Raw genomic sequence first — 144,179 nt, 5'->3', positions numbered from 1 at the left:
AATGTTTGTACTTTTATTTGTGCTTTCCTATTTAATTTAGATTATTGAATAATTTAATTTGAATTATATTTATGTATTGTGCTCCATGTGGAAATGTAAAAGGATGATGGAAAGTCAATGTTGTGTGCAAATTTGAAGGAAAAACAACACAATTTCAAAAGAAATAGAGGAAAATACAAATATTGCTTTTAAATATATAGTTAGTACTTCTGTATAAACAACATTTCAGATTATATCACAGGATGGGGAAAAAAGGGAGACTGCAACAGCTGAGCAGCACAAAAGCAGACAGTGTACAAACCAACACCAGTACAGCTTATGGTGTAGTACAATTAAGCCAATAAGTTTAACATGAAGTCTCCACCCAATGGCTTGCAGTTGAACCACTGTGATCAAAGTCTGCAAGGGACTTACCATTTAGAGGAATGTGAAACGGTAAAACAACAAGCAGCACAGAATATATTAAATTGAAACTGAAAATTGCCAAATGACATTGACCTTATCTGTTAAAATATTAATTCAAATCTGACCTACTTTTTTTGTTTAAAAGCAGATATTTATTGATTTCTGTAGCATATCAATTTCATGTCATCAAGGTGCCTGAACCAAGTGACTTTTTCGGCTATGTGTGGGACACCCGATGGTAAACAAATCATCGCTAAAGGTAACGTTTTTGATAATTTCTTTATTAATTTAAAACCATTTCCAAAAAAAACAAAGACGAGCGCCCAGTCATTGTCGAATTACACAACTTTGTTAAGTTTGGGCAATATTAATTAAGCTTTTTTTTCCAAACAGTGCAACCGCGTGATTGAAAACACGCGAAATGAAATGCTATGTGTGGTATATTTTTCCTACAATCAACAAAAACGTTCATTATAATATTATAATAAGATTTAAAAAATAGGGCGGACATGGTAATTCTTCATAGAGAAGCTACATACATTGTATGTTTGCGCAAATACATCTCATTCAAAGTGTGTGTATAGCAATTTAATAATGCCATGTGTGGGACACATTTTTAAAATGCTATGTGTGGTATACAAGAATTTGCCCGTCAGTTCTGCAGCTTTATTTTACTTAAAAGGATATTTATTTCCAATTATTATTACTTATGACAAGACAATGTGCAGCGTACAATATGCTCAATGAGATTTACATCAAAATAAAATTTAAAAGTTCATGGGTCAAAACATTATTAAGTTTGCGAATATTATTCGCCCCGGCCGGCCCCTCCCACACACGCAGAACAATACCACCCGAAAATTATATATCTTTAAAACAAAATAAATAGCTGAGAATAGCAACTATCATTAAAATGCGTCCCCCTTTTGTACGACTAATCTAATTTGATGGGACTCCGAATACACAACTCACATAGTTCAGCCTCGGGCGCTGAGGGACCTTATGAACAACGAAATACACAAGTTTTCCAGAGCACAATCAACGGTCGCGGTGGTGTAGTGGTGTCTGCCTTGCGATTAGGAGATCGTGGGTTCAATCCCTGCTTGAGAGGCGTTCTAATTATTTTCTATAGACACCTAGTACTGGTTAATCACAGGAAATGATTTTGAGAGTGTGCAGAAATGTAAGGATTTCTATGCAAACGACCTAAATTTAAAAGGTTAAAGTCAAATATATTGTCGAACAAATAATTTTATATGATTTCAATTTGTAAAGTTATTGTGATTATTTTTTTATCGATTTTATTTCATTTGCAATATTACGGAATCCGGATTGTGCCATCTTTAATCTCGCCCTTCTTTTTTTCTTCTGTGTTCACGACACATTAAGCGATACATGATATTTTGCGCGACACAAGAAGCGACACGCGAAATTTTTGCGCAATACACGAAGCGACGCGCGAGTATGTACTCCAAAATATCGCCATTGCGTAGGTAGCCCAAAAGGCGATATATCTTTGTAAATATCGCATGTCGCTTCGTGTATCGCGCAAAGTATTCTGTGTCGCTTCGTGTATCGCGCAAAATATCGTGTGTCGCTTTGAGTATCGCGCAAAATATCGTGTCTCGCGTTCAAAGGGCAACATACGAAACACGAAGCGACACATGATATTTTGCGTGACACGCGAAGCGATACACAATATTTTATTATTCAAATATCACCCATATTATCCGAATCTCGTGTATCGCGTCGTTATGTCAGACCGCGACACACGACACACAAAGCGATACTCGATATTTTGCGCGATACACGAAGCGACACGCGATATTTGTTCTGTTCAAATATCGCTGTAATAATATCGTCTGTCGACTCTCGCGTTTTTTAAACGGTGTTACAATAATTTGTAACCATTTATTATCAATATGGCTGATGCAAATGCTTGATGACGTAAACTTATTCCCTTTTGTCTCACCTAAATTTTTGGAAACGCGATACACGAAGCGACACACGATATTTTGCGTGACAGACGAAGCGAAAAGCGATATTTACTACAATATATTACTTTTGGGCTATCTACACAAGGGTGATATTTCTTGGTACATTCTCGCGCGTCGCTTCGTGTATTGTGAAAAATATCGTGTGTCGCTTTATGTGCCGAGCAAAATATCGTGAATCGCTTCGTGTGTCCTTTGTCGCTCTTGATGAAAATAGGGCGAGGATATAGATGGCACTATCCGGATTCCGTACAATATTGATAATTATGCGTTTATATAGGCACATCGATGCCATTCTATTAATACTAGGTCCATACAAAAACAATCCGGGACCGTTTTGCTAAGCTTCTTACTCTAGACCTACGCGCATATTTTAAATTCAGTGCATGTTCTTACATATATCAAATCATTGATAAATTTTTATTTCAATAGTGAGTTCATAACATAATATTTCATTATAAATATCTATTAATTTTTGACCATGTGAAATAAATCAAATTCAATCAATTAAAAATGTATGCATTAGTCTAAGAATTGCACGAGTAGTTTAGTTAAACGGTACCCTGGTTTGCCAGATTAACTTATATACTTCTGAAAATGTGACATTGATTTAATCATTATGAGAAAAACAGTCAGTGCAAAAATGTTTAGTGAAATTTTATTTTAGCAATATGCTGCATTAATTCAAATAATCAATTTGTGTAATTCTTAGTTATGGTTTGTTTGCTTGATTTATTATGCCCCCCCTTCGAAGAAGAGGGGGTATATTGCTTTGAAAATGTCGGTCGGTCTGTCGGTCTGTCGGTCCGTCCACCAGGTGGTTTCCGGATGATAACTCAAGAACGCTTGGGCCTAGGATCATGAAACTTCATAGGTACATTGATCATGACTCGCAGATGACTCCTATTGATTTTGAGGTCACTAGGTCAAAGGTCAAGGTCACGGTGACCCGAAATAGTAAAATGGTTTCCGGATGATTACTCAAGAACGCTTTGGCCTAGGATCATGAAACTTGATAGGTAGATTGATCATGACTCGCAAATGACCCCTATTGATTTTCAGGTAACTAGATCAAAGGTCAAGGTCACAGTGACCCGAAATAGTAAAATGGTTTCCGGATGATAACTCAAGAAATTTAGGCCTAGGATCATGAAACTTGATAGGTAGATTGATCATGACTCGCAGATGACCCTATTGATTTTCAGGTCACTAGATCAAAGGTCAAGGTCACAGTGACCCGAAATAGTAAAATGGTTTCCGGATGATAACTCAAGAACGCTTATGCCTAGGATCATGAAACTTCGTAGGTAGATTGATAATGGCTGGCAGATGACCCCTATTGATTTTCAGGTCACTAGGTCAAAATTTAAGGTCACGGTTACCCGAAATAGTAAAATGGTTACCGGATGATAATTCAAGAACGCTTATGCCTAGGATCATGAAACTAAATAGGTACATTGATCTTGACTCGCAGATGACCCCTATTGATTTTCAGGTCACTAGGTCAAAGGTCAAGGTCACGGTGACCCGAAATAGTAAAATGGTTTCCGGATGATAACTCAAGAACGCTTATGCCTAGGATCATGAAACTTGATAGGTAGATTGATCATGACTCGCAGTTGACCCCAATTGATTTTCAGGTCACTATATCAAAGGTCAAGGTGACCTGAAATAGTAAAATGGTTACCGGATGATAACTCAAGAACGCTTATGGCTATCATCATGAATCTTCATAGGTACATTGATCATGACTTGCAGATGACACCTATTGATTTTGAGGTCACTAGGTCAAAGGTCAAGGTCATGGTGACCCGAAAAAGTAAAATGGTTTCCGGATGATAACTCAAGAACGCTTATGCATAGGATCATGAAACTTCATAGGTACATTGATCATGACTCGCAGATGACTCCTATTGATTTTGAGGTCACTATGTCAAAAGTCAAGTTCACGGTGACCCAAAATAGTAAAATGGTTTCCAGATGATAACTCAAGAACGCTTATTTCTAGGGTCATGAAACTTGATAAGTAGATTGATCATGACTTGCAGATGACCCCTATTGATTTTCAGGTCACTAGGTCAAAGGTCAAGGTCACGGTGATCCGAAATAGTAAAATGGTTTCCGGATGATAACTCAAGAACGCTTATGGCTAGGATCATGAAACTTCATAGGTACATTGATCATGACTGGCAGATGACCCCTATTGATTTTCAGGTCACTAGGCCAAAGGTCAAGGTCACAGTGACAAAAAACATATTCACACAATTGCTGTCACTACAACGAAGAGCCCATATGGGGGGCATGCATGTTTTACACACAGCCCTTGTTTAATATTGCATAAGCCGTCGATGTAACGCTTATGAGTACTATAAATATTTTACAGTGACAACATAGAATGAGAAGTAGACGTTTTTTTAACTCTGACCCTAAATGCGAATAGTCGGCGTCGAAAACGATTTAAAAAAGTGAAGCATATTATTCCATTTTCAATTTGTGAAGAAATTTTGCGCGGGAATGATGTTCGTGCTAGAAGATTAACAAGATTAACAACCCCAAAATCTGTAGTGTTAAAGCGCAAAGGACCCAGATCAGATTTCTGTCCTTGACCATTCCACGAAGATATATTTCCAGTCCATTCAAACAATCGCCACTGGCCAAGAAAAGTAGAAAGTCTCTTTTTAGCGACCATGTTGCAAAGAACGATACAAGGGGAACGGACGTGGATCTCGTTGAAATATGAATGCGCCGATAATTTTGATATCAACGTTTTTTGGGCCGCTGCTGTGCATTCACTGAAAACAAAAGGTTATGATAATACGCTATTGAATTTTTTGCGATTGGTTGGTCAAAATAAGTTTCCACTGAATAATATGGCCCTGGCATTGTTCGCAGATGCTGTTAATTGGTTTTCATGCGAAAGAACAAATGAAATGCGCTATTCGAAGGAAAGTAAGATGTTTTGGAAGCTGGGTTACCGACTTTTTGGAGGAAGGTTTTTACTAGGGATGGCAACGAATATCCGAATATCCGAATATTCGGTCACGGACCGAATATTCGGATACTGTCTTTCGAATCGAATATTCGGAAGCAAAAAAAATCAAAAAAAAATCGAGTAATTTCAAAGACTTTGTATTCGTGAAATTTGCTTCAAACATTGTAAAAAAAGTTGTTCCGCGTGTCATAATGTTTATTCCGATAGGCGCGATAATGCGTCGCTATGGTGATGACAGTATACCGGTCATAAATCCCGCTAATTGTCTAACAAAGACAGTCACTTTGTGTCAAAATTATGATAGGTGCAAATCGCGTCGGCAATCAAAACACCGACCTGTACTTGATCCAATGACTCGAATTACGTTTAAAATTATCAAAGATTAAACGAGTAAAGGAAAAGCCAACTTGGTGTAAAAACAAGTATGGAAATTAAAACACCGACCCGTCTTGGTCTAATAACTCGAATTACATTTAAAATGATCACAGATTAAATGAGTAAAAGAAGAGCCGACATCATGGGTGGTAAATAAAAATCAAGGACAAATTGTTTTGGGATCAGGATCAAGTGGAAATCTAAATACATTGGTATCAGAAATAAATTTTGCTGTGCCACACGAGAATGTCCTTCGTTCTTTCGATCCATACAATTTAAACCATGTGTCAAACGTTTTGTCGCCAGGAGTTCTGCATGGAATGATTTATACCTTAGGTAAAAATCATGTGGGCACGTCGTGTTGCTTAACATTTGATGGAAAAAAACTTAGGCAAGGACTAACACCTTCCAGTGGCGACGTGGACTTGTTATGATTCGAACCTAGATCCAGTCTTGAAAAAAAGCGACAAAGTTTAAAGGATGCAAAACAACCTTTCCAAACCCTTAAAGATACATTGAATGTGACTGAAATTGAAGACATTCATGACCTGAATCATGATGACACTGAATGTCTTAAGAAGCAATTGGAGTGTGCCTTGAAAACTTTATCTATCGATATTCTTTAAGTACTGGATCTGAATAAGAAGAAAGAATACGCCAAACAGAAACTTATCGAAAGGTGCGGGGAGCCAGATTGGTAAAACAGCCGATACGTTATGGCAATAAGCTGCATGATTGCTTATATTTATGACATTGATGAATATATCACCTTAGCCTTCTAAATGAGATAAAACATTGCATTGCCAGCATAAACGGGTCTGTTCAACATATGGTTAAAGGGTCCAAAGCAAATTTGTATACCTGCAGTAATTTTTTTGAATTAAAAACCAACGATGACAACACAAGGCACATAAGGCAGAGAACAGATGAATGGCATGAGCGAAGAAGAAAGGCCAAGGGAACTGGGAGCACCCTTTTTGAAGCTATTGGACTTGATGGCGCAAAGAAGTAACAAACGTACTTTGATAAATTGTGTTGTGGTTTGGAATCGATGCCGTCAGCAAAAGTATCTGAATTTATGGAGTATGGCACCATAAACGAACCAAATGCAATGGTCACTTTAACGGGTAAAGTTCTCCCTACGATGTTCCCAAATATGATTTGTTGCGAAGAAGGTTTTGTAGAGATAGGCAAAACAAAGGATAATAACCCATTTATGGTTGTATCTCCAGACGGAAGTATTCGCAGGGATACGACCTAAGAGAGAACTGAACTATCTGTGTAACTGAAATGTCCAGTAATGGACATTCATAAAACTATCCCAACGAGATATTACTTGCAGTGCCAAGCTGAAATTATGGCCCTTGGTGTTGATTCACTTGTTTACCTGTGCTGGAAACCCGACTTTAGTAGTGTTTTTGTCGTACAACGAGATGACACTGCATTTGCAAGTGCTTATGGTTTTGCTGAAAAGTTCTATAAAAGCGTGACACCGATGCGTGTTAAATCCGTCAAACAAGACGTTAAACAATTTAAACAAGACATTGTCAAGACGTGTGGGGATGATACTTAAGTACGTTTAGTTGGTTTATTCCCGTCTCTTGAACACGACGAAAATATGATAAATCAGTTTGAAAGCCAATCATTTTCCAAGGCAAGAGTAGAATTAATGCTGAATCAAATCATAAAGGCTATTGAACGAAAATTCGAACTTTTTTTAGAGAAGGCAACCGAAGCCGTTGTTTTCTTGTGTAGTACACTGGACAGATCAATAAACACAAAATTTGTAACTGCTCCTGTCTGCTTGCTTACAAATGGATATTCCTTGGATTCGAATACTATGAAGCGAATAGCGGAACACGTTTTGAACGTGTGCCACGACGCCGAAATACATATACCTGCAATTTCATTTGACGGAAAATGGCATCTTTTAGCGGTGCGAGATGCAAATAACAAACCACTTACAAAATTACAACTTCAGAAAGATATTTGGAAGGAGATAGAGGGCAAAAAGAAACAGGAGGTATTAGCGGAATTAAAAGTTCTCAACAAACAACCAGATTGGGAAATACTCAAAAATGGCCATGGTGATATAATCAGAATTGACGCATTCAGGAAAGTAAAAATCCCTTTGCCTAAAATTTCTGAAAGGGTAATCCGCCAAAGAATAATGGAAAACGAGCACATTAAACAGAAATCCAAAAGGGTTGCCAAAAAACGCAGAACGGAAAATAGATGACGTTAGCCATACCGTTTACCAAGATAATGACTTTGAAACTGTTGTCGACCTTACTTCTGAAGATCATGTAAATCCTGAAAATACTATAACTGATGATCAGGCAACGATGCTTTCATACAAGAGAAGTACAACGGAAACGACGACTATTGGACAAACAGCAGCGTCGATATTGCTGAATATGCTAAAGACAAATCAGAATAGTAACAAGAAAAGAGACTGGGATAAAATCCAGAAGACGTTGAAGAAATTGTGAAATCATCAAATAAACTTCAACATTTGCGAGATGTCGATTTAAAGGTTATTGCTCGATATCAGAAGAAAAAAGGACATTAAGGGATCAGAGAAAGCGATAAAAAACGAATAAACTGGCAGCAATATATAAAGCGCTACGTTTGGAAGTGAACACAACCATACGAGAGAAATGCAACGTACTCAAGAGAGACAATAAAACAAGCGTCAAGCCTTTGAAAGAATACGCATTCATCGCATTATCGAAACTCAGGAAGTTTGATTTGAACATTATATATGCGGAATATGTATGGCCAGAAAGACTATCGACGTTGACACAAAATGCATACAAGACCAACACATGTCTATATGAAGACATAAAAACTAACGGCGAACCCGATCATGCTGCACAAAACGTTTCACATGTTCATGGGGAAACCATAAATGACGACCATGATGATTACACCGAAGGGAAAACTTACAGTGAATATAAAAATCGAACATATCAAGAAGATTTCATGGATTTCTTCTATCTACCTGCTTATAGCGCACGAAGGCGACAATATGAAGTAAGCTGCATCGATTCTAGTCACCTTCTAACCAGAATGCGCCGAAAATGTTGCAAAGGCGGGTTAGATGGCTGTTCAAACACCGCCTGGTTGACAGTTGCCATATCTGGTAGAACAAATTTGTCAGTCGCAATGACCGAGTGCCCATCTGCTGTCACACATTTTAGTGAATCGGTTGAACTTGAATTGATTCGAAATAGATATGTTCGTGAAGCAGAGCTATCTAGAGATATTCGACAATGGTTGAAATCCGAAGATGACCCTGGAATATCAGCAAGAAATAGAATTCAAATAAGACTGCCATTGCGTAGAAGGTTATTACGCAACTTGAATTTAGGTCAGTTCCCTCCACCGGGAATGTTTGTGGCGGGTTGGCCTAATCAACTTTTGGAAGCAATTATTTCCAACATCGATGCAAAGACGTTTTTGAATGACTTGTGCAAAAAACATTCATACAACAGCAGGGCTTTTTCAAGATTGGTTGGAGAAACGTTTTTCTCGGAGTTGACGCTGTATGACAGACGAGGACAGGGGACAGTAACTTGTGATGAGTTTCAGTCGTTTATTGGAACTGCGTCAGAAAAACTCCACATGCGTCTCGACAAAGACAGGTATTTTTTAAATTTCATATTTACTTAATAAAACCATATCTTCATGCTACACTGCTACAATTGCTACTCAATCACAAACGCTACAACCAAACTACCGTATATTTTAAACTTCTTCTATCATACTATTTTAACTACTTCTACGCTGCCGTTTAAACTTCATCTACCCTGCCATTTAATTAACTTATACTCTACAATTTAAACTACCCCTATCCTACCATTTAAACTACTTCTGCAACCCGATTTAAACAACTAATACCACACCATTTAAACTACTTCTACCCTACTATTTAAACTACTACTACCCTTCAATTTACACTACTTCTTCAATACCATGTAAACTACTTCTACGCTACCATTTAACTACATATACCCTACCATTTAAACCACTTCTACACGGCCATGTAAACTACTATTTTGACTACTCCTTCAAAACAACCATTAACAATAATACATCAACAATATAACATATTGATGATGACGATGATGAATATTATTTTATTGTAGAAATTTTGTCTACAAGACCTGCAGAAAGACTGTTTATAAGCTCTTTGATGAAAATGATTTCGTTGAAGTTGAAAATGAAGGTATCCCGGATGAGATATCAGTGAGGTATATCATGATGTATACTCACACTGGATTTCTGCTTAAACAATGTATGTTTGTGAAATGTATGCGGGTGTGCATGTGTGTGTGAGCGCGCGTATGCGTGTGCATTTTACTTTTCTTTGTCACACGTTGAGTAGTATATTTATAGTAGCCGATCAAATTTCAGAGATCATTTCTTCGACACGGAAGCCCGTAAAAGGGTCAAAGGGCGAGGAAAAGAGGAACGTGTCTTTACAAATCGCAATGCTGTCTTTCGCGGGTCTCTTGGAGTCCGTTGGGAACGGTCAAGGCGGAATGAAAGCAAACTTTTGCCCACAACAAGACTTGGACTTGATATTTAAATAAGTGTTTCCCCATACGTTTGTGCGTGTTGGTGGAAGCAAGAAGGAAGACAACTATATATCTTCAAATCCAAAACAATGTAATAATGTATATTATTTCATTTAAATAAATCACAGGTACAATCACAAAAGCGACCATCACGTATCGCGTAAAAGATATGTTTGATCTAAAACATAAAATAAAAGGCATTATCAGCCAATATACCCCCTTGTTTGTTTAACTTGCTACCGTGCAATTATAAACAGTGTGCTCATGTTCACTATTAAATTATTTTAAACAAAATTTGAACTTTACAAATACATTGATTGAAAATACGCAAAATGCGTTTAAATATTAGTCTGTTCCTTCTGTATGATAGCATGTATATTTCAAAACGTTAGAACTTTAGATCAAGTTCTCACAAAACATACCAGTTTTATAAGGATAATGCGTTCATACAAAGTACAAATGGTCTATATACATTGAAGAATTCTAACAAATGCAATAAACGTAAACATTTACATTATGGTAAATATAATCTCTTTATATATTATCACAGTTTCATAATGACTTGTATAAACACACAAAAACAACTCCATCAAAACCATTGATGTCTAAGCGTAAATTATTGTATAAACAAATGTCAGTAAAAATAAATACGCAAGTTAAAGTTCACCCGCATATAATAGAATGACACAGTGGATATTTATTTTCCGAACAAATTGATGCCAAGGTCTCTTGTATTAATTTTGTAAAATGTTTGATTTAAAAAATTTCGAGGCAGCCAAATGTGTACCTTTCAATGAACATTGCAAACTTTTATGAATTACTAAGACTTTCGTGATTCCTGAATGAAATATATATATTTTTACGTTTTGTTGTTATAAATAGAGCCTTGCTCTGAGAAAACTGGGCTTAATCAAGTGCGTAATGTGTCATCCCATATTAGCCTGTGAATCCGCACAGGCTAATCAGGGACGACACCTTCTGCCTGAACTTGATTTTCGGTAAGGAGGGACTTCCTTGAAACTAAAAATACCATTAAAGCGGAAAATGTCGTCCCTGATTAGCCTGTGCGGACTGCACAGGCTAATCTGGGAATACACTTTACGCACATGCATTATGACCAGTTTCCTCAGAACAAGGCTCAATATATGACATTTAGGATCTTTTGAAGGACGCTGAGTATTTGGATTTTTAAGTACAACAGTCATTTAAACCCAAAAGATTTATTTGTTCGGATCATAAATACCTTCGTGAAATGCACTTTTTCGATTTAATTACATCGTTTGTGATGCCGGCACAGGCTGCTTATATGCTTGTACTGCTTGCCGCACTTGTTGCAAAGATTGCCCTTTCGAGTGGAGTGCCACGTGCTCTCGCAAGCATGCGTCGGCTCTTAAGTGTTTATTGCAAATGCTACAATTAACGTAGCCTTCTCGTGTCTCTGTTTTTTCATGTGCCCTTAGAAGGTACTTGTCTGCAAACGCATTTCCACACGTAGAGCAAACATAATTCTTTGGCCCATCATGTGCAATGGCTCTATGTCGGCGAAGGTGGTAGGCATCCTAAAAACCGGCGAATAAAACTACTTTTGTCTTTATTTGTTTAAAATCATGTACTTTCGAACAAGAAGAGTAAATGACCGACAGAGCTTAACGTACATTATATTGAAATGCTATTTGTTATTTATAAAATAATTTTATCGCGATCATTTAAACTAACGCGTATGTCATGCGTTATATATAAATAGGATTTACATACGAATACATGATTTTCCATAAAAAGTGTTATTGATCCTATTGTCTTTAAGTTTAAATAATGCTGTATTATCTATTTATGCTTATTTAATAACTATCATTACGGTCTAATATGTTTACACATTCCTGCTAAAAACACGCAACCAGCAGTTCAATAACACTTTTTAGCTCATCTATTTTTATTTTTTTTTAATTATGAGCTATTGTCATCACCTTGGCGTCGGCGTTGGCGTCGTCGTCCGGTTAAGTTTTGCGTTTAGGTCCACTTTTCTCAGAAAGTATCAATGCTATTGCATTCAAACTTGGTACACTTACTTACTATCATGAGGGGACTGGGCAGGCAAAGTTAGATAACTCTGGCGTGCATTTTGACAGAATTATGTGCCCTTTTTATACTAAGGAAATTGAAAATTTTGGTTAAGTTTTGCGTTTAGGTCCACTTTTCTCAGAAAGTATCAATGCTATTGCATTCAAACTTGGTACACTTACTTACTATCATGGGAGGACTGGGCAGGCAAAGAAAGATAACTCTGGCATGCATTTTGACAGAATTATGTGCCCTTTTTATACTTAGAAAATTGAAAATTTTGGTTAAGTTTTGTGTTTAGGTCCATTTTATTCCTGAAGTATCAAAGCTATTGCTTTCATACTTGCAACACTTACTAACTATCATAAGGAGACTGTGCATGCAAAGTAATGTAACTCTGACTGGCATTTTGACAGAATTATGTGCCCTTTTTATACATAGAAAATTGAAAATTTGGTTAAGTTTTGCGTTTAGGTCCACTTTATTCCTACAGTATCAAAGCTATTGCGTTCATACTTGCAACACTTATTAACTATCATAAGGGGACTGTGCAGGCAAAGTTATGTAACTCTGACTGGCATTTGGATGGAATTATGGGCCCTTTATACTTAGAAAATTGAAAATTTGGTTAAGTTTTGTGTTTTGGTCCACTTTACCGCTAAAGTATCATAGATATTGCTTTCATACTTGGAACACTCGCAAACTATCATAAGGGTACAGTAAAAGGACAAGTTGCATATCTCTGGTTTTCATTTTTACGGAATTATGGCCCTTTTTTACTTAGTAACTTTGAATATATGGTTAAATTTTGTGTGTTCGATCCACTTTACTTCTTAAGTATCAAGGCTATTGCTTTCAAACTTCAAATACTTTCATGCTATCATGAGGTTACTGTACCTGGCAAGTTGAATTTTACCTTGACCTTTGAATGACCTTGACTCTCAAGGTCAAATTATTAAATTTTGCTAAAATTGCCATAACTTCTTTATTAATGATTAGATTTGATTGATACTTTGACAAAACTACGCTTACCTGACATACCACAATAGACTCCACCCAAACCATCCCCCGTGCCCTCCCCCCTCCCCCCTCCCCCCCTATGTTTTTTTTTGTTTTAAGATCATCTCACAAATGACCACCACACCCTAACACTATACCCCCCCCCACCCCCCCTCATTTTTTTTTGAAACGGTTAAAAAACACAAATATTTATTTTTATTATTTTATGTTTGAAATACCGTCCAACCATCGCACCCAAGATTCCCCCCCACCCCCTCTCCCCCCACCCGAATCCCCCCTATTTTTTAAGATCATCTCACAAATGACCACCACACCCTAACACTATACCCCCCACCCCCCTCAATTTTTTTTTGAAACGGTTAAAAAACACAAATATTTATTTTTATTATTTTATGTTTGAAATACCGTCCAACCATCGCACCCAAGATTCCCCCCCCACCCCCTCTCCCCCCACCCGAATCCCCCCTATTTTGTTTAAGATCATCTCACAAATTACCACCACACCCTCACACTATAACCCCACCCCCACCCCACCCCCACCTCCCAATTTTTTTGGGAAACGGTGCAAAACACACAGATATTTATTTTTATTATTTATGTTTGAAAATGCCGTCCAGCAACCAACCATCGCACCCAAGAATCCCTTCCCCCCCCCCGATTTTTTTTTTTTTAAGATCATCTCACAAATGACCACCACACCCTAACACTATACCCCGCCTCACCCCCCCCCCCCAATTTTTTTTTGAAACGGTTAAAAAACACAAATATTTATTTTTACTATTTTATGTTTGAAATACCGTCCAACCATCGCACCCAAGATTCCCCCCCCCACCCCCCTCTCACCACCCGAATCCCCCCCCTATTTTTTTGTTTTTTTTTAAGATCATCTCACAAATTACCACCACACCCTCACACTATACACCCCACACCACCCCCCCCACCCCCAATTTTTTTTTTGGAAACGGTTGAAAAAACAAATGCAAATATTTATTTTTATTATTTTATGTTTGAAAATGCCGTCCAACCACCAACCATCGCACCCAAGAATCCCTCCCCCCCCCCCCCGATTTTTTTTTTCGCATTTTTGGAAGATAATGTAATAAATGTCCACACACCCACACTATACACCCCTCTTCACTCCACCCCTCCCTCCTTTGTGATTTAAAATGAGAGTCCCTTCACCTTTAAAAAGAAAATAGATGAGCGGTCTGCACCCGCAAGGCGGTGCTCTTGTTTATTTTTGTAACAATTATATTCACATGACACCTTGCACAAACAATCCTTACGATTTTGTGTATGAAACAAGTGCATTAGTTTGCATTAACAATTTACTGAAAATTCTACATTTTGTAACACTGAATTCTATAAAAACTCACAAAAAAAGGTTTGCCGCAACATAAATATTTCCCTGTGCGTGCGTGGATGGCTTTGTGTTTTGAGATCCCCGACTTTGTTTTCACCTCCTTCCCACACTGCTCGCAAACAAATGACATTCTACAAGTAAGCGTAGTAATTTGGAGTAACATGAACGTCGTGATTATCGTATTTTAAGCGCGCAAAACAGTACCAACAATGTTTTATTGACCAACTTTTTCTTTTAGACAGACTTAAAATATTATTGACGTTTATGTCAATCTTTCGGTTTTCTAGTTTAATTTGTATACCACACATAGCATTTAACAAATGTGTCCCACACATAGCATCTTTACATTTTAATGCACACACTCCGAATCGGATGTATTACAATGCATGTAGCTTCTCTACGAAGAATTACAATGTCCGTCCTATTTTTTAAACCTTAGATAATATTAAAATGAACGTTTTGGTTGATTAAATAAAAATATACCACACATAGCATTTCACTTCGTTCGTTATTAAACACGCGGTTGCACTTTTTGGAAAAATACGTATTTAATTTTGTGCAAACTTAACAAAGTTGTGTATTTTGACAATGACCGGGCACTCGTCTTTGTTTTTTTGGAAATGGTTTTGAATTAATATAGAAATTATCAAAAACGTTACCTGGTTGGTTTGTTTACTATCGGGTGTCCCACACATAGCCGAAAAAGTCACGTGGTTCAGGCACCATCGTCATGAGTCATGTAGAAATTATTAGGTTTTCTTGTATCACAAGTAAATAATATCACTATGCTTTAATATGCTTATACCCTGTTTTTACAAATAAACTGTTAGCCCTGAACTGTACAGCTATTTTTTAACTTGCAATGAGTTTCATAAAAATATGGGCTGTCAGTTGTAGTGGCAGCCATTGTGTGAATACGTTTTTTGGAACTGTGACCTTGACCTTTGACCTAGTGACCTGAAAATCAATAGGGGTCATCTGCGAGTCATGATCAATGTACACATGAAGTTTCATGATCCTAGGCGTAAGCTTTCTTGAGTTATCATCCGGAAACCATTTTACTGTGTCAAGTCACCGTGACATTTGACCTAGTGACCTGAAAGTCAATAGGGGTCATCTGCGAGTCATGATCAATGTACCTATGAAGTGCAATGATCCTAGGCGTAAGCGTTCTTGAGTTATCATCCGGAAACCATTTTACTATTTCGGGTCACTGTGACCTTGACCTAGTGACCTCAAAATCAATAGGTGTCATCTGCGAGTCATGACCAATGTACCTATGAAGTTTCATGATCCTAGGCCTAAGCGTTCTTGAGTTATCATCAAGAAATCATTTTACTATTTTTGGTAACCGTGACCTTGACCTTTTACCTAGAGACCTCAAAATCAATAGGGGTCATCTGCGAGTCATGATCTATGTACCTATGAAGTTTCATGATCATAGGCATAAGCGTTCTTGAGTTATCATCCGGAAACCATTTTACTATTTCGGGTCACTGTGACCTTGACCTAGTGACCTCAAAATCAATAGGTGTCATCTGCGAGTCATGACCAATGTACCTATGAAGTTTTATCATCCGGAAACTATCTGGTGGGCGGACGGACATACGGACCGACATGTGCAAAACAATATACCCCCTCTTTTTCGAAGGGAGGCCATAAAAAGCAGAATAGCAGATTCGTCAGAGCATCAATATGAAACATATCAATTATTCTTTTAATATTTTAACTTATGACATTGCTTCCTGCTAATTATGATTGCAGTCACATTAATTGAAATAAAAGGATATAAAAAATAATAACATATACATTTAAGTGGTATTGATTTATCTTTTTTTGCAGAGCTCTGGTGTTAAAAAGGTTCACCTTCATCCAGAGCACAAAGTGTACATTACTCAGGGGCAACTTTCACTAGAACGGCATGATGGAGCCAATTATATCCACAAAAATTAACAATTGCTCTGCTGTATGTCCTTTTCAGCAGGGTTCACATTGCGAAGTCCAGCGCCAATGGGTCTGGGAAGGCCAATGATACTTTAATATCAACAACATGTTTGCCTTGTGTTGCCTCACCGGCTGTGAAACATTTTGTGTTAAATGCATTTAAAAAAGACAATGGTACACTGTGCATGTCCGATTCAGCTTTCAATGACATAATTAACAGTAAATGCTAGAAGGGCACTAACTTGTTGAAATGTTCAAATGTGTCAATTATGTAGATATGTATTTACTATGTTAAATAAACTGTAAAATATATATTGTTCATGTGTACTCTTTTCTTTTTGGATGGTTGTTCACAAACTTGAAAGTACTATTCTAGGGAATCTGCAAGCTCGCGCATGCTTGCGGCAAGCTTGCGCGAGCTTGCAAATAAACATCATCAGCAAGCTTGCTACGAGGTTCCAATTCTAAGCTTGCGCAAGCTTAATGAATCGCAGTTCAGCGAAACAAGAATTATCAGCAAGCTTGCTGCGAGGTTCCAATTCTAAGCTTGAGCAAGCTTCCTCCGCAAGCTTGCCGCAAGCATGTTAGAAAAGCTTGCGATTTTGGTTTGTGTTCCCTTGCCTTTTTTAAAGGAGAATACATTTTTACAGTAAATGTTTCCGGCTCTTTCCTCTTTAAAGTTGGCTTCATTTGTTGTTTTCTAATGTCATCAATTATTTGATGCATTTGTTGGCAATTGGAGACCGATTTAAGTTCTATTGCCGCCGTGTCTAATAATGGGAGTATTTCTTTGCTAACAAAATTGCTAGTAGCAGGAGGCAGGAGTCTGTGGCTACAAGTGTAGTTGTCACTGGTGTAATTGAGGTTTTACCTCGGACCCCCGTAGATAACGCTACCCCAGGTTCCCCAAATGGTACTTTTGCCTTGTCATCACTGAAATATAGGTAGCAATTTGTTCCAAGGATAACTGCTGAGCATCTTAAATATTGAAAAGGGCTAGAGTGTATAGTGGTCATCTGCATGTGTTATTCGCAATTGCCGCCTGAAGCTTCGAAGCAAAACTTAATGCTGTCTTTGCATAAGGATTTTTTTTAAGTAAATTGAAGACGTACCAGAGCTTAACTTGGTATAGGGGTGCCTTCTGGGCATTTCGACTTTGTTTGCACAATCAAATCATGAATTGAAAGCATCTGCGACATGTGAGCTTTGTTGCGCCTTCTGTCGTCTGCTGCTGTATATTGTTCAATAAGTTCACCTAACTTTGTAAAAAACAAATCATAGGTTCCAGTTTCTCGCCCAGGGTTCAATGTCTGCATATCTGAAAGAAGCCCTGTTTCTCCCATTAAAATCATGCGCATTCTTTGTTGGGTTGATGTGTGTGACACTACAGATGCATCAAGTGTCAGTTCCTTATATATGGTGCCCAATAATGAAGGTTGAATATAGGCAACATTTTGAGCCTTTCTTTTGAATTCTTGTTTCATTGCCCTTGTATGGAAGTCTGAAAGGTTGACTTTTATTTTCAGCACATTTGCGGCCGCATTTGATGTTCTTTCTGCTTCAGTCCTAGAGTCAGGAACTTAAAAAAAACACCATGTTGTTGTCACTCCTCCGCCAGGGCAATATTTAACCACATCAATTGTTACCGATAACTGCATGCTTTCAAAAAAACTAAATCTTTGCATAGTATACTCAAATGGCTTTTCTAGATGCACCATTTCATCAAAATACACTGACTCGTTATAGTCTGCTCTGACTCGTTATAGTCTGCTAAACATACAGCTTTGTCAATTAATGTGTATTGATCTTTAACACCACTCATAGATCTGCTTACAGTGTAGAAAGAAATGCTTTCATTCGAAGATCGTACAGGATGATTCAGATTTTGATTTTTATTAACCTTCTGCTTTTGCTGCTACAATTATGTTTGATAAGATTCTAGACACTGGGCTAATGCTTTCACCTCATCATAACATAATTCCCAAGCTGGTGAGCTTCTCATAATAGGTCTCTCACACAACTGATACATAGACTGTGCATATGAATGAAGCTGACTTGCATCTAATGGTTGAGCTTTCATTTTTTTGCATGGATACTCATTGTTACCTTCAAATGAAACTGGAACGGATAATACCGATGACTCTTCGACTTCTATAATTAATCAGACAATGCTGATTTGTGATGTACCAGAGGCAGTTCGTCAGCGACTGCAAATATATTATAAAACATTTTGTAACGAAGCAATGCTTGAAATATTTTAATGATATCAAAGATATTAAATGACCAATATTTATGCCCCCCTTCGAAGAAGAGGTGGTATATTGTTTTGCACATGTCGGTCGGTCGGTCCGTTGTTTTCCGGATGATAACTCCAGAACGCTTAGCCTAGGATCATGAAACTTCATAGGTACATTGATCATGACTGGCAGATAACCCCTATAGATTTTAGGTCACTTGGTCAAAGGTCAAGGTCAGTGACTCGAAATAGTAAAATGGTTTCCGGATAATAACTCTAGAATGCTTAGGCCTGAGATCATAAAACTTCAAAGGTACATTTATCATGACTGGCAGATGACCCCTATTGATTTTCAGGTCACTAGATCAAAGGTCAAGGTCACAGTGACTCTAAATAGTAAAATAGTTTCCGGATGATAACTCAAGAATGCTTACGCCTAGGATCATAAAACGTCATAGGTACATTGATCATGACTGGCGTATTACCCCTATTGATTTTCAGGTCACTAGGTCAAAGGTCAAGGTCACAGTGACTCGAAACAGTAAAATGGTTTTCCATATATGGCTATATATAGCTATAGTAAAATCTTGTTAACACTCTAGATACTACATTTATTGTCCAATCTTCATGAAACTTGGTCAGAAGATTCATCCCAATAATATCTTAGGACACGTTGGAAATGGTAACCTTTGCTTGAAAAACATAGCTGCCAAGGGGCGGGGCATTTTTCCTTATATGGCTATAGTGAAATCTTGTTAACACTCTAGAGGTCACATCATGAAAGTTGGTCAAAAGAAGATTTGCCCCAATGATATCTTGGGTGAGTTGGAAAATGGTTTTGTTTGCTTAAAAAACATGGCCACCAGGGGCGGGGCATTTTTCCTTATATAGCTTTATATGGCTACAGTAAAACCTTGTTAACACTCTAGAGGCCACATTTCTACATGAAACTTGGTCAGAAGATTTGTCCCAATAATATCTTGTTATCTCAGGTGAGCGACTTTGGGCCTTTCAGGCCCTCTTCTTGTTACAGTTTCTCATAGCACCTTCAATATTTTACCGATCTCTTACATATTTGGCATGTAGGTACCTTGCATAGACCTGTACCTTTTGTTGAGGTTTTACGTCACTGGGGTCAAGGTCACTGAGGCAAATAATATATTTTCCGTCACACTTGTTTACAGTTTCTCATAGCTTGCGGGTTGGAATGCAATGCATTAAAGTGAGGTCACGCTTCCACTGCTGGAACGACGGCTTGTGTAAAACTTTATACGTTTACATGTTTAATGTTTAATTTCGAAAACAATTAAAAATGGTTTGGCCAAAACGAATATAAGAATAGGGAAAAACAGTACTTTTATGAACGTAAATTACCAGTACACAGCAATATGGAAAGGGACTGGACAACGCCGTAATCAGGTTATTTCGGTCGGAGAAGGCCGTCAAGACGATGCCGCCTACGCCCTACATGGTGTGGGAGATGCTGCGCGAGGCCAAAGCCGATTTTGACCAGCACACATATTCGCTATACGGACATCGGGGGCGCAGAAGCGACGCTGTCAAAGTACATCGTCATGTTCATAAACCGATACATGACGGCGTTTGTATGCCTGGCGCAATGAACACGTGTCGGCGTTTCACAGAACTGACCATCGGCGAATATAACGCTGCTCTCGAGGCCGGTCTGGTAGTCAGCAAAGAGCAAAGTGTTCTTACGGTAAATATCGCAGAACAAAAGACGTCCGCCTCCGCCTGCCGGATCTGCCCCGACGAATACTGGATGAAAATGTTCGACACCTATTCCAGCTGCACTCGCTCCACCATCTACAAGGAAACTGGGATTACAGGTTCTTCACCCAGTACAGCGGCAAACCGTACCAGAAGGTCTCCGATGGCATCGATAAGCTACAGAAAAAATACAAGTGTGCCAAACTCTCGGCAGGAGTTGCTCGGCTAAGCTTGGCGACTTTCCAGCACCACGCCCGCAAGAAGGATTATGCAGACTACCTGTGTCAATTGGAGAAGATGGCCGATTCGCACTTCCGGGTTGTAGGAAAGAAGAAAAGCGCTGCTATTTTCCTGGACATGATGGATGCCGGACGCCTTTTGGACTACCAGTGTTCTTTACCTGGGTCCACCGACACTGCTTTTTGCGTGCCTCCAGCAGTGGCGAGCACGTCAGCCGAACGATTGTCTCGCGCGGAACTTGTGGGAAGGCAGAGCCCGTCGGCCGAAAGGACGCGACCGACACCAAGTGTCCACCGAAGACGCCGAAGCGTACCAAAGTGCAGCGGACCATGTAGCGGACTCCGGCGGCGATGTTGCCGCTATAAATATCCCCAAACCTCGCCAACTGATTGAGATGGAGCAACAGCGTGGGAAGAAACTTCACAAGGAAGACGCCGAAAAGGTTCAGCGCTCTCTGCGCGTCGAAGGGACAACGCGTTGGTCCACAAGATAGCCGACAATTTTCTGCGACGGAATGCCCAGACTCTCAACATTAAGATTTTGAAGGATCTACCAGGAATTCCACAGCTGACGTAGAAGGACCAAACGGGAAACGTTTACCAATTGAAGATGCGGATGGCCGCGCAAGAGAATACGATGCGGGAAATTCTTTTCAGGCACCAGACTTCGTCTGTTGAGCCGAGTAAAGCCACGCTAAACAAATTCATCGAACAGCAGAACAGGCCGCTCGTCCGACCGGAGACGCTGGCGGCAAGTGTAAAGAGATTGTTTCAGTGTGTACTATTGATAAGGGAATGGTAGTGTGCGACTAACACGGCGTTCTCCGGGCAGTGGAAGAGGGCGAGGAGCTGATGAAGAACGGAGAACCCCGTCAGACCAACTATATGTTCTTCTTCCGGGTCCCGTCCGGCAGGAAGTGGTGCATAGATGGCGCCATGTTTTGTGGTTGCCATCCTTTGTACGAGTTTTTAGCGACTCCCCGATGGTGCATTAATCATTCCCGTAAAGACTTTAATTTGAAGCCTTACGTTTATACCTTGGACGACAAGCCGGTGGTACTGCTGAAGGCGGTCTTTGACATCAAAGAAAAGGAAGAGCTGCTTTTCGACTATGGCGTCCGAAAGGGAGAAGACGGGGAGCCAATAGAGTGGCTGAATTGGTAAGTAATAGGTAAGTATCGCCCGCAATCCGACGAAAGGTAGGTATCTGCCCTGGGAGCGTTCGACCGGGTAAGACAGACCAACAACGACGGCGATGACACCCGAGATATAGATGAAGGTGAAAAGCTCCTATTTGACTACGAAAAGAGGAAGACGGGGATAACATCAACACAGGCCCTAATATGTAAGTATCGACCGCAATTCGAAGATAGGTAGGTATCTGCCTGGGGAGCGGTTGACCAGGAAAGACAGGGCGGTCCAACCACGACGGCGATGACTACCCGGACCGAAAGCAGCATTTCGGTTCGAGGGTGGGGAGCTAGCGAGGCATCACTCCTCAATGTGGCTTCCTGTGAACTAACTAGCGATTGTTCTCAGGGAACGGTCCAAAGCCCGTGTAAACACAGATGGGGGAAATCATCGATATATCGTGGATTGCTCGTAATGAGACTCTGTTAGTTTATTAAGGGTTATGTGTTAGGGCTAGTGGGTATGGGTTTGGGTACCTACCTACCTACCTACCTACCTACCTACCTACCTACCTACCTACCTACCTACCTACCTACCTACCTACCTACCTACCTACCTACCTACCTACCTACCTACCTACCTACCTACCTACCTACCTACCTACCTACCTACCTACCTACCTACCTACCTACCTACCTACCTACCTACCTACCAACCTACCTACCTACCTACACCTTCCTACACCTACCTACCTACCTACCTACCTACCTACCTACCTACCTTTCATACTTGCAACACTTACTTACTATCATAAGGGGACTGTGCAGGCAAAGTAATGTAAATCTGACAGGCATTTTGACAGAATTATGGCCCCTTTATACTTAGAAAATTGAAAATTTCGTTAAGTATTGTGTTTTGGTCCACTGAACTCCTAAAGTATCATAGCTATTGCTTTCAGACTTGGAACACTCGCTAACTATCATAGGGGACTGTTCAGGAAAAGTTACATAACGCTTGTTGGCATTTTGACGGAATTATGGCCCTTTTTTAACTTAATAACTTTGAATATTTGGTTAAATTTTGTATTTAGATCCACTTTACTTCTAAAGTATCAAGGATCATTGCTTTTAAACTTCAAATACTTTCATACTATCATGAGGGTACTGTACCTGGCAAGTTTAATTTGACCTTGACCTTTGAAAGACCTTGTACGTCTTTGTCAAATGATTAAATTTTGCTAAAATTGCCATACCTTCTTTATTTATGATCAGGTTTGATTCATACTTTGACAAAACAACCCTTACCTTTCATACCACAATAGACTCTATCTAACCATCCCCACGCACCACCCCAGAATCCCCCTCCCCACCAAAAATAAATTTTCCATTTGTTTTCTTATCTTTTAACGATCATCGAATTAATGACCACACCCCACACTACACCCCCTCTCAACCCCCCATCCCGACCACCCCTCCCCCTAAAAAAAATAATTTGTGAAACATGGTTAAAAACACAAATATTTATTTTTATTATTTTATTTTTGAAAGACCGTCAAACCATCCCACCCAAGAATCTTTTTTTTTCATTTTTTTGAAAGATTATGTAATAAATGACCACACATCCACACTATACATCCCTTTCCACCTCACCCCTCCTCCTTTTTGATTAAAGTATTGAGATAAGTCCATTCACCTTTTAAAAGAAAAATAGATGAGCGGTCTGCACCCGCGAGGCGGTGCTCTTGTTGAATTTGTTATTGACGGTATTAAACAGGAGCAAATAATGTCGCAGTGAAATCAAACTGTATATTCAATTATTGTCTTATCATTTTAATACACTTTGCGACTTTTTTTAGCAAAAATCGGAATCAACACATTAAATAAGAAAGATAAAGTCACAACATCTGCGACAGTTTGTAGATACAATCTGAACGAACACTTAAAATACGACATCTTAGTCACAACATATGGGAAATTCTTCATATGAGCGATGTTCATACTTATCAAACGAACATAGTAAAATAAAGCTTAACAACGTGCAATACGATTTAAGGCTTTGAAATTTGAATCACAGACGGAAACATTCATTAAGCGGGAAGTCCATCGAGATCATCAGACTAATTTAGGTTTAATAGCTGGTAATTATCCGGCTTAATATTCAGACACGTGGGTCGTATTCTCCCCTGGCTAAGAGAGTAAGATGGGGAGTTACAGGCTGCACACTAACAATAATAGAGAGTATTAGGTTGCACACTAACAAAACTAGAAAGTGTTAGGTTGCACACTTACAAAACTAGAAAGTGTTAGGATGCACAATAACAAAAAGAGAGTGGAAAATATTTTCAGCCGATCGTCTGACGCATACCAATATCTGCCTGGTGTCGCTATATAAAATGTTTTGTAATATAATTAAATGTTTGAATAGAAACAGTTGAACATAAAACTGTTTAGCGAAATTATATATTATACAATGATAGCTTATAATTCTATATAATTATTGATAGCGAATATTGAGGGGAAATGCAAAATAATTAACCGTAACTCTCATTAATCTTATTGATGCTATTGCCCTTCGCCAATTTTGTTTGTGTTGAATACCAATTCTTATGTCTTATGCAAAGCAAAGCATAACTTAAAAAGCATTGAATCGATTTAGATGAAAATTAGTTCGTTAATAAATGTTTGTATATGAAGTGCAAAGTAAAAGTACCATTACTCTTTCTTCCTTATTTACATAGTTACTGCCCTTTTAAATGGTCTTGTGCATCATATCAATCCATTCCAATTTAATATAAGTCTGTTGAGTGGTAGACTAACATATACTTATAGCACCACATAGAAGTGATTGACGTAATATTTTATTTAACAAAATTCAAAACGGCTGACTGACAGTCCTCTTGAATTTGAGTTTTTACATGCAACTTTATATAGTTCACCTGTATTAATATCTGTTTCCTACTTGTTAACTCCCCTTTACAATGTACAATATGCGATTTCGGGACCACTTTCTGTCCGTCATGTGCCATGAGTTGTCGAAATACCACAACTGCTGGCAAAAAAAACTGTTCACAAATAATCCTTCTCTGACCCTCTTTCAAGGCTCTATAAGTCATTCGTTGCATATGTACGTGACGAGAGCAATAAACAAAATCAAAGCGCTGAAGGCACTGAAGATGTTCGCTATTGCATAATTTAACACGCAATTCATTTTTCAAAATCAATCGCAAGTTTGAAATGAACACACGCCATTCAACTTTATAAAGTGTGTGTCATAGCGCACGGGTCGAGTTTTGTGTGCACTTTTTATTATCCTTATTATTTCATAGAAATAACTACGACAAAATAAAAACAACATGCTTTTTGGAAGTTCTGAAAGCATAGAAAGTATGATGAAAATGGTAATGAGACTTAATATAAAGAAAATTTGCAGTCACCATCATATTAAAGGAATATTTTTTCTAATATCAAATGACTATCTCACCAAGAATATAAATTCATAATGAAAGTTCCGTGTACAAAACTTTTGATTTTTGACACCATATACAAATTCAAAATATACAATAATCTTCGTATCTTGTATATGGAGGAATAAAAGTATATAAACATTGCTGTTTATGCTTTACTTGTTACCCGAGCAGTTCACACGGTGTCAACAACGATGACCTAAACATAGGTATAGAGCACTAATTCGCTTTTAGGCGTAGCTGGTTTACTCAGTTTTCATCTTAGTGACTTTTACATAACGCCAACAGACACGCATGAATATTTTCGAATATTTAATAAGCTGATTCGAGATACAACCTCTGAATTTTTGCTACATCACTGCGTATGTGCTCAATTCAAAGGATGTCGCACTGTTCAGTGTAAGGAATTCCGGACTACTCTCTGTATGCTCAAACGACACAAATTGTGGCCCTGTTACAATTACGCGTTACAATCCATCTCGCAGAATTTCACTTTCGCCTCCAAGATGAGAAAACAATCATTAGCGAAATAGTATAGTGTCACGATAAGAGAAAATTGTTTAATTATCATACCACAATGTTTGCCGTACTTGGTCAGCACGTCTAGAAATCATTCCTTAATGTGTGGATAGGCTGCCATTATTAACAAGTTTGCTATTTTGAATTCAATTTTGTATCAAAAAGCATTGTTCTTAAATGTGGCATTTTCAATTCACAATGAGATTTGTAATGACCCTCGTCATGCGAAAATGGGTTTATTCCATATGCGCCCATCATATAAATAGCCTACTCAGCTATCTCTCCTTCTGGTAAGGAGAAACATAACATATTGAGTGATTTTAAAGCGAACCGCATCGCCTATGGCATGACTGCGCAAAAGCACATGTTGGGTTTAACAAACGCTTGCCAAAACGCATAAGACCCATTTTCGCATGACGGCGCTATTGACGTGTGATTTAAATGTGTCGAAAGAAAACTGCGTTTAAATCAAATATAAACATACGATATATTTTGTTAGTGAAGAAAGATACTCATAACAAGGCAAATGAGGACACATATGAGGTGCTCTCCCGTAGTATATTTTTTATTTACTCACACTAATGTGTGGTTGACAATGCTAACACACATTTCATGCGGTGAATATGCAGCTTACAAGTGAAAAACACAACACAATAGTTTAACTTTTGTTTAATTGTATTTATTTATTTAGAAAAGTAAATTGCTAACTTTATTTCAAAGTCAGCGTATACGCCGACTACATTTTTAAAAGATATTTATTGTTATAAATATATTTAATATAATATATTTAGTTGTTTTCGGTTTAAGCGATTATTAAGCATTTTCGAGGTTGCCTATAGTATGCCTGTAGTAATTGATGAACTCATATCCAACTGTCTATGTATTGAGAAACAAGCTAAACCTTCTATTAACTTTCTACTATTGCGTTGCTAGCACCCGTAAATACAAAAGATCGCCGCTATCTGTTTGGAACCAAAGAACGTTTTCCAGAAATACCCGCTGTAGTAGCATGAACGAAGTTACGAAACAGGTCATTCGTATTATTATTATTATAAATTGTTTGTAATATTCGGGTTTAGCGATTATGAAACATTTTTTTGTTTTTGTCTATCGTATCGCTGAAGTTATTGTTGAACTTATGTTCAACGTTTTATGAATTGAGAATATAAATAAGCGTCAACTTTTTCCCGAATCTATTAACAGCCTCAATTTACGACCTGTACTACGTCATTGAGTTGTATGTGAGAGCGTTACCTATTGCGTTGTTATCGCCCGTGGACTTTCCTTTGTTTATCGACAGGCGCATCTATTAATAGCCTCATATCATGAATGCCGAAACACCCGCGAAAAAGAGCCACGTGACGAAATAGGACGCTAAACGCAAATACCATGCGACTACGACTTTTTTAATGTAAGAACGCTCCGCAATTCCTATAAGCCGAGGCCTTGTGATTGCTATTACGTAAAGAATTGACCTCTAACTGAAGTAAGCAAAGGAAACGCAGCACCTAATTGACCCATTCCTTCTATGTACGAAGGCAGATTGAATTTTACTAATGTATGGTTTGCCTATTATAACACACATTATAATGCGGTAAATATGCGAGTTACAAGTAAAAAACACTATAATTAAACTTTTGTTTTGAATAAAGTTATTTAGAAACCAAAATTCCAAACCTTATTTCAAAACAGCAAGACTACATTTTTTAAAGAATATTATTGTTATATTGAAATGTTTTTAATATTCAGTTTCAGCGATAATGAAACATTTTTTATGTTGTCGATCGTATCCATGTAATAATTGTTGAACTCGTGGTCAACGTATTATTAATTGAGACCTGTGAATATAAACAAGCGTAACCTTATTAACGTATTATTAATTGAGACCTGTGAATATAAACAAGCGTAACCTTATTCTAGTGCGTTATTCTCACCCGGACTCCCCTTTGTTTATCGCCAGCCTCAGATTTATGAATGAGATGAGCGAAAATACTACGTCACGCAGACGCGGCAGAAAGTGCACTATCATTCATAAACAATCTCCTCCGCGACACGTACAATACGCTCATAGTTTTTTTTAATAATTTTCTATAAAACACCATTCGAAACTATTGCATTTAACACGATATTAATATAATGTTTCCATTTGTGAATAAACATAATTGGAGAACTCAAACCTCTTGCATAAATTATACAACTCTTTCTTGCGCGGATACGCATAGTAAGCGGGAATTGGGCTCCTCGTACCTAGGCCGTACCGACCTGAATTTTATACTATGCATTTTAGACAGTCGCTAAAGCGACCATCTAATAAAGTTAAAGTTTCAAACAAAGTTCTCTGAAATATCATCTGCCATGGGTTTAATATTCATTTATAACGTCGTTGTTGTTCCTGTACTTAGTGTGTTCAAATCATGTCCCTGGTGAAAAAAATGTTTATTCCCGAGGATTCATATGATATTTTTAGATTTAAAAAGTAACTAAGATAACAATCTTCTCTGAAACCGCGGAGTTAAGTGTTTAAGTATTAAGGCGGCAATGTCGACTTTTTAAATATGTCTATAATTTTATAATTGAGTCGGGAGAGGGAATTTCAAATAAAACTAAGATTACAAATACAGACCAAAAGACCAAACACATGGAAAACTACATTTTGTTTTAATTTTAAAATGAAGAAATATTTAGTATGCGTGGTACAAAGCATATACATTAAGTGATATGACGAGAGGAGCATTTAATAATAATAATTCTGAGATGAGAGATTTTTGCCTTCGTATGGGCATTTTCCCAACACAATAACGGTTTCAGTATCAGTAATTACATACAATCGTTGCAACGAAACGCAAAACAGTTATTGAGACATCAAAAGAAATTGGCAATTTTGTTGGACAATATATTTTATTAATCCATTAGTACCAAACAATTTATAAAGAAAATTGTGATGTTATTTCTCCACGTTTCGCCAATTTTTAATATTAACTAATTGGGAATGTGCGCATGTGTTCACTTTCGTGTATTTTATGATCTATACTAAGGCATTTCTTGAAACATGAGTTATTTCAAGCGACAGCGGATTAATTATGCTGATTGTAGGCATGGTTTTACCTTTACAAAGTTTGATTAAAAAATAAGCATACATTCTATTTAGCCGTTGTTAATGGCCAGGTCGGCAAATAAGAATACAATTCATGACAGATACTTTTATTTAAATGTGTTTGTATCAAAATTGATGGTCGCTGCTCCTATGCAACAAAATAAATAAAAAAAATTGACCTAACATCTTATGGTGACTCTCTTCTAAGTATGTTTAAATCACCCTCATGGGGTCAAAACTGGCAATGTCTAATAAATGTCATGATTTATATGGACGTATACAGTTTATAATATTAAAACTATTTTTCTCTTAAACCGCAAGGGTCAGGCGCTAAATGTTTGGTTTGTTGAATTGTACTAAATTCGTTCGAATAAACTTCCTGACGTATAAATAAAACTGGCCATACCGATTTCGTCACAGGATTAATATATATGTGTATAGTAATTAACTTTAACAATATCCCTTTACAGAAAACTCTAAGGGTTGAGCATTTGATATGTAATATTCTAAAGTGGTTCTCTTAAAGGTTTGTACATGTTCCTCTCCAAGGTTCGTACAAATCATGCCTGTGCAGTCAAATTTTGTCACGATCCAGGGGTCAAATGATTTATTATGGCTTTTATGATAAAAATGTTAAATCTCGTCTCTGAAAAGTGTAATGCGTTTAATGTTCTCTGTGTAACATCCTATGGTGGTCTTCTACTAGTTTGGTTCCAACCATGCCCCTTACGGTAAACAATGGTCACGCCCCATGGCACTGATGATCGGTCTATGACTCTATTTGCCCTCTTGTCATGAAAACTCCTTGTTTATCCTGTTTTTTTCGAAAATGATTTTCTACTTTTGCATTATATTAATCACAGAACATTACGCGTGTTGAATATATTTTGGAGACCTTCTGGCAGACGGCAATGTAGAATGTTCGACTGTCATATCTGCAAGAATGCCACTTTAGTTGGATGTCAGTGGAATACAAAATTTAGCATCATCCTAAGATGAAATCAAAATATAGTCTTACAAAACTTTGTTAGTTGACAGTATTTATATATTGTTGCCATGTTCTATGTATATTTAAGAGGTGGCGTCATTTGTTTTGAATATATGATGTACTTCAATTGTTCAAATCATTCCATACCGTTGATTAGTTAGTTAATTAATTGGTCCAAAATAGGTTTTCAGATATAAAACTTCAACGAAATTCTTATTGTAGCTGCAGGGCCCCAAATGTTCAATATGTGGTATGTAATATCGTATTGTGGCCATATATATATTTTATTTAAACAATAACTGGCTCCGAAAGAGTGGTCACCAGTTATACATAGACTCATAAAGAAAAAACCTTAATATTATTCTTATCTTAGAACGCAACCAAGTGCTTCCATATTTGGTGTGTGGTATAATGAAGGAGCCCTGTACAAATATGTTAAAATCATTGCCCTGTGGTCAAAAGAAGCCTCATCCCGGGGTTCTCCAGCTTTACATTGAATTATATAGGGATAATCCGTGAACACCAAGTTGAATGAAATCAAAATCAATTGATTTCATATGTTGCTTAGTATCACTTCACAAAGATATCCTCTTAAGCTGATTCAAATCAAAACCAGGCCTAATGGAGTCACATTTAATAAAATAAATGTACGCAAATTTAATTTCTTTCTGGAATAAAAAAGCCCAGAGCGGGTTTATCAAAAATGAAACATACAATAGTGTTCCTCTGCATAGTTATTGCAAATAATGGCTTATGACTATTTATATAGATTAACTTAGTAAATCTCGTATAACTTCAAAACGATATTTATAAATTGACAGGGCTTTCAGAAGTGTAAGTATTCGTACGTTACATTGTATACGGTTTCTTAACTTGTTTAGTTCGTTAAATAAGTGATCCGCTGTCATAAATGGCCTCAATCAGGGGTCTTTAGTATTATAACTCTGAGCTGCAGATTCACATGTGAGCGTTCAATTATCCACTACATTAGTTAAACAGGTGACTGTTAGGTCTACGATTGAACACCAAGATCTTCAAGAAGTCCAATGGCATGGTTTTGAACAACAGCTACCACAACTGTCACCTAGTTAAACTGAAATTGATTTTATGGCTGCAGCAAAAACATTGTTAGCCAAAACGCTTGCATATTAGTTATTATGTTCAGTTTCTTTATCAATTTAAATTACTAATTATTTCTCTCTTTTGCCTTGAACAAAAAATTCACTGAATCAATTGGATACAAGTAAAAGCCTTACTATAAGACTTTAATTAACAGAGGTCTCCTAATTAAATTGACAAAAACGATGACTGAATAGAAACCACTTTTGCTGTAACATTATGTAATGGTCAGCAATGCCTGATAAGCCCCGACTATAGCTCGGCTCAGCGAATAGAAGCTGATGGCATTTGTATGTTTGTATTGCTGTTAGTTGTGCTCTGATCGTGGTAGTGAATAAACATATGAAAAATCTATCACTGTTGGGTCTTGAGTATTAACTTTCCTTCTAAAAGTCTAGATATAAATATTCATAAATAAAGAAAACTACAGTTAATCCATCCTATTCAACAGATGCGTTGTCAATTTAGGTAGTAACATTATTGTGTTTTTTAAACTGGCTTTGTCTCTAAAATTGAATTAAGTATTATTGCATTTTAATACTGGAGTTAAATCTAGCAAATTGTATTAAATGTACTTAATAGAAAACTTGAAGTAATATAATGGTAGTGCAAAATGTATAGACACGAGTGTGTGAACGTTCTACCGCATGTTGTGATTCTGCATAACAATGAATCAATTTAAACGTTAAGTTATGTTTACCGCAACGACTCATTCGCTGCAGGCCAATGTTAATTATAGTCTTATGTCACGTGACCCACTATATGACAGTTCACATAGTTACATTGTTCACCGATATCAAACCACTCAATAGTCTCGATCGCTTAACGTGATTTGTGTCTTGTGTTTACTCTATTTTACTTGACTTTAACCACAAGATCCAAAAAGTGTTTTCTTAAATATTTTAAACAGACATAGTGTGATGTTACATTTCATTTGATAATAGGTTTGCTGACATTTACTGATTAAAAATGGCTTCACTTTATGAAGGTCACGACGTGATTAAGGACTATTGTTGTACAATCTGCGAAGATAAGAATATCGTAGTAGATGCATTGTTTTACTGCCAAAAATGTGCGACATTTTTCTGTGATAAATGTATTGACTCCCACAGACAGCATGGTTGGATTTTGAATAAACAATCTCCTTATGGAAGGGATAAAATGAAGATGTGGCCACTTTCTAAAACGATGGAGACTTTTCTGTTAACATGCGACGTGCATAAAAATGAAGCGATAACACTGTTCTGCCAGGACCACAGTCAGCTCTGCTGCAATGAATGTCTGGATCTTAACCACAGGTATTTCAAGCGTCTGCTCTAAATATGTTTTGTTATTCAAAACCAATAACGTCACTTATGAAGTTAATATTATTATTGTTAAAATTCTTTTACAATCATATGAATGTTTTTTTTGTTGGTTTTGGTAGATTTCGTTTGTTTTTAGTGAATTTTTAGATGTTTTTAGTATTGATAGAATCTGTTAAAATATGGGCCTTTTATATAAGCTTAAATATACACTTGGTGTAAAAAATATTCTTCTATCGAGCTTGTTGGGTAAGGTTTAGAGTAAGGTTTCTCATAAGACGTGGCTCCAAGTGTATTGCCCGTTGAGGCCATTTGAAATAAGAAGGAGCGTATCATACCATCCAGGGGTGGCGAAATCTCAAAAAACTATCCTTGTCCACGGACAACAATTTAGGAAATTTAACTTGTCCGTTGCTGAACTACACTTGTCCGTTGAACTTAATGTTTATATAAATTATAAACGCAGTTATTGTTAAACCTACACATGTACCATTCTAATCAGATAAAATAGTAGCCATTTTCTTTAAAAAAAAACTGATGATGGCAACGGTGTAATCCTCGTGGAAATTGTGCATTTCATGCGTAATATTGTCAAAACATTTTTTCATCACGTTAAGCGTTTTAACAAAGACTCGTTGAATTAATTACACACAACTGTAAACGTTTTGTTTTATTCTCAAATGAGCATAAGTAAATGTGTAATCCAACAAACACTTCTGAATTTTAATGACAGCCATTTCCATGTGCAACGTAACTATCCGGCAATGCTCGAATTTGTATGAAATAACATGAGAAAAAAAGTGATGCTAGAATTTAGCCAACATTTGGTATGGGAAGGTATAAAACCCGGAAATGTCCGGAAAACCCGGAATTCTTTTAGGTAAAATCCGGAAAAGGTAAAAATAGTTATAAATGCATTATTATTCGTCCGATATGAATTATAATGGTACCGTTGGAAAGAAGAGCCTCCAAAGCTTCTAACGATGTAAACATATTGTATTGCAGGGTCGGGGTCGGTCTGTAAATTGTGGTCAAAGTCCGTCTACTTTTAGGGTTTTTTTCGCACACAAAATGCCTAATGGAAAACCCGGAAAAGGTAAAAGTGGTTTATAGGAAACAGTTTCATTAATTCGATATTAATTATAATGGTACCTTTGTAAAGAGGATCCTGATAAGTGCCTGCGAATAATTTTGATCTATATCTTATATTGAGGGTAAATAGTATATATGATGGCTTTTGTTGTCGTGAGAGCAATAAGGAAAACACAGCGGGTGGTTTGACTATTTTCCCTGATGATCTTATTTCTGGAGTTAACTTATTATTTTATTAAAAACATGCGACGTTGTTTTTGTTTCATTTCATTGTGCCTTAGAAAGTTACAGTTATGTTAATCTGGTGAACATACAACCATTGAGTAGTTGAATAGTTTAATCAAATTAAGCGTATTCTCTTTTAATGTAGTTTGATTGAAATTGTCATGCAATTATGTTAATTAGTGTTTTGCTTTTGAAGGTTTTTTTTTCTTTTGGTAAAGTGTAATGTTTCGGCGTCCTTAAACCGGGTCTAAACCTCAGGCTTTGCGTTGCTTTGCATTGGCCATGTTAATGCGGTAACCCCAGTGTGTGTCGTGTTTTTTGTCTTGTGTCTAATTAAATTGCAATTGGCCACATGCCTAAAATGACCGGCCTTGTTTGACGATACAATAATTTCCTGCAGATGCAACTTGATATTAACGTTATTTATAATTGATATGGGACTTGAAACTGTTAGTTCATCCATAATACACAATTATTAAACAGCGTACATTCATCCGTATAATTCGCTAAACGTAATATGAAGCGATGTATCTTATTAGAATTTTCAAAACCCTATTGTGTGTGTTTCCAAAATAATCGTACATTATGATAGTATGACGATATTTTGTACAATTTTGACAGACGCGTTAACTAATTATATTTGCGTAAATTACTTGTATTGTCCTCTTTTCGTTATTATTGATGAAAACACGGAGCTTCATATCACGTTCGGCTATCTCTAGCGCCACCTCTGTTTGGAGTTGTATTATTTATTGAGTCAACTATACTTCCAAGATGGTACTTGTAACCGATAGTAAAAATGAAGATAAGTAAGTTTATATGTCTTCGACGATATCACAAGTCCCTTAAATGTAACATGTGGAAAACAGCAATTAAGATTAAAGAAACCTCAGCTTATGTAATTTACGTCATGCACAACACGTGTAAAACATTGCCCAATTACCGGGGTCTTTGTGCCGATGTCGTTTGAACCGATAACGATCACAACAACCTGTAAAAATGGTTTAATGTACAATGAACAGGATTTGATGTGAATAAAAGATAATATATCCCTTTTCCGTATATACAAGAGAAATTGAGACAAATAAGTTTCAGTCTCGTAAAAATGTGACATTTTATGTCGTGGGGACAAAGCAGGATGAAGATCCTTATCGCGCATGCATACCACCGCTTTAGTTTTACATGAAATTGGTGGGGTTATCACAGGGGAGGGGCGGAAGCGGGCACAAATCTTGACCAAAGCGTGACCAAACGATCGTTATTTGGGCATTCATAACGTTGAATATAAGTGACACGAGTGTGGTGCTTTATGGATATTTCGGTTTGGGGGACTCAAAAAATGTATTTGAAAATCTTAACAAGTATTATCAAAGTACGGAATCCGGATAGTGCCATTAATAATCTCGTCCTCCTTTCATTACGGGCGATAGAACAAGTAATATCAAGAAACATGATGGTTATAATGACGTTTCTATGGTGTTTTTTTTTTCAATAACAAAAATGTGTCACTATGAGTTGTGTATTGGCTGCAGCAAATCTACCGTGTATCTCATTTCTGGAGAGATCCTATCAGCAGCTAGGCCAGTGTTGACCAATTCACAATGAATTAACTTATAAAGATCTTGTGTATTCATTTTTGATACAGTGTATTCATGGCTCAAATCTCATTATTGCTGGTATGACACACCGTACTTTGTACGACTAAACAATGCAAATGAAAATAAATCCAGAAACAGAAACTTAAGTGAAATGGCGAGTTGATACGGATTAAACTGTATTTAGTTCAATACAAGTATTTACAAATATTCACAATCGATCTTTAAAAAAATAACATGTTTTTTTAAATTCCGTAGTATTGTTCTGATATTCTAGATGTGTTTAGAAGATCATCATATTTGCCAAACATTTACAGGGATATTTTTATGATATAATAGAATAACAGTATTACTTACAAGCAGGTTTTTAAATTGCCTCGATCAAAATTGCATTCGCAACTTATTCAACATATAAATTATTGTGTTCTTTATTAATTAGGAAACATACATGCAGTCCTAAATGAAAACTTTATATTTAATATACATTCTGTTTTTGACGGTAATAGCCGTTTTACTGCGACAGTGAATTGTTAGCATGAATTAGCTTTACACATAAGTATATAGCCTATGTATGGGGGAATTAGGTAGAGCCCGACAGATTCCTGTATAATTGAGGTTAATAGAGGCAAATATTACAAGGGTCAGAACTTCCTAAATAATAGGCAATATATAACTTCCGGCATTAACGTACAACTGCATGTCGCCCTAAAGAATTTCCATAAGTATAAATGAAAATCCATTGAAATAATAAGAGGAGATGCGTTCACAAGAAATTGTTCTTATACTAAGTATATTGAAAAAATAATCCAAGGGTCATTATTTCAGTTCAACGGTAAGCGATATTTAAATTTCCGAATAAAAGACGGGAGAGCTTATGTCCGCACCTATAAAATTGACGGGAGGGTTTTTATCCGGATGCCTTATATCCCTATTATATGCATGTAAAGTGATAATGTCGACAGAAAAGCGTGTTGCACGAAAATCGACTTTAACTACTCCAAACTAAATTTTAGGGTCGGCAAGAAAAAACAACGTAGGGTCGGGTTACCGGAAACAATTTTACGCTTTAAAACTGTACCTTTAAAACAGAAAATGTCATAATTTGGTAGGGAAATCAAACAACTTATACCAACCTACAGCGCACATCTGATATTGAAAAAATACTTTTTCATATTTTAGGAACGTCATAAATTTTCTTTCACAACGATATTATTTTAATTCAAGTCGGTAGAAAATATTGCTTTTATAATTACTTTTATCTTTTCCGAATTTTACGCAAAACATAATTAGGCATTAGAAATCATAAAACTTTACCAACTTTGGACGCTAACAAGAGTGCTAATTTGATATTGTAAAACATTATTGTTGCATGTTTTACAAACCTTAGAGGGCCTCTAATAGGATACCATTATAATTAATATGGAACAAATAATATAGCTTTTATGATCACTTAAACATAGGTTTTCCTTAAATGTCGGTATCTCTGTTTTTTGTATTATATAATGTGAAATGCGCATTTTTCAGCTGATTCGTTTGATATAATTATCATGACGCTATGTTAAAAAATTAAAATTTTATTAAGAAAACATGCACATCACATGCGCAATTTTCTGGATGGACTGACTTTTTTACGTTACGTCATAGCATATTTTGATAATAACATGAATATAGTATTGACACATCATTTAAATGTTATTAACTTATACAATTACAACTATTAATGTAACACTTGATCAATATCAAATTTCGTATTTTGCATGGTTTGTTTTTGAATACACGTTCAAAAACAACAAATAAAATAAGTTGTAAATAAAATTAGTTTAACACAAGACAAACACATACCATATCTCCAGGTTAATTTCAAAACTGTGTTGACTGCCATTACTACGAAAGTACAAGTTTTTAAATGAAATAACGAAATAAATCTTGAACTTCTTCCATTTAGCTTTTGTTTTGACATTTTTATTATCTTACATTTATTCAAACCAAGTAGAACAGCACATTCGTCTTTAAATACTACTTGTATGTATACGCTGCCCTGTATCTTTTTGAGCAACAGTATTTAACAGTATTTTATTAAAATAATAGACTTGCAAAACCAGCATAGTTGGTGATAACTTGTCATCAGGCTAACGGAGTTCACATTTTGCAAATGCATTTTGTGAATTTACCTTTTTGGTCAGTCATCCTGGTTATTCACCAGATCATGAAGCGTTTATGACACAAAGATTGCACTATATCAAACCATTCAGAACAGTAGTATTATGTTATAACGTATTGGGTTGTTGGTTACATGGTTTGCACGTACTACAGTACTTTTTAAAATGGTATCAACGCCATTGATAAGAAATGAAGCATTAGGAAGACTAGCAAGCACTGATTATCAAAGTATAAAAATGAAGTGTTTCGAAACATTACACGTTTTAATATTTGCGTACACAACCGGATTTATAAGCGGGATATTGTAAAACGCCGAAATATATTGCTGACATAATTTTTTTGTTTACCAAATATCTCCGCTCAATATTTACGCCATTGCTTTCGGATTGGCCAAACGCGTCCAATTGTGTCGTATCATATGATCAATTGTTCGAGTTATCTTCTTTGTGAGGGAAAACTATTTTTTTCCTGTTTACTTGTTATTTGGTGTTTGATCTCAACATAATCGTCCGGTCTTTACATCCATGTCAGTTGGATTTGAATGAATTTTCTTCCTGCCCAATTGTGTCGTATCATATGATAAATTGTTCAAGTTTTCTTCTTTGTCAGGGTCAGGGAAAACTATTATTTCCTGTTTACGTATTATTTGGTGTTTTATCTCAATATAATATTCCGGTCTTTACATCAATGTCAGTTGAATTTGAATGAATTTTCTTCCTGTCTTTTTTAGTTTCGGGTTTGAATTATAAAATTGGAAAACCAATCAAGCACACGCGAGTAAGTTGTACTTCAGGAAGTAGTGTGATTTTGCTTTAAATGTAAAAAATTGCTTCATAAGCTCACCTGAAAATACGTCATGATGTTAAAAGTCAGTCGTAAATGTATGTAGTGAGTTCTACCATTCAACTCGGTTAAAACCACAGCGGTGTTTTAAAACAGTATTTCAATATGTAATTTTCATTTTTGCAGATGAAATAAGCCAGGATATGTAATGTTCAAATTATACATTATATAAATGTTTTTATACATAATGACTATTTTACCGTGTTTCTTCAACTTTAATATAAATTGTAATTGATTCAAACGGAACACTTCACCCAATCAACGAAACTGTACGTAATCCAACTCGGCTTTCGGCTTTTCACGTCCCAACGTCCCGACGTTTGTGAGTCTAGAAATTTAGTTAGGTAGGAGCGATGTGACACACTCTGGGTTTTCGTGACATTTCCGGGTTTTATACCTCCCCTTTGGTATTAATAATTGATTTTAAAATTTAAGACGAACGTTCAACATTTAGGTACGAAATGAACGAGCAAACCAGTCTGTACACTGCCTATTAAACAGACGGGCCGAATGTTGAAAATGCGGCATGCTAGCCTCCTGGTCTCTTATCATGCTTATAGAATAAGCGAGACCACTGTGCAGGAGAGTGCCCATATTTTAGCTTGATTGCTCCGCAAATAGCACTGACAATGTTATCGGGTGTCAACATCCGGTTTTGTAAAACTTAATAACGGCTTTAATACAATCTATTTTTTTGTATTTCTCAACCCGACTGGTTGTCCACGGACAACTTAATTGAAAAAAATCAGTTGCCCGGACAAGCAAATGTACGACTCGGGCAACTCGGACATTTGATTTCGCCACCCCTGTGCCATCTAACGATAAAACTTTGAGGTTTATATTTGTGTCCGCTTTTTTTAGACAATTCCCTTGGACAGATGGTCTTTCCATAAGATGTGGTTTTAAAACAGCAGTAAGATATTTATAAGATTCGCATCGAAATGCATATGCCATCAAATATTTTATCTCCAGCTTGAACATTACATATTCTGATCAATTAGATTAACCTTATGTTTTGAAACTATTGTTAATAAATAGAAAGTACATGTTCAATTGAGCTTGTCTGTAAAAAAATCATTTCTTCAATTGGCATTAGCTTAAATCTAGAGACATTTTATCCATATAATATTAATAAAGTCATAGGTCATAAGTTCGGACATTTTAATAGGTTTAAAAATCGAATATTCGAATAATGACAAACGAATATTTGAATATCATTCTCAGTATTCGTTCCCAGCCCTATTTAAACGCAAATTCTGACCGAAAATGTGTCTTACGAATTACATAAACACAACCGGTCGCCATTTTGTCTGAAGTGTCAAGGTCGCTAAAATTGCAACACTCGATACGATGACGTTCTACGGGGTATTCCAATTGGCACGCTAAAACACGGCGCCCGGTTATTTAAAACACAGTACCTACCGGGAAACGCATTTTTTCGGCTTCTGTCATTTCGGTCGGAAATTGGGAAAAAAAGAGAATTGGGAAAAAATGTGCATATTTGGCATTAGGAATGGGTCAGACTGCAATAAGATGGCTCTTGTTCTTTGTTATATACTGGACCTCATGCCCTAATGACCTAAATTGATCACCCATAGAGACAGCCACCTCGCTTGGTGTGATTTGACACATGGTCTGTGGTCTAGAAGTCACATCACAATGACTTACTACCCGGTATTTCCTGTTAAGAAGCTTTACTTTCTTGTTATTCCTGTCTGCAAGCAGAACTTTTCCATCGGGCAGAACACAGATGGCATGGACATAACATGTGAATGTATCACTTGGTATTTGCACATTGTGCTCAGACTTCCCATGGATAGTGAAAATCCAGTCTGACAAGGTCTTATTTACAAATGTTTCACATTGCCGTATTTTTTCCTGACACTTTGTACGGGCTAAAAAATGGAGTATTTGCTTATCTTTTACTTGCTGCAGGGCGTCATGGAGTCTTAACAATTCAGCGTGTAGTCTGATTGAGGTGTTTATAACACTGACGATAGGAGCCATCTTGATTGTAAGTTCGTTTTTCTTTTCTTTCACACTGCTATTTTCAAACACTGCTAATATATGACTTATTTGTTGACGCATTGCATCTACTGTGTATTGTTCGTAGTCATATTTTTCATTGTTGATGCTGTTCTTAGATTCAACTGAAACTGATATTATATTCCAACGCATTCCCTCCACCATTGACCTCTCGTGTTCATTGTATATGACCTTAATAGACTTCCTGTTCTTTTCCTGAGCATCCTGAAGCTGTTTCATACGTGCAAGAGTATTTTTGGCTCTGACGAGCAGGGTCTTGAAGTCTGAAAACATCTTTTCCGCGGCCTGATGTATCGGGTTTCCTTCAAAGCACAGTCTACAAAACACAACCCAGATCGTGACACAGAATATACATGCAAGACATTTTGATTGGTACGCATTCTGAGTTCTAACGAGTTTGAATTAATTAGGAATATAAGCACACGAGAGATAATGGCTGGTCACAACGATGGGCTATAAGTTAACACCTCAACAGCACTTACCCTTCAATAATTTCGATTATACCGCCGTTCTTAGAGAGTCGTCTACACAGTATTTTCCTTTAATGTAAGTACATAAAGTTTTCTTTAAGTAAGTAGAATTATGCATTTTCCAACAATTCGCTCAAATTTTCTTGCAGTAATACTGTTATGAAAAACGAGAGGGCCATGGTATTTTCAGCTCTCGTCCGATTTTGAGCTTGCTTATTTGTGGAAGATTTGACTTGGTGACATTATTTCGACCCCATTTGACCCAGATTCGAACATAAAATGATGACCTTGATATTGTCAACATAGACATTATTAAATTTGTCGTCTGGAATGGTACACGTAATATGTGTTTAATTTCGTATCCGGATATTCGTATGTGATTTTCGAATACTATCCTGATAACCGTATGGATCGACATTAGAGGTCGAAAATTGGAGTCATATTTTCTGAGTTTAGTAGATGTAAAACAGCATTAATACATATTGGTTATACTTATAATCTATAAGAAAATCCACGGGAAAGTATTAGCGCGTTCGTAACACCAGGTCATGACACCTATTGTAAATCAGCATACAGCACAAAGATGATTTTCATCAAAAATACCTTCATTGAACTAAATGCCTTCACTATTATGACCAATATAACATATCGTTACTTTAAATAAAAAGAAAATGATGTCGCGAGCGGGCAGTTATTCGTACATGTATCGAACGGGCCAAAATAAATGATATCGGCCTGGCCGATTTTTCATATCTGAAAAAAAAACTGATCACGCGGCTTCAACTGAACAAAATGGCGTCAACATTTAGTCTTAGCAAAGGAGAACTAATAAAATTAAGTCAAAACTGAACGATGAACAGAACATAATTATAATTGCATGTAGCACACAATTTGGATACTTCAAACTATTTTATCCGATGGTTATAATAAAAAGATAACAAATATGTGCTATTCCGTTTTTTGTTATTTTATCCGCAGATCTATATTGCTTTAAAATCAATCATTTTTAAATGATTGTACATATCGAAAGCTAACCACTGTCACTAAAACACAATTTACGAAATCGAATGACTTGTCGGTGCGATTACAATAATTTTAATCCTATCGAAACTTCCAATTATGCATGACACAAACCCAATCATGACATATTGTTTGTTTTACAGTTCGTCAACGAAAATGTTGTGTAAACACACAACTGGTGTTGATGTCTTATTTTGTACAACACGTAAGAGTATTTATAATATATCCGGGTCTGATAAACCCGCGTGCAGAGGCATTAACCCACGCCGATTTAATCTAACGGCATGCACGATTTGGTATTCTTATGCAAAAAAAGAGATAAATATAATGATACTTTTTTAATTGTATAGGAAAATTCAGATGCATTACTATCCGGATACTAGCACATTATGCAGAAGATCGGATATCCGGATGTTCGTTGACATCCCTAGTTTTTTCTTTTATCTCACCTGTTCATCTAGTTTTTTCATTAAACTTTACCGGGTAAGCACGTTGCATATATATAAACAAAAAAGACGTTTTGACTTAGTTTTACTTTATTGAGCCATACATGTGTCTTCTACCAAGGTAAACACATTTTTATTAAAGCCAGTGACATAGTTTACCTCACTTGCCCCAGATTCCAACTTGGCTTAGCTATGATCATTGGTCATTCATGTGGCCCCTAATTACTATGTTTAAGACAATATCAATTGACCTAGTTTTTGATCCAACTTGACCCAGTTTTGAATTTAGCCAATTTTTCTTTCAACATTAACAGTCAGACCACGTTTCATCAAAATTGAGTCGCGAACGTGGCCTCTCCATAAGTAATGTTTTTTTCCGAGATACGACTTTGTAACCTAGTGACACACTTGACACAGATTCTAACTGTTCTAGATGTTTCGGGAATATGCATTCTGATCAATTGTGTGCATGATTGAGAAAAAAAACATGTAGCCTCTAGTGTCAAAACAATGTTTCCCTAAGATTTTAACTGATTTTGTAATAAGCTTAACTTTACGACGAACACAAGACGAAGTTTGACAAAGATTGCTTGAAATAGACTTATCACGATAGACTGTCAATAGCTCAAATTGAGCACTTCTTGCTCAGATGTAGTCAATTAAAATTTAACAAAATATTGTGGCACAAACGGACCAAGTTTGCATCAAATTACAGTAAAACTCTTAAAATACATAAATATATTACCAATAACACACATGAACATGGCGATAGTAACAATGTATTAATTCAAATAGTATTTTGGATGTTGAATGAAAACGAGACCCATTTATAATTGTGTATTAGCTGTTGATATCTCCTTTAAAGGGGCCTTTTCACAGATTTTGGCATATTTTGAACGAAATGTTATCAACGATGTTAAACAGAAATTGTTCTGTAGATAAGTTTCATGCCCATATGAATATAATAAGACTGCACGAAGTCATAGCTTGGGATTCTATTTGGAGCGTGTCGGATAAATATCAGATTAAATTTTGATTTAACATAAAAATAGGTTTTGTTCAATAAGTTGTGTTTTGATCGAGATAATTAAGAAATATTGTGTGTAAGTAGCCTACATAAAGACCTGGAATGGTTTTATATTATGAACCCGTCGGATGAAGGTCAATGTCACTATTACTAAAAACGGAAAGTTTACTTGACGGTCAATACCTTAAGGTTTCAATAACACATAATTATGGCTTATTACGTGGATTGAGATCTTGTTCTGATTGAGCCAATGTCACTAATTTATGCTTAAAAAGCACAATAGTGTCAACTCAATATCTATAATAAGTATGGAGATATTACACTGAAATTTTGTTTGTAAGAAGGTTGCATGACTATCTATGTTACAATTGCATTGGTGGTCAAACACATCAAGGTTTATGCTGCTAAAAATGGGGAAGATGTGGTTTTGGGTCAGTAACTTTCCAATAGGATTCCATTCGGAAACAGTTTGGTCAAGATCACTATTATTGATTCTGAAACAAACGCATTGAGTTTTTTAGATTGGTATTGGACGACAAAGAAATCCTCTGTTGTGGGCGTAGCTTATCCATCGGGGACACTCTTTCACAATGTACATCATCTGTTCTTCTGACGAACTCCCTCCCACCAGTCGTGGTTTAACGGTCGCCAGGATTGGTTCTTGTTTGTCAAGAAGTGCTGCTGTCAGGTTCCGGACGTATTTGTTGGTATTGTTCTCTTAATCGGAGCATCGCAGCAGTTTTGAAAGACACTTGTGTTCAAAGGTCCGTATCCTGCATTCTGTGTATACTTGAAGTGTCAATGTCTCGCAGCCATACCGTAGAATTGACACTACGAGGGACTTGTAGAGTATGTTCATGGTCTGGAAGCTGATGGCACTGCTTGTCTAAAACCTTATGGTCACCGCTGTGCATACCATTGCAATTCTGACCGGACCTCAGCGATACTGGTACCATCCTTGGACAGGATGGCTCCCAATTGCTTGAAGTTTGTCATTTCTTCCAGCTTCTGGCCATTCATGGTTATGTCTGCACTGGTGTTCACCACGATCTTCGACTTCTCCGTGCTGACCTTCCTTCCGTATGCTACTGCCCCATGCATGTTATTTGCCAATGCGGATCACAAACCTTGGATTAACTATTTCTTAATTGTGTCAAGTTTATTTCCTTGAAGTTGCAGACTGTATTTTCCGCGATGGACTTACACTTTCTAATTTAGAACGCAAATCAAACGATATTCTTCCTACGTTTGACGGTTATTAGAAATTTTCACAACTATATATCGCCAGCTTTCTTGTTATATTGACTAACTGGTATTTTAGTAAACGTGAATATGTTTACTTGAATGTAATTCAATACATATACCTTTTTTAAGGCATGTTAAAATCCTATCGGGTTAACATCTGTGCATTTTGTAGGCCGCTTTAACCTGTCTGACAAAATTTGTTGTTTTTATTTTTTAACTTTTGGACGTTTTATTTCAGTAATAGCCATGTTTTGCTTCATTTGGCGCTTGGTTTTGAATAATATACCGGTTCCGACGGTAAATAAGAATAAAATTCACGAACGCAAATTGTATTTGTATTTGCATTTTTAAGGTAAGAGATAGTGTAAAAGAATACATGTATATTAAAAAAAAAATGTGCTCAAAATAAATAAAGTTATATATGAACAGTATACTAATGTAGCGTGAAATTTTTTCTATCTGAGGAGAGTTCATTTCTCGCTCCCAAGTCGCCTATCAAAATGTCAAATGTTTTAACAATAAGCAGATGCGAAAACTTTTTGTAACTTTCAAATAAGTCTTATATTGGAGTTGAGTATTTATATATGACATTAAATATGTAATTACCTTTAATTGCAGTTTGTTTATTAAGGTTATTTAACATTTGCAGTTATTTTATAACATGATTTACTCTGTTTTGCAGTATACACGTGTGCTGTAAATTCTACAGGGGACAAGTTGTACATTACCAACTTGTCCCAGTCAAAGCTCCTCACCCTGGGTAGGGATGGATCAGTCCTTAAAACCTTCACGGACCCTGAAATACAATTATCACATGGTGTTCGTGTGACACCAGCAGGCCAGGTGCTGGTATGTGGATGTTGGTCCCACACTATCATTCAGGTAGACAGTGAGGGCAGGAAGAAGCTAGCTACTCTCGCTACAGAGAGGGATGGGGTGAAATACCCACTGTCGGCCTGTTACAACAACAATACTGACTCCATCATGGTTATACAAGGTGGATACGTTGGCAACAACAACATTTTGGTGTTCAGAGTGCAAAAGGCTACTTGATTACGCTGAGTTATGATACTAGTAATGGCTCCGAAAATAATGATCGGTTAATGAATATTAAAAATTTCTTTTCGAATGTAAACGAAAATATTAAGCAGTTGGAAATGACGATTTTCGTGTTCATAATGAAACAGACAGCGTCAACACGCATTACCAAAACGTTGATTTTATGATTTTTTACAATTAAATTTTATTTTGATAACGTTGGTGAGAACTGCTTGTAACGATATAACAATATTTAGCAGTAAAGTCGTGTTAAAAAATCTTGCGTTTTTACACAGTAGTGTTATATTAGAGTACAATAGAGTTACAGTAGAATTACATTATTACATTTAATCACAACTGTCGTTTTGAGCTTCACTTTCAATTGTGTAAACAATTTACAAAGCATATCCGTTGTTTGGACCAAAAAAGAACAGTGCATGTTTGTTGGACAAGATATTACATTAATCCATATTTATGGAACACGTTTCTGTTATTTCTCCGTGTTATATAAACGGAATGTGCAATTTGTGAATGTTTTCACTTTTTGTAGTGAGCGCTCTATATTCCGGTATGTTGCAATAATATGCACTATTATTAGCGACAGGGGGTTTAACTGTCTTATTGTTGGAACGCATTGCAATCTCGTTAAAGCAATCGGCATTCTTTTTATTTACCTTTGTCTAAAATGCCAGGAAGACGTTGAAATGAGGGAAATTAAACTAACACGATTTTAATTGTGTATGTATTTATTTATCTCCAATGTTGATGGCTGTGTGTATTGTGTCATGGCTTACAGAAACGTTGCAGATCGAAAACGAATGCAGAGATTTTAGCGAGAAACTATTGTATTTGCATTTTCAGTTTCTTAAGTAGAAGAGGAACAAAAAAACTGCGTTAATATTTAAATATTCGCACGTTAAACTTCTTAAAAAATTAAGCCAAAAACAGTTTTCGTTTATATATGTTTGCTATTCATATTCATACCTTGTGTTGTTCCTTAGAAATCAGTATGCATGTCGGTTACCATGGTGTCAAGCGAAGAAGTGGTGCTAAATAGGACTCACGTTCAGCGTGAAAGTATTGTATGTGCTAAAAATGTCATTTTTGTAAATATATATATATTTCAATTTTTCAATACCGTTTTAAAGGTTTAACTGATTTAAAAACGTTTGCGTGAAACTATTGTGATATTTATAAGTTCCATAATAAAAGGATTTGTTGTACAGTTTGCACGTGTATTACACTTTTAGTTGTCTTATTAATTGTTTAATTCAAATAAGTAATCCATACTAGTGTATCAAATTAATATTAATTATCAATTAATTAGATTAACATTTGATAACGTGATAATTAGATAACATTTGAACTAAATTATCGTAATTAAACCTGATATTGCAAGCTTTAGTATACATGGGGTCAGTATACCATATTTAGCGAGTAGAAACAGATAACGTGAACTTTATAACAGTCATATATTTGTAGGACACGATATGTAAACGTTTGATATATCGTTGGATGCATTCAAGAACACAGGGATTTTGTCCTACTTTTCACAATTTACTTTTAGGAATGTATAAGTTAAAAATTATTTGATAAACAATTCATAAAACACTTATAAAAAGAATCAAGTCTAAATATGCGATTTCTTATTACTCAGCATCACACCTCTTAAAGTTTGCCAATAACGAAATTACAACTTGTGTTTTAAAAACATAGTGGCCTGAAACATATTCTCATATATTGTATACTTTGTATTAATCAATCGTTTTCTATGCGCCATTTCTAGTTGGAAAAAAGCAGTATCTCCAACACTATGTAAGGATCACGTATCCATAGTCCCTGTTGTTAGACCATTTACTGACACTGTCGCCGTTGTATTTCCCTTATATCCCTCCTGATCCTTGCAATTTACTCGAACCTTGATTTGCTCACGAGGGTTAGTCCCTTCCCGTATGAAGGCTTTTGTTTTTCTTCCCCTGTTTTTAAATACGTATATTTCCTTAGTTGCTATCATTCTTTACACCTGATTTCAGTTAGATTAAATAAATTGACATTGCAAACAACAAATGTGCGACTAGCAGGGCATATGCATTGGTGTAACCTTATGAATTACTTTGTTGAAACATAAAATATCATAGGCGCTGTGATTTTTATTTGTTAGACATGTAATTTAAGCTCTTCTATTTTTTTTAAACAAAAATATGAGCTAAAGTCAACACATCGGTTTAGTTTTGTGTTTAGTTCCATGTTTTCTCATAAAGTATCAAAGCTATTGCGTTCAAACTTGGTACACTTACTTACTATCATGAGGGGACTGGGCAGGCAAAGTTAGATAACTCTGGCTGGCATGTGACAAAATTATGTGCCCTTTTTATCCTTAGAAAATTGAAAATTTGGTAAGTTTTGTGTTTATTTCCACTTGATTCCTTAAGTATCAAAAATTTTGCTTTCATACTTGCAACACTTACTAAGTATCATAAGGGGACTGTGCAGGCAAAGTAATGTAACTCTGACAGGCATTTTGACATAAATATGGCCCCTTTATACTTAGACAAATGAAAATTTCGATAAGATTGTTGTTTTGGTCCACTTTACTCCTAAGGTATCATAGCTTTTGCTTTCAGACTTGGAACACTCGCTAACTATCATAAGGGGACTGTACAGGACAAGTTGCATAACGCTGGTTGGCATTTTACGTAATTATGGCCCTTTTTTGACTTAGTAACTTTGAATATTTTGTTAAATTTTGTGTTTAGATCCACTTTACTTCTAAAGTACCAAGGATATTGCTTTTTAACTTCAAATACTTTCATACAATCATGTGGGAACTGTACCTGACAAGTTGAATTTGACATTGACCTTTGAATGACCTTGACTCTCAAGGTCAAATTATTAAATTTTGCTGAAATTGCCATAACTTCTTTATTAATGATAAGATTTGATTCATACTTCGACAAAACAACCATTGCCTTACATACCACAATAGACTCCACCCAAACCATCCCCCACGCCCCACACCAGAATCTCCGACCCCCCCCCAAAAAAAAAATATTTTTTTTAATTTGTTTTCTTATTTTTTGAAAGATCATCTAATAAATGACCACACCCCCACAATATACCCCCTCTCAACCCCCACCCCCGACCCCACTCCATAAGAAATGAAACATGGTTAAATAAACAAAAATATTTATTTTTATTATTTGATTTTTTTTCATTTTTTTCTTTTTTTGAAAGATAATGTTATAAATGACCACACCCCACACTATGCTCCCCTCTCCACCCCCACCCCTCCCCCTTTTTATGCCTCCGATAGGGTGGCATATAGCAGTTGAACTGTCCGTCTGTCAGTCCGTCCGTCCGTCCGTCCGAACACTTTAACATTGGTCATACCTGTTGCAATATTGAAGATAGCAACTTGATATTTGGCATGCATGTGTATCTCATGGTGCTGCACATTTTGAGTGGTGAAAGGTCAAGGTCATCCTTCAAGATCAAAGGTAAAAAAAACAAATCCTAGGGAAGTAACAAGCTTTAAAGGGAGACACATTTTAGTTGTCATTTGGCAGGTACAGATCATTTTCACAAGAGAAGTAATATCTTTTTAAGGGATATAATAACAGAATCAAAGCGGCGCAGTAGGGGGCATTGTGTTTTTGACATACACATCTCTTGTTGATTGAAGTATTGAGATAGGTCACTTCACCTTTAAAAAGAAATTTAGATGAGCCGTCTGCACCCGCTAGGCGGTGCTCTTGTTGAATTTGTTATTGACGGTATTAAACAAGAGCAAATAATGTCGCAGTGAAATCAAACTGAATATTCAATTATTGTCTTATCATTTTAATACACTTTGCAACTGTTTTGAGCAACAATCGGAATCAACACTTCAAATAAGAAGGATAAAGTCACAACATCTGCGACTGTTTGTAGATACAATCGGAACGAACACTTAATATACGATATCTTAGTCACAACATATGGGATATTATTTGATATGAACGATGTTCATACTTAACAAACGGACATAGTAAAACAAACCTCTACACAATGCAGTAGGATTTAAAACTTTAAGATATGAATGCCGGACGGAACCATTCATTAAGTGGGCCGTCCCTCAAGATCATCAGACTAATTTAGGTTTTATAGCTGGCAATTATCCGGCGTAATATTCAGACTCGTAGTCAAATTCTTCCCTGGCTAAGAGAGTAAGATTGTGAGTTACAGGTTGCACACTAAGAAAAATAGAAAGTGTTAAGTTTCACAATAACAAAAATATAGAGTGGAAATATTTTACAGCCAATCGTCTTAAGCATAACTTAATTTGCCAGTCGTCGCTATTTAAAATGTTTTGAAATGTAATTAAATGTTTTGAATAGAAACAATTGAACACAAAACTGTTTAGCGATATTATATATTATACCATGATAGTTTGTTATTCTATATAATTATTGATAGCGAATATTGAGGGGCAGTGCAAAATAATTAACCGTAACTCTCATTAATCATATTGGTGCGATTGCCCTTCGCTAATTTTGTTTGTGTTGAATACCAATACTTATTTTAAATGTTTTATGCAAAGCAAAGCATAACTTAAAAATCATTGAATCGATTAAGATAAAATTTAGTATGTTAATAAATGATTTTATATGAAGTGCAAAGTAAAAGTACCATAACTTTTTCTTCCTTATTTACATAGTTACTGCCCTTTTAAATGTTCTTGTGCATCATATCAATCCATTCCAATTTAATATAAGTCTGTTGAGTGGTAGACTACCATATACTTAAATCACTACATAGAAGTGATTGACGTAATATTTTATTTAACAAAATTCAAAACGGCTGACTGACAGTCATCTTGAATTTGAGTTTTTACATGCAACTTTATGTAGTTCACCTGTATAAATATATGTTTCCTACTTGTTAACTCCTCGTTACAGTGTACAAGGTGCGATTTTGGGACCGTTTTCTGTCCGCCATGCGGCATAAGTTGTCGAAATACCAAAGCAGCTGGCAAAAAAAAAACTGTTCACAAATTATCCTTCTCCGGCCCTCTTTCAAATCTATATAAGTCATTTGCTGCATATGTACGTGACGCGAGCAACAAAAAATTTAAAGTTAACGTTCAAACAAACTTCTCTGAAATAGCATCTGCCATGGATTTAATATTTCGTTTATAACGTCATTGTTGTTCCTCTACTTAGTGTGTTCAAATCATGTCCCTGGTGAAAAAAAATGTTTATGTCCGAGGATTCATATGATATTTTTAGATTTAAAAAGTAAATAAGATAAGAATCGTCTTTGAAACCGCGGGGTTATGTGTTAAAGTATAAAGGCGGCAATGTCGACTTTTTAAATATTTCTATAACGGTTAATTTTTTAATTGAGTCGGGAGAGAGAATTTCAAATAAAACTAAAATTACAAATACAGACAAAAATACATTTTGTTTTAATTTTAAAATGAAGAAATATTTATTAAGCGTGGTACAAAGCATATACAATAAGTGATATGACGAGATGAGCATTTAATAATAATAATTCTGAGATGAGAGATTTTTGCCTTCGTATTGGCATTTTTCCCAACACAATAACGGTTTCAGTATCAGTAATTACATGTAATCGTTGCAACGAAACGCAAAACAGTTATTGAGACATCAAAAGAAATTGGCAATTTTGTTGGACAATATATTTAATAAATCCATTAGCACCAAATAATTTATAAAGAAAATTGAGATGTTATTTCTCCACGTTCCGCCAACCGTTAATATTAACTAATTTGTAATGTGCGCATGTGTTGACTTTCGTGTTATTTATGATTTTTAGTTAAACATGTGACTGTGATATGGAAAGTTGTCGGGTCACCGATTGGAAACCAAGGACTTGAAGAAGTCCGATGGCATCGTTATGAACAACAGCTACCAAAACTGACACCTAGTTAAACTTAAATTGTTTGTATGGCTGCAGCAAATACATTGTTAGCCAAAATGCTTGCATATAAATTATTATGTTCAGGTTTTTTTATCAATTTGAATAATTAATTATTTCTCTCTAATAGTTTGCCTTGAACAACTTTAATAAATCAATTGGATACACGTTTTAACCTATAAGACTTTAATTAACAGAAGTCTCCTAATTAAATTGACAAAAACGATGACTAAAAAGTAACCACTTTTGCTGTCACATTATGTAATGGTCAGCGATGCCTGATAAGCCCCGACTTTAGCTCGGCTCAGCGAATAGAAGCTGGTGGTATTTTATATGTTTGTATTGCTGTTAGTTGCGCTATGATAGTGGTAGTGAATTAACATATGAAAGATCTATCACTGTTGGGTCTTGTGTATTAACTTTCACTCTAAAAGTCTAGATATAAATAATCATATATAAAGAAAACTACAGTTAAACCATCCTATTGTCTTAAATAATATATTCAACAGATGCGTTGTCAATTTATGTAGTAACATTATTGTTGGTTTTTTAACTGGCTTTGTCTCTAAAATTGAATTAAGTATTATTGCATTTTAATGCTGTAGTTAAATCGAGCAAATTGTATTAAATGTACTTAATAGAAAACTTGAAGTAATATAATGGTAGTGCAAAATGTATAGACAAGAGTGTGTGAACGTTCTACCGCATGTAGTGATTCTGCATAACAATGAATCAATTTAAACGTTAACTTATGTTTACCGCAACGACTCATTCGCTGCAGGCCAATGTTAAGTATCGTCTTATGTCACGTGACCCACTATATGACAGTTCACATAGTTACATTGTTCACCGATATCAAACCACTGAATATTATCGACACTTAACGTGATTTGTGTCGTGTGTTTACTCTATTTTACTTGACTTTAACCACAAGATTCAAAAAGTGTTTTCTTTAATATTTTAAACAGACATAGTGTGATGTTACATTTCATTTGATAATAGGTTTGCTGACATTTACTGATTAAAAATGGCTTCACTTTCTGAAGGTCATGACGTGATTAAGGACTATTGTTGTACAATCTGCGAAGACAAGAATATCGTAGTAGCTGCATTGTTTTACTGCCAAAAATGTGCGACACTTTTCTGTGATAAATGTATTGACTCACACAGACAGCATGGTTGGATTTTGAATAAACAATCTCCTTATGGAAGGAATAAAATGAAGATGTGGCCACTTTCTAAAACGATGGAGAATTTTCTGTTAACATGCGACGTGCATAAAAATGAAGCGATAACTCTGTTCTGTCAGGACCACAGTCAGCTCTGCTGCAATGAATGTGTGGATCTTAACCACAGGTATTTCAAGCGTCTGCTCTAAATATGTTTTGTTATTCAAAACCAATAACGTCACTTATGAAGTTAATATTATTATTGTTAAAATTCTTTTAAAATCATATGAATGATTTTATTTGTTGGTTTCGGTAGATTTCGTATGTTTTTACTGAATTTTTAGATGTTTTTATCATTGATAGAACCTGTTAAAATATGGGCCTTTTATATAAGCTAAAATATACACTTGGTTGAAAAATATTCTTGTATCGAGCTTGTTGGGTAAGGTTTAGAGTAAGGTTTCTCATAAGACGTGGCTCCAAGTGTATTGCCCGTTGAGGCCATTTGAAATAAGAAGGAGCGTTTCATACCATCTTACGATAAAACTTGGAGGTTTATATTTGTGTCCGCTTTTTTTAGCCAATTCCCTTGGACAGATGGTATTTCCATAAGATGTGGTTTTAAAACCGCAGTAAGATATTTATAAGATTCGCAGCGTAATGCATATGCCATAAAATATTTCATCTCCAGCTTAAACATTACATATTCTGATCAATTAGATTAACCTTATGTTTTTAAAATATTGTTAATAAATAGAAAGTACATGTTCAATTGAGCTTGTCTGTAAAAAAAATCATTTCTTCAATTGGCATTAGCTTAAATTTAGAGACATTTTTTTCCATATAATATTAATAAGATCATAGGTCATAAGTTCGGACTTTTTAATAGGTTTAAAAATCGAATATTCGAATAATGACAAACGAATATTCGAATATAATTCTCAGTATTCGTTCCCAGCCCAATTTAAAAGCAAATTCTGACCGAAAATGTGTCTTACGAATTGCATAAACACAACCGGTCGCCATTTTGTCTGAAGTGTCAAGGTCGCTAAAATTGCAACACTCGATACGATGACGTTCTACGGGGTATTCCAATTGGCACGCTAAAACACGGCGCCCGGTTATTTAAGACACGGTACCTACCGGGAAACGCATTTTTTCGGCTTCTGTCATTTCGGTCGGAAATTGGGGAAAAGAAAGAGAATTGGGAAAAAATGTGCATATTTGGCATTAGGAATGGGTCAGACTATCTGACCCGTGAAAAAGGCAGAAAAAGGCCTGATTTTAAATGTATTAAAAACAAATTAATAATGATTGTTTGACTTGAAACACATATGAATCTATTTTTCCAGAGGAGAGGAGTTAAAATTGTTAAAGTTATCATATATAACCTTAAAAACGGAGAAATATATTATTTAAAGGGATCTTTTCACGGTTTGGTTAATTGACAAAATTGAAAAAAGTTGTTTTAGATTCGCAAATTTTCGTTTTAGTTATGATATTTGTTAGGAAACAGTATTACTGAACATTTAGCATAGTCCAATATAGCCATTATATGTATCTATTGACGATTTGAAAACCTAAAAATTATAAAGCGTTGCAACGCGAAACGATTTAATAAGAGTTCTGTTGTTGGCGTTTAAATTTACGAAACTACGAAGATTGCTTATATAAGGTATAAAATACCTACACTGTGTATTCCCGGCGGAATAGCCGAGAGGGCTGATGCGTTTTTACTTCAGACTAACTCCAGGACTCCGGGGGTCACTGGTTCGAGCCCTGGAACCGAATACTTTTTTTTCCTTTTTTTAAATTTATTCTTGATTTTTTACTGGAGCTTTTAAGATCCAATGTTTACATTTATCAATATAAAGCATTTAATGACAAACTTCAAAATATGCCAAAATCTGTGAAAAGGCCCCTTTAAAGGAGATATCAACAGCTAATACACAATTATAAATGGGTCTCGTTTCCATTCTGTAATGTTTCAGACCCGTATAGGGATGGTTAAGATAAAGACGGAGTTTGTTTATTTATTTATTAACACGCACACACACACACAGAAATACATGTACATACAGTCCAGCGTTACATTTAAGAATCCGTACGAGCGAACCCCGGCCACGCGCCACACACGCTGCGTCTGCAACGCTGGATGCTGATTGGTGTAGGGCGGGGTTAGCGAAGGTTAGCATAATTATGACTGACGGCTGGACATTACACATTCAACATCCAAAATACTATTTGTATTAATACATTTTTTACTATCACCATGTTCATGTGTGTTATTGGTAACATATTTATGTATTTTAAGAGTTTTACTGGAATTCGATGCAAACTTGGTCCGTTTGTGCCACAATATTTTGTTAAATTTTAATTGACTTCATCTGAGCAACAAGTGCTCAATTTGAGCTATTGACAGTCTATCGTGATAAGTCTATTTCAAGCAATATTTGTCAAACTTCGTGTGGTGTTCGTCGTAAAGTTAAGTTTATTACAAAATCAGTTAAAATCTTAGGGAAACATTGTTTTGACACTAGAGGCTACATGTTTTTTTCTCAATCATGCACCCAATTGATCAGAATGCATATTCCCGAAACATCTAGAACAGTCAGAATCTGTGTCAAGTGTGTCACTAGGTTACAAAGTCGTATCTCGGAAAAAAAATTACTTATGGAGAGGCCACGTTCGCGACTCAATTTTGATGAAACGTGGTCTGACTGTTAATGTTGAAAGAAAAATTGGCTAAATTCAAAACTGGGTCAAGTTGGATCAAAAACTAGGTCAATTGATATTGTCTTAAACATAGTAATTAGGGGCCACATGAATGACCAATGTTCATAGCTAAGCCAAGTTGGAATCTGGGGCAAGTGAGGTAAACTATGTCAATGGCTTTAATAAAAATGTGTTTACCTTGGTAGAAGACACATGTATGGCTCAATAATGTAAAACTTAGTCAGAACGTCTTTTTTGTTAATATATATGCAACGTGCTTATCCGGTAAAGTTAAATGAAAAACTAGATGACCAGGTGAGATAAAAGAAAAAAACTAGGGATGTCAACGAACATCCGGATATCCGATCTTCTGCATAATGTGCTAGTATTCGGATAGTAATGCATCTGAATTTTCCTATACAATTTAAAAAAGTATCATTATATTTATCTCTTTTTTTGCATAAGGATACCATATCGTGCATGCCGTTAGATTAAATCGACAAGGGTTTAATGCCTCTGCACACGGGTTTATCAGACCTGGACATATAATAAACACGCTTACGTGTTGTACAAAATAAGATATCAACACCAGTTGTGTGTTAACACAACATTTTCGTTGACGAACTGTAGAACAAACAATATTTCATGATTTAGTATGCTTATTAAGTATGCTAATTAAGTGCTCACAATGTGATAATAGAATGTTCTATGCTCATTACACAATGAATGTCTTCATGCTTAAACGTCGACATTAAGGACCTTAAACATAGATATTGACAAAGCACGCAACACAAAACTGTTACGTAGACAATAACACACGGCACAGCTGGGCCGGACGTCTATATTCAGCCCGCTGCCGAAAAACTTTGCCGTGTGTTGTCGTTTATATTGCATATCATTCTATTTTGTTCCTTCACTAAAATTTATTTCAGAACCAGCTTTCTGTAGTATACTTTTATTTTCATTCAATACATTGCGTAATGAATGACGTATCTCAGGTGACGTAATTTCTCTGACGAAACACAAACATTTATTTAATATGGACTCCGGATTTTAGCGACGTCAATACGGACGTAGTGTTTTTTAACAGTTAAATATCTTGTGCATCGAACGAATCCAAAACGTATTTCGAAATGTGTTTGTGTCATGCATAATTGGAAGTTTCGATAGAATTAAAATTATTGTAATCGCACCGACAAGTCATTCGATTTCGTAAATTGTGTTTTAGTGACAGTGGTGAGCTTTCGATTTGTACAATCGTTTAAAAATGATTGATTTTAAAGCAATATAGATCTGCGGATAAAATAACAAAAAACGGAATAGCACCTATTTGTTATCTTATAAGTATAACCATCGGATAAAGTAGATCGAAGAATACAAATTGTGTGTTACATGCAATTATAATTATGTTCTGTTCATCGTTCAGTTTTGGCTTAATTTTATTAATTCTCCTTGGCTAAGACTAAATGTGGACGCCATTTTGTTCAGTTGAAGCCGCGTGATCAGATTTTTTTTCAGATAAGAAAAATCGGCTAGGCCGATATCATTTATATTAGCCCGTTAGATACATGTACGAATAACTGCCCGCTCGCGACATCATTTTCTTATTATTTATAGTAACGATATGTTATATTGGTCATAATTGTGAAGGCATTTAGTTCAATGAAGGTATTTTTGATGAAAAACATATTTGTGCTGTATGCTGATTTACAATAGGTGTCATGACCTGGTGTTACGAACGCGCTAATACTTTCCCGTGGATTTTCTTATACATTATAAGTATAACCAATATGTATTAATGTTGTTTTACATCTACTAAACTAAGAAAATATGACTCCAATTGTCGACCTCTAATGTCGATCCATACGGTTATCAGGGTAGTATTCGAAAATCACATACGAATATCCGGATACGAAATTAAACACATATTACGTGTCCCATTCCATACGACAAATTTAATAATGTCTATGTTGACAATATCAAGGTCTTCATTTTATGTTCGAATCTGGGTCAAATGGGGTCGAAATAATGTCACCAAGTCAAATCTTCCACAAATAAGCAAGCTTAAAATCGGACGAAAGCTGAAAATACCATGGCCCTCAAGTTTTTCATAACAGTATTACTGCAAGAAAAATTGAGCAATTGTTGGAAAATGCATAATTCTACTTACTTACTTTATGTACTTACATTTAAGGAAAATACTGTGTAGACGACTCTCTTAGAACGGCGGTATAATCGAAATTATTGAAGGGTACGTGCTGTTGAGGTGTTAACTTATAGCCCATCGTTGTGACCAGCCATTATATCTCGTGTGCTTATATTCCTAATTAATTCAAACTCGTTAGAACTCAGAATGCGTACCAATCAAAATGTCTTGCATGTATATTCTGTGTCACGATCTGGGTTGTGTTTTGTAGACTGTGCTTTGAAGGAACCCCGATACATCAGGCCGCGGAAAAGATGTTTTCAGACTTCAAGACCCTGATCGTCAGAGCCAAAAATACTCTTGCACAAATGAAACAGCTTCAGGGTGCTCATGAAAAGGACAGGAAGTCTATTAAGGTTATATACAATGAACACGAGAGGTCAATGGTGGAGGGAATGCGTTTGAATATAAAATCAGTTTCAGTTGAATCTAAGAACAGCATCAACAATAAAAAATATGACCACAAACAATATACAGTAGATGCAATGCGTCAACAAATAAGTCATATATTAGCAGAGTTTGAAAATAGTAGTGTGAAAGAAAAGAAAAACGAACTTACAATCAAGTTGGCTCCTATCGTCAGTGTTATAAACACCTCAATCAGACTACACGCTGAATTGTTAAGACTCCATGACGCCCTGCAGCAAGTAAAAGATAAGCAAGTACTCCATTTTTTAGCCCGTACAACGTGTCAGGAGAAAATACGGCAATGTGAAACATATGTAAATAATACCTTGTCAGACCGGATTTTCACGATCTACGGGAAGTCTGAGCACAATGTGCGAATACCAAGTGATACATTCACATGTAAAGTTCGTGCCATCTGTGTTCTGCCCGATGGACAAGTTCTGCTTGCAGACAGGAATAACAAGAAAGTAAAGCTGCTTAACCGGAAATACCGGGTAGTAAGTCATTGTGATGTGACTTCTAGACCACAGACCATGTGTCAAATCACACCAAGCGAGGTGGCTGTCTCTATGGGTGATCAATTTAACACGCATGAGGTCCAGTATATAACAAAGAACAAGAGCCATCTTATTGCAGGCAGAAAATTTCAGTTGCAACATACATGTAGAGATATTGTCCACTACCAGGGAGACCTATACATAACCTCTGGAAGGGTACTGTATAAGTACTCAATGTGTGGAAAACTTATTTGTAAACTATATGAAGATACATCAAGTTATGATACAGGTAAGGCTTATTGTGAATTCATCCAAATGTGAATATTTGAATAATAAAGTAATTTTAAATATGTATATATTTCTTGAATGTACAAGTGTCAATTGTTTGGTACAACAGAAAGTATGCATTAAAGAATTGTTGATTAAATAACATGAGTTATAATGTTTTCAACTACCACTAGATAACTAATTATAATAATTTAGTTCCCAGCAAAGACACTAATTAGGACAACGTATTCATATTGTGTGCAGTAATTCTATCGATAGGCCATTTTTTACTAAACGGAAACACACAAAAAAGTCAGTCGATGTAAGGGTAGGTTATGTAATCAAACAAAAAAATACAATTTCACAATTTAAACACTTGACCAAAAACAAATTAGAATTAGAATATGTTTTTTAAGAAGACATTTTTTAAAAATCCAGTTCATTTAACATAAATACTCCGTTTTAAACTCATTTACTTGGAATCTTGAACAGTTTAAACCGTTTTATTGTCCAAAAATTAATATGTTTAACCAGATTATCTACGATGTTAAACAGAAATTGTTCTGTCGATAAGTTTCATGTCCATATGAATATAATAAGACTGCACGAAGTCATAGCTTGGGATTCTATTTGGAGCGTGTCGGATAAAGATCAAACTAAATTTTGATTTAACATAAAAATAGGTTTTGTTCAATAAGTTGTGTTTTGATCGAGATAATTAAGAAATATTGTGTGTAAGTAGCCTACATAAAGCCTGGAATGGTTTTATATTATGAACCCGTCGGATGAAGGTCAATGTCACTATTACTAAAAACGGAAAGTTTACTTGACGGTCAATACCTTAAGGTTTCAATAACACATAATGATGGCTCATTACGTGCATTGAGATCTAGTTCTGATTGAGCCAATGTCACTTATTTATGCTTAAAAAGAACAATAGTGTCAAATCAATATCTAGAATAAGGATGGAGATATAACACTGAAATTTTGTTTGTAAGTAGGTTACATGACTATCTATGTTACAATTGCATTGGTGGTCAAACACATCAAGGTTAATGCTACTAAAAATGGGGAAGATGTGGTTTTGGGTCAGTAACTTTCCAATAGGATTCCATTTGGAAACAGTTTGGTCAAGATTACTATTATTGATTCTGAAACAAACGCATTGAGTTTTTAGATTGGTATTGGACGACAAAGAAATCCTCTGTTGTGGGCGTAGCTTATCCATCGGGGACACTCTTTCACAATGTACATCATCTGTTCTTCTGACGAACTCCCTCCCACCAGTCGTGGTTTGACGGTCGCCAGGATTGGTTCTTGTTTGTCAAGAAGTGCTGCTGTCAGGTTCCGGACGTATTTGTTGGTATTGTTCTCTAAATCGGAGCATCGCAGCAGTTTTGAAAGACACTTGTGTTCAAAGGTCCGTATCCGGCATTCTGTGTCACCTTGAAGTGTCAATGTCTCGCAGCCATACCGTAGAATTGACACTACGAGGGACTTGTAGAGTATGTTCATGGTCTTGAAGCTGATGGTGCTGCTTGTCTAAAACCTGCTTGATATGGTCACCGCTGTGCGTTCCATTGCAATTCTGACCGGACCTCAGCGATACTGGTACCATCCTTGGACAGGATGGCTCCCAATTGCTTGAAGTTGGTCATTTCTTCCCGCTTCTGGCCATTCATGGTGATGTCACCACGATCTTCGACTTCTCCGTGCTGACCTTCCTTCCGTATGCTACTGCCCCATGCATGTTATTTGCCAATGCGGATCACAAACCTTGGATTAACTATTTCTAAAGTGTGTCAAGTTTATTTCCTTGAAGTTACAGACTGTATTTTCCGCGATGGACTTACACTTTCTAATTTAAAACGCAAATCAAACGATATTCTTCCTACGTTTGACGGTTATTAGAAATTTTCACAACTATGTATTGCCAGCTTTCTTGTAATATTGACTAACTGGTATTTTAGTAAACGTGAATATGTTTACTTGAATGCAATGCAATACATATACCTATTTTAAGGCATGTTAAAATCCTATTGGGTTAACATCTGTGCATTTTGTAGGCCGCTTGAACCTGTCTGACAAAATTTGTTGCTTTTATTGTTTAACTTTTGGACGTTTTATTTCAGTTATAGCCATGTTTTGTTTCATTTGGCGCTTGGTTTTGAATAATATACCGGTTCCGACGGTAAATACGAATGAAATTCACGAACGCAAATTGTATTTGTATCTGCATGTTTAAGGTCAGAGATAGTGTAAATGAATACATGTATATTAAAAGATGTGCTCAAAATGAATAAAGTTATATATAAACAGCATACTAATGTAGCGTGAAATTTTTTCTATCTGAGGAGAGTTCATTTCTCGCTCCCAAGTCGCCTATCAACATGTCAAATGTTTTAACAATAAGCAGATGCGAAAACTTTATTTCACTTTCAAATAAGTCTTATTTTGGAGTTGAGTATTTATATATGACATTACACATGTAATTACCTTTAATTGCAGTTTGTTTATTAAGGTTATTTAACATGTGCAGTTATTTAATGCCATGATTTACTCTGTTTTGCAGTATACAAGTGTGATGTAAATTCTACAGGGGACAAGTTGAACATTACAAACTTGTCCCAGTCAAAGCTCCTGACCCTGGCTAGGGATGGGTCAGTCCTTGCAACCTTCACGGACCCTGAAATACAATTATCACATGGTGTTCGTGTGACACCAGCAGGCCAGGTCCTGGTATGTGGATGTTGGTCCCACACTATCATTCAGGTGGACAGTGAGGGCAGGAAGAAGCTAGCTACTCTCGCTACAGAGAGGGATGGGGTGAAATACCCGCTATCGGCCTGTTACAACAACAATACTGACTCCATCATGGTTATACAAGGTGGATACGTTGGCAACAACAACATTCTGGTGTTCAGAGTGCAAAAGTCTACTTGATTACGCTGAGTTATGATACAAGTATTGGCTCCGAAAATAATGTTCGGTTAATGAATATTCGAAATTTCGTTTCGAATGTATACGAAAATATTAAGCAGTTGAAAATGACGATTTTCGTCTTCACGTGAAATAAACGTTAACATGTATTACCAAAAACTTAGACTTTATGATTTTATACAATTTAAATTAATTTTTATAACGTTGGTGAGAACTGCTTGTAACGATATAACAATATTTAGTAGTAAAGACGTGTTAAGAAATCTTGCATTTTATTTTTTGGATACAGTAGAGTTACAGTAGAGTACAGTAGAGTTACAGTAGAGTTACATTATTATATTAAATCCCAACTGTCTGTTTGAGCTTCACGTCCAATTGCGTAAACAATTAAAAACGCATATCCGTTGTTAAACTTGTTTGAACCTAAAAAGAATTGTGCAAGTTTGTTGGACACGATATTACATTAATCCATATGTATGGAACATGTTTCTGTTATTTCTTCTTGTTATATTGACGGAATGGGTAATTTGTGAATGTGTTTACTTTTTGCAGTGAGCGCTCTATATTCTGATATGTTGCAATAATATGCGCAATTATTAGCGACAGAGGGTTTAGCTTGCTTATTGTTAGCACACATTGCAATCTCGTTAAAGCGATCGGCATTTTTATATTTATCTTTGTATAAAATGCCAGGTCGACGGGTGAAATTTGTGAAATTAGAATAACACGATTTTAACTGTGTATGTGTTTGTTTATCTCAAATGTTGATAACTGTGTGTATTGTATCATGTCTTACACAAACATTGCAGATCGAAGACGAGTGCAGAGATTTTAGCGAGAAACTATTGTATTTGCATTTTCAGTTTCTTTAGTAGAAAAGAAAAGAAAACTAAGTTTATATTTAATTATTCGCCTATGTAAAACTTCGTAAAAATGTAAGCCTAAAACACTTTACTTGTATAAATGTTTGCTATTCAAAGTCATACCTTTTGTTACTCCTAAGAAAGCAGTTTACGTGTCGGTAACCATGGTGTCAAGATAAGAAGTGGTGCGTAATAGGACTGTAGTTTAGCGTGAATGTATTTTATGTTCTGAAAATGTCCTTTTTTATACATATTTATATATTTCAAATTTGCAATACCGTTTAAAACGTTTTACTGATTAAACACCGTTAGCGTAAAACTATTGTTGTTGATTTTGAATTTCCATAGTAAAATGATTTGTTGTACAGTTTGCACTTGCATTACAATTTTATTTGTTGTGTTAGATCCTTTTAACAAAATGTTTTGTGAAATTACCGAAATATTTTATCATTATTATGTTAAGTGTTTCAACAAGAGTTTTGTCACAAACGTAAGTTCAAATACCCCCGCGTCGCTTTGCCACATGTATAGCAGCGATGCCAATGACTACATTTAAAGGCATATAACTCATAAAATGCGTGGATCATAGGGCATTTAAAGTATTGCATATGCACACTACTTTGTGATACATTTAAACTTTCATTTCTATTGTGTTAGAAAATAAAAATTAATTTGATCCATAAATGTTTAACATTTTATGCGGACCAAAGATCCGATCGACAAAGCGACTTCAATATACCCTATGTCAAACTGTGTTTGTTGAGGTGTGATGAAATAAGTGACGATAAATATATATTTAAAAACAAGATATGTGTTTGTCAGAAACACTATGTCCCCTTTTGCGCCGCTTTGAAGCTATATATTTGACCTTGAAGGACGACCTTGACCTTTCACCACTCAAAATGTGCAGCTACATGAGATACACATGCATGTCAAATATCAAGTTGCTATCTTCAATATTGCAAAAGCTATTGCAAAATGGAGCAAACAAACACAAAAACAAACCAAAAGACAGGGCAAAAACAATATGTCCCCAACTATAGTGGTGTATGAATTATTGTATATGTTTAGTCATTTTGGGACATATATCTGTATCATACAGTATACTTCAGCTTCGGTAGTGCATAGGGATTTGAACGTAGTAATGATGTTAACTGCTTCTATGTTCAACACGGAAGGTGATCTATTTGTATTTGTATTATAAAAAGGACTTTCTTTATATTTGATAGCTGTGTTTATCCTGTGCATACATTTTGTAAATTTGACTTTATGTTGTACATTGTTTTGATACATTGTATAAAATACGTCGGCATTTTGTGAACGTTTGTATACGTTTCTGTGTATTATCCTTCTCTATGACGTACAGGCGGTCGTAATGACATAATTGATAAAGAAGATCTTTACATTTTGTACAGAAAAGTTTAATGAAAGCTCATCAATTGATGCCGCAATATTTACCTGTGGTTTAAAACACAGATGTATACCAACTGCTATACCTCCGCAAAGAGATGCGACCTATGCCGTGCACAACCCATATAACATCACTGTCGTACTAACATACCACGTTATGTCGATGAGTCTTAAAATGTTATATTTGATTTTATCTATGGTTTTAATTCTCTTTTGTTGTATTTGCTATTCTTATTTTCATGTTTGGCTTCATTTCATAAATAAAATGTATAATTGTGTCGAAAATTATTTTTTTATTAAATAAGTACAAGTTTACTTACAATTCGTTCCAGATTTGGAACTATGTAACTGTGATGCTAATTGGTGCGATTAACTTGCGAGGAGTTTGACCATTGCTGTAGAAATCAATTGAACTATATACGCACGAGGCACTTATACGGTCAAGAGACTCGAGACTTTTGAGCATAAGATATCTGAGACCTTTAGAGTTATATAATTTTCGATTTACAATTGTTTATTGATTCAGGTTGATGTTATGTAAATGTGTTATTGTGAAGCTAACAAATGAATAGAATATCAGCGTTTCGTCCACTTTTACATGCCTTATCAATCGTGCAAGAATTTGACTATAAAGCCACTGGCTGTTATGGGCTCATTTCCATTATCACGTACGAGGCGAATGGAATGAAAGTAGCCTTTGTGCAAAGAGATTGGTATCGTATCGCAAACATCTACACACATAGCTGAGAGTTTTTGATATCAAAAATGTTATACTTCATATGCCGTGGTGGCGTCGAGATTTGCTTACGGATTCCAGTCTGTGCCACATGATATAGCGCGTCTCTTAACCCATGTATTCCTAGTGGACTATCCCATTCTTCTTAATTAGATCAATTTATTCCAAAATTAGGGATGTCTAGTATATCTATTTCTATGTTTAGAATATGTCTAACAGAAATTCCTTTAAGCAAACAGCGCAAACCCTGATGAGACGCCGCATCATGCGGCGTCTCATCTGGGTCTACGCTGTTTGCCAAGGCATTTTTTCTAGATGGTAGGCATAAATAGGTTAGGGATATGACAATACATGAGAACTGTGCGAAACAGGGAGACAGTCACGATGTTCCCACTAGACAATGTCATACTATCCCACAACAAGAAATCTCGCACCAAAATATCGTGTCTTATTTTCCATTTCGCCGGATTACTATGTCGCGTTTCGTGTCTTGTTGCAAAACAGCAAGGCTCGTTTTTTGTTTTGCCTGAAACTGTGTACTAGTATCACTTTGTCTTTCGTCTGAATAACTTGTATTACTTTGTGTCTGACTCGAAAATCATGCATCAACTTGTGGTCCGCATGGATAGCGGGTATCACTTTGTGTTGCCTTTTTATGTCCCCCACTATAGTAGTGGGGGACATATTGTTTTTGCCCTGTTGGTCTGTCTGCGCCAACTTTAACATTTTGCAATAACTTTTGCTATATTGAAGATAGCAACTTCATATTTGGCATGCATGTGTATCTCATGAATCTGCACATTTTGAGTGGTGAAAGGTCAAGGTCGAGGTCATCCTTCAAGGTCAGAGGTAAAATATATGTGGCCAAAATCGCTCATTTTATGAATACTTTTTCAATATTAAAGATAGCAACTTGATATTTGGCATGCATGTGTATCTCATGGAGCTGCACATTTTGAGTGGTGAAAGGTCAAGGTCAAGGTCATCCTTCAAGGTCAGAGGTCAAATATATGTGGCCCAAATCGCTTATTTTATAAATACTTTTGCAATATTGAAGATAGCAACTTGATATTTGGCATGCATGTGCATCTCATGGAGCTGCACATTTTGAGCGGTGAAAGGTCAAGGTCATCTTTCAAGGTCAGCGGTCAAATATATGTGGCCCAAATCGCTTATTTTATGAATACTTTTGCAAAATTGAAGATAGCAACTTGATATTTGGCATGCATGTATATCTCATGGAGCTGCACATTTTGAGTGGTGAATGGTCAAGGTCAAGGTCATCCTTCACAAGGTCAAGGTCATCTTTCAAGGTCAAACGTCATAATGGGGGACATTGTGTTTCACAAACGCATCTTGTTATAGCTCGCATTGCTTTGTAGATAGTCCGAGTATCGTGAATTGCTGTGTGTATTTCACGAATATCGTGCATCTCTTAGTTTTTTCACCTGAATAGCGTGTACCGCTTGTATCACGCCAGAATAGCGTGTATCGTTTTGTAGACCGTCCAACTATCATGCTTTGCTCTTTTACATCATGGCTCGCCGCCTTTATTCAAAGTAAAATGTAAAACAACGTTCATTTTCCTTGAGGTAATTGAAAGGAAAAAGGACACAAATAAAATACAAAGTGAACAAAACAAAGGTTATTGTTACGAATTACCAGAGGCAATTGACAAAATTTTATTATGAAGACAACATAAATTAAAGGTACATTAACATTTTCATTCCACACAATATACACATAAAAATATAAATATAATTGAAAGGTGATATTTTGATGAAATTGTTGAATGATAAACAAAAATTTCATTTATCTATAAATGTAAGGTGTGTATTGTCCACCATTTAATTAAACATGAACTGTCACAGGAAAGCGCTCGAACATTCTTACGCTTTGATAGTGAAATGCACATTGTCTATCAGTCACCAGATTTACTGACCACAAAAAACAGTTGATGAGAAAAATATATGCAGTATAGTCAGGGTTATGAAACATAGTAAGTGATCTCATACAATGACCCAAAACACATGTGTAAGGTTACATTTTGATAAATGTTATAAAAACAGTGAGGTTATTTTGCAGGTTAATATTAAACACAGCATTCTCAATGACGAAATTGGATGAGTAAAATAGCTTAGACTATTCAGGGAATAGTTGAGCTAAAATGAATAATTTAATTTAATGTATAGTAAGAAATTATAAAGCATATGTAAACAATATATATGTCACATGGAATTTGAATTGTATGAAACACTGAAAATAATAGTTACAATATTTAATGACCTAATAATGGGAGTTAAGAACATGTAGTATATAGTTAAAATCAAGATAAAAGTTGTGTGCACATTTTGATTTGCCTCATTTTGCAGATTTCATGCACGCTGTTCAAATATGGAATGAATGTCATAAAGATCCAATCAGAACTTGTGACACCTCAGGTGCCTGACAAAAATGGCCCCTTATCTACAAAGGCACAAACCTGTATTTGAAAACAAAACAAAACTTGTCAACAACATAATAATAACATGAATAATAACAAGAGCACCGCATAACGGGTGCCAACACTCGGCTGCAGGTGCAGTTTGGAATAAATAAAAGCTTGTCAGATTTTATTTTTAATAGAGGTCACAGTGACCTTGACCTTCGACCTAGTGACCCAATAATGGGTGTGGCGTGTAGAACTCATCAAGCATCTACATATGTAGTTTCAAAGTTGTAGGTGGAAGCACTTTGATTTTAGAGCCAATGTTCAAAACCTTGACAAAATGTTAAGATTTTAGCACGACGCTGACGACATGACAACAGACACAACAAGCTGGCTATGACAATACCTCGGGTTTTCTCTGAAAACAGCCGAGATAATAATAATAATAATATATACTAATAATTACAATAATATTAATAATAACCTATATCAACATTAAGACATTTGTATCTATTAAGTAATTGAGCAACAGCATAACATATATATTTTCATACTTGTAATAACAATTATCGTAAATTCTAACAACAACAAAAAATAAGTTATGATTTTCATTATATGTATACAATAATATATTATTAATTAAAGAATTCACACAACAATTGATTTCCAAATATATATATTATAAAACTTAACATATAAAATCACATGAAATAGGAATGAAAGATACAAAGTTCTGAGCAGAATAATGGATATTGTGAAATGAAAAGAAATAATCACTAATGATAGTTACTACGCCCAAATGTCACTTCAAACACGCGTACAGAGGCAGTTTTATGAGCAGAAGTCTAATAATTTGAGCAGGGATCTGTGAAATCTGGGCTTTACACATGTGCCTTAAGCATCGTCCCAGATAAGCCTATGAAGTATGCACAGGCTAATCAGAGACAACTCTTTTCACCTTAACAGGATTTTCCCGTAGAAGAACTTTCCTTTAAACCAAAAATATAATTGCTTGGTTTTAATAACAGACCTGTAGAGCTCTATTATAAAGACAAAAATAAATTTAGGCAAGGAGAAAGACAAAAGTTTCTTCCCCTCCATTGGAATAAAAGCCTATTGCCCCAAAAAATCAGCCAACCGTACTATTGGCTGTGTTCAAATATGGTATACTTTATAGAAGTGATTCATTTTGCTGTAACTAAATTTAACAGAATCATTGCAAATGTTGGGTTTATTTTGCTTATAATTTCATCAATTTCAAATCATGATAAATCATAAATAAAATTAGTGGAATTTTTCTCACTGATGTATAGACTTCTTCTTATTTTTTGAATCTGTAACAAAAAGTTAAAAATTGTAAATGTTGACAATCTGTGAACATTCCCTAAAATACCAGTACTCTACATTCCACATTTAAATTAATGTATCTCTAATATATGCAAAAAAGTAGAAAACAAACAACATAAGCATTCAATTAGCTGTAACAGCCTTTCTTACATACACATAATAAATCACTTACATCCTGTACTCATTGAAAGAAAACACTTGATTTTTAACCCAGCATCCTGTCTTTCCTGATGTAAGTTTCATAATATGAACCTTAAGATTGTTAAATATGAATAACATCCATTAACATCCATGATACATGGGTATTTCTATTAACAGCTTTATAAACCGTTAACCCATAACATTAGCATCAACAGTTATACTTTGAGGTAAACCTTTTATCTATTAAACATGGGAGGCGGAAAACTACAATGGGCGAGGCATGGTCAGGGGTGATAACCCCAAAAAAGGGTTAGGGTAAGGGTTAGGATTAGGGGTCGGGTTAGGGTTAGGGTTGGGTTTAGGCTAACCCAAACCCTAACCCGACCCCTAACACTAACCCAAACCCTAACCCTCTAACCCCCCCTTGCGCAATACCATACCATGCCTCGACCGTTGTAGTTTTCCGCCTCCCATTAAACATTCTTCAGTTTCTCACATTGACATTTTCTAAACAAGACTGATCAGATGGTTTTAATAAAAACATATAAACAGCATCCATTATTATGAAACTTAATATAGAACACTTTTTTAATAAACTTCAAAAAATAATTGGGTTGGGTTAAATGTTGAGCGATAATTTATCTACATTTATATAAAAGATATACACTAGTTTAAAGCTCAATCATACAAGTATTATTGCGTTCAAATAATGTTTCTACAGCTGTGCTGTAAAGAATGTTAAATTTAAAAGATTGCACAAAATAAATATATTTTTCTAAAAATATATGTTTTCATAACATGACTTCAATTATAATGGAAGCTATATTTTACAAGTTAGAGAATACTGTTTCTAGCTTTTTAATGACAGCTTTATTCAACAGAATTTTGGCTTATCATTTTAAAATTGTCTATAATTAAAAATTGTTTAAAACTATTGAATATATATATGATGTGATATGACCAATATATATGTTCCATACTAAAAATATAACTAGTTGTGACCCAGCCACTGATACTACATAACCAATGTTTGGACACAGGACTCCGGCAGGATGCCAAAAATAAGGGCTTGTGAAATTAAAAAATTTCAATTTCAGAACACACATGAGTTCTTTAAATATTTTTCTATTATATTTACACAAGTATTTTTCCAAAATTAGACTTTGTGCCTAAAAATTGCATAAACATTACATGACATACATGTATATATATAAATACTCTCTAACCCTGTTTTCACAATTACAAACCTATAATTATCACAATAATTCAACATCCTCATCTTTAAGCCGTCTTAAAAAGGCATTTTATTATAATCCATTTTCAATTAAACTGCTTTTTTGGTTGTCAGGTAATTGAATGCATGATTAATAGCATAAAAAAGTCTATCATAGTATGGTAAAAAGGTTTGTAACCATCACGAAATATATAATGAATACATAAGATGATAAGAACCTTCTATGGAATATGCATTCACGTGATGAATAGCAATTTTTTGCAATTTATTTAAAATTGTGTGATAAATGATGAAATTAACTGTTTCAACAAGATTTCACAACATACATGTATAAAGGTACGTAATAACATTATATTCATGTAAGGATGTATAAGTTTGTAGCTTAATAGACCCCTCTTTGTGTAAAAATCAAAAGGCACATTAATTTTACTTGAATATTTTCATAAACACAAACAATACATTTGATACAATAGTATGTTTTTGGTTTTCATAAAAGCTTTGAACACAATTGAGGTGAATAGATATGGTAATAGGAAAAGTCTCATCTTCTCACCAGACAATTATACTATTATAATTGTAAAAATCTAATTGTTCCCCAGATAATTTCACAAGCTAAAATGATACAGGTTTTATTCCATGCACTCTGAATACAATTATATTTTATTTAGACAAATTATGAGTCAAACACTAGTAATTAAAATGCATAATCATATACTATTATAATAATAAAGTTTACATCATTTTTTCGGCATCTTAAAAGTGAAATTGTCTAAGAAGAAAACACTAAAAATTAAAAGCATCCGTTAAATAAGACATTGGATTTCCACAACCCTATGTAGTTTTTTTTATATAAACATCTATAAATAAGGCACTAAGATAATAGAATTAAATTTGAAATTCATGTGTCTTAAGCAATAAACATGCAAGAGCTTGTATTAATATCTTGCAGACTACGCTGGCTAATCTGGTATGACACTTTACCCACATGCATTAATACCCCTTTTTCCACAATCACAGCTTACTAATATCAACAAAAATGAATGAAAAAATCAGAATGTTTCCGGACACAATGAAGGGAATTTAGGTGCAGCAGACGTGACCATTTCATTGTTACTCATCTGCTGGTACTCGCGGAAATACGCATGAGACGCTTCCCGAGAAAATGTTAAAATATCAATGAATTTGGTGAATCGCTTTTGCGTGTCTTTCCCATGCACAGTCCCCATGACTTTCAGGAGGAGCTCCATCAATCTATCATTGTAGGTTGCCACTTGGTCGGGATGTTCCAAATCAATTCGGTCGGAGCAAAGAAGTGCCATTGCGATCAACAAGGCTTTTTCTTCTTTTTGGAGCACTAAACCTTGCCACCTTGTTGAGATCTCGCACTGAAGTTCGACAATTTCACGTGAGAAAATCTTGTCTGCAGCTTCCTCAATGTGCGCTGGAACGCCATTCATTTCCAGAAAAATGCCACGTTTTTTGTCATAGCCCTCGTGTAGCAATATGGTGAAAAAGTCACAATGTCCAATCTTCAGGAGGTTTTCTTGGTCCTTCATGGAAAGCTCAGAAAATCCTGGTATCTTATACGCGAACTGACAATACCGTGTCACTATATGCGAACAATTGTTGGCCTCCTGCTTAAACAAGTTCCAGCGGCCGTCAAGATCGATATTATGCATTTTTAACAACGTGAAATACTCATCTTTGGGAATTGCTCTCAGCGGTCCGAAAAGTTTTACTTTTGCCTGATACCTATCGTAATGTTCACTTATGATTGCCTCACGTCCTTCTGGCGTTGAACCACGCTCTCCAAAATGCTGAATAGCATCCATAGATTCAACCAGCGTTTTAATCAGTTCTATTTCATCTTCTGTTAAAAGACTTTCATGTTTCACAGCTGGCTCTTCACAAAAATGTTCCATTTTAATATTTTCATTCGGCGTAGGCTCACCCATTTCCAAGCTATCATCTTTACCCTCCAGCCTGTTCATCTTACGAATAGTCTCTGTTCTTTGCACATGGGTATAACGTCCAATCTTTGATTTTTCTTTTGCCATACCAACTTCCAGACATTTCTGCAAGCGACAACCCGAACAATTGCCTCTACTTCGATTCAATATAGGGCAGTTGTTATTCTTCTTACAGAGAAAGCCACTATTTCGTAGTAAATATCGACGAAAGAAGTTCTTGCAGGCTTCACACGTGAAGCAGCCATAGTGCATCCCGGATGACTTACCAGTGCACACCGCACACGGTGGATATTTCAATGCATTCCCTTTCCAATCTGTTGCCGAAGACGTCAAGGTCAAATCTGTATCCGTAGCAATAGAGGATGAACTATCCGGTTCTGTTTCTGAGGCAAAAAGCTCATCTTTGAAGGCATTTAAAGGTGATGACAGGCCATGTTTGTCGCTTTTAGGTCCTTGAAAACTTAACAGGTATTCCGAACTATCCGGTTCACTTTTTAAAAGCAGATATTCCAAATCGGATGACGAAGAACTGTTACTGGACATTCTGTTCACAGAAGATGGTCTCCAACTAGAGTCATGAAAGTCTTCTGCACTGTTCCTGGGCATCTGATTGACTAAATCAACATGCTCTTGTGGCCTTCCATGATTCATGGCAGAATAATGAATAGGGTTCAACAAATGTTCTTTGACTGTTGACTGGGGCAGAGTGTCCATCATGGATGAACCACAGGAGGTTGAGAAATCAATCATCGATGACAATGAATGGTGATCATTTCCATTAACTGCTGACTGTGTTAAACTGTTAATCTTTGATGGCAAAGCTGTGGTTGATAGATCCATTGTAGACTCGTTCATTTTTTCCGATGATACCAACTGGAAGGGGCGTTATGATAAAACAATGATTTCAGTCTCAGCAAAGGGAATATGGGCCATCAATGTTGATAAGCCTTTGCGAGTTGCTGTTGCACAACACTGGCTGAGGCAATCAGAGACCAGCCCTGAAAATACATGAAGATATTTTTTAACTTCATTTTGTACACGGTTATTTTTATATATAACAATTAGTGCTGTCACTTTAAGTTGCAACAAAGTATTTTTTTGATCCACTAGGGTGATCTTGGCAAACAAAGTTAAGGAAAAGTTGTATTTATTGATTGACAAAATAAAATATCAGTGTCCTCTTAAGATACTTGAATTTCTATTGTAATCAATTTAATACTTATTGTATTTTGAACGAGAAAATTACTGTTTAATGTACGCAATGGGAAATAACTCAATAAATATCAAAGAAAGAATTCTATTTGTTGTACTCTGCATTGAAATTGTTCTATAATGTTCAGTTGATTTGAATCTATTTAGTAATACATGTATATTTGAACATTTTTTTCTATAGAATCACAATAAAAAACACAATGTAATTGGTCATGCAAGTAAAATGCCATTAACTTCAAAGAAACTGAGGAGAGATTTATGGTTCCTGCACTCTGCACTTACCAACAATGTGCTATGTAAATATATGATTATTAACCTTAATACCTTCAATTGTAATAGAATGTAAGAGTGCACAAGAAAAATAAACAAAGGACAATCACTCTGAAAATATTTAAGAAAGAGTCATGGTTCTTTTACTCCTATTGAAGTCCTTTATCAATATATCAAGTTTCCTTAGAATCCATTCAATGCCTTTTAAGGTATACTTTATACAAATTAATTACAGGATGTAGCTAAATTGTGCACAAAAAGCAATAAGCAAAGGGCAATAACTCTAAATATACTATAGAAAAAGTATTGGTTCTTGTACCCTGCACTTAATATTGATGTCCTGTATCAATATATGAAGGTGTACTTTACTCCCTTCAGTTATTATGAAGAATGATGGTACATGAACAAATAACAAGGGGAAATAACTCTGTAAATACTGATGAGATTGTTATGGTCCTAGTTCTCATCATTTCTTCATAAGGTAAGCTATTGATATATGAAGTTTGAAGGTTAATTTGAAAACTTTTCATACATGCAGAGTTATATTCAAAACAAGAAACACACTAACAATAAACTAAATGCAATAACACAAACAATATTGATACCAGAGTTTTGGATGCTGTACTGAGCACTACTCTGTATGTCCTCTATAAATGTCCAAAGTTTCATTTAAATACTTTCAACACTTGGCTCATGAATATGAAAATAAAGGCAAATCCTGAAGAGAGTTATACTCTGCTCTTCCCCATAAAGCTTTCTATTATTATATGAAGTTCTATTTGAATTGCTGCAATACTCCCTGAGTTATGCTCCCCACAAGAAGCTGGATAGACTGACGGTTATGACAACAAACAAGGGCTGTTTGTAAAACATGCATGCCCCCATATGGGCTCTCAGTTGTACTGGCAGCCATTGTGTGAATACGTTTTTAGTCACTGTGACCTTGACCTTTGACCTAGTGACCTGAAAATGAATAGGGGTCATCTGCCAGTCATGATCAATGTATCTATGAAGTTTCATGATCCTAGGCCTAATTATTCTTGACTTATCATCAGGAAACCATTTAACTGTTTCGAGTCACTATGAGCTTGACCTTTGACCTAGTGACCTGAAAATTAATAGGGGTCATCTGCCAGTCATAATCAATGTACCTATGAAGTTTCATGATCCTAGGCTTAAGCATTCTTGAGTTATTCCGGAAACCATTTTACTGTTTCGAGTCACTGTGACCTTGACCTTTGACCTAGTGACCTGAAAATCAAAAGGGGTCATCTGCCAGTCATGATCAATGTTCCTATGAAGTTTCATGATCCTAGGCGTAAGCATTCTTGAGTTAACATCCGGAAACCATTTTACTGTTTCGAGTCACTGTGACCTTGACCTTTGACCTAGTGACCTGAAAATCAATAGGGGTCATCTGCCAGTCATGATTAATGTAATCATGATCCTAGGCGGTAGTATTCTTGAGTTATCATCCGGAAACCATTTTACTGTTTCGAGTCACTGTGACCTTGACCTTTGACCTAGTGACCTGAAAATCAAATGGGGTCATCTGCCAGTCATGATCAATGTACCTATGAAGTTTTATGATCCTAGGCCTAAGCCTTCTTGAGTTATCATCCGGAAACCACCTGGTGGACAGACCGACTGACGGACCGACGGACCTACAGACATGTGCAAAATAATATACCCCCTCTTCTTCGAAGGAGGGTATAATAAACAAAAGCAAAAAATGATGGGAGGATAACTCTTTAAGACCATCAAGAAGCCAATACTCTGCTATAGAGCAGAGACATAAAGAACCACCATCACCCCCATAAAGAAAATCTAGGTCTTCATCAACAACTGCCTTTGGAAGATCCTCAAGATCCGCTGGCCAGACAAAATCCCCAACAAAAAATTATGGAGAAGAATAAAGCAGCAGCCTGTTGAGGAAGACATCCTCCAGAGACGTTGGAGATAGATAGGCCACATCCTTTGCATGCCTGTATCCAGTACAACAAGGTAATCTGTCAACTGGAATCCTAGATGGAATAGGAAGAAAGGGCTGCCAAACAAAACCTGGCGCCGAGACCTAGATGCAGATGCTAAGCAGTTTGGAAAGAAGTGGGGGCAGCTTGAGAGACTCATCAAAACCGAAACACCTGAAGGAACCTGGTGGTCCATGGCCCATATCCCAAATAGGACCAAAGGCAAAGATAAGATTAGATGATGACAGAAAGACGGAAGTCGCCATGGTGTCATGCATATGGTGTCAGCCTAGCGACTGGGAGGTCACAGATTCGATCCCCACCATGGAAGCCTTCTTTAGATCTCCCCCAAAGACACCAAGTACGGGTTCTAGGCCCAGGAAACGGACTCGAGAGCGTTTATATAAGCCTTAGGCCTTTGATGCAATCGAGCTAAAATAAATAGGTTTAAACTAAATTAAAGACTGAAGTACACATGAGGCAATTGCTAAAAAAATTATAAATGAAATATTATAGGTCTAAACAAGTACATTGACTTAAGCATGGTCAACTAGAGACATCCAATAACAGTAACTAATGTTTGACTGCAGATTATCATCATGGATTTATACTTTTTTAAACAAATACCATTTGATCATGTACAATAAACAATCAGTTTATACCACATACCACATTTATTAAAACTGAATAACAAAATTATTTACATGCATGTAAACTGAATGAAATTTGTAAACATGTCATAAGTAAAAATAGCAGTTATTTAAGTTACAAATGTAGTTAAAACCATCAATACAAATCTGAAAAAATGTTGGAAATTTCTTTTTTAGTTAAGATGTTCACTTTTTGTCCAAATATTCACCTCGCAATATTCCTTATAATCCAGGTTCATGTAATTGCTCTATAAATGAAAAATTCCAGGCTTATTTTAATACGAAAACATACAGTTAAAACCAGTGAAAACATAATTGAACAGGACACATCTTAAATTACAACATTTTGCAGCACACTGAGAGTGTATTAAGTGCTTAGGAAACAAATCCTTAATTTTGACACTTATCTTTCCATATTGTTAATTTCTATACTATTTCTAGCTTAACCAAGGTCTTTTTATCAATTATCTATGTTTCAATTTTAACTCTTTAAGTGCTGGAACTGAATTTTAAAGGCCTTTGCAAACAGTTTGGATCCAGATGAGAGGCCACAGAACGTGGCGTCTCATCAGGATCCAAACTGTTTGCTATTCTGATAGTATTCTTTGAAAAAAATCGAAGAAAATCCTAATTTTATAAATTCAGCAGACAACATTTTCGCAGATGACAAAATTCCCAGCATGCAAAGGGTTAATTTTTTTGGAATGCTTGAAGGCATTAAACGTTTATCACCGATAGAAAAAGGTATAATGCACATGTATATGTGATCACCATGGCTTTGTGGAAGCGTTGCAGTTTGTAGGTGACGGGTTGGATCCTCATCCGGGGAGCATTTTATAGATCTCCCTCAAAAATATGAAGTACTGGTTCTACCAAGGATGTGGACTTGAGAGCATTTCAATAAGCCTTAGTCTTTTGATGCAATCAAGCTTAAATAAATAGGCTTAAAGTAAACTTAATAATATGTGAGATTAATTTGTTGTTGTTCTAACCTGTTTACTAAAAAGCTGAAAATGTTTGCCATTAAGGCCATTGGATGCTCATCTACGTAAAGGGTTTGATATCTGGCTGCCATAATTTTACATGAGGATATACCAGATTGCACTTAACCTGACCTTTTAACTCCTACAGTTGAAACACATTTATGTAACCAAGAGACCCACTTTTTGAACCCATTTATCCCTTTTTTTTAAGAATGGACAATAAATGGGAGTATTTTAGGTCGCTGTGGCATAGTCGATTAAGGTGTCCCCCTAGCAGCCGGGAGTGCATGTGTTCGATCCCCGCTTGGGGAGCATTCTTAAGATCTCCTCCATAGACATCAAGTACTGGTTCTAGTCCCAGGACACAATGACTCAAGAGTGTTTCAAATAAGTTATAATTCAGTACTTAAAATGCAATTGAGCTATAAAAAAAATAGGTTTAAACTAAATTGGAGCGTTTACAAGATTCTTCTTCAAATTTCTTTTCTAGAGACCTAGTGTGTTTTTTAACCCAATATGGACCACTATGGAAGACATCCAAATTTGATTGGAACAACAAAAGACAGACATTTAAATTTAAATATCATGGATGACAAGCAGTGTTGTTTTGGTTCAAAATTGGGTCTGGTCTTTTTTTTAGATCTCAGCATTTTGTTCATTTTATATCAAGCTATATAAGTTCCACCGTAGTACATGTAAATATTATACTTAAAACACTTTTTTCTCAATTTTGAAGCATTTTTTAGCAAATCAACAAACACTAACTTCCTAATTTTAGTCCAAATGCCTGCAAATTTTCCAATACCAAAGGGACCCTTCTCAATTCCCTAAATGGTGAAAAAAAATACTGACAAGGTCTCACTGCAGAGACTGCATTGTGCTAAGGTGAGCTAAAAAACAAAGATTACAGAGAAAATAAAAAATTGATGTACAAAATTTCAAAGATAATTACTGGTATTCTTTGAAAAAAGAGTTTAAAAGATATTTTGTATGGAGAGTTCCTTTATCTAATTTTCCCTTGCACTAGTAAAAAACATTTACATGAAAGTAAAAATAAGTAAAAAAAAATATGTACTTGAAGTTAAAATTTCAATGCAACCCTTACATGTAGTGCAAAGCATAAACGCTATGATGAAAACAGAAATTTCCAAGAATTATCTGAGTTCTTATTACATGTTCATTACATGTAGATGCATGTATTGATTTAGTTTACAGCTCTGAACAAAAGCTACTGCAATCATGTAACCTGAATTTTCATAATAAATAATGCTTAACTTCTATATCTCCACAATGGCACATGACATTTCAATATCACTTGGCACATGACATTTCAATATCACTATGTTCTTTTTTAATTCAAAATATCTGTCAATTATTTGCATATATTAACTTAAAGCATATGCCAATCATCACTAGTAGGAATCATGTTTTTAGCTGCATTAAAATATTTTATACAACAGTGAACATGAGTTTTGTCAGTAATTGTTTTTGAGTATTTGTTATGTTTGTGTTTTTGAATTAATTGAAATTAATCCTGTAAAAATAGCTAAGGAGCGGATTACACTTTTTGTGGCAAAACCTGGATCTATTTTATGATGGTCCTTGGAGATTTTTTTCAATTTCTCCATGATTGGGTCTTGATTGAATACAATCAACATGACTTCATAATTTTCAGTCTTGCAACTGGAGTAGTTCTTTGTTTATATTTGATCTTGCAAGTTTGGGATGTTTTCATTCTATAGCTGTAACCAAATATAGGCTAGGCATCTCCTAAAAACATTTCTTTAAATTCATGAAGTTTTTCCCCAAAATAAAACTTACCTCAAAGAAATTCATATCCCTTATCAGTTGCACCAAATTGTGAAAGTAACGTCCCTTTTTTATATGCTATTTTTTACCAATATTAAATGACAAAATCCTCTACCCCCCAAAACCCTTATGTTACTTTATGTAGCATTTTTCTTAACACAACTAGGCTGAATACAGTAATCCAAAATAAGCTTGTTTAACAAACCAGAAACATTTTCTTTTGGGGAACCTTCACCTAACTATTTTGTAAAAATGTATATATATGAGTACTGCAATAAATTAAAAAAAGAGATGCCATTTACAAAATTTAACACAAGAGCCATGTTAACATGGCCATTCCCACCGAAATGTGTTTGCTTGTATGAGAACATTTGTTTAAGAAAGTAGAATAATATGTAAAGGGAGATAATTAAAAAAATACAGCCGATAGCCTTATGGTTCATGTTCACTGCACGTCTACTAGTTGCCATCTGTTTATATTTCTAGTTTCAAGTAAATCAGTTCAGTAGATTTCCAGTTATTCTCCGGACAAAAATATACTTTGAAATTAAATAAAGGGCGATAATTCAAAAACTAAGGTAGATAGAGTTATTGTTCTTGATCTCTGCACTTCTCCTATTTGCCATCTGTTTATATTTCAAGTTTCAAGTAAATCCCTTCAGTAGATTTAGAGTTATGCTCCGGACAAAAATTTACTTTGAAATTATATAAAGGGATATAACTCAAAAATGAAGGTACCGGGTAGATAGAGTTATGGTTCTTGGTCACTGCACTTTTCCTAGTTGCCATCTGTTGATATTTCAAGTTTAAAGTAAATCCATTGAATAGATTTAGGGTTATGCTCCAGATAAAAATTTACTTTGAAATTAAATAAAGGGTGATAATTAACAAACTAAGGTAGATAGAGTTATGGTTCTTAGTCACAGCACTTCTCCTTCTTGCCATTTGTTGATATTTCAAGTTTAAAGTAAATCCCTTCAGTAGATTTAGAGTTATGCTACGGACAAAAATTGACTTTGAAATTATATAAAGGGAGATAATTCAAAAACTAAGGTAGAGTTATGGTTCTTGGTTACTGCACTTCTCCTAGTTGCCATCTGTTTACATTCTAAGTTTAAAGTAAATCCATTGAATAGATTTGGAGTTATGCTCTGGACAAAATTTAGAACGGAAGGATGGACGGACAGACTGACGGGACCAATTACTATATCCCCTCTGAAATTTTGGCGGGGATAATAAAGCTCTGGTAGCCATTTTAAGGTAAACATTATCTTCCAATAATTGCAAATTTAACCATAGGTTGTGAGCTCTGTGTCTTATAAAGATTTAGAACAATAGATAATGAGTGCATTTACTTAAAATAGGGTAATCAGGACTGCAAAATAAAACTTACTCATCCCAATTAAGCACACCGCCTTCCTAGTATATGAATCAAGCATTCAAGGACTTTGTAAATGAAAGTAATGAGAAAGGTCCCATGTTTAAACTCTCAGACAGATATGCCCAATCTTTGACCCTTGCCTTTCCTTATAACCAGACAGACATACTTATCTATACACTCAAATCAGGTCAATTGATCCTTTACTGCTAAGGTTTTTTACCCATTTGTAGTCCCTTATAAAATCAAATTAAATTAAAAGCCTTTCTTACTAGATTAAAATTGTAACTTCTTCATTTCAGTGCCCAGTCTATTTCAGTAGTTTCAATTACCTGGTACATGTGGCCTAACAGTGGCAAGGCTGGAAAGGCAAAGTTTGACAATATCCTTTAATACCATAACATATGAAATGTCATTATAAAACACTTATTTAATTTTATATCAACTATTATAAAACGTATTTGCAGGCATTTACTGGAATTACTAATTAAATATGAGTTTTGTGTCAGTGTTTGTTTGGGTTGTATCCATGATGCTTTTGATTGTTATATATGGTCATATTGTTAATACATGTAAGATGGTTAATATTGTTAAACTACCATGTTTTGCTTAACTGTTAAAAATACATGTATCTAAAAAAGTATTTATCATTATTAATATTTTTATTTTATTATTATTATTTATTATCCCCACGTTTTTCGGAGAAAAAGTGGGGATATTGTATTGATGTGCGTCTGTCTGTCCGTCCTGGCCACCTGCTCCTCCTACACTTTTAGCGCTAGAACCTTGAAACTTACATACATGGTAGCTATGAGCATATGTGCGACGGTGACAGTGACGGAATTTTTATCTGACCCCTGGGTCAAAAGTTATTGGGGTCGGGTGGGGCCGGGTCAGAGATTTTCACTCATTTTTTTATGTTATTTTACATTAACTTCTTCATTTCTGCACCGATTTACTTCAAATTGATACTGAGCCTCTCTTATGACAATAAGGTCAATCTCAACTATGCATGGCCCCATTACCAACCCTGGGGCGCCCCGGCCACATAGGCCACGCCAACCCAAAATTGCCTTTTACTATAATTTTTTCATTTCTACACTGATTCACTTCAAATTGATACTGAACCTCTCTTATGACAATACGGTCAATCTCAGCTATGCATGGCCCCATGACCAACCCTGGGGCGCCCCGCCCACATAGGCAAAGCCCACCCAAAATTGCCTTTTACTATAATTTCTTCATTTCTACACCGATTCACTTCAAATTGATACTGAACCTCTCTTATGACAATACAGTTAATCTCAACTATGCATGGCCCCATTACCAACCCTGGGGCGCCCCGCCCACATAGGCCAAGCCCACCCAAAATTGCCTTTTACTATAATATCTTCATTTCTACACTGATTCACTTCAAATTGATACTAAACCTATTTTATGACAATACAGTCAATCTCAACAATGCATGGCGCCATTACCAACCCTGGGGCGCCCCGCCCACATAGGCCACGCCCGCCCAAAATTGCCTTTGACTATAATTTCTTCATTTCTTCACCGATTTACTTCAAATTGATACTGAACATCTCTAATGACAATGCGGTCAATCTCAACTATGGCCCCTTTACCAACCCTGGGGCAGCCCCGCCAAAAATAGGCCACCCCCCCCAAAAAAAAAAAAATTGTCTTTTACTATAATTTCTTCATTTCTACACCGATTCACTTCAAATTGATACTGAACTTTTCTTATGACAATACGGTCAATCTCAACTATGCATGGACCCATTACCGACCGTGGGGCGCCCCTGGGTCAAACCTGACTAAAAGACTATAATGGATGATACTGGGGGTCAATCTCAACTATGCATGGAATGGGTAGGCCTTTACCTTCATTTCTACACCGATTCACTTCAAATTGATATTGAACTTCTCTTATGACAATACAGTCAATCTCAACTATGCATGGCCCCATTCCCAACCCTGGGGCGCCCCGCCCACATAGGCCACAACCAAAAATTTCCTTTACTATAATTTTTTCATTTCTACACGGATTCACTTCAAATTGATACTGAACGTTATGACATTAGGGTCAATCTCACTATGCATGGCCCCAATCCCAACCCTGGGGCGCCCGCCCACATAGGCTTCCATTTACTATAATTTTTTCATTTCTACACGGATTCACTTCAAATTGATACTGAACTTCTCTTATGACATTAAATCTCAACTATGCATGGCCCCATAACCAACCCTGGGCCCCGCCCACATAGACCAACCCACCCAAAATTGCCTTTACTATAATTTCTTCATTTCTACACCAATGCGGCGTGGGGATACACGTCGGCCTCTGCCGCGCCATTTCTAGTTATTATTTTTATTATTGTTACCGGTATTATTATCACGGCATCATTATCATCATCATGACACAGTCAACATACTGCAGTTTTGGAAATTCATTAGAATGAAATTATTACCGCTTTTAACAAGAAACGAATAAGTTATTTAAATAAAGATCCGAATATAATGTTAAATATAAACACTGAAAAGCACGCAACATTATAAAATGTAGGTCAACTATTATGATTTGTTAGTTAGTTCACCGGGTATATTTACCTGTGTTACTCCATGTACGCTTACGCTCTGTTATTCCTACTGCATAAGATCGGAATAAACGCCAGATGCGGAAAAGTTATTCCTTTGATGTTTCTTCTCTAATTATTTCAAATAACAAACAGAAAATAGCTTGCAAAAGTTACCGTATCGTTAGTTACCATCAATTAATTATTAAGCCGCAAAGCTTTTAGTTATACACGGTCAAAACGAAACTACCGAGATAATCAATAACAACAAGGTAGAATCAATAGCCACAATACATAATCTATTGTACTGACTTCTTTCAACAGTAACACAATACTAGAAACACCTTTTTTCTCAATCAGCGAATCTAATGTGTATTACTTCGAACGTGTTTTACTACTACTATACTACTGTATAATAGTAACCACCCACGGTTTACAGCTACAGGTACAACCGTAAATACCCGAGATTGCGCAATATTAACAGCACGTGAATTAGTAATTGCATGTTGCAAAATCATCATCTATTCTAGTTATCACGAGTCAGTACAGTACTCACTCAAAGAACTTACGTGCATTTTTGGCGGATTATTCCAAATATTCAACTGTCGTGTCACTCACTCGTCTCTCGTGTACATTATTATCTAGTTGACCTACATATAAAGATCTATCATTCGCATGTACTGTAATCATCAAAATGTCCGATGTATTAGAACCATTGCAGTATGTATTTAAAACTGTAAATATTGTCGGTGTATAAATAGGTCAATAAATTACACCGACGTGTGTGCTTCAGAGCGTATAGTATTACAGATACTATACATTCTGTATATACATGTAACTTCACCGAACAGGGTCGATTAAAAATCGATGTATTTTGCGGTGTATCGTCATACAGTAGGTTCTATTGTTTATATTAGTACTTATGATTGATTTATTTAAAATTAACAGAGGTTTATGCTAGGAATTGCGACCTAAACTCCAATATGTTTGAAATAAGTTTGAAGAAAAATTACTTTAGTCTAATTTTATACCGTATTAATATTAAGCATTAAATTAAGAGGTACTGTAAAGGCGTGAATGCCTCGGTCAGAAGCTGGAGCGTCGCGACCGAGGCGAGAGTCACCCGCAGAGGATCTTCTTAGAGGGAACTTCTTCGGGTGGCTCTGCTATTCCAGCTGAGTCTGCCACCCTCGAGCCGGACGACTTCCACATGGCTAGGGTTGCTGTCTTCCCAAGATGCAGCGGTCTTGTCAACCGATGTTTATCGTCGGGAGTTCGCTGACCCGGACCTGCCGGAGGTCCCGTCTGTAGAGGGTCGGGAACAGTGGGACAGCAAGATCACCATGCAGTGCGGAGGAAATACGGGGCGGACCTAGGCTGCTCTGACTATGCACGGAGTACGTCACTATAACATCGAGGTGATGGCCTTATTGAGGGACCCCGGGACAGCGGTACTCAGTACGCTCAACGCACTAGGGAAACTGTCTCGGGGATGAAGACGACGGCCGGTGACAGCAAGAGTGGCCATAAAGGCAGAGGGGTGTGCTGCAGTCCCTTGGCAGAGCTGCGTTCAGACATGAATTTGTCTTGAAATTGTCTACTACCAGTGCACAATAAGGTCTCATTAGCCACCGTGCGCTGGTCTATTTGGATCTAAATTATATCTTTGGCGAATACCCGGGCAGCCGGGGTAAATTTGACCTACTTTGGCGCAAAATTAATCTTTTTCCCCTGAAAGATCACAGGGGCAGGTCCAGCTAAAATGACTCCGTGAAGAGGCGTGGGACCTGTAAATAAAATCTGAACAACAACAACAGGCGTGAATGCATATGAGAGCTTCACATACCCACGTGCAGTCAATGTCACGGAGATAGAGGGATGTAAGTATTTCGAAGTTAATGAGGTCTTTCCGGGCCAGAGGCCGCTTTATGTGAAGACCCGAGTGTGTCCAGAATTTGTACCGAATTTGCTAGACTCACGAAAGTTGGGACAACATTGAATTATAGTCAGCATGCCAGGGACGGGAATCGAACCCGGTCGAAGAAGTGAGAAGCGCTTGTACCAACCACTGCGCTTACCCGGCAGCAATGAGTTAGAACATTTAAACGTGCTAATGGTATATTTCTCAGGGCCGTACCCAGGACTGGGGGGGCCCAAACGGGGAGGGTGCGGGAGGGGTTGCCTCTCCCGAATATATTTTTTTTTAATTAGGCACTGTTCAAGGTGAATTTTAATACGTATAGAAACATTATATCTACAAATATTCAAAGTTGAAACGGTTTGATCATGCATTTTACCATAGTGCATAATTACGCACAAACTGACACTGACGCGCAAAATCCCGCGCGAAAATTAGTCGTATGGCATATGCGGCCAGTGTATCTCTAGATGTAGGTAACCATCCCGCTGATGAGATCACGAAACCTTGCGTGTCTTGATTGCGGACAGAGTAGCGCCTGGCTAGATTGCGCGAATGCATGGCCTGGTCTGGACTTACGTTTGCCCCATAAGGTCCATTTTCGCCTGCCTCGGCACGTGTTTTTCCAAATACGAACTACTGGCTACGATGTATATATATCTAGTTCGAAATGATTTGGGCATTTATTTGGTTTCATACTATTAATTTCTGCTCTAATAAAATTATGTGCATCTACTCAATTCCGTGTAATTTTATTTTCATTTGAGCGTTCGGTTAGTTGTATCAGTTTATGTAAGTTAAAATCTTTAAGACTGTGCCAACTAAAGCTCTCCGCTACGGGGCGTCTATAATGCTGTAGAATTTTTTTTAGCAATGTCGCGTCCTCTGTTTCTTGTACTATCCCTGCAAAGCCAACTTAAATTTTTCTCCATTGCCATATGGGAGAATTTTTTTGCATTCTTTACTGCGCACGAACACACAGACGTTGTTAATGTATCGGTGCCTGTGTGTGTTTATTTGTATCGATTAAGCAGGGAATTTTCCTTTCAACCATCGCCCCAGACGACTTGTTCATGTCCGGTTAGCGCAGTGCTTGGTAAATCTCACCTGTGCAACCCGGGTTCAGGACCCGCTCCCGGCGCATTTGATCTTCGATGGCGGAGATTCATCCGGGTACTTCAACCTTCCCACATAGCACAAGACCACACTAAAGTGAACATCTTTCAGTTAAATCTTAATAGCTGTAAATAGCAGATAGAATTCAAAATTCGCCCAAACTTTCGTGAGCATCGTAAGTAAATTAGAAGAAGGGCTGGGACACACTCCGGGTCCTCACATAATGCATCCTTGGGCGCGGAGGAACTTTATAAACTTGTAAATGCACGCACACTTGTCAGTTGGATTACGGCGGATAATGCGAAATATAGGAAACGTCCCGTTCCAGAAACAACACGTGGTAAGTGTCTGTTGTGATGCAACTAGTATACTGCAGCTGGTGTTATAGACTCAGTGGGTTATGTTTGAGCGGGGGATCGAACCTGCGATCCCTAAGTTCTTACGCCAGTTTGATACCATAAAATACGGATCCGCTCGGTGTAACTTTACTGCAACTGCGGCGAATGTTAAAGGACCCACTGATAGAATGGTGGATATGCTAGTTTTCCATAAAGTTGCACGGCCATTTCCCCATATCTCTGATGCATGTTGGGAAATTGCAAGTTACTAACAAAATTGTGTGCAGTAAGTATCAGTATTAGTTAGCCATTTGCTTCATCCAAGGAAAAATGTGCGTTCACTCATTGTCATGACAAGACTTAAATGCTGTTGAAAACGGCAAACGATGAAAAAACTATTTTAAAGCAAACACTACATGGATATCAAAACATAACACCAACTTCAAATAAACACAAAATGAAACTTAAGTTAAAGCAGGAGAGAAACAAACGTTGATCGTAAAATTAGAATGCATACGGCGACAACACAATAATTCATATGCGTACGGTCATAACAAAAAGCACGCCTTAAGCTGTTGTTGTGGTACATTGTTATCCGGTGTTATTATTTAGCATCGGATCTATTTTGTCTTGTTCTGATAAAACTGGGCTTAATGCGTGTGCGTAAAGTGTAATCCCAGATAAGCCTGTGCAGTCCGCACAGGCTAATCAGGGACGACACTTTCCGCCTAAACTAGATTTTCGGTAAGAAGTGACTTCCTTGAAACAAAAAATACCATAAAAGCGGAAAGTGTCGTCCCTGATTAGCCTGTGTGGACTGCACAGGCTAATCTGGGATGACACTTTACGCACATGCATCAATCCCAGTTTTCTCAGAACGCGGATCTATTTCGTATCAATAGAGATAATCTTCAATACCAGGATGGGCCATTGCTCGGAAACTATTTTGTTACCGAATAAACACGAACAAAACAACAAGCAATATTGATAATTTGTAATAATCACATTACTTTTTTTAAATGTTCTGCCCAAATATAGACAATATGTATACTTGTGTACGTTGTTTATTGAAAAGAAAACTGATTTTAGCAGGACACGCGACTTGCATTATGAAGAAAAATAAGACATTTAAACAACCAAACATTCATCAATTAAAATGGAGACAGTGAGATCTGCATTAACTATTTCGCGATGGTAACCACCTCTTTTCCTCCCACTAGAGTTCAGCCTACAACATACTAAAATACAAATGCCGACATTACATAATACATTTAATCGTTTTGGTGCGTTTGGTATTTTACTAATAAATTCAGTTGCCACACGAACACCTCAACAAAGCCTAATTCAACCATTATTTCCATACACAAAATGAGGTCATTGAATTTTATAGTGTTTGATATGCGGTTTCGTTAAATTTGATGCAGTTGAAATTTCGCAATCGGCCTCATGAACCCACTACTACCGAGTACGATCTAGAGCATTTTGCGATTTGGTTTATTGGGTGGGTGGCTGTTGTAAATGTAAACTTATCATAGGAAGGATGGTATACTATTGACTCCCACTCTAATGGCTTGTTTTTGCATAAAGAAAGGTTATAATGAGTCATGGACCTAAAGATAATCGAAAGCCATAAAACAATCGAAATGTTATTTACTTTTAATATAGAAAAGATACATTTAATTTACAAGTGTTAAAATGTAATGAAATGTAATTCTTACAATAAAAGATCCATGTACACTTGGTGACTTTTCTAACGCAACACGTATTCAAATGAATATAGCTCCCTTATTTTAGAACGGATTTTGTTGAAATTTGGACTCAAACTAATTCAACACATATCTAATACGTCATGTTAATTTAATTTAAATTGAACAACATTAAAATATCAAACATTACAAGTTAAAAAAATCACGGAAAAAGTAAAATTCTCAAAACCGTACATCGTAAAGTAATTTTGTAAAACACATTAACTTACACGGCTTAATGTCCGACCGGCTAGCAACATTGCGCTCATGAATATTCATACGAGCCATATTGTTTGTCTAATTAATGTTTTAATCCTGGTGTAAAAACCCACCGAGAATGATGAAATTGAAATTAAATTGGAATTATAAAGCGTTGTACTACACTTGTTAACTTTTGGAACGCAGCATTTTTCAAACTTAAATATCTCAGTTAATAGTAAATACTTTGATTTAAAATTGTACATGTGATCATTTGATTACAGTATGTGCAAGCAATTGACAAAATCATTCATCCGTGGCGATCTGATGCTTTAGCAAGTGGTAAAGGTAGCTTGCAACATGCCGATTGCGTTGTTGCGCGCCTTTAAATTTTATACGAGACATATTGAATTTTAAGTTAATTTTATGTTTTCCTGATGTATCAACCCGCCTTAAACGAAGATATTTAAATAAAATTAGAATCATGTCGCGTTTCACCATTTTCACGTGCAAAAAATGAAACAACACATACCTCACGTGCAAAAGCGCCCGATTGTCATGGATGAATGATTTTATCGTTTTCTTGCACATAATATAATCAAATGATCACACGTGCAATTTTAAATCAAAATCTTAACGCATTACTGATATATTCAAGTGTTGCGAGACAAGTGAAAAGTCTCCAAGTGTATATGGAGGAACTCGAATTAAATACCTCTCATAGCATATAAAGTACCGGTATGTAAATTATTGTGGATTGTTCGCAAATTGAACTTATCGCGACCAATCCAAAGTCCAAAGACGCTCGGCCCATCAAGTGTGTGCAGCGAACTGTGTGTTAGTAGTCGCTTACTATTAGGGCACCTTGCGATTTACTGTTACGACCGGTGCCATGATTTGAATGCATCAGTAATAACATCTTTTTTCTGCTAATTACTTTGAGCTACAAAAAATGGCCTTATTTCACAGATACAGTATTTTGTGATTCAAACTGAAGTGATCTCAAATCATTTTATAACAGCGAATGGTCACGACACACAAACGGCTGTGATTCCTATGATTAGTAGAATTTCGAATTAGTATCATGAGTAACAAGACTATTGCCAAGCAATATATGTCCCCTACCGGCTCCACCATTGTCAGAAATTCCACCTTTGTCAGATTGTTTTATTTATTTATTTTTATTGCCATAGCAACCAGAATTTTTGACGTAGGAACAAAATGAAATGACGTGCATAATGTCCATACTGCCATCTATCCATGTTTCAAGTTTCATAAAAAAATATGAAACACTTTTAAAGTTATCGCAGGATCCAGAAAACCACCATTTTCAGCAGTATTTTAGTCTATTTGTTGCAATAGCAACCAGAAATTTTGACGTAGGAACAAAATGAAATGACGTGCATAATGTTCATATTGCAATCTATCCATGTTTCAAGTTTCATGAAAAAAAAACTTTTAAAGTTATCGCAGGATCCAGAAAAGTGTGACTGACTGGCAGACAGACTGACAGACAGACAGAGCGCAAACCATAAGTCCCCTCCGGTGAAACCGGTAGGGGACAAAAATACCATATGCTAAAAGTAATCAAACGGAAATCGCGCGCACACGATGTAGCTTGGTCAACTTTAATTGCTTCCAAATTTAAGCACAGCAAATCCATCAGGGCCCGGATGATTGTACGCTTGACTTGATTTCAGAGTAAGTCGTTATATGTGTTGCTTATGAACAAAATATTGCGCGTTTTTAAGAAGAACCAAAACAACGTATGTTTTTACGATAACGCGTTCATAAATACGGATAAATCCTTATGTATAAAAAAAACTTGATAAAAAAGTGGTAGCTATTTCAAGTTAATATGTAGCGATAAACCATATTTACTGAAAATAGTACTACAACTACGGATTTTAAGCAGTATTACTGTGTGATCCACTATCATCAAATCGGTTGTCTTATTTTCTTTTTAGAATCCTATTAAACTACCCATACTCTATAGAGGGTTTTTTGTTCATTAGATACAAACAATTATCAAGAATAATTGCCAAACGACCACGTAAAAAACAATGCAGTAATGTTTTGTTTTTATTCAGAACCAGAATGGGAACTAACTACGAGATGTCGGTTCTGAAATTCAATAAGTTTAGTGTTTTGTAACCTCTTCGTCTCGTGCGTTATCGCGGGAGTTTTGCAGCCATTTTGCTACTTCCTGAATGTTGTTAGTGTCCAGACATTTGATACGCAAAAGATGATTGATTTATGAGAAACGTCAGCCCACGACGAATGTAATGTCATGTTTTACACTCATGTACTGTTTTCTCACGTTGTCATTGATGAAGTACACTTCGTATTGGGTAAAGGTGCAAAAAATCTAAATGTTTGGTTCTGACCTAATTTTTTTATCCTTCGATTCTGCACCATCTGAATTATATTTCGGGTTTTTTAATGAATCAGATGCTGTGTTTGTATCTTCGTATATATGTAGTTCCTGTATTTGTTCATTAAGTTAAAAAATAAATAATTCCAAACAACTAACCCTGACAGATATATTTTCTTTCAAAGCCAAAGGGATGCTCATGTTGGCTGAGATGTCACACATCTAACCTGTGACAAATTGCAATGCAATATTTCAATATTTGACAGTTTATTATTCGGTGCCATAGGCGGAGGGATATTGTTTTGGCGTTGTCCGTCTTTCCGTCCATCTTTTCGTCCGTCCGCAGCCATATCTTGGAAGTGCTTTGGCGAATTTCATTGAAACTTGGTATGAGTATGTATGTGGATAAGAGGATGATGCACACCAAATGGCATTGTACACCATCAGTTAATAACGGAGTAATGGCCCTTTGTATCTTGAAAAAATGCTTTTTTGAGTGTCAAATTTAATACTTTTGTGTCCAGATGCATATTGCAGGGGATATCAATTCGTCGAATTTGTTTGTTACCAGGGTTTTTTTTACTAAGAAAGTGACGCCGATATTCGGCGTCTTCCCCTACCAGAATTTTTCCCCTAAAACTACCATTTCCCCTCCAAAAATATAATTTTTCACCAAAATATCATATTTTACCCTCAAAGAAATGGGGTTTTTTTCTTTTGGGAAGTCGACACTTATCCAATTTGTACCATGTACAACGATCTCGCTCTCTCTCTCTCTCTCCCGACAAACACTCAAATCTGGGAATCCCAGTCATTCTATATATAGCTCTTAAATAACGTCATGGAAACCGGGCAACTAATCGTATTAATCATGTGACTATTTTACGGGATTCCAGTCTTGCGCCAGAAGGGTGTTTCGTAAATTAATTACCGGAAACCAGTCGGATTTTCATCCGGGTTATGTGAAAGCCAAGATATTAACGTTAAAACAGAAAAAAAGTCTCACAACTGGCGTTCATACACGAACAAAATGAAACGTTCGGACTCGAAAAATATCAATTGCGTTGACGCATTTTTTAAGAATGAATCATCAAAAACCGTTGAAACCCAGCAGGATTCGGAGGTACATGTAATCAACATCGATTAATACTGTCGGACTTTTGTGAAAGTGAAAGTAGACAATCGGCAGCTGCCGCACCTTTCCCTTCCAATACTGCCGCAGATTTAGATCGTCAACCCATTCATCATGAAATTGAAATCACAATATTGACATCGTTCCCTGGCCCCAGTTGAAAACATTTCCCATTATTAGATCTACCCCTGCAACTTTATTTAGGACTTTGACTTTAATATCATACTTGTTCATGTGTTTAAGAACAAAAAGGTCAGAGACATGCCTCTTTTTCTAAAAGAAACAACCCTGAAGTCTGTAGGTGAATTATAGACATTGCAATGAACAGTTTTTATTTTTTCCCCAAATATGTCTCTTTCGCGCTCAATTTTCCCCTTTTACCCAGCGTCCAGCGTCTTCCCCTTTTTCTAAAAAAAAACCCTGGTTACTATTTGCATATTAAGCACTGGCTTCACAATCTTAAACTGTGTTGAAACCTCTTTGCTATCATGTATATTCTTGTGAAGCACGGGAATTTTTTGTGTTAATATTTCTGTAGTGAAATAAGGTAACTTCCAACACCATTGCTGTTGGGCTACAGTACACTCCACGCGTTTTCCCCAATTTCCCTCCATTCTCCGCGGTGATTGACCTGGAGGGAGATTAAGAAAATCCCGCCAGACGCGGCGTTTGCATGATTTTGATCGCGGGGGTTAACGATCGGCAAAACTGATAAGCTGACGCGGCGGCCCTCGGCGTTGGCAACGCGGGGGAAACTCCTCGTTTTACGAGACAACGATCAATTTAATTTTGTTTGACTTCCTGATTTTCAAATAAAATTACATTTATTACAAGTACATACATGTACATGTAGTATAATATTTACAATTAAAATTAAACAACCAAGATAGATCGATTCCGACGTGGTTGTAGAAGTAGTTGTTGTTGTATAGAAAACTCGTTGATTTACGACAAACAAAACATCGTCTTTTAACTAATACTTACCAATTAATATAAACACAGTTTGCAACATTGTTTTATTTTGATAATTTAATCCAAAGTTTTCTTGTTAGCAGGTGATTTTCTATACTGAACATGTAAACAAATGACCAAGGACCCTAAAAATCTCGCAAATCTGTGTGAATTGACAGTTTGACGTAATCAAAGAAAAGCCGCTTCCTGTCTAAAGGCATAACTTACTCAAGTAAACACGTTCAACGAATGCATAAGGAATGGTTTAATTGTCGGAACAAAGTAAATTCTCTGCTCGCTAATGCATTTATTTTCTCTTTAAAGTTAGGTTATTCCATTGATTGCTAAAAGAAGGTGGTAACTATTGAGTTGATAGTTGCATTTAATATTCACAGTTGTATTCTTGTTGCGTCGACATTCAAAACAATGTTTACCAGTCATTATGGACCAAATCGGCAGAGTGACATTCACACATGTTAATCCCTTTTGTCAAAACACCGCAGACAGCAGTCTACACAATAGGTCAGTAGACAAGCTTTGCGTGTTTTCATAACGTCAAACACTTAAAATCCAGTTCCGCCCAGATGTCTTCTTTAATCAGTTTACAGTACAATTACTGTTAAAATAATTTCTCTACTAAAATACCGTAACGATAAAGATTCGGCGTGTATAATTTGAAATTATTTTGGAGGAAATATCAACTTATTCACGATATAATTTTGTTAAAAAATACCAAAGAAACTTTTAACTGAAATCAACAAAATTCAATGTTCTCTGCGCTATAAAGTTTGTATAAAAAAATCAATACACGCACGCTTTGCAGGAATATACCTTGTACATTGCAGCATAATTTTCGCGCGCTTTTGTCGGGAAATATACATGATGACTGTATATTGGAAGCATTTGTAAACGTCGTGTTAACATTAAAAATCATAGTGTGTTTCGGATTACTAATTATTATTCTCATTGGGAAATTTTACGGAACATTTATTCTTGTCTTATATGTGTTATGATTGAAATATTAATTTGTCAAATGTCTTATATTCATTCATATTGTAGACGTACCTGTGAATTAAAAAACATAATTTTTATACGTATTAATTTTCTATACAATTATCTTTTTTTTATACATGTACTACAGTATTTAAACAATTTATTATAACAATGTTTTTATTTTTTGGCATGCCCAGTAGCACACTGCTAACGCGGCGTTGCACGGCGGTCACTGATAAGAACGGAAATTGTCTGCATTTACCAACTAGGCTAAAGTAATACACGCCGCGGGAATTAGCGAACGCGGCGTAACGCAGAGCGTTTTATCGTGTTCACCTCGCTCTCTCAACGCCACGTGAAAACTCGCTAGCAGAAAAAAACCCGCGGAGGGAGCGCGTTTTGGGGAAAACGTGTGGAGTGTACTGTACCAATATAGAAATATCTTTCACTCAGTAACAATGAACCAGGGGTGGCGAAAACTAAAAACACTATACTTGTCCACGGACAACCATTTAGGAAATTTAACTTGTCCGTTACTGAACTACACTTGTCCTTTAATGTTTATATAAATTATAAACGCATTTATTGTTATACATACATGTGTACCATTATAACAGACCCTACGGTGTACACCTCCACGATAAAATTGTGGCCAGTTACTTAAAAAACTGATGATGGCAACGGTGAAATCATTGTTGAAATTGTGCATTTGTGTATTGTCAAAACATTTTTTCATCACTTTAAGCGTTTTAACAACGACTTGTGGATTTAATTACACACAACTGTAAACATTTTGTTTTCTTCTCAAATAAGCATAAGTAAATGTGTAATCCGACAAACATAACCGAATTTTAATGACAGCCATTGCCATATGCAACGTAACTATCCAGCTATGCTCGAATTTATATGAAGTAAAGCATGAGGAATAGGGATGGCAACAAATACCGATTTTGGTATTCGAATATTCGGTCATCCTTCCGAACGAATATTCGATCAACATCTGTTGGGAAAAAATTTACAACAAAATCAACTTTGTTTACCGTACCATTACTCCCTGAATTATACTATTCGTTTTTACCGGAAGTTCACCGGAAGTAACTAAATATTGACACAGCGTAGCCATGGCTAATTCGAATTGATTTTGTTGATTATTTTTTATTGTATAAATTAAATGACAAAAACTGTTTTTAAACTTTTAATATTGTACATCAACAATAGAACGCCCATGTACGTAAGATAAGCTCCACACAAGTTACACGTTGCCGACTTCTTATCGGATGATCTCGTGAAATACTTCCAAGCAGCTTAAGGTGTAGGTGGTATTTTGATTTGACAGAGATTTACTTTATTCGTGTAGCAATGATAATATTTTCAATTAAATGAGGGCGAAATACCAAAAAACATTTCTTTCAGTAAAGTACCTGATTGAATATTGATTAATTAATTAAAGTTTGGACCATACGAAACGCAAATACTCATTAGAGGTACGCATATACTTAATTTAATTAGAGCAAAAAAAACACTTACATACGCCTAGGATCATGAAACTTCATGGGTAGATTGATCATGACTTGCAGATGAACCCTATTGATTTTGAGGTCACAAGGTCAAAGGTCAAGGTTACGGTGACCCGAAATAGTAAAATGGTTGCCTGATGATCACTCAAGAACGCATACGCCTAGGTTCATGAAACTTCATAGGTAGATTGATCATGACTCGCAGATGACCCCTATTGATTTTGAGGTCACTAGGTCAAAGATCAAGGTCAGGGTGACCCGAAATAGTAAAATGGTTTTCGGATGATAATTCAAGAAGGCATACGCCTAGGATCATGAAACTTCATAGGTAGATTGATCATGACTTGCAGATGACCCCTATTGATTTTGAGGTCACAAGGTCAAAGGTCAAGGTCCTGGTGACCCGAAATAGTAAAATGATTTTCGGATGATAACTCAAGACCGGTTTTGCCTAGGATCATAACACTTCATAGGTACATTGATCGTGACTCGCAGATGACCCCTATTGATTTTGAGGTCACTAGGTCAAAGGTCAAGGTCACAGTGACAAAAATCGTACTCACACAATGGCTGCCACTACAACGGACAGCCCATATGGGGGGCATGCATGTTTTACAAACAGCCCTTGTTATAGTAAACATTTACCAGACTTTGCTTTAAAACTGGAATATACGGGATTATCGGGTAATTGGCGAGTTATAATTCTGGTACAAGTAAGCAATATATTGCGATATATTGCAATACGGGTTTTTGAACTGACAATATATCGCAATACGCTTTTTGGCGTATTGTTGCAGCACTAGTCTTCTCATACCAATAATTTGAAATATTTGCTAAAGAGATTTAATCTTTGTTTCTTTCCATCTTAGTCTATCAGGTGAGCGACCAAGGGCCCTTTGGGGCCTCTTGTTAGGAACAGCGATGGAACAAATCAAACTGATCCCAAAGTAAACAGACTCAATCCCAATAATCTACGATATTTGTCCATTTCAGAAAAAAAATGTCAATATACAAGACGCAAATGAGTCATATTAAGAGTGACATGGTCTACAAATTAAATATACAATATTCTCAAATTTGTATCAATGCCTCTTTTCATATTAATTAATGCAGCATAGTAGAGATATATTGAATATACACATGTATTATAATATACGATTGTAACATTTCACACAATTTTCCAGATAATAAGAAAATGCTGTCTAACAACAGTAAATATTATGCAAGGCTCAATGCCTAGGGCTGTTATAACAAAACAGAGTTACTGCCAAAACAAACAGCAGGTACATGTAGCAATCTTATGCAGAGAAGACTACACCTAAGTTAAGTTTCATTTGAGCTGAACAATGAAAATTTGGAAGTGTTGTGTGATGAGTTGAAAATTTTTTGTAAAAAGATGCCCAGTAAAATATATAGGAAATTATAGACTTAATTATAGACTTAATAATTAATTGGGAATAACTTTTCAGTGCACGTTAACACAAACATTTTATAAAGGCAATTAAGAAGTTAAATATTTAGATATTTGTTATCAAAAATTTTGGGCAATTTTGTCAAATAAATTTTTTCCACATTAACCAAAATTTGACTGGAAAACAGAATCATCTGTATTAAACAGCAAGTCGATGCACAATGATGCAGTGTTTTAATAGCAAATTACTCATCACATTTCATACTTGTCTTGCATGTTAAGTGATAGAACTAGACATGTAGGCGTATTCAGTGTGTGTTAACTAGCATATAGGCCTGATACATCAACTTTACTTCCTTCAAACAATAAAGGATTGTATGTAGCCCTACTTTGGCTTCTTGTATGTGTTAACTAATACATCTTAAATTCATGGATTAATGAATAAATATCTGATGTTTGAATGTTGTTCAATTATGTTTGGTTGCTAGAAGAATATTGAATCTGTTGATGGATTTCTCTTCAGTATGCTCTGCTTAGATGTGATGAATAACATAACAGAACTTGAATTCAGAAAGGTTCAGCTTTAATGTGGATCCTTTTCTAATATTGCAAGTTTGTGTTTTATTGTAAATTGCATTTTTTTTAAATTCTCATATAAAGTATAAATTTTGATGGTCTTGAGCTATGCTGGCAGTGTTTGGCATAAGTCCCATTTTCGCATAATGCAGCTCTTACAAAGAGTCAATCTTTGTTACAGCTATGTAGACAGCCAGGATGCCGTTCATTCAGCGGATAGTAGAGCCTGTGAGGGTGAGTCATGGAGCCATCGACCGCTCCATCCAAAACGAGCTCGAGTGTGTGACAAACAACTCCCTCGCAAACATCATCCGTCAGCTGAGCTCGCTCAGTCAGCATGCCGAGGATATGTTCTCTGACCTGTATCGTGAGACGACGGCTTTCTTCCACCGCGCCACGACGCTCAACGAACGGGTCGAGCACCTACGTGTGCAGGTTACGATGCTGAACCCGACCGAAGAAGAAGGTATAAATTATGTTTATTGTTATGTGAAATTACCATGAAATGTTGAATCCCATGCTCTTTGGTATTTAAAGGACTTGTGCACATATTTAAGTATTTTACAAAATATATCATTTTATTAATTCACCAACAAAACTGTTATGTTTAAAAAAAATATAACAACAATGAAAAAACATAGAGTATAATTACAACATTTGCTTGGGATCTTACACAGGGTCTCTGGATGCAAAAGCAAACTTACTACCACTGCCCCACACCAGGGCTTGCACTAAGAAATAAATTTTGGAAGTCCCGACTACCTGCCCTTTACTTATGGAAGTCCCAATCAGAAATGTTGGAGGTCCAAACAACTTAAAGGGTGATGTGAACAGAATGTCAACTGTGTAAATTATCACAAACACTTCCCATCCATTTTGTGTAACTGTACATCGGTGAAAGTAACTAGATATATCGTACAACAAGGGATGAATTTTATTTTTCTTTATTCACAAATAAAATAGTCAACAACAAAAAGTCACAATGAATCGCACAATGCGGTGTTTCAATTGCTTTGGGTTTTCTTGTTTTCTGATTAGATTCATTTTCATCAATTTCTAATTTACGTTTCGTTGAAAGTGGAATGCCAAAATCGGCAAGCGTACGTTGCGACATTCTGAACACGAATGATAAGTCGTGATAGTTCAAATTTTTTTTCAAATTCATATCTGTGTTTGCAAATTAAAATACTTTGACAAGTTACAAACGGATTGCAATGTTCTTAATTGAAACAATGGTGCAGGCCTACTAACTGTTACAATTCACAACTTTTGGCCAAACAGTGTCCAAGACAGGGTCTCAACTTCTTTGCCGACATTTACATGTTTTTGTTATCAAAACATTGTTACAATAAAAAAGCACTTACTCCAATTAAGCGTGGTCTGCCTTACTGTGAACAACGAACGTGTTAAGATTGTCGTCTGATACAATTCATCAATACACAAGTGTCTACTGTGAGACTGCGCAAATCGTATTGGAAAGGAGGCGGAGTTAAGACTGATTGAGATGCGTGCAAAACACATTTAGTCTGCAGAAAGCAGTGTTGATTGAAACGTTATTTTAATCGACAGCTTATGTCACGGGTTGCTATTTTCGGCGTTTGACCACTTTAGGAATACAGTGGATGTCATGGGGTTTTGTTATCGGCGTATGGAAACAATTATCGGGCGTAATATACGGCCGTACACCAATTGCCCTGCCCCATACTGACTAATGAATCTGTTTCAAATGCTACACAGGCAATGCACGTTTAAAGCTTTATTATTGATGAAAAGGGTTACAAATTATTTTGATTGGTGATAATCAATAAACACACATATATTTTTTATGTCGGGAGTGTTAATTTGATTGTTTGAATTTAATGCATACCTTCTTGTTTGAATATATGACAATTGTTTAAAAAATTGTCAGTTTTCCAAACTGCAAAGAATTCCCCTTTATTTTTCCTCCATTCATTTTTGTTTTCATACATAATAGAAACAGAAAAAACACTTAATTTAAATTTAAAGATCCCGCTACAGAATTGATAGATAACATGGCATGTTTACTGCTAGCAATTGTCCCGCCTTGGACAAAGCTAGTCAAACTGGATGACATCAAGGAATTTTTTATGTATTCCCTATTGATTGGTGAAAAATAGTCATGCAGACTGGAGGTCAAGGTCACAGTGTTGAGAAAATAAAGAATCTTTACTTTTTGTATAAAAGTTGTGTAATGTAGAATTAAAAAGTGCTCAAAACAATTATGCTGTATCAAAAGCATAAATGGCATTTTCATATTTCAATATTCATCTATATTTTACATTACAGTGTTTTTTTTTGTTCATATATTTTAAACTGACATTTGTCAGTTGTTATTTTCGACAGTATCCAACATAATTTCTTGATTAATTGTTCTTTTAAATTATTGACCATATTTCTTGCTCCTATGTATACATGTAAGCTTGCAACCGGTTTTTAATGCAAAATTTTAAGAAAAAGATTTTGCAACAATTACCAGTGGAATTAGATTAGCAGCTCATTAACAATAGTGTTGTAAGTCCTTTCAGGGCTCCCCCTGGCCCAAAAATTTCTGTAGCCAACATTTTAGCCAAATGAATTTTTTGTAGCCAAATTTAAGAAACTGTAGCTTAAGTTTTAGCCAAGCATTCGGAACCCCTGCAGTAAGTCTAGGGGTGTAAAAGAAGAAACTACAAAACGAAGCTTTAATATGTTTATTACTATAATCATCATTTGTGCATAAGAAAACAAACAGTTTACAACAAACCATTTATAGATATACACACACCATAACTCAAGCACATGTTCATAAAATGAGCACATGATAAATATACATTACATGAGCACATGATATCCTGAACATACATTTGAGCAGAAGGCCATAATCAGTCTCGATTTCAATCCAGCCCAAATATTGAAAGCACTTTGAAATCAAACTTTTCCATTTTTGGACTGTATGGACAAAATCAACAAGTTCTCCAAGTTTCCAATTTTAATAGAATTTCTGCGAGATGTTTTTATTAGATTTTGTTAACTAAACCCCCTCTCACAGCTGTTGCCACAGGAGCTGACGGTAATCTGCAGGCTAAATTCAGCACTGCCTGGATAGGTTTCTTTGTTTCTGATGGCCAAATTGCATGCAGTAGTAATGTCCTTAACAGACTTGTTGCCACTGAAAAAACTGGCCAAGCATGATTTTGAAAAAGTTTTTAATTCCTGTTTTGTTCCCTCATGGCCGAAAGAAGTCAAATAGTAAAAAAATGTGTTGATTTTATTGTCATTCTCCTGATCCTTAATTTGAAGGCTAAAATTTTTTGTCGGGGCAGTCAAAATGGCTGAATCATCATTGTCAGAGAATCTCTCATTCAAACTTTTCAGCATGTTTTCAACAAATTTTACACAGACACTCCTGGCCTCTTGTCTTTGATTTACCCCATCCTAATTGTATGTCCTAGACATTCAAATGTACAATGGCCATCCTTATCAATTTGAGGCTCGGATGGGACTTGAGTCAATAATTTTGACAGCTTGTCACCTGATTTCCCATCTTTTATTTCTGCCAAAGAGTCAATGGTAGCAGTGAGAAGTGGATGTACTTCTGCAAAGTTAAGGTCTTGTTTTTGGAAGGATTTGGACAGGATTGCCAAAGGTTCTAAACAGTCTGCCAAAAAGTGAGAAACATACAAGAATTTGAAGGTTATTATGGGTTTGTGCAGAGAAAGTGCTTTGCCGGCTGTTTCCTCTAGGAGCACGGACACCAAACTTTCATAATTTGCAATTATGGCATCCACAGACCCTTCAAAGCTAAGCCACCTAGTGTGAAACATTTCTTTGAACTTCTTTGTTCCCCCATTTAGTACCATCTGAATTTGCGAAAGAGTGGACATATATTTTGGAGAACATTGAAAAAAAATTATAAACAGAATTCAGAATCTCTTGGTATTTCACCAAAATGAAATATGGAATTGTATCGGCTGCCCCAGCACAACTCAAGGCCAACCGATGGATTTTTTAGTGATGTCAATATGCCAAATTGGAGAAACTGGTAAAATAGAATACATAATTTTTTTAAGCCTCCCCTGATAAACTTTCTCATATTTTTGCCCTCAGCTCAAACTGTGAATTAAGTTAACCCTTTCCTACTTAGAAGCAAAGTGAAAATGGCTACATGCAACCAGTTTAAAACCAGTACAGCCTGCAAGTTACTCACAGACTGTTCATGTTTTATGCTGTCTGCTGCTGAAGAGTACCATAGGGCGGAACCCTCTGAAACTTGTATCTAGTAAAACAGGTTTTTGATTTAATTTAATTTTCTAAGGGACAACAAATGGGTCAAAAATTATATGAGCTTTGATCTATGAGAAGGGGGCCTAATGCTTGTGCGTAAAGTGTCATCCCAGATTAGTCTGGGCAGTCAACACAGGCTAACAGGAATGACACTTGTCTGGGCAGTCAACACAGGCTAACAGGAATGACCATTGTCTGGGCAGTCAACACAGGCTAACAGGAATGACACTTGTCTGGGCAGTCAACACAGGCTAACAGGAATGACACTTGTCTGGGCAGTCTACACAGGCTAACAGGAATGACACTTGTCTGGGCAGTCTACACAGGCTAACAGGAATGACACTTGTCTGGGCAGTCAACACAGGCTAACAGGAATGACACTTGTCTGGGCAGTCAACACAGGCTAACAGGAATGACAATTGTCTCGGCAGTCAACACAGGCTAATAGGAATGACAATTGTCTGGGCAGTCAACACAGGCTAACAGGAATGACACTTTTGGGCTGAATTGTTTTTATGTGTGTTTAGAAGACCCTTTAAACAAAAAATTCAATTTAAGTGGAAAGTGCCTTCCCTGATAAGCTTGTGCTACCTATGCAGGCTTCTCTGGGATGATAGTTTAGGCACATGCATTAAGCCCAGTTTTCCTTGAACAAGGCTCATATGTCATTGTTGGTTTCAGTGTCTCTGCAGGACATCCACCTGCGTAAGCCGTACCAGAGCAGCAAGCTGCATGACCAGCAGGTGGTGGCTAGGGACACCATACCAAAGGCCATACAGGATCTCTACAACAAGTGTGAGAAACCCCCCGCCCTGGATAAGCTCAACAAGTACAGGTAAGAATCCCTAATAAACTTAACAAGTACAGGTAGGAATGATTGAAATGTAACGAGTTCAGCTTTGGACAGGTATTATTGACTTATAAGAAAAAAAACATGGAGATGGAGATGGGGGTATGATAAAGAACAGTTTTTTAAATGCGATTGTTGATCGACAGCCTAGAATTATTTAATGTTATAGCTAATTTATTGGGGGTCACTGCTTAGATCCAGTTATTAAGCTTGTCTCTCAGTCCACTTAACATATTCTGTGATTCATACAAGTTTGTTACGCTTGCCAAATTGGCAGAAAATTTATGCAAATATGTTTAAGAAAAGAAAGTTTAGACAGAAATAGACACTCTTGAAGTAAAAGAAAAGGACATGGGCGTAGGAAATGTCAAATTGAAACAAAACCATATGGAATTTTAATAAGCCATTAGATTTTAGCTCGACATTTTCAGAGAAAACCCGAGGTATTGTCATAGCCAGCTCGTCGTGTCGTCCGACATCCGCGTGGTGCTAAAACCTTAACATTTTGTTAAGGTTTTGAACATTGGCTCTAAAATCAAATTGCTTCCACCTACAAATTTGAAACTTCATATGTAGATGCACCTTGATGAGTTCTACACGCCAAAGTCAAAGGTCAAGGTCAATGTGACCTTTAAAAAATAAAATTAAAAAATATTCTGACAAGCTTTCATTTTTTTAAAACTGCACCCGTAGCCGAGCGTGGCACCCGTTATGCGGTGCTCTTGTTTCAATGTTGTTACTGCTGGTATAGAGCATTGTTTGTTTGAAGGTTATCCTTTTTCCTTATTATTTATTTCATTCGTTTAGATTTGGCCACTCATGTTAAAGAAATTATTTGATATTTCTGATAAAGCTTGAGGAGTTATTTAAGCCTCACAAACACTCAAAATCAACTAATATTCATAAAATACAGTAAACACATATACAGAATCAATGTTCCTTATAGCAATAGCCAAAATTTCAATGCTAGATGTTGTCTGGTAACATAGATTAAACGAGATACAAGTACAAGTAAAATTTTGTTAAAATTTTGAAAAATATTATGTATGTTATGATAAAGCCAATTATTTTGAAAATATTCATGTATAAACAGTAAGATTGTTTATAAAAAGCTTTTATTTAAGAAGTTGTATTAAAAAAAATAAGTTAAGTATTTTTCTATCAAAATGATGATTGAAGAAATTGATAGGAAAGATATTTACAAATCAGGTTTGCTAGGGTGCTTTGGTAGAATTGTTCTGTATAAATATCTTACTCATAAATAAGTTTGCTTTTTATTTCATTGTAACGACAACACACAAAATTAAATGAATGTTTTGCTTGTGCTGAATGTTTTTTCATTTAGTACAAAACGTCAATTCAATGGGTTACCCTGTCACTGTAATAAACTAATTGACAATTACTAAATTCAACCAGCATAAAATCAGAACAGCATGCGTGTACATATAGCTCGCAGACTGTTAAGGTTTTATGCTGTTTGCTGCTCATCAGTATCTTGGGGTTGGAAATAAGGTCTTCAAAACATAAATTTAGTAAGAAAGGTCTTAAACTTGATTTGATAAGGGACTACAGATGTTTCAAAGTGTGTATCTAAGTGATGAATGGTAAAGTGGCTGAATATTTAGGTGGCAATAATCTATGGATATGGGTCTTAAAGAAATTTTTAGAGCACAAAGCTACATCATAGACCAAGTGGCCTACTGCCTATAGATGTTAAAAATATATGTTTGTTTAAGTGTAATCATCCATTGAAACAGGAAAAATCATAATTCGTTTCCAATGCTTTTGGTTAATATTTTCATCTGTGTATTACATGTACCAACATACACAATGTAGTGTTTAAAAGACGATCCCAATGGAAAAGACTGTATGGCCGTGTGTCACCCATGTGAAAGATGGGAAGATATTTCACAAGGTCCTGTCACTTCTAGACTTTATAGGATCTAATAAGATTATACTGGACCTCATGACAACAATGATAATGGCTATTGACTTTTGATCATGGCTATTGACTGTGGGGCTTAGAATTTGCCAACAGAATATAGTTTAATTTTTTTTAATGGGGATTATTATATCTGTATAATCAAATGAATAATAGAATGTGTTTGAAAGTATCAAGTTTTCCCATCTGTTTTCCTTCTAAAAGGCCATAGACTTAAAGGAACTTTTAACTGGACTGGATGTTATCTTTTACATATAAACGGACCTTCAACACTTTTTTGTTTGTTTTGCACATGAGTTGGCTAAGTGGTAACAACTCCAGAGGTCGAGCATTTTGAAGCTTTTAATGCCCCCCTTCGAAGAAGAGGGGGTATATTGTTTTCCTTATGTGATTGTCGGTCCGTCCATATGTCCCTCCGTCCTCAAGATGGTTTCCGGATGATAACTCAAGAACGCTTAGGCCTAGGATCATGAAACTTCATAGGTACATTGATCATGACTCGCAGATGACCCCTATTGATTTTGAGGACACTAGGTCAAGGTCATGGTGACCCGAAATAATAAAACGGTTTCCGGATGATAACTCAAGAATGCTTATCCCTAGGATCATGAAACTTCATTGGTACATTGATCATGACTCGCAGATGACCCTTATTGATTTTCAGGTCACTAGGTCAAAGTTCAAGGTTATGGTGACCCGAAAAAGTAAAATGGTTTCTGGATGATAACTCAAGAACGCTTATGCCTAGTATCATGAAACTTCATAGGTACATTGATCATGACTCGCAGATGACCCCTATTGATTTTCAGGTCAAAGGTCAAGGTCACGGTGACCCGAAATAGTAAAATGGTTTCCGGATGATAACTCAAGAACGCTTATGCCTAGTATCATGAAACTTCATAGGTACATTGATCATGACTCGCAGATGACCCCTAATGATTTTCATGTCACTAGGTCAAAGGTAAAGGTCACGGTGACTCAACTTAGTAAAATGGTTTTTGGATGAGAACTCTAGAACGCTTACGCCTAGGATCATGAAACTTCATAGGTACATTGATCATGACTTGCAGATGACCCCTATTGATTTTCAGGTCACTAGGTCAAGGTCACTGTGACTTGACACAGTAAAATGGTTTCCGGATGATAACACAAGAAAGCTTACGCCTAGGATCATGAAACTTCATAGGAACATTGATCATGACTTGCAGATAACCCTTATTGATTTTCAGGTCACTAGGTCAAAGGTGAAGGTCACAGTGCCAAAAAACGTATTCACACAATGGCTGCCACTACAACTGACAGCCCATATGGGGGACATGCATGTTTTACAAATAGCCCTTGTTTATATTAAAGTTTTTTTGTTATGATTATTAAATCCAAATACTGCAGTTTTGTTTTTTAGTTCATTTAATGATTTTTTTTCAAAACCATCAAAAATGTGTTAACAAGTTCCTTAAAATATTACTTTTTACTGGGTTATACGCATTCAAGATGACAAGTTGTGTCATTCACATCTTCACATCACTTGGATCTTGTTTCTGGGAAGCTCTTGATGTCAGGATATAGCTGCTCTATAAGTTGTCTGATGAATACAGAGTGTTCTAGTATGAACTCTGATATGCACTTAAACTCTGAAGTCTCATAAACTTGAATATACTTGTGGCAACTTGAGAGTTTTATGAATCATAATATGTATTGAGTAGATGCATTTGTTTACTGTATGGAGGGTTGAGAAGTCCCTACATGCTAATAAGGGACGACATTTTTTGCCTAAAGTGTATTTTAGCTAAAAAGAGGCTTAGAAAGAGACTTAGAAAAAAAAAATCTAAAGTTGAAAGTGTCATCCCTGATCAGCCTGTGCAGACTGCCCAAGCTTATCTGGGGTGACACCTGACACACATGCATTCAACCCTGTTTTCCCTGAGGGAGACTCAAATTTAATAAAAACATTCCTGTAAGTTGTTTTGTATTGCAGGGAGGATGATAAGGACTGTATGAAGTTCTACACGGACCCATCATACTTCTTTGAGCTGTGGTACACGCAGATCCAGAATGACATTACAAAGAAGAGGCAGGAGCTGAAGGAGAAACGGGGCAAACGAGACCGCGTAAGTGACAGTGAGGCTTTAGGTTGGAGACGTTCATTCTACGATTATATTTAAAATATTTATATTTAACTCTTTACCACTTAGATACTTATTTTGACGCATGTGTAGTCTGTTTCAGATTCAAATTTTAAAGGCTTCATTGCCAATCCTTAGATACTGATCAGCAGCAAACAGCATAAAACCTGAACAGGCTGTGAGTTACTCGCAGGCTGGTCTGGTTTTATGCTGTTTGCGCATAGCCATTTTCAAGTGAGTAAGGGTTAACTGCAATAAATATCAGATATGTCAAGGATAAAAACTTACTTTTTATTTGTGAGCGAATGCAGACGCAATTTTGCAAATCAGTATGGATCAGTATGGGCTAGCTACCGCAGGAACCGTAACCTGTGACTGCCTGTGTGCATAACTCCAGTAAATTTTAGCAGACAATAATGCTAAAAGCTCTTCTTTAATCACCGCATCTACCTGTTTCACTAGTACAGTACATAGTGTATTTAAAGGCCAGATCTCACTTGCTTGATTTTGCGGTGGTAAAATGTTAACCTACATTAACTAGTGGGCTGGGTTTATCTGCCAGTGATTTGCTGATAACATTAGAGTGTTTATAAACAGCAACACATGTTTGAGCAGACAGCTATTTGGTATAGTGTTGAATCTGTATTTACATGTAAACTTGATTTGAGTCATTCGCTAGCTATTGGCTGAGAGAAGTTCATAACCTTTCAATTTGGCGGTGCTGAGCATTTACAGGGAAATTTAAATTTCAAGCAGACAACGAAAAACTTTTTTCTGTAAGTCAATAGCTATATAACTTACAACCACCAAATTACACATACATATTGTTTGTATACTTAAGTATATGTATGCCAATTTCATTGGAAAATTTTAAACACAAACTTAAATATTATGAAAAAAATCATTTTTGTTTTCTGCTGTTAACACACCAGTGTACAACTGAAAAGTAGACATTTTGTGAGTTTGTGGACCTTTGTATTTAAGACAACGTTGGCCAGTCTAGTGTTTATCATTGAAAACTGTACATATTGGCTGCTTTCAGGGAAAACGGGGCTTAATGCATGTCAAATAAGATTTGCCTTTGCACACTGATTAGCTGTATGAATGATTTGCAAAAAAAAACACACATGTCGACCTGTGTTTTAAGACACACTCTTTATAAATTTGAATGGGTTGTGATCATTTCAAACTTGCGATATAAAAAGCTATAACATAATTTTGAAAACTGAGTTGCTTCTAAGATTATACAACAGCGAACAAATACAGTGCCTTCAGCGCTTTGATTACAATTGGTGGCATGATGGGAACCCATTTTTTGTATATTGGTTTCTCAGCTAAAGAGTAATGAGCCCAGAATCAAGTACATGTTGTGTCAAATGTATCTAATACTTTTTTATGCCCCCCTTCGAAGAAGAGGGGGTATATTGCTTTGCTCATGTCGGTCGGTCGGTCCGTCCGTCCACCAGGTGGTTGTCAGACGATAACTCAAGAACGCTTGGGCCTAGGATCATGAAACTTCATAGGTACATTGATCATGACTTGCAGATGACCCCTATTGATTTTGAGGTCACTAGGTCAAAGGTCAAGGTCACGGTGACCCGAAATAGTAAAATGGTTTCCGGATGATAACTCAAGAACGCATACGCCTAGGATCATGAAACTTCATGGGTAGATTGATCATGACTCGCAGATGACCCCTATTGATTTTGAGGTCACTAGGTCAAAGGTCAAGGTCACGGTGACCCGAAATAGTAAAATGGTTTCCGGATGATAATTCAAGAACCCTTATGCCTAGGATCATGAAACTTCATGGGTAGATTGATCATGACTCGCAGATGACCCCTATTGATTTTGAGGTCACTAGGTCAAAGGTCAAGGTCACGGTGACCAAAAATAGTAAAATGATTTTCGGATGATTACTCAAGAACGCATATGCCTAGGATCATGAAACTTGATAGGTAGATTGATCATGACTCGCAGATGACCCCTATTGATTTTGAGGTCACAAGGTCAAAGGTCAAGGTCACGGTGACCCGAAATAGTAAAATGATTTTCGGATGATAACTCAAGAACGCTTTTGCCTAGGATCATGACACTTCATAGGTACATTGATCGTGACTTGCAGATGACCCCTATTGATTTTCAGGTCACTAGGTCAAAGGTCAAGGTCACAGTGACAAAAGTCGTATTCACACAATGGCTGCCAGTACAACGGACAGCCCATATGGGGGGCATGCATGTTTTACAAACAGCCCTTGTTTTAATTAAGTAATAAATAAGTGAATAGCAATGCATTATGGCATATTATGAGACCAAATTGAATCAATTTTTAGGCCTAAATTAATTAATATAATTAAATTGATTTTTGATCCACAGTGAGTTGCCAGTTTTAATTAAATGTTTATAGCCACTGAATTTGTTCAAGCTTTATAATAAAAGCTATTAGAGCGGCCAGAATACCAACTTTTGAAATTTAGTTGTCTGTGCCAAAATCTACTGGACTAATGGGCAGTCACTTATCTCAATCCACTGTATGTTATTTGTTGGTTTCATTAAGTTATCTGGTTTAAATCAGGAGAAATGATTTATATCAAATAACATCTCATTGTTTACAGACCCAGCGGCCAAAGAAGCACGAAGTGACGCCTAAAAAGATCGTGACGAAAAAGGAGAAATTTGCTGACAAAGCCCAGGGGCTGGAGCTGAGACCTGGGTACCAGGTAATGAGTGAGGCATTGACTTATGTGAGACCTCGGTACCAGGTAATGAGTGAGGCATTGACTTATATGAGACCTCGGTACCAGGTAATGAGTGAGGCATTGACTTATGTGAGACCCGGGTACCAGGTAATGAGTGAGGCATTGACTTATGTGAGACCCGGGTACCAGGTTTTGAGTGAGGAATTGACTTATTGGGACCCGGGTACCAGGTAATGAGTGAGGCATTGACTTATATGAGACCCAAGTACCAGGTAATGAGTGAGGCATTGACTTATGTGAGACCCGGGTGCCAGGTTATGAGTGAGGCATTGACTTGTGTGAGACCCGGGTACCAGGTAATGAGTGAGGCATTGACTTATGTGAAACCTGGGTCCCAGGTTATAAGTGAGGCATTGACTTATGTGAGACCAGGGTACCAGGTAATGAGTGAGACATTGACTTATGTGAGATCAGGGTACCGGGTAATGAGTGAGGCATTGACTTATGTGAGACCTGGGTACCAGGTAATGAGTGAGGTATTGACTTATGTGAGACCTGGGTACCAGATGAGTGAGACATTGACTTGTGTGAGACCTGGGTACCAGATAATGAGTGAGGCATTGACTTATGTGAGACCTGGGTACCAGGTAATGAGTGAGGCATTGACTTATGTGAGACCTGGGTACCAGATAATGAGTGAGACATTGACTTATATGAGATCAGGGTACCTGGGAATGAGTGAGACATTTACTTATGTGAGATCAGGGTACCAGGCTATGAGTGAGGCATTGACTTATATGAGATTGGGGGGCCTGGTAATGAGTGAGACATTGACTTATGTGAGGTCAGGGTGCAAGGTAATGAGTGAGGCATTGACTTATGTGAGATCAGGGTGCCAGGTAATGAGTGAGGCATTGACTTATATGAGACCTGGGTACCAGGTAATGAGTGAGACATTGACTTATGTGAGATCAGGGTGCCAGATAATGAGTGAGGCATTGACTTATGTGAGATCAGGGTACCAGGTAATGAGTGAGACATTGACTTATGTGAGATCAGGGTGCCAGGTAATGAGTGAGGCATTGACTTATGTGAGATTGACTTATGTGGGATCAGGGTGCCAGGTAATGAGTGAGGCATTGACTTTTGTGAGACCCGGGTACCAGGTTATGAGTGAGGCATTGACTTATATGAGATTGACTTATGTGAGATCAGGGTACCAGATAATGAGTGAGACATTGACTTATGAGAGATCAGGGTACCAGGTAATGAGTGAGACATTGACTTATATGAGACCTGGGTACCAGGTAATGAGTGAGACATTGACTTATGTGAGATTAGGGTACCAGGTAATGAGTGAGACATTGACTTATGTGAGACCTGGGTACCAGATAATGAGTGAGGCATTGACTTATATGAGATCAGGATGCCAGGTAATGAGTGAGGCATTGACTTATATGAGATCAGGGTGCCATTAATGAGTGAGGCATTGACTTATGTGAGACCAGGGTACCAGGTAATGAGTGAGGCATTGACTTATATGAGATCAGGGTACCAGGTAATGAGTGAGGCATTGACTTATGTGAGACCTGGGTACCAGGTAATGAGTGAGGCATTGACTTATATGAGATCAGGGTGCCAGGTAATGAGTGAGGCATTTACTTATATGAGACCAGGGTACTTGGTAATGAGTGAGGCATTGACTTATGTGAGATTGACTTATGTGAGATCAGGGTGCCAGGTAATGAGTGATGCATTGACTTATATGAGATTAGGGGGCCAGGTAATGAGTGAGGCATTGACTTATATGAGGTTGGGGGGCCAGGTAATGAGTGAGGCATTGACTTATATGAGATTGGGGGGCCAGGTAATGAGTGAGGCATTGACTTATGTGAGATTGACTTATATGAGATCAGGGTGCCAGGTATGAGTGAGGCATTGACTTATGTGAGATCAGGGTGCCGGGTAATGAGTGAGACATTGACTTATTTGAGATCAGGGTGCCAGGTAATGAGTGAGGCATTGACTTATATGAGATCAGGGTTCCAGGTAATGAGTGAGACATTGACTTATGTGAGATCAGGGTGCCAGGTAATGAGTGAGGCATTGACTTATGTGAGATCTGGGTGCCAGGTAATGAGTGAGGCATTGACTTATGTGAGATCAGGGTGCCAGGTAATGAGTGAGGCATTAACCTATGTGAGACCCGGTTACTTGGTAATGAGTAAGGCATTGACTTATATGAGATTGGTGGGGGCCAGGTCATTTACCCAAATTTATTTACTTGTTTGTATGGTGCCTACAGGTCTTGCAAAACCATTTAAAAGCAGGCTAAATGTGGTCAAATCAAGTTATTTTGGTTTACTGATTTTATCAATAAATCATATTTTGAAATTTAAATGGATTGTATCAGGAAATATGCATCTTTGTGGAGAAAACTAATATGGCAGTGAGCTTTATGCGTCAATACATCAAAATACCTTTACAATTTATATGTACCTCTCTCTGGAAAAATGGGGCTTCATGCATGTTTGTAAGGTATCACATGCATTGAGCCTAGTTTTCACAGGGTGTTGCTCAAATATATTTAAGCTGGATTAACAAACAAATGTTTATCTCCATAGTACAAAAATAAATCTTAAGTTTCTATCTTCAAAATGTTGCTTCAGGCTAATATTTGTCCAAATGAGCACTCAAGCTTAAAGCCATAAATGTAAGGCCATTTTTCAAAGAGACAACTAAAATCCACAATTTTGCTGATGTATTCTACAGGCCCCCGATATTCGTGTAGGAGGTCAGAAACCAATACCAGAAGGCTACACAAGACACTCAACAGACTTGCCCGCAGACGCACGCAAGCAGAGTATTAAAGTGTCCAAGGATAGTATAAACAATGTGCCAAACAATCATATAAGCAATGAGCCCCCTATACAGAATGGCCCTTACAATGTGCATCCAGAGTATCAAAGCCAACAGGATCCGCCCTACCAGAGTCCACAAGGGCAACGCCAGTCACAGAGAATGACCCCACAAGCTCAAAACCACCCCTCTCACATGCGTCAGTCTGTCAGTGGGCAGGTCCCAGGGCGACCGAATGTTGCCCCACCTCCTCCACCCCCAGGCGGTGCTGGTTATGTCATGAATGGAGACATGATGAGGGGGGACAGATCCGGCAGTTTGACTCCTGGGAGAGGCAGTATGCCTCCCCCGCCCCCACCCCCCTTGGTGACACAGGAATTGCCCGGCCACCATTTGCACTATGGCTCGCCCAGGGGTGGAGACCAGGGCCTGCCCCCACCACCCCCTCCACCGCTACCAGATTTCCCTGAGAGCCCTCCACCTCCTAGCCCCCCTCCCATACTTCAGGCAAACATGAGCCCAATCAACATCAATAGCAGGATGTCCCCTGGTGGCCAGTATCATCAGAATCAGAGGCAGATGTCCCCTGCTCCACCACCACCGCCGCCACCACCACCACCGGGGCCCATGTTCCTTAACAACAATGTGTACAAGCACACACAGTCGGACAATACGTCAATTTCGTCAGATATCAGCGAAGTATCGAGTCAGGCTAGTGTTGAACCTACCCCTCCACCACAGCCTAAGTTAACTGCACGTAGCGCACTTCTAGAGGAAATCAAACTAGGTAACATGGCTCCTTAGTTTTGCCATTTGTATGCCCCCTTTGGCATATAGCTTCTGTCTTTCTGTCTGGCCATACGTCTGCGTGAAAACTCCTGTCTCAGCAATATATTGATGGAGTTTGAATCAAGTGTCAATCATCATGAGACAACATGTCACATGTAACAATCCTCTCCTTACCTCAAAGATCAAGGTTACACTTAGAGGTCGGCCATATAACATCTTGTCTGGACTGTGTTATTTATCTTGCAAAGTAAAGTAAGTAACTACTGATGACTATCATGAGAAGGAGAAGTTTTGTGTGTATCATCCCTCTCCCTACCTTAAATGTCAAGGTCTCACTTGAGTTAAAACGTAAGATTGGGCAAGCTTCCCTACGTCAAAGGTCAAGGTCTCAGGGTTCCCTCTGGGATTTAAAAAGTTGTCGCCACTTACTTTCGCCAAATTTAAAAAGTTGTCGCCACACTGGGGCTACATTTGGGCAATGAAGATCATGTTATAATACAAACAAAAACTGAGCATTTTACAGTATGTTAAATGAATTGATTTAGTTTAAACCTATTTATTTTAGCTCGATTGCATCGAAAGCCTAAGGCTTATATAAATGCTCTTGAGTCCGTTTCCTGGGCCTAGAACCAGTACTTGGTGTCTTTGTGGGAGATCTAAAGAACGCTCCCACGGTGGGGATCGAACCCGTGACCTCCCGGTCGCTAGGCGGACACCATATCCATTACACCACGGCGACCTTTTATTAATAATAAAAACACATTTAACATTGTTCATTTAATAAAGGCACATTCAATCTGTTGTAAGTCTTGTTGATTGACACCTTCTTAGCAGCCTGAATATGTTGCCACAGTTTGGGTGCTTCAGCAGCTTTGTGGTAATCTGAAAATACAAAAAAGGGAACAATAATATTTATATTATACTAATAATAATCAATTTATATGTAGTATATAAATAATATAAATGTGTGCTAGCATATGACCTACTACATAGAGCCCATAGCACAACAGTCAAATAAAATAAGCATGTGTGTATATCAAATGTCAAATTGATTTTCATGTGTTTAACTATGTTCATCTTTTTTAAAACAGTTCATCCGTTAGTGAATGAATTGATTACCGTAGTTTTAAGGATATAAAGAGTTCACACAGCATAGATTGTGTGTTGGAAATCATATTGAAGGAAAGGAAATTCTGATTAACAACTGTCTTTGTTTGGTTTTTGTTTGTTAGCTGGTGAATGTTAGCGGGGGACCGTTTGCATTTTTGAATGAGTCTCAACATTATCAGAATTTAATGTTCACTTTACGTGTCTTTCTAAAAGTTGTTATACACTCTGAACTTGCCATTTTGACTAGTAAAATAGAAATATCATGTCAAGTTTAAAAAGAACCAATACATGTAAAATGTTTAATTATTTTCTTTAATTACGCAGATTTTTTCTAAAAAATCGATACTTACCTTTTTCATTTTCATGGTTATCAACATAACGGTCTTAAATCGGCTTCGAACCATGTGACAAACACTTCACATTTAAGGGCAAAATTGGTATATTTCAATGTGCCTTATCTATGAAGCAATAAAACTGCTGACCAATTAAGATAGCTTGCAACAACACCCCAGATAATCGCAATTATCACCATTGTATGCCACTTTGCGACAGTCGCATGCTCCATTGATTTCAGCAGTGATGCTTACATCACAGAAATCGATTGCATAACAACTGCCGTAAAGCGGCTGGTAAACAGAGCATCTTATGTCATTTGAAGGAAATATTAAGCAGAAAAAATGTGGATTTTCGTAAATCGCCATTTGCGAAAATTAGTTGCCAGAATATTTATTTTGTCGCCATTGGCGCCAATGGCGATCGACAGCGAGAACCCTGGGTCTGACTTGAGTGAAAATGTAAGATTGGGCAAGCTTCCCTACCTCAAATGTCAAGGTTACACTTGAGTTAAAACGTAAGATTGGGCAAGCTTCTCTAAGTCAAAGGTCAAGGTCTCACTTGAGTTAAAATGTAAGATTGGGCAAGCTTCCCTATTTCAAATGTCAAGGTCTCACTTGAGTTAAAAGGTAAGATTGGGCAAGCTTCCCTACCTCAAAGGAAAGGTCACAATTTGGGTTAAAAGTTTGGCTTTAAAACAGCTTGCTTTTAATATTATTTGAGTTTTAAGTCAAAATTGGTTCATGGGGGGCATCCATGTTCTACGGACACATTTCTTGTTTAAAACATGGTATGCATTCGTAAAACATCTTTAATTACTGTGTTTTATTTAGTACACCACATTTTTATTAAGAATAGACATATTTATTTATGGTCTTGATTGCTCAATTCAATACTTGATGATATGTGTTTCTGCTTTAATGAAGACATTTGTTTAAATGTATCCTATGTTATTGGAATAACCTTAGATTTGGATTACTAATGCATGTGACATAGCCACACATCCCAGAAAAAAATGAAATGTATTTTACTTTTAATAATGATACAATTATTATTTTGATCTTACAAGAACTTGCAATTTTAATGAGAAATGCATTTAAGTATATTATGAGCCATGCTGTAGGAAAATCAGGCTGCACACGCTAGTCAGGCACGACTTTTTCAGCTTTTATTTATGTTTTTGTTTATAACATGTTTCTTTTAAACAAAAATCCAGGGCAAAAGTGAACTCCCTGATAAGTCTGTACAGACTGCACAGGCTAATCTGGGAAACACTTAGCGCACATGCATTAAGCCCCATTTCCCCAGAGTGCAGCTCAAAGGTGTTGAGTACGCATAGAAGCTATCACCAGTATTCCCTTGTATCCAAACTGCTAAACATTGTTAGTATAGAAGCACCAATGAAATTAACAATAATCATTTTATTCAATTCTACATAGGAAATAAAAAATTGAACAAGACAGAAGTACAAAAAAGGGACACCACTCCGCGAGATAGGTTTGACGTTCATGCTGTGATGACGAAAGCCTTCGACATGCGACGAAAGGCGATGGAAGACAGCGAGTCTGAGGAGGAGGACGAGGATGATGGTGAAAGTCTGGGATTAGTCAGCAGACATATACTTCATGTAAGCCTCGTTGTTATTTGTATCTGTGAAATGTTTCTTTGCTATCTTTTGTAATAAAAGTTATAACACATTATAAGAAGCAAATGAGGTGTCAATATATAAAAGTAATGACAAATATAAAAAACAAGTATGTAAAATCTTTCCTTTTGGGGAAAAATATTGTCATTTGTGTTATCATTGCATTAATACAAAGATAATGATAATTGCTGGGTTAAGATCAGTTGTAAGAGAAAATTGCATTTTTTGAATTTAATATTTTGTGGAGATATGGCCTTTTTAGGGCTACAACAGAAGAAGTATAAACAAAACCTGCACAATATTATACTTTCCTGTTATCCATTTCAGAAATACTTCTATAGCATTGAACTTGGTGAAGTTCATGGCAAACATTGTCAGGGAAAACCCAAGAGGGTATCCACTGGGGCTATACCTGAATTCCGAACCCAGCGTGATTCTTAAGTGGCGAACGACACAAACATAGTCATAGAGTAGTAGGCATTGCAAGGCAGTGCATGTGATGATAATGACAAGTGTGTGAATTGAACTGGTAATTTTGCTAGATGAGGATACATCTAAAGGAGATTATTAACTTTCAGTCTGTGAACTTAACGTATTTTTTAATAAATTTTGATTTGCCTTTTTTTTACATTTCAAAGAATTTGATTGAGTCAGTTATTAAAATTTTAACATAATAAGATAAAAATAATTTTGAGGCTTTGATTGAAAAAGTACTTAATGTTTCTTTATCAGAAAGGACAGTTTTGCACTCAACCAACAAACATTATTAACCTTGATAAGGCAATTAGCAGATTATTTACAATATTTTGATTGTTTCTTCTGAAATGTGTTGGTGTACAAATATTCAGCGTGGGATCTTGTGATATACAGATCTAAGTGTCTTCCCAAGTGAGCAAGCAGGCATTCAGGAAGTAATTATCATGATGGCTTCTTAATGGCCATTCATGTTTGCATTTAACAGTGTTGACTGGGAGTGTTCCACAGTAAATATGCAGTTCAATTGTGTAAGATAGGAGAATGTTGGAGTTTGTTTTGAATCTTATTGCTAGCTTTTTATAAGTTTATTTTTATAATATCCAGTTTGTTTTAGTTAGACGAAGTGAAATAGTGAAAGTTATTTAAACCTGATGGTTTAATGCCTCTGGTATCTGTGCATCAATTTTTATTCTTCTGTATAAAGTACCGGAAACGGCACTCTTCAAATCAGGGAAAAACTAAAAAATTCCCTATATCTGGTAAAAAAAATCCCCATTGAAGGTTTCCACCCAAAAAAATACATATATTTATTTTTTGTAAGTAAAATGCAACATGTAGTTAATAACCCTAAACAGCTCTATGGCTTGTACTTAAGTAATTGTTAGCAACAAGTTAAATACGCCAATTTTCCAATCTGAAGACTTCACGATGTGAATTTTTCCAGTTTCAGGTATTTTTGCAATTATTTTTCCCAATTTGGATGGTACTGGTACTTTTCCCAATGTGGAAAAAAATCACTGATGTGAGATCCATATAGTGATTGGATTGTTCTTTTGTTAGTCAGTCTGCTAGTCCATTAGGATGTACTCCAAACACACTTTTTATATGACATCAATAATGCTACCTTCAAAGCTTTTATACTTGCATGGATGTTTTCTTTGAACACTTTCAGCACACCCATCGAATCTGACCTAATTTTAACCTTGACATTGACCTATCATGGACTTAATTCAATGGGCCAATATATGAATACTGTCAAGGCTTCCACTAGGGGCATCAGTGTTTATGTAATGCAGCAGTTTGCTTGTATTAACCCTTTACCAATTAGTTACGTATACATATTTTCACACATTTGTAGTCCCTTAGAAAGTTATATTTAATTTAAGACCTTTTCTTACTAGATTCAATTTTTCAAGACTTGATCTCCAAAACCTTAGATACTGATGAGCAGCAAACAGCATAAAACCTGAACAGACTGCGAGGTTCAGTTTTTCCCTGTTTGCACATAGCCATTTTTACTTTGCTTCAAAGTGGGAAAGGGTTAAGATGCACATTTATTGTTATGAATTGTGTAAACTGATTATCTGTGTAACTTTTCTATAGGACATTTGATACATTTTTTACCAATTATAAGAGCTACACGGAACTTTGTTGTATTTATTGTCTGCACAGTTATGTGTTTTTTTTGTGATTTTTTTGCTTTGTTATGGTGTATTTTTCATGGACGTGCAATATAATAGGGACTGTTGCTAAACAGACTTTATATTACCTCTAATGTAACTGTTTGCTAGAACCTAGACAAATGTACATAAGCAATTGTATGTCTTTATGTAGTTCATTGACACTTATGGTTGCAAAATAATTTGTACCTAAACGTGTTATTATACATAATTCAATAATTCAATATTTTAGGGCCTTACGGAGATTTTGGTGAAAGGTTATTGTGTTCAGTAAAAAGAATTTTAATTCTCCTTTATTGTTTATGTAAAAAGGTGAAAAGGGTAATTATAATTAAAATCTATCAAAACCCACTGTGATCAAAGATCTTGAGTCAGGTAAAAGGTATGACTAAATTGTGTAGCTTTAAACAATAAACTGTGTAAATGCATAGGATTAAAATGTTCCTATGGGCTTGCATATGCATGAAGTGTCATCCCAGATTAGCCTGTGCAGTCTGCACAGGCTAATCAGGGAGGACACTTTCCGCTTTTATGGAGTTTCGTTGAAAAGGACAGGCAAAAGAAAGATGCCATTAAATGAACATGAGCCTTTCTATAGGACGACCCTTTCTACCTTTATGGATATTTTTGTTTTAAGAAGTATTTTCTAAATGAAAATCCAGTCTGGTATGAAACTTTATACCTATGCCAAAAGTACGGTTTACTGATAGACTGGCTGAAAATAGGTGATTAGGAACTTATGTTATCATAGATATTGATGAAATGAATACAGTCTGTTTTTCAATAATGTATCATAACATAATTTAGTGTACAATGCTTAGAGGGATTTATTTTATATCACTATATTATTCTTACTTGGAAATGACAATGTTATTGTATTTCTTTATATACAGGTAATAAGTATGACTATTAGGGCTGTCACGATTCACCGGTATACCGGTATATCGCGGTGCATGTCGTGAAAAAAATCGCACCGCGGTACGACGTTGCCGCACCGGTTTTTTTAATATTATTATATTAGCACAGATATAAATACATTACATAATTATTTTGATATAGATATCGTTTTGAAAACTGAAGAAGCGATTCAAAAGGGCTAAATAAATAATTCGTTAATATCCAGGTCCAGCAAGCGCTTCCACTGGTAGATGTTTAACTTTCACGTTTAAAATACGGCGATGTATGGGTCCGTACCTTTTTTGGAATTAGGGACAGATTTGGGATTTCCTTTTGCAATTTAGTTCATAATTATCCAAAAAATGTTTATTTTATTTCTTATTTTCTTTCTTTAGTATATCGATCGTTCAAAGCATGGCACTTCCGAATCATGTTATCTTAAGATTCTGAATAAGTCGAGGGAGAGTCAGAACGCTACGGATTTTCAATACTGGGCCTGCTGACTCCGCATTTTAAACATGCCCTTGAAGCGTTCGATTTACACAGACCACAGTCACAGCTATTGTAAACAACATGGCGGACATTTTAGAAAAAGACGCGAATAACAATAACAATAGCAATGACTACTTCTATCAAGTTTGTTACAGTTTCTTTTACAGTTTCTAGTCATACTATGATACCAGTGTTTTCTGATTATTGAGCTTAATAAAGTTTGTGAAACTTGTTATTCTGCTGTTTTCTTCACAGATACATATTCTGTAAAATATCGCGGTACGTACCGCGATACAGTGTTGCCGTACCACGATATACCGCGGTACGCTCACGGCGTATCGTGACAGCCCTAATGACTATAGTAACAGGTATTGCTCTAATATGGCAGTATAAAAAAATAACAGCAACATGTAAACTGTGTATCACATAATGGTAGTAGGAAGTTATTCAATGTAGCCACTCTCATATATATTACGCCCTGTTCTTGGATAACGGCCCTTGGATTTGCGTTAAGTGTTGTCCCAGGTTATCCTTTGCAGTCTGCAGGAGGCTAATCAGGGAGGACGCTTTCCGCTTAAACTGGAGTGTCTTTAAAAAACAAAAGACTTCCTTAAAACAAAACATACCATTAAAGTGGAAAGTGTTGTCCATGATAAGCCTGTGCAGACTGCACAGGCTAATCTGGGATGACACTTTACGCACATGAATAAATCCCAGTTTTCTCAGAACAAGGCTCTATTTATCTTGCATATTGATGTACATTCTTGACATTAATTCATTAAATTTTGTTATTTTGCACAATTTTAAACATTAATTTTGATGTATGAATATTCATTTATGTGCGGAAGTGAAAATTTGGAGAAGAAACAATAGTTTGCTCGAGGAAATTGAGTGAAAGTTATGTAGTTTGTACCAAAGTGTTTAATGAAATATTTTAAAAAAGTCGATTCTTCAGATATTTTGTAATCAAAATGATTAAGAAATTGTAAAAGGTAAATAACATTAATTAATAAACCTTTTATATTCTTCTGTTTTACAACTCCTCTTAACTTGACTGTAGTATTTTCTTCATTTTATATACCATGACATTTAATACATATAAGTTCACCCATTAAAGTGTACAGTAAACGCTAACAAAGGCATTGGCATCATTCAATGATTAAAGTGAGCCCTCATATTTCATTTTCCTCATGTCAATACAAAAAATTAGCTTCAGACAAATATTTGTTCTTGTTGCATGTCACCTTCAGTGTATCAGTACTAGATAGATAGGAAGTAGATAAAACAAATGTAGTGTTCACCCTTGTAAATAAGAGGTATTTATATTGAAATGTATACCCTTGACATGGTCACATGTAACTTGTCAATTGTACAAATTGTTTTACATGGTATATAATAAATATGGGCCGTGCTCTGTGAAAAGGGGGGTTTAATGCATGTGCGTAAAGTGTCTTCCCAGATTAGCCTTTGCAGTCCACACAGGCTAATCAGGGACGACACTTTCCGCCTAAACTTGATTTTTGCTAAGAAGAGACTTTCTCGAATCAAAAAAATATCATAAAGCGGAAAGTATCATCCCTGATTAGCCTGTGCAGACTGCACAGGCTAATCAGGGATGACACTTTACGCTCATGCATTAAACCCCCCCTTTAACAGAGAACGGCCCATATGTAATGTTCAACCATAAAATCTTCACCTGTATTGGTATTTTGGACGTCTCTGTCCAATGTTTCTTTTATTTCATATTTGTCTTCTTATTTGTAATGTGAATCTTAACATGTACAAGTGTGAATGAGTGAGTTTGAATTACTATACGGTTAGAATTACAACTTAATTAGTAATCCCATCAAATGTAGAACATACTGTTATGTGATTGTTTCTTGCCACTTATGTGAATAGATCTGATAATTTGAAGTTTAATTTAATATATTTTCTTGGTTGTTGTTTTTTTTAGGAATGTAATGGTGCATTTAAGAATCTCTTGTTTTCAAAGTTTACCATTAAAATAATCATATTTAAAAAAGATTTATAGAAATGTTATCTGAATGCCATTTGATAGTGAACCTGGTGGTATTTTGTATACAAAGTAACATTTTCCTGATAATTGATAATGATCGTTCCTATATTCCTAAATTGATCTATGATGTAAGGGTTTACACTCGGCAAACATCAGTAAAATTGTACATTTTTTTTAGCTTGGCTGTTTTTCGGAGAAAACCCAAGGTATTGTCATAGGCCTGCTCACCCGCAATGCTGGAACCTTAACATTGGCTCTAAAATCAGTGCTTCCACCTACAACTTTGAATGAAATTTCATATGTAGCTGCATCCGTGATGAGTTCTACACACAACACCCATTTTTGGGTCACATGGTCAAAGGTCACTGTGACCTAAAAAAAATTCTTCTGGACAAGCTTTCATTTATTCAAAACTGCACCCACAGCCGAGCGTTGGCACCCACTATGTGGTGCTCTTGTTTCATTTTTAGGCTGAATGAAGCCTTTTAAGATTGTGTTTCGTACAGATTAAGTAATATAAAGTTTCTTTGAGATTTAAGTGTGAACATTTGGTTTGTGCTATTGTAGTTGATGGTGCGAAATGTATTCTGACGTTTTGATTTGTTAACAGTTTTGTAAATGTTTAAGTAATTTTTACAGACATAAATTATTTAATACATTGTGTGTGTATTTTGTTGTGTCAAAAAGTGCATGAGTTTGTTATAATATTAGTTTTTAGACAGTGTTGTGCTAAGTACGGGAACTTTTGATATCAGTTTTATACGCTAGCTGAACATTTTGTATGAATTAAAAAATTTGCAAGTGTAAAATACGGTTATGCAATAATTGTTGAAATAGGCGATATCAGTAGATTTAGGAAAAGCCTGTAAGCTTTTTATTTAACTATTGGAGTAGTGCTTTTTCTAACACGAGAAAACTTTTGATTGTTCGACAGGTGTTGTTATAATGTTTCAACAGCGGATCATTTGATGTAAAGCAAAATCTTGTTAGAAACTAAATGGATATTTATTATTACAAATTTAAAGTACTTGATACTTATTATTTGGATAGTCCTTTATACGAAATATACTTTGGACAACATAATTCAATGGATTGTTGAAAATAAAGGTGCATTGTCAAATAACTAAACACTGTTGGCTATCTTGTGTTGGTACACATAAACAAATATGTGTTGTTGTTTTTTTATGTATATGTGATGTATTAAAACATTCACATTTGAGCCACATCCTGGAAAAATAGGGCTTAATGCTATGTGTGTAGTGTTGTCTCAGATTAGCCTGTGCAAAACAAACAGGCTAATCATAGAAGACATTTCCGCTTTAATGGCATTTTTTTGTTTAAAAGAATTCATTTATTAGCAAAAAGTGCCAGTGCGTGTTGTCTCTGATTGGCCTGTGCAATTTTCAAAGGCTTATCTGATATGACACTTTACAAATGCGTACAGCCCAGTTTTCCCAATACAGTGCCCTTTTTTGTATCAAGAAGAATGCATGCACGCCACCAGACACATTGTGGTTGTTGTTCTTTATTTTCCTTTTGCCTGGTACTCTAGCTACCAGACAGATGTGGTTGCTGTTGTTTATGTTCCTTTTGCATGGTACTCTGACTCATTTAGCTCCTCTATTCTGTGTATGTATTATTTATCTATTATTAATATATGATGAGCAATAAAGCATAGCCGGCTTATTTACTGTTTAGTTCTTATTTCAGCTTGATACCATGTTCTGAAGTGCAAAATGTGTGTTTTTCTTATCAATCACTCAGATGGACATTTCTATCTTAGCAAAGGTGGCCATGCACTGCAGGTCCTCCAGTATGAATTGAGATCCTTGAAATGAGTCTTTTTAGCCCAGAGATAGCGCCTGAGGCCATTGTGTCTCCGTATCTTGGCTTAAAGTTGGCTGATATATGTCTGTCCACTACCCTTCAACCTTGGGAAGCCCTGTCCAGAGTTTACACTCCCCTAGCTCTTCAGGTTATAGACTAGAGGCACTGAAACAACCACACCACCTGAAGGAATAAGCCCTGTAGAAGCTTTGTGTGTTTATTATTTACTATCATTTAGTATCCGGTTGGCTCAGTTGAAAATGCGCTTGACTTGCTGGGCTGTCATTCTAAGGCATGTGTGTTCAAACCACAAAGGGTCACTTAACTTGTGTGGGGATTTTTAATGAAAAATCTTATACAGCCATTTTGCACCTTCTTCTGATTCGGTTATTATAATTTTCAGTAAAGGCCATTGATTTATTGGTATACGTTGGCTATTGTAGCATTGTTAATAACCTCTGTAGGCCCTCTAGCTGCTAAGATTCTTTATGCATTGATGAATCGTTATTTTCGCAAACAGCAAAATGCGATAATGCTAACAATTACATGAGGCTTTTTATAAGGCTCTATTATATATTTTTATAAATTAAAATATACACAGATTATAATATAAATTACAAATATAGATTTGTGCTGATTTGTTTCGTCATCATAATATCTTGCACTAAGTAATTTAAAAATCAACCCCTGTTTGACAAAGATCTGCACTTGACAAAGTGTTGATTAATGATTTCCACAGATTTCAGAGTTTGAATTGTGACTTTGACCTTAGATCCGACCGACCGTTTGGATGTTCAAATATTATGCCTGTTTTTAAACCAATATCTTTCAGAAGGCTCTCAGAACAGAAGCGGACGGCGAAGTCCATCCATATTTAAGGCGGAGGTGGAGGAGGCAGTGTGAAGTCTGAAGGCAGGATACTCTTCGGAACCGGACAATGTCCCTTCCACGCTGATAAAGCTCGGCGGCGAGGCAACAACTGCAGTATTGAAGGCACTATGCCAGAAGATCTTGTAGGAGAAGTGGCCCAAAGATTCGACCGTCTCTGGTCACCCACCAACCGAAAAAGGGTAAACTCAAACTTTGCGAGAATAACTGCACCATCCGCCAAATCAGTCATACCAGCTAAGTTCTTCGAAGCAGTATCCTCAGCCGCTTGGAAAGTAAGGCCGGGGAACTGCTGGCGAAAAGCAGGCTGTATTCAGAGCTGGACGGAGAACAGTTGAAATGATCTTTAAATGAAGAGTCATAATTGAATAACAGCTGCAACAAAACATGAGTTATCCCACAATTTAATCATCGACTTAAAAAAATACTTTCGACCGCGTGTTGCATGATGGCCTATGTCAGATTCTGAGAGAATTCAGCAGGGCTGGTGCACATCATCCAGGAACTTTACTGAAACGTCAGTAGCGCAGATCTTCAAAATGGACAGAGTGACTTCTTCGGGACATAAGTAGGAGTCCGTCAGGAATGTCTGCTTTCCATCGGCCTTATTAACATTTTCCCTCAGAAGGTAATGCAGGGAACCATTCAAAACAATCACACCTCTCCAATCTGAGATTTTCTGATGGTATATGTCGAGGCCGTCGAAATGAAAGCTAGATGGAAATGTGAAGATTGGACGTCACGCACAAGGAAGGGCTACTCTCAGCAGCCAACAACAGACCTGATTGACGGATGATCTCTGTGTGGCTGTCCAATTCCTGCACTGACCAGACTGGTCTAGGGAATGATGATGGTGATTCTTCTATTACCCTCATTGCTCTGCTAATTAAGATCATTAAGCCCCGGTAATGATAGCGTACTCCTAGCAACTATGAACAGTTTAGGGGCACCAAAGTTGCCCGCGTTTGTGATTATCTTGAGTGTTTAATATTCTACGCACCAGTTCAACAAAACCCTTTGTTTTTCTTAATAGTAGCAACTTACCACAATATTATCATGTCTCGTCGATTGAATCTTTAAGGATGGCTTAACGTATGTGTCTTGTCTACTACATTTGTTTTTTTTTTGCTTCGTTGTTTGGCAATTGGTTTCAGAAATAAAGGACCGCATTGTATAATAGTTTCTTTAAGCAGATGAAGGAGTTCACGCGCTCCTTAGCATTCTACCTTTCAATACCAAACAATGTTGTTTAAACCTAACATTTACATATTGTTAAGCATTCAAAATTCTTAAATACATGTTCCTTTGCTAGCAATATTAATATCTTTGTTCCTTGATTAATTTAGTAAAAATAATCGTTATGGATTATATACACAAATAAATCTTTTTACAATGAACGTATTGTAACGCATGTATTCATATCGTATAATTATAAGCGTACCGGATACTTGAACACTCACTATTTATGTGAATTTTTGACAAAAACTATAACTATCAATATAAGAAATTAATTACCACTATTTTTTTCTATAATAGGCATTTTTGGTTCAATAAATAAATCGTGGCTGTACCGTCGCTAGTACCATATTTGCATTAATTCTCGGAGTATTTTAAAGTTGCTCCTAGTTGTGACTTTTTTAAATCCTGATATTATTGGACGGCATCTAACAGTAAAACAAAGCACTAATATAAAGACTGAAATTGTGCCATCTTTCCATTATAAAAATTTCTTGTAAATAACGAAATATTAACATAATGACAAAAAGATGGAACTGTTTTTTTTAAATTCGCTGCTTTTATGGTCTTGTCAATCCCCATTTGAACAAATTGATAGATGATACATGCCAGCATTGGTTTTCTGCAATGCTTTCTTCAAGATTTCATGGACAAGCAGAAAGCAATTTACTGGGTGATTTTGCTTGTTGAGTGCACTCTTACATCCGTGTAGTTACTTGATATATGAAACTTATTTTTTTGCAAATCTATATAAGGAAACGTTAGTTTATGACAGTACTGTAATCATACAATTGCATGTCATAGTTTTCATAGATATTGCAACTTTAGTACGTTTTGAATTGCTTATGTGAATCTCGTTGTATATTTATAAAGGGAACTTCTGTTCTGATGTTAAATTAGTTTTTTCTGCTCTTAGAAAATATTTTGAGAAAATATTGAAACTCAGTAAAAACGATTACATTGCATTAAATTGCCATTGGCATGTTATTTTTTAGCAACAAAATTCAACACCGGTGGTAATTGCTTTTAACCTTGTATGAAATACCACATATTGGACACAATAGGCAATATCGGTCGTTAGCATGGTAAACGTACTGAAGATGATGCTGCTGCCACTTATGATGATATTGCAGATGACGAGAGTGTCTGCTTTAATCTTAATGGTCTAAGTTATGACCTGTGACTTCGACTCACAACAAGATTAAAAATATGCCACGACAATGCTTTTGGAAGAAACAAACACTATTTTTCAAATGAGCAGGGACGTATTAAGTACTAGACAACAAGGCTGAAGCCCTGGACCCCCGATTTTTAAGAGGCCCCAACGGTAGGCCAATATCCCAATGTATTATCTTTCTTTTTTACGCCATTTAACGACTCAATCGGGATTGCAGTATAAATTGTCTGTGTGATTTGACCAGTCTCCCGATGTATATCCAATTGTAACCATTTAGTTTGCTTTGATTAACTGTACTATCAATGTTTTTTCTGTGTTGTTTACCCATTCAGAACGATTAGTTTCTCTGTTTATCATACGAATTGCCGTATGGTCATGACAACATTTGGGCAGTTTAGTTCGCTTTGATTTACTATGCTATCTTGTTGCACCATTGGCTGGCATCTTAAGATATGTAGCACAACATTGCTTCTTTGTGTTATTGGGCCTCAAATGTATATCCAATAGTAGCGGAGCCAATCACTGGCTGGCTTCCTTATGTTGTTAACACCGTGTCACAGTTCTCAAGCTCAATTTACCTTATGTTTATAACATGCACAATTTTGTTCACGCACCATTCCTCGATAAGTCTTCGGACAGATTACCACACTAACTTACAAGATATTTCGTTGACTTATCGGATTACTGACACGAGCCACAAGGATATTTCACTATTGGTAAATATTCTACAACTCGGATCACAGACACGATTGACAGGTTAAATATATAGAATTTTCTAGTATGTCTATCGCTTTGTGATAGGTGTGTTAAGGTGAATTAATACAATAGTTATACATTGTTTAACTTGTTTTGCTATGCATATATAATGTAACTGTCAACTGTGTACACATGCACGTTTTCTGATCTTTGTAGTTGTAGTATCAAGTTTGATTTTCAATATACAGAAGGGGACCAGAGGGAAGGGGGGCCCGTAGCATGTACAGCCTTGGGCAAAAAAAAAACGCTTAAGCCGGCTCTGGAAATGAGCCAACTAAAGTAGAAAATTTCGGGAATTACGCCACAAAACTTGAATAATTGAAAACTATTAGAGGATTATATAACAGCTCACAAAGATAGAAGTAAAACAGTTCAATTTATTAAAAGTTAGATCTACAACTAAAATCCGGACATTCCTACAAATACGAAACAGTCTGTCTTAAATGATATGTTCATTATGAAATCTGACATCCAGTTTTCAATTCAGTTGTGAATGTTCATAATATCATTTGAGTCAAACAGATAAAATTAAACATCAAACAGCATCTTTATATATGTGTCCACTTTTTGTGATAAAAATCTGCATAGACAACACAACTGCAGGAAAGACTGCTAAACAAGTAGTTAATCATCACATAATCCGTTTAATAACATATCTACGGTGTGGTAAGAAAGATCCTTGATATATAACACTGATGAACTAACGCATAAATGAAACTCCTATTAAGTCAATATATATGAAGCAAGAAACTAAAACAAAAAAAGCAATACTGAAAGAAAAATCAATAAATATGTGATAATTCAATAATTGTACAATGAAATAATCAAGAAGCCACGCAATATAACAGTATAAATTTATCAAGCAACCGATTAAAGGACTAATATTATTTTGTACCAACACACTTTTTTTAAACACAACAGTACTGAGTGTGGAGTGCTTGCGACATATGATTGTGAAGTATAATATAAAGCTCCTGCAATGAACACATATTTTCTTTGAAAGATGTTTCTCAATATATATTTGCAATCTTTTCTCGCAGATGAAGTGTGAAACAAACAAGTTGAATGGGTAGCTTGTCAGTATTTTCTGCCAATGTTTATATATAATAATGAGCAAATAGAAATGCTTCAATCATACAACTATCTCAGCATTGTATTATCAAGTGGTGAATCGTTAATACAAACTACTCAAACGTTATTATATGAAAGTTTAAAGGCAACGGGGTCGCTTTTTTCAATCATCAACACATGCATGTTCCTGTTAAAATAATGGTGTATTTTTTAATTCGTAGTTACTTCAATTCTGTGTTATGCGTGAGAGGTTTTGGGCTTTCCAAATGATAAGAATATTGAAAGATTTCATTGAATACATTCTAAACGAATAGTTGTTGTCAAAATGAGTACTACTTATTCAGCATTATACGAGGGACTAGGGCGATACCGTTATATATAAACCGCTATGTACGAATTATAAAATAGGTTATACAATTGTATACTGTTGAGCAAACTTATTGTATATTATAAAGAACACTATGTTATATGAGAAACGGTGCAAAAATATAAGACGATGTAACAATTAGATAACCAAAGAACGGGACTTGCTTCAAAATACTGTTTTTTAATATGTTTGGTTGTATCAAGATTCAGTATTTATTCTTATATTTAAAACTAGTCGCATTGATTTGTACATAGGTTTGTGGCAAACTTATTTTATTGTAATAAGTTCATTTAATTTATACAAAGAATTTGAACATCGATTTGAAGTATCTGATTACCTACCATAATCAAAAACTTTGATTGAAGAATAAAAAATATAAAAACTAAGACATTTGTCCCATATGTTAAAACTAGAATATGGGAGACATATCAGGGTGCAGAATCAACGGGGTTTTCATGGGTTTACACACGGGCTGGACAGAATGTAATCACACCGTTAAGAACTTTATTTTTGCAAATATCTCTAGTTATTAAAATACATTTGCAAAAATCTGTATTGTGTAAAAGGAAGTTTTTCTTGCAGTTTGTGCCCATATCTTAAGGTATAAGAATAAATCATTGAATACGTCTAAAATCGTTGACGAAATTTCATACGCAGAATTAAAGCCTGTCTTATATGCACTAGTTGAAATTCTTAAGAACAATTGTTTTAAATAGTTATTTAAAATAAAGCACCACAAATCGTCGCGTTGAAATCCGACAAAGTTTAAATGGGGAACCCCACAAAGTCACGTGATCTTGCACCCTGATATACATATTCTTAAAATGAACGTTAATGTTGTATATGAAGCAAAAATTATATCGAAGACGAGTATCATTTTGTAATTGTATAAATTATACCGATATTAGAAAAAAGTTTACCGACAAATTCTATTAAAACCAACCTAGTAACCAACCTAGTATGCATACATCTATACTTTTGTTAACAAATACTCAAGTTCTAACTAATATCGCGTTACTACGGAATACCGTTAGGCCATCTTGGTTACACATTAAAATCCAGAGGATGAGAATGCGAAAACGCGATAGTACGATTGCGACAATACGATGACGACAGTGCGACAATACGATTGCGACAATGCGATTGTGCGATAGCGAGAATGCGAGAACGCGATAGTACGATGACGACAATGCGACAGTGCGACAATACGATGGCGAGAGTGCGATAGTACGATGGCGACAATGCGATAGTCATATCGTACTGTCGCCATCGTATGTATGTCCTTACTGCTTATATAGTGTCAGTTTCGTATAAATAACGATGAACTGGATTTTTTTCAAATTGTAGGATTATTTTGTTTCTGTTTTGTTCTGATGATTATTTTCATGAAGTGCATTCAGAGATTTGGTGTCATTCAAAAATGTAATGATAAATAAATTGTATAGGATGAACCTATACATCCATTATGTATATTACTCTTCCAAACCATTTGAAAGTCGTTCACTGTCAGAGACGTGACGTGATGATTCTACGCGTTCATTTTTGAAAGGTTGTATGTATATTGAACAAACACGTAAGTTAAAATTGTGTCGTTACTCTTGTTTGAGTATTAGAGAACAAATTTTATATACGGCCTAACGATTTTATGGAGTCTTCAGTTTGTTATTTGCCTTGCTGTTCGAGGACACTTTACTGTAACTAAGTATCACATTTCTAATTCGTTGTGTCTTTGCCCGATTCACCAACACTGTCTTAAGGTTCTTGAGATTTCTCGTTTGCTGAATTTGATGTTTCGCATTGCTGGTCTTGTGCGGAAGGCTCAGATGTCAGCGTCTGATTAAGCGTTATTTGATGTGTCTGGTCTTCAGGCGTGAGAGCTGTATCGCGAAAAGAATTCGGATCGTCTGACTGCGAAGGGGTCGGATTTTGCGAAAGAGACGATGTTAGGTTTGTTAAGGTTTTCTAGTTGTGCAGATGTCCTAGAATCGAGGTTTTCTTCCGTAAGTTTTACTTGTTTAGGTTCAGTTTCGTCTTCTTGAAAAGGAGGCGCTTTGATGTGAGTAACGGTTGAAGGTAGATTTATTACTCTTCTTCTCTTTTGAAGTAATTGTAAGTCGGTCCAGGTACTTGGCAATGTTCCAGATGTTAATTGTGTGGAATGTCGACCCAGGCCGGGAGTCTGCACATTATGATGAGAGAGTACCTGTTTGGGCGTTGTTTGGTCGCTTACACTAGATGGCCGTGGAAAAAAATAGATTGCGCCGGTATTCATCACCAGCAAGTCCTAAATCTGTGTTTGGACCCATCAGGGCTCTTACAGCTGTTGTCAGGCGAACCCAAGTATCCTCAATCATGTCGGTATTTGTTAGATCATACGTATCAAGATCTTGAAGCATCCTTGGCACGACGACACCTTCTCTAATGATAGGAATGAACCGTTCACTCCTTGTGACTACAGAAGTGCAGGTTTGAGTACAATTAATGGCCAAATATACAACACGTGAAATTATACTATCTTGAACACTTTTAGCGTAGAAAATGTTAGAAGTGATACGTTTAGGTAAACGCTTAAGGAAAATAGTACCACTTCGACGTTTAAGAAAAAAAAATACGTTTTTAATAAATCATTATATGTCAAAAGACAATTGCATAGAATAAATTCAACCTGGGCATGTGTCGTCTGTCAATCGTTGTATGAATTTGTTGATTGGACTCTGAAGAAACGATTTTGACATGACGATGATCACTCTTCGGCACCTAATAACGAAAGCAAGAGAACTTAATATCCAAATATAAAAAAATCATTAATACAAAAAGTGATATCAGTGACACATGTATCTGTCAGAACAATTGCAAGTAGTGTGATCAATAACAAAACGGATACAGGATAGGGACCTGCAAATATTTGTTTCGCAAATTAACAGGCTATTTATTGCTACAACTCTAATAACATGGTTATTCAAAACGTTCCAACAACAATTCTCGCCACTCGCAGTTTGATAATGCGTAGTTCATCAGCCTATACATTCATCAGGAGTTCTGATAAAAACAAGTAACAAAGACTTGATGTTTAGGTTGATTCATCGTCCGTCGTTAAGCGTCACACTTTACCTAGTGAAAGCTAACGACGCTTCAACTATTGTCAAATCTTCATGAAAGTTGGTGAGAACATATCTAAATGATATCGAAACAGGTCTATGTCGTGTCAAAAACTGTCACTGTTAAATTGAAGGAAAAGCTTGTGAACACTCTGGAAGTTTATTGTTTTCCCTTCACCTTACACAAGTTGCGAAAAAAGATTTATTACATAATAAATAATATAATAATAATACATAATCGCGGTCGGAAATGGTATTAATGGCTCCGGTTCATTTAAAAACATGGCCACTATAGATTATATTGTTTTCCTGTAAATTGAATAGATAAAAACTTGGATATAAGCAGCTTTAAGAGTGGATTTTATATGCTCAGAACAGTTTAGTAACTTTTGGTCCTGATTTTAAAATCCATTATACAGAACCATTGTATTATAACGACTACATACATAACATGTATTGATTGTGGCAACACAATTTTTTCGATAAATATTTTATATCAGAGTTTATATATCAGCTGGATATAAAAGCTGCATTTCATATTCATGTTTAAAGCGATCCTTATCATATGGGTATGTTAACAAGTTTTGAAGTACTATTACTGATATGATTTCCAAATAGACAGCTGAAAATAAATGTCCTTGATGTATACTAACCTTCTCTCTATTTGGTACGCATTGTTGATGTTTTCGGAAGCACCCGGTAGATCATCCCGACCTGGGACGTAAAGTCGAAGTCCCCCTCTACCTTCTAGCTCCTCTATCAAGCGTTGTACGCAACGCTTGTCCTCTGGGTCGTCTTGATTATAGCACACGAAAGCGTCGTAATCGTACAATGCACTGTAGTCGGCTTTAAGATAATAGGGCAAATTATAAGAATGTTCGGAATGAACAACACACCATAACAACAAAATAACCATACTAGGCATGACCATTCATGACACTTTCATATATACCGGTAGCTCCCTTGCGTACAAGACACCACAGTGTAGTAAGTATGTAAAATGAAACTAATGCAGCTTGTTTAAAAAGTATTTTATTTTTATGGGTTAATCAATACCAACACTCACTCAAAAATTCACCATTTTACAACACGACTTTGAATCAGGACTATAAATTAAATTACTTGTTTAAAACATAGTTTGCTGCAAGAAGCAACCTAAAGAGAGACGCAAACGGTCACTAATTCCTAATTCCTACGGTCAATGATCGTACTAACGAATGCAACAATATTGTCTAATTACATGATTAATCATTGTACATGCGTTGTTGTTGGTGATACAAATTGACTGTCATTTAGAATTGTTATATCTATAAAGAATACTACAATCTTCCCGGTTAATATAATTAGGTGATCGATCTATATTAAAGAAATTGAAGTATTTTATTGAATTGTTTTTAAAATGCTGTAGATAAGAAATAAACACGTTAATGTACACCTGCATTTTAGCAGTGTGGGATATTATTGCGACAAACGCTAGCTATAAAGTGTTACATTATAATACTTTTCATTATATTTTAATTTTAAGGTTCCATACACACGCCGGGCTAACCAACTTATGAATCCCCAATAGGGATACGCTTAAAATCATAAGTCGTACTTCCTGGCATACATAAATTGACAGGAAAACTGTTAAAATAGAGCCTGAAGATGTGAGTCGTTTTATTTTGTAACATATATTGCTCTCTTCTCGGAGACCTTTTCTCCCAAAAAGCTCAATGCTATTCGACCGCACACTCATTTATATATGGTAAATGTGTTCTTAATATACATTATTCTTTTGAATCCGTCCTGAAAACGCTCTCCTTGTGCTAACCAAGATAGACAATTTGGGTAGCATTTCGCATTTTCATCGAAATTCTTACTCGTAATAGTCGAATATTGTATGCATTTTGTCATATTTCAATACTTAACATTGTCAGCTACATCAAAATTCTCTCCTTTGTCGCAAATCGTTTTGGAACGGTCACAATTAATCAAAATATTATAGGGATACATAAGTGGTATTGGGATACATAAGTTGTATTGGTAGTCAGCATATCTCTCGTTCGTGTGAATTACTTGCAAGTAAAAAGTAGATGAGAAAGAGGTTCTCCTTGTTTAACACCAAGAGAAACGTCTAAGAAGTCGGAATAAGACATATCATGTGTGTTTTTATACATGTTTTAACATTTGCATAAAAACTTTTTATCATTGTAATCATTTTGCTACTAAGACCTGATTAAATCAATTTTAGCCATAAATCTTCGTGGATAAATGTATATATGCCTTTTCGTAATCAATGAACGCACAATATAATTTATTTTTCTGCAAAAGAACATTTTGTATAATACTGTGTAATATAAATATACAATCAGTTGTACTTCATTCATCTCTAAAACCGAATTTACGTGGATTGAAAACAATTTTTGTTCTCACCAACAGTTGATTCTGTTCCTGAAATATAATGAAAGTATTTGTGAAATGATATTTATAAGGGTAATTCCTGTTAATTTGAAGGATCCTTTTTGTCACCTTTTTTAAATATTGGTATGACTGAACCTTTGCCCCAAGAATCTGTATTTAAATTACGACTGAACATGTCATTGAATATTTTTGTGAGATATGGTGAGATAAAATCTTTTGGATCAATAAAGAAATTAGCTACATCGTTGCAAGTCAAAGCTTTTATGACGCTTCATGTTAGATATCGTTTTTCTTATTTTGTCAACAGTTAAAGCATAATCGAGCATTTCAATGGAAGGCGACAAATTAAGGTTTTTATAGTCATTGGCATTAAATGTACTGCTCTGTACAGTATTCGATGAATGTTTAAAACGGTTTAAAATTTCATTCATGTTGATATCATTATTCTTGGGAGCACTTTGCTTTTTATATTTATTTATATATCGCCAGAAATCTTTTGAATTAGTTTTGCTCAACTTTGTTAGTGTATTTTTTTCTTTATTGCAATATACGCGTTTTGTCTCCCTTTAATACGGAAATATTAATGTATGACATGTAAAAATCTAATCCTGTTCGCGTCACATGGATTAGGTTTAAATATTATTTTACAGTTATCAAACTCGTTTGTGTTTAGTCTACATGCCTATTTGAACCACACACAATTCTTATCACATTAGATTTTTCTGTTATTATTACATGTGTGTATAGTTTTACCGTTAATCTGAAAAGAAATGTCAAAAATAGTATTCGATAGAGCATCGATACAGTTATCCAGATTGTCACGGTCCGATAACAATGTATTTGTTATTTCATCAAAAATGTACCTTTAATCTTCTAAAGTATTATTTAACAAATCTTAAGTTATTTTGTTTTACAAACTACAGTCATTCATGCAATTCCGGTCGTCCTTTTGCATTTTCGCGGCAAATTCAACAATTGCATTAGACAGATTTCTCTTTTTGCGTGGGATGAAAGATAATTCTTTTATCTACAATTTAAGTTCTGTTTGAATGAAATCAAGCAAGTATAAGTATGTAAATTACGCATTTAAAAACGCACCCAACGTATCCAATTCCGATCCAAGTCAATCAATTCCGACACTCATATCTATTTATAGATGTGTATAGATGTGCGCAATCAGGGATCATCTCAAAGAGGTTTTTGACTGTCACTTTTGACAGATTGTGTACAAAGAAGATACAAAAGTATACAGTCATAGTTACACAATGTGGGGTGCAAATTAAAAAAAAGATCAAGTAAAAGTGTTACAGTTTTATTTCTAACAACTCAACAGCCTTGTTGACATAACACTTTCAATGCCGGGTAATTTTAATTCAGTCAAGTCCATAGACACAATAATCCAAATATTAAAATTCAGCATTGAAACGTTAAAAAAACATAGACATATATATATAGTTAAAAGACATGAAGAACCAGCATGTTCATCATATTATCACATATTGTGTAGACAAATCTGGAGTACATATTTTGCACACAAAAGCAGTACCTGTGCATACGAATAACATGGTGCAAAAAGAGATCATAATATGAAATAAAGTGTAAATAGTATGCTCTTAACAGCAGTACCTCTGCATAACATTTAGCAAAAAAGTACGGAATCCGGATAGGGCCAAGTTGAGTGTCGCGTGTCGACCTTCGAGGTCGACAATAATTTGATATACTCTGACTCTATTTGCTATATTATTTGTGATATATCCCTTGTATCCTGTACGTTCAAATAAACTTAAATAAAACATATTTTCGTTTCTTAAGGGCTGTTGTATATCCCCGCAAAACTAAGTTCAAAGCATATATACTGGGAATCACTCGCTTTGGTTATTTGTTGGTCAGTGCATCAAATGTTATTAGTGGTGTGGGCGTAAAAGTCACGTTTAGGAAAAACTCAAGTTTAATCTACTAAATTCACAAAAAAATGTAAACGCCTATTTATTTATAATGAGATGCAACAATGTGGGAAATTGGATCATACTAGTGATATAAAAGTTTGTTATCGAATAGGCTTAAACATGGCAATTGATAAACGGTGAATCCGCTATTCATGCGCTAGACAAACCCTGAATACGCCAAGTATACTAAATAAATACGCGGACCATAGGTTAAGTACGGTAATCCATGTGCTCGACATAATCTAATAGGGAGGTATACCGTTCTTCAAACGTTTTAAAAACGCGATGTTGAGGTACATATAAAGTATGCCAATCTTTTGTAATATACATGAAGGTGCTTGGTCATGTGTTTTTAACATACGTATATGGTATAAGGTTTTGTAACATACGTCGTAGGTTGCGTGTTCTATTTGCTGGTTAAACGCGTCACATATACAAATCACAAATAGGGTCAATTTCACTATTGGCTTTGTACAGTGTTTTCAAGGTGCTAGTTACTTGAGGTGAGTTGAAATATCATGCCAATAGAGATCACAAAGTCAAAGGTCAAAGTCGCATAGGGTTTAAACATGGAATTTGTTTCCGGACATTATTAAGAGAATGATTGACGAAAGAAATATCATCTTTATTGTTATTTAAGTTTATTTTGGCTATAGTAAGGTACCTATTAAGTACACAAGCTCAAATGTCAAGGTACCTAGGGTCATTAACATGAAATGCGTCTCCAATATTACCTCTTTACTAAGGTAAATATTATTTTATTTTGTATAGGATAGTAAATCATGCGAGGCAAAGACCCTTCAATTTTAGGTAAACAGATCAAAGGTGAAGATCACAGGAGCTTGTGATCTGAAAAAAACAACACATTTCGCACAATGAGATATTAATTGCACGTTAGGGTATATATATGTTTTTCAAATATCTCTTGTTTATGTGCTCATCTGTGCTACTTAAAAAGGTATGAGCTTAAGAGCAAAAGAAGAGTTGGGACGATTTGTTGTAGTTCAATTACAAAATCAGTAAGTGTGTTTAAGTGTATACGAATATTACCAACTCTTTTTTATTGACTCAATTAATGTTTGTATACAATTATATGGCTCTGAGTCTGTTGTAAGATTGCACGTCGCATTGTATTTGGTATTAATTTAAAATATTACTGGTATTTAATTGAGTACACATAAACATTGATTACCTGTTAGCTGGTGTGAAACCTTGATAGGATTCTTCAGTAACTGACTTTATGTTTTGTTAAATTGCAATTGAATTATTAATTGTTGTTATGTTTGTTCAAAATTGTCAACAGTTTAGTTTAACTTAAATTTGCACGTAAATAAATACACAATTTCAGATAGAAACTGAATATGGTCATGGCAAATTATTAAAAGAATTTCAATTGCATTGATATTCTTAAATATCTTGGCCACTGTGTGGTTAAAGAGCAAGTGTAACCTACTTTTTAACGTTATGCTGTTGATATATTTCAATATGTTATGCAGTATTTACTGGGGGTAGTTAAGCCTAGTTTATTTGTTTGCAGTTTGTCACAATATTAAGTTGTGCAAATTGATCGTAACGCTCAAATTCGTTTGTAAGCGGTCAACAACTTAGTAATATTTAAGATTAAAAATATAACGTTAAATACAACAGTATAATTTGAATATTATTGTCTCCGTTTTTGTTAGTTAATGAAGTGTGATGGTTTTATGAAATGAACAATTTGAAATGTAGACGATGATAAAGCTGAATTAATCTGAAGCTATTTAAAAATGCCTTTTTTTAGATAATTTAATATACTCTGACTCTATTTGCTATATTTTTGTGATATATCCCTTGTATCCTGTACATTCAAATAAACTTAAATAAAACATATTTTTGTTTCTTAAGGGCTGTTGTATATCCCCGCAAAACTAAGTTCGAAGCGTATATACTGGGAATCACTCGCTTTGGTTATTGATTGGTCAGTGCATCAAATGTTATTAGTAATGTGGGGGTAAAAGTCACGTTTAGGAAAAACTCAAGTTTAATCTACTAAATTCACAAAAAATGTAAACGCCTATTTATCTATAATGAGATGCAACAATATGGGAAATTGGATCATGCTAGTGATATAATAGTTTGTTATCGAATAGGCTTAAACATGGCAATTGATAAACGGTGAATCCGCTATGCATGCGCTAGACAACCCCTGATTACGCCGAGTATACTATAGAAATGCGCGGACCATAGGTTTAGTACGGTAATCGATGTGCTAGACATAGTCTAATAGGGAGGTATACAGTTCTCAAATGTTTTAAAAGCGCGATGTTGAGGTACATATAAAGTATGCCAATCTTTTGTAATATACATGAAGGTGCTTGGTCATGTGTTTTTAACATACGTATATGGTATAAGGTTTTGTAACATACATCGTAGGTTGCGTGTTCTATTTTCTGGTTAAACGCTTCACAGGAAAATAGTTTGAACATGTTCATACAAAATTCATATAATGTTTACGTACGCAAACATGAGACAGAGGTATACATTGTGTTCAGGAAGATATCTTTACTGTAAAAATGCATGAAATGGCGCTGTTTCGACTATATACAGTATTTCGCGGACATCAATATTTACTCAGAAATTATACTTAATTTAACCTTGAGTGTGTTATTCTTTGTTGTTATACATATAAATTCAAGTTATGGGTATATGTATTCTCGCGTATGTTGGTGTTCTTCCTTACTACAGTCTCCTTAAATCGAGTAAACTCGAGCCACCCTAACGTGTATGAATTACCCAGTTGAAGTGCGAACCGTTAGATAAAACGCTTTCGTAATTAAGATCAAGTTAGACTGAGTGGAGGAACGTTTCAGAATATCGCGATTGAATTTCAATATTGTTCGTAGTGTATGTCATCACAGACAACTGTTTCGAGTAAACATATGAATGTTTTAACAGTTGAATTTATCTAAGCCCTTATGCATCAAGTATTGTGTTGACGTCAACGTGGTGAGATGAAAATATAACTATAATATCAGAAGAAAAAAAAGAACAAAAATTTGAAACCTCGCTACATTATAAGCAGAAATAATAATCGAAGGGAATGTGTACATATAGGATCAGAGAAAAGTTATTATTTCTTGGAATAATTAATATCAAAACGGCGAAAAATACCTGTCTCGGCATGGATGTCGCCATCTTGACTACCACGCGACTGCCCCCTCTGGACGTAGATGTTTTAATCCCTTCTTGCATTTTGGTGACATAAATAATACAGTCTCCGAACATGAATGCAGTAAAAATGTTTCCGCTTGCTTCAGACCATGCATCATCGTTCGCTAATTTGCTGAATTACAATTATACTTGGCTTATGCTTATTTCGGAAGACTTTAATTATAATTGAAACTTCAATAACTTTTTCATTTGTTATTTGATTCAATAAATTATAAATATGTTTGATTGGATTATTATTTACGATTGATCAATGAACATTAATTTTCATTTTGCTATATATAAATATGAATACTTCATAACGCTACATTCGCTTGTTGGTAGCATAGCGTATTGCGCAGGATAAACAATCAATTATAGAGTAACAACTTAAATTCTAATTCCCTTCTAATTAAAGGCTTCTGTGTATTTTCCTATAACTAGCAGATCCAAGATATACCAGCTATTGGTTGATTATAATGACGAAGCTTAGAACTTTGTCATATCGTGTGCGTATTTCTTTGTCCCATAGTTTATTAGTTTATTAAAGTCTCATCAGCATATATACAATCACAACATACAATAAAACATAAGCATATTAATAAAAATAGATGCTGCCACTCGGAAGTATTGAGTTATAACAGACTAGCGTATCATATAAACACAAGAACCATCATACTATTATAGTGAAATGAAAAGGAGCTTACACCTGGATTCAAATTACAGAAACTGTAACATGAACTACAGAGTTACCTCTCTTCCAAATACCATAACATTATATATATAGTATCCACTAATCCACATCTGGACATCACTTAGAACGGCTTTGTACAATCTTAGAATTATGAGACTAAGTCACGTATGGCACAGTACAGTTAAAGACTATATTTAAGAAATAATTCGTGTACTTTATAGTTTGTTGTCGATAACCCACGGCCGGAAGTTTAGATGCGTAGGGATTAAATCACGAGTGCGAAGCACGAGTGATTTGAAACCACGCATCTAAACTTCCGGCCGTGGGTTATTCGACAACAAACTATAACGTACACGAATTATTTCGATTCTAACACGATTTTTACGAAAGATTTATAGAATGTATCTTATTTTTCTTGCATACTTTTTTATGTGAAGCTCCACCCATAAAAAATAGCTTTCGGCTGTTCTGTCGATCAGATCTCCGCCCTCAATAACAGCCAAACTGGATGGAAAAAACCCATTTCATTTCTCACGTTTGGTTAAATAAGAACAACAACAACTTGCGTTAACTAACATGTTTTCATTGTACACTTTAAATTAACGCAAGAGTGTTACATCTACAAGAAAATCCGCGATAAGAGCACATTGCTCCGATTCGAACTTCAGCCATTTTAGTATCGAAGCAGCAGACGAACACCGTGGGAAATTGGGTCAATTTTACGCATTTCTGTTCATAGCGTAGTATTTTGTCACGTGACTTTCATTCATAAAATACCGGATTATAACGCTGGTGAAAAATGTATCGGCATGTTTTGTTTTGCTACAGCGCGTGCTTTCAGTGTATAAGCTCCGCCCATAAGTTATTGCAGAATAACCCACGCTTGATTTCCTTCTTTGTCTATAGAAAACAAGTCACGTGCCGTGTTAGAATACATGATAAAATTTTGATTGACCATTCTGTTTTTCGCAAATGTGGGAACACTCAGTTACTTGTTACGATTACCAACATAGATCAAGGCGTCAAAGACAATAATAAGTAAACAATTAAAATAAATTATTATTGTTACCGAAGCATATTAAAAGGCAAAAAACTTATGTTTTCATTAATATCAAAGTAATTCGAATATCATTTTGGTATTCGTTTCCATCCCTTATTAAAACAGCAAGTAAAAAAGAATTAAATCCTGAAAGAACGAACTTACAATTATTAACCTTGTTTTCACAACAAGAGCAATACGATATAAGGTTTGTCATAAATAAGTTTATTAATTTTAAACATTTATTCAATGCAAATGTCTGACAATAAACCTGTTTATTGTTATGCCTTTGTTTAATAGTCCTTAAGTAATAACTAAATTGTATCAAATAAGTGTTAAAATGCCTATTATTATGTTTAAAAAAAATACATTATAACTTATAGGCTGTTGTATCAACACTGATCCATCTTTGTATATTGTAATAATATGTGTTTTTTGCCAAAAAAAAACACGTAGTGTTACTGTATGTCATGACGTCACTTCCGATTGTTTCGTTTACATTCATACTACAGCAAGGCTATGGCCGAACCATGTTTAATATTAAAAAAAATAACAAAAGAAACGTAGTTTTTTGTGTTAATATGAAATAAGGCAAATCCTCAAAGCGAGCTTGATTAATGTTTAATAGAAGAAACTAAAAAAAAACTTTAATAAAAATAACTATTTGAATTAAATTATTAAAGGCACTAACGGAAATGAACTTTAAATTATTATGTTAATCAGCAAGTAAACAACATACGGGCCATATTAAATGGTTTCATGTAACCTGATGAACTGAACTGTTAGCCCAAAAACCCGCCCAAAACAGATTGTCACACTATCAGTTGCCAGCCTTGCAACCACAAGTTTACCTACGAAGGTCAGATCAGGGTTCGAACTCCAAACCATCCATGAACCCTCTAATGATACCGACCTGGATTGTTCTACCAATTAAGCTATCTAACCTTTTGAAAAATATATAGGTAAACTGCAGTGCTGTATAATAGCATGATTATCTTACTGAGGAAAATTTTACAAAGAATTACATTTAATTCAAATTGTGTTATGATCTAGATCAGTATATTGTCAGTTCAAAAGCTCACATGAGGTAATGTTTGAAAAGCCCACAAAAGCTTCTGTTTGTAAATTTGTGCTGATTTGCCGACTGCGAAGTTTAGATAAAATCACCTTATTTTGCACAAGTCTGGTAGAAATATATATGGTTCGAATACCAACTGCAAATAAGAGCAACAGAACAGTCCTTGTAACTAAATAACTATATATTTTTTATAAGTAATTATATAAACAATAAAGTGACCTATACTTCAAGTTCAATATTTATGTATACCTGAAGAGAAGATATATAAGTGAAAGTTGCTGTAATGCATGAAATTATAAACAAATTGTGCAGCAAACAAAGATTGCTATATACCAATGACATAGATATTAATCTAGTATTTATGTCCTTGGCATTACCTCCTAAAAACACTAAACAATCAATGTAAAAATTTAGAACAGCCAACTGTTGCTACCTTGTCAATTATAATTTTCAGGTGCACATCATCGTCACTGGCATCAGCAATGATTTCTACATGTTGCATACTGTACTTAGATTTCACAATGGACAGGAAGCATATTTGTTTTATTTTCCTAAATTACACGATTTAAAGTCTATGTACTTTCAAATTACTATAATTTAGGAATTAATGCAAGGTAGGTCAGCGACAACTATTTCACACACCAAAACATGTAATATACTACCATTGATATAACACTTTTTATGGTAGAATTTTGATGATTACGAGACGGTATAATACTTTGAAATGATCATTTTCCAGCAGCACAAACTTTTCCTTTTTTCATTTAAATTTGTACGATATGTAACCAATGTGTAGGTGTGTTGGCCGTTTTGATTTACGCCCTTTAAATATACCTTGATGTCAAACTTTGGTAAATAAGAGGCTGTCTCAATTTCAGACGCATATGCCAACCAATTTCCATCCAGCATACAAGTTTTGTATATATCTAATGACATGGAATGACCATGATACATTTGTACCTTATTCTGCCAATAGTCCAAAGAATTGCCAATTCTTTGGCAGATCAGATTTCGAAACATTTGAGAATTATCAAACTTTCTTGCCACTGAATGACTTAGACAGTGAAAGAAACAGTTGACATATGGTGGTTCATCTTGTAGCAAGTAGAGAACACTGTCTATTCTCTCAAATTTTGTAGTTGACATTTTCTGTCAAATGAAATGTTGTCTTTTTGTTGACTGACAAAATATTTAAAAATTTCAACGATCGGATTTGTTTATTGAATGAAACGCTGATTGTATCAGTTTTAAAAGACAGTTTAAGCTTCAATTGCAATGAAAAATTGTTGTTTTCAAATGAAATTGATCTAATTTCTCTTACCTGAAAGATTTGAGCATGACTCAACAATTTTGGTAGTGACAGACAGACAAAAGAATGACGTCACAGCCTGACATACATACCTTCGATAGACTCCGCCCACCAGTTCATTTACCTTTTTACTTGAGATAAAAAAATAAATTGGAATACTATTTATTTTTTATCAAATAAAAAACAACGTGAAATGATAATTTCAAAAACGAAAAAAATCTTTTTTTGTTAAAAACAAGAGAATTCCAGTGCTAAATTTGGTGATGACCTCATCGAACGGGGAAGTCCAGGAATGAAAACAACTGTTTTACACGAAGAATGCTGTTGCGTTATTCGAAATATACTCTCAATAAATACAGAGAAGAATTTTAGAATATTTCAAAGCCTTTAATTTGATCATTTTTATGTATTGTATCATTATGATCATTCATAAGACGCCGCTTATTTACTTCGAAAATTTCCGGGTCCGGTTTCCGGTTCGGATATTGCGCGCGCAGGTACCAAACTTTTCAAAACAACAACCTGCACAGTCAAATACTCGTATAACCCTATTGCTCGCCTCTCTTCGAGCTCGCTATTAAGTAAGTGTTATTATTGTAGAATAATAGGATTACTTCATGAATCGGTATGATCCCATGTCGATAACGTAATTGCCACATGTTATCTTAAAATGAGATCTCAACTATACACATTTTGTTAAAAAAAAGATCTTGTGTTTATACAAGATTATAATCTAATAATTTATTAAACATGGTTTAGCAGCACAACGTCGATTG

At 36.0% G+C, this 144,179-nt stretch overlaps 4 protein-coding genes across 11 annotated transcripts; 3 read left to right on the top strand and 1 right to left on the bottom strand.

The window, feature by feature from the left end:
• The first annotated feature begins 49,768 nt into the window (after positions 1–49,768).
• LOC127852187 (uncharacterized) lies at positions 49,769–64,074 on the top strand. Of its 2 annotated transcripts, XM_052386062.1 has the most exons (4): positions 49,769–49,814; positions 52,687–53,040; positions 57,986–58,968; positions 61,519–64,074. In XM_052386062.1, exons 2-4 carry the CDS (start codon positions 52,712–52,714, stop codon positions 61,887–61,889), a joined length of 1,683 nt encoding a protein of 560 aa, XP_052242022.1. In that variant the 5' UTR covers positions 49,769–49,814; positions 52,687–52,711; the 3' UTR covers positions 61,890–64,074. The 2 variants fall into 2 exon arrangements, with proteins under 2 accessions (XP_052242022.1, XP_052242023.1); XM_052386063.1 differs by lacking the exon at positions 52,687–53,040 and having other exon boundaries at positions 49,775–49,911.
• Positions 64,075–66,540: 2,466 nt separating this feature from the next.
• Positions 66,541–83,573, bottom strand: LOC127852185 (nuclear receptor subfamily 1 group D member 2-like). 2 transcript variants are annotated; one of them, XM_052386060.1, is made up of 2 exons: positions 83,433–83,573; positions 66,541–73,013 (listed from the first exon to the last, which is right to left on the bottom strand). In XM_052386060.1, the coding sequence occupies exon 2, from the start codon at positions 72,868–72,870 to the stop codon at positions 71,095–71,097; it is 1,776 nt and encodes a 591-aa protein (XP_052242020.1). In that variant the 5' UTR covers positions 72,871–73,013; positions 83,433–83,573; the 3' UTR covers positions 66,541–71,094. The 2 variants fall into 2 exon arrangements, with proteins under 2 accessions (XP_052242020.1, XP_052242021.1); XM_052386061.1 differs by lacking the exon at positions 83,433–83,573 and adding an exon at positions 82,898–83,293.
• A 6,777-nt stretch (positions 83,574–90,350) lies between these two features.
• Positions 90,351–118,826, top strand: LOC127852181 (actin-binding protein WASF3-like). The gene is made up of 8 exons (XM_052386056.1): positions 90,351–90,460; positions 97,314–97,598; positions 102,098–102,251; positions 106,184–106,316; positions 108,947–109,051; positions 111,803–112,676; positions 115,561–115,748; positions 116,094–118,826. The coding sequence occupies exons 2-8, from the start codon at positions 97,331–97,333 to the stop codon at positions 116,205–116,207; spliced, it is 1,836 nt and encodes a 611-aa protein (XP_052242016.1). The 5' UTR covers positions 90,351–90,460; positions 97,314–97,330; the 3' UTR covers positions 116,208–118,826.
• On the top strand, positions 109,069–111,760 carry LOC127852189 (uncharacterized). 6 transcript variants are annotated; one of them, XM_052386070.1, is made up of 3 exons: positions 109,069–109,929; positions 110,056–110,097; positions 111,080–111,760. In XM_052386070.1, exons 1-3 carry the CDS (start codon positions 109,264–109,266, stop codon positions 111,470–111,472), a joined length of 1,101 nt encoding a protein of 366 aa, XP_052242030.1. In that variant the 5' UTR covers positions 109,069–109,263; the 3' UTR covers positions 111,473–111,760. The 6 variants fall into 6 exon arrangements, with proteins under 6 accessions (XP_052242030.1, XP_052242028.1, XP_052242031.1 ...); XM_052386068.1 differs by adding an exon at positions 110,631–110,672 and having other exon boundaries at positions 109,069–110,588; XM_052386071.1 differs by lacking the exon at positions 110,056–110,097 and having other exon boundaries at positions 109,069–109,874; positions 110,283–111,760.
• Positions 118,827–144,179: the final 25,353 nt, after the last annotated feature.

This window comes from Dreissena polymorpha, chromosome 12 (genome assembly GCF_020536995.1).
Source record: "Dreissena polymorpha isolate Duluth1 chromosome 12, UMN_Dpol_1.0, whole genome shotgun sequence".
Classification (NCBI taxonomy): Eukaryota; Metazoa; Mollusca; class Bivalvia; order Myida; family Dreissenidae; genus Dreissena; species Dreissena polymorpha.
Note: the sequence above shows the minus strand (reverse complement) of the source record. Positions and strands in the feature narration are given on the sequence as shown.

Coding starts and splice junctions, on each gene's coding strand:
- LOC127852187 (XM_052386062.1), top strand. CDS start 52,712: ATGGCTTCACTTTCTGAAGGTCATGACGTGATTAAGGACTATTGTTGT. Junction 53,041..57,985: donor TGTGTGGATCTTAACCACAG/GTATTTCAAGCG, acceptor TGTGTTTTGTAG/ACTGTGCTTTGAAGGAACCC. Junction 58,969..61,518: donor TACATCAAGTTATGATACAG/GTAAGGCTTATT, acceptor TCTGTTTTGCAG/TATACAAGTGTGATGTAAAT.
- LOC127852185 (XM_052386060.1), bottom strand. CDS start 72,870: ATGAACGAGTCTACAATGGATCTATCAACCACAGCTTTGCCATCAAAG.
- LOC127852181 (XM_052386056.1), top strand. CDS start 97,331: ATGCCGTTCATTCAGCGGATAGTAGAGCCTGTGAGGGTGAGTCATGGA. Junction 102,252..106,183: donor GATAAGCTCAACAAGTACAG/GTAAGAATCCCT, acceptor TTTGTATTGCAG/GGAGGATGATAAGGACTGTA. Junction 109,052..111,802: donor AGCTGAGACCTGGGTACCAG/GTAATGAGTGAG, acceptor TGTATTCTACAG/GCCCCCGATATTCGTGTAGG.
- LOC127852189 (XM_052386068.1), top strand. CDS start 109,264: ATGAGTGAGGCATTGACTTATATGAGACCCAAGTACCAGGTAATGAGT.